At 50.6% G+C, this 144179-nt stretch overlaps 3 protein-coding genes across 3 annotated transcripts; 1 reads left to right on the top strand and 2 right to left on the bottom strand.

Annotated features, from left to right (window-relative positions):
* Window positions 1-36418: 36418 nt before the first annotated feature.
* On the top strand, window positions 36419-49223 carry LOC119102747 (uncharacterized). The gene is made up of 2 exons (XM_037226205.1): window positions 36419-38174; window positions 49217-49223. Exons 1-2 carry the CDS (start codon window positions 36661-36663, stop codon window positions 49221-49223), a joined length of 1521 nt encoding a protein of 506 aa, XP_037082100.1. The 5' UTR covers window positions 36419-36660.
* A 6709-nt stretch (window positions 49224-55932) lies between these two features.
* On the bottom strand, window positions 55933-87713 carry LOC119103332 (cellular tumor antigen p53). Its single transcript, XM_037226831.1, has 6 exons — window positions 87676-87713; window positions 77376-77680; window positions 58492-59024; window positions 57857-58030; window positions 57236-57413; window positions 55933-56860 (listed from the first exon to the last, which is right to left on the bottom strand). Exons 2-6 carry the CDS (start codon window positions 77610-77612, stop codon window positions 56687-56689), a joined length of 1296 nt encoding a protein of 431 aa, XP_037082726.1. The 5' UTR covers window positions 77613-77680; window positions 87676-87713; the 3' UTR covers window positions 55933-56686.
* A 6123-nt stretch (window positions 87714-93836) lies between these two features.
* Window positions 93837-116284, bottom strand: LOC119102746 (serine/threonine-protein phosphatase 2A activator). The gene is made up of 9 exons (XM_037226204.1): window positions 116245-116284; window positions 115854-115901; window positions 114092-114174; window positions 110767-110970; window positions 110267-110484; window positions 103611-103836; window positions 102765-102989; window positions 102416-102491; window positions 93837-93880 (listed from the first exon to the last, which is right to left on the bottom strand). Exons 2-9 carry the CDS (start codon window positions 115867-115869, stop codon window positions 93837-93839), a joined length of 1092 nt encoding a protein of 363 aa, XP_037082099.1. The 5' UTR covers window positions 115870-115901; window positions 116245-116284.
* Window positions 116285-144179: the final 27895 nt, after the last annotated feature.

Below are 144179 nucleotides of genomic sequence, written 5' to 3'. Positions count from 1 at the left end.
CCTTATATAGCACAAAACGTGAGCCGTGGTTGACACCTGCACAGCGTGCTTATTGAAAACCAGTGTTCTGCGGCCCGGGTGTTATTATACATTCCAAAAATTCAGGGGATCCGTATCGTCTGCCACTGAAAACACCAGGTCACCCTGAGTTCATCATAGCCATTCGCCAGCGCTGCTGCAATGTTTCTTTGTGGATTAACTCCTTTGTAACTCAAAATCACACCCCTCTAGTTTCTAGCCTCTCTACTTTCTCAGCTGCACGATCGCGAAGATGTGCGACCTTTTCGTGCAGACTGTTTCAAGGTCACTAAGGCACCCATGACGTCATAATACCGTTATTTAAGTCAAACCCTTCCATTGGCCGTGCGGCGGTTAATGCCAAGAAAAATTTAATTGTCGCGTTGTTCGTATTTGACGTTTGTGAGCACGATTTCCAGATATAACGGCCGTCGATTGGCTGTTAATCAATGTTGTTCAAGGTACGACGACGCAATAAAAGAATGACGTATGGAGTACCATGTTTATTAAATAGAAAAATTACGTTACCTAGAGCACTATTTTCAATTTTAAAGTATATCACTCATAAAAAGTGATCTTATTAATTGTCACATCTGATGCTTGCTTTAATGCATTAAGATGTGGAACATTCACTTTAAGCACTTTCATTACAAGTCCTATTCCCCCAATAACTAGCAAGCGAAACAACAGTGTCCAGCTTCTTATATCATGTGGCACAAAACATCACTCATTATTAAAGCTCGCACAGCCTACTCAACATGGATTAAGAGCCAATTGATGTCTACTATAGTTAAAAATTTGTTCACGGACGCCGGCCTAACGGGGCCTTGAAGACCGCAAATCGGGCTGCTAATCGTAGGTTCCGGGGGCCCTTCGGGCCCCTCGGAGCCTTGGGGGGCTCGCGTCCCCTGTACCCCCTGTCTGCACTTCTGACTGCACCGAATGATCTTCAAAATGTCCATTTCATTACAAAGCCCCATACAAATGGGGAACACTCCGTTCAAGAGCAGGGTTTGCACGGAAAGAGACCGGGTGGCCCCACATCCAAAGGATTTCAGGAGAGGCCCCCTAGGAAATCCTGCCCCTCCCCCCCCCCCTCTCTCCAACTCAAAACTTGCGACGACGCCCGTGACCAGGGTCATACTGGCTGCTCAAGAGCTATTATAGCCCCTCAGGCCCTCTGGACTTCCAAAGCCCATTCAGAATACCAAGGGGCCTCAAAACTATTCAATGCCTCTTTGGTCATTCAGGGGTCACATTGTCTGCCCGGAGCCGGTGTACTCAGGATCCCTTTGGCCCTTTCAAGGGCCGTTTTAGTTGCTCAGGACCTTCCGGGTTACTGAGGGATCCCTTCTGCTATTAAGGAGCCCCTGGCCAGTGGCGTTCTCCTCTGACTGCTACGGGGCTTCACAGGGCCCCTTCGGTCACCAATGGGCAGCTCTGGTTGCTCACGTCCCTTCTGGGCATCTAAGCGCCCGTCTGCATATTGGGGCTCACTGGCCGCTCAGCGGCTCAGCTGGTCCCCAGCTGCATCCTCACAAGCGTTTGGACAGTCAGGTTCTTGTTAGTTGCATGGGGCCATTTTGACGGCTCAAATGTCCATTAGCAGCACAAGAGCCCCATTTTTGCTTGTGAGCCCGGGGTCGTAAGTACGGGGCGCAGAGGACAGCGCCTTTCCAGTAGGTCCACAGAGGCTGAAGGGCTCTTGGGAGCCGAAGGTTATGGACCTGATTGAGGTACTCGAGCAACTCCAAGCTCGAAGAGATCGAAGGCCGTGGGTCATATTAGCGAGATCCGTCTTTCGGACAGGAGCTTTCGAATGCCACTGAGACGGCCTTTCGTATCGATCCGCCTCCCGTGAATCAGTTTGAGGGTCCCCTGCGGGCCAGGGTCCGCAAATTCATTGCCTAAGCAGGAACAAGACCGGAGCCCGCGAATGTCAGCGATGATGCCTCTAGCACAGGTCGGGACCCCTGAGACAATGGGGCAGGGGCCTGTGTCGGCCAGGGGGTGCCTAGTGCCTAACAGGAGATCTCACGCCTGCCAGGATATCCAAGTTTGCCAGGGGCTCATTTGATGGCCGGAGACAGGGACGAAAGCCCGAATGCCGGAGTACCGAACAGGGTGCCTCTGCCCGTTTCATGCAGGCCTCCAATAAGTGGAACTGGGATCCCTGCGACACTTAATGAGCCCTCCAGGCCAGGAACCTAGATGGGACCAAGGGACCAATGAACTGTTTTATGTCGGTGAGGGCTCCTGTATCGATCCAGGGTCAACCGTGCCGGTCGGAAGGCTTTCGGCGTGGAGCGGGGATCGATGTATCATGCATCCCTTTGAGGGTCGCCAGACCGATCAGGGGCCCCTGCTAAGTGTCACCAGAATAAAAGCTGGTAGGTAACCTTAAAATGGACGGAAAGGCCCTTCAGCCCATAATCGAGAAAGGCACTGGATCCTCTAGGCTTCGCTAACGATTCCGTCGGCGTTGTGCTGTAGAAGGCTCGAGGGTCCAGGGACCCAATGGGAGGGTTCTTTTGGGCTCGTACGTGGCAAAAATGGCACACTAAATGACAAGAGCCAAAAAATCACTTGCCAAACAAAATTAAGCATAATACCGTAGGAGCTTCTGGCTGCTCAGTCAATCCCATCTAGTGATATCGTGGGACATGCCCCTCCCCTCCCCTGGCCGTTCAGTGGGGACTTCCTGGCACCCGAGGGCACTCTGGCCGCTTGAGCTCTCATAGTTATTTAGAGCCCGAATGCCTTTCATTGTCCCTACTGGACACCAGGGGCTGTTGGAGCCACTCGGGACTTTTTGGTCGCTCAGGAGTCGTACTGACCGCTCAGGGACCTCTGTGTGCCCGAGGTCGCTAATGGGCCTTCCGGATGCTCAGGCCCCGTTTGCCCACAGAGAACCTCTCTGGCCAGAGAGGAGGCCCTGGCCGGTGGCGTTTTTCATGAATGTTCAGGCGTTTCATTGGCCGCCCGGGCACCTTGGTCATCAATGGCCACCCGTGATTGCTCAGGGACCGTTTCGGGCGCCAAAGTATTCAAGTTATATTGGTTTATCAGTGCCCAGCGGTCCGTTCATCGGCCCATTTGGTCGTCGGCCATTCAGCCGCTCACTCACGATCATTGATCTGGCCACGTTCAGTACTTGGAGTTGTGTTTGCTGTTCAGGACGCTTTTAGCTGCTCATCCCGCCCAGAGTCCTTCTGGCTGCTCGTGAGTTTTTCTAACTGCCCGTGGGCTGCTCTGACCATTCGGAGGCGCTCTGGATGTTCCGTGGTCGAAGAAAACGTCCAAGGCTCTCTTTTCAGCCCTCGTCTCGCCGCTCAGGGTCCTGTCTAGCCAGCGATGGATCACTTTGGCTACCAAGGGATCCTCCGGCAACTGATATACCTCTCTGGCTGCCCAGGGGCCATTGAACGCAAATATCATGCCTGGAAATACGGCGGGCCTACAGACCCTCCCCCCCCCCCCCCGAAGTCCCGGAAAACTCTACAGGTCGTTTGTGTTGAGCCGGGTGTTCCAGCGACTTCAAAACTGGTACGGGAGCCCAAAGTAGTAGTAAAATCCAAGACGATGTTTTATTGTCAAAATAGAAGTTACAGCAGTGTCGTGCCCAGTCTCTACCGAAATCCATGACTGCGAAAAGACTAGAGCCCTAGGTCGAGAGGACTGGAGCCCTGCGTCGAGAGGACTGGAGCCCTGCGTCGAGAAGTTTGGTGCTCAAGGAGGTGCAAAGGAAGTGCAAAAGATGCTGAACTTTCTTGCTACAGAAATGGATCCCAGCAACACCTCAGGCGTGGCTACGTCGATGACACGCTGGTAAAATGTGGAAAATTTGGAAAATTTGTAAATGCGTGCCAAGCTTTCACCTTAACGGTGACAAGCACTGAACATGAGCCAAAAATGCGCGCCCTCGGTGCGCCAAAATGTGCAGTGAAAGACGAGCTGACCTTCTGTATGAAAGCTTAATAGAGTCGGAAGGGACCGGTTGTTAGTTGGGCATGGCACATTGGTGTAAGCGCATCAGGTAATTGTTCCAACGGGAACAACGATTAAGCTTGAGCCAACATGTCGTGCACATTCGACTCGCCACGAAGTTTAACAAGCTTGCAACGACCACGGATCTGCGTGTTACTTTTTAACATAAGGCTTCATTAAAAAACTGGGTTCATGAGTCCCTCAAAAGAAAGTGGCATAGGCCTGAAGTGTCTTTAAAAAATGGGAGGAGTGGCCCTATTGTGCTGAACTAAACCCAAAGGCCAGGAGCGCCTGAATGCTGTCCGCTTCCCATCCACACACACTTTTTCGATCGAGAACGAACTCCATGCCTGTCCAGTGGTGTCGTATGTTGTCCCGAACTTACCATTCATTTCCTGTTCTGTCACGGCGCGGACTCCCGTAATGTTACGGTATGGTGACGTGCTACTTTGTTTTTCCTCATAACAGAGAAGTTCATCCCGTAATGGTGTCTCTGTCACGAAAAGGCCTTTTTAAACCGCTACTCCAAACGGCTTGCGTGCGTGGAGCTGGGTTGTGGGGGATATCTGATTCCTCTAGGGAAGACATGTCGATATTTTCTTCACAAAATGGGATTCCCCTGATGTTGTGCCTTTAAAACGCACAATTCCACGTTTTCACATCTTAACTCAGGTCGTCCCCTTACTATGTTGTATGACCCCTCCACGTTTGACTTGTTTGCATCCATTTTAGAGACCTGATTACCCATGGTTAAGAGTTAACTTTTACGCATGTTCGCACTATAACTGAATCATGTCTGAGCTATCAGTTGGCCAAACGCTGTTGTAACCTAGCCACAAAATCATTCAGTTGCAAATTTCGTTCCGATCCATCCTTTGCGCCAACCTACCTCACAAGACATCAGGCAGAAGAATGACTCTTTTCTATACTGGATGTAAGTCGGACATGTTGTCTGGCGTACCTCTGAACAAACAATCTAATGATCCACCACTGCGAAACAGAGCCACGCCAAAGGAATGTAAGGCCGATTGCGTGGAATTTGTTTACATCATAGAAATAGGAGGGTCCATGCATTTCGCTTTGCAATTTTCTGGGGATTAGAATGATCTGAAGAATAGAAATGTCATTGCTGTGAGGCGGGATTGGGCAGCAGATGCCGCACCAGAAACACCGCTCGCACAACACTCTGTCAACTCCGTGAGGCCAAAGAAGAGCCGAGCTCATCACAAACCAAACATTCACAAATAATGTGGAGTAAATCACAAGGAATGGTCGAGGATCGCTTCAACGCCCACCCTACGCGATGCAAAACTTAAGCAAAAAAAAACTGTTTTGACGAATGTTTCAAAAATTTCGACCTGAGTGACGTTATTCACATTAACATGTTTCAAATCAAAATTGTGCGCACATGCGAGGGCTGGCATCAAACAAAAAACAGCCAAGCCTAGCATTCACCCTGTTGTGCTTGTTCGGGACGCCTTGAACTCGGAAGGGCGTCCGACTCCTGTGATTCGAGATGTTCCAGTGCCCTTGACCCCCCGCTGCCCACCAGCCCGTGGTTCCCGGTAGCTCCCGGGCCGCCCGACCTCCAGCCAGCAGTCCCAGTCCACCAACGAAGGCTTAGCTCGCTTCGCGTGCTTCATCGTGGCTTGGCAGCACGCCGAATCGATTCGGCTGCAGCTACGATTGGAATTAATTACGGTCCAGTTGTATCCGGTGTCAGGCACCTGCCGATGCCGGTAGCGGACAGCCTCGCCTATAGCGACAGCCCTGAGTCGATGCCAACGGACGAACGAGGCTGCCTGCTTCACGGCTGGAGACAGCACCTCCGGAGCGGGCGCGACTTGAAGGCTTCTTCCCGAATTGGTTCCAGGACTTCGCGTTGCACTTCTTCGCATTGCATTCTTTTGCGTAAAACTTCGTGCCACAAGTCTTCGTACAGCTTTTTATATACGTAAATTATCAGAAGCGCAAAGCCTTTAAGGACAAAATTTTACACAGACCAACCTTTGGAACGTCAAACTTAACTTCTGCAAAACATCGCATCGCATCCTTGGCATCTGCTTTTGTTTGTGTCGCATTTTTCAAACGCGCGGCTGCTGGCGTAGACAATAACCGGCCTCAAATTTCGTCGCGTACGACATTGGTCGCATTGAGTATACTCATGTATGCATTTCTTTGAAACGCAATATCTGCACATCCAATCCTTGGTAACGCAATATTTCGCACGCCTAATTGTTCGCATCCCATTTTTCACACACGTTTATTCGCATTGCATTCATTCAAGATAACATTTGTTTTGCTGACGGGATTCAAACGCGCTGAACCCGAGTAGTTTGGAAGTTACCGCATGGAGTGTGTGCGATTCTCAAACCCGGAGATGCTTCTACGCTGTGCCGCATGACACGCGTGGATCTTTTAGTTTGAAAACCACGCGCGACTTACGAGCTGACGTCAGTAACGCCTTACTTCATCGCACATGGATCCCGACCGAGGACCTTGGTTCTTCGTTGGCGCATTTATTCGTGTGCGCCCTTTTTGCCATGTCGTTCATTGCGTTTCATTTGTAGGCGAGAAAGTGTGAGGTATCTTTGTGATGTGTGTGCGAATCCCTCCATCAGATTGAAGAAAAGCTTGGAATCTGCTTTATTATACTCGTCTGGTTACACACCTCAGTTATAGCCAATACAACTTTGTCAATATCATTGTTTGGTCTTTGTCGTGCTTGGCAGTTCGTTACATTTGCTTCTTGGTTAGTTGGCAGCTAAAAGCTGCTAAAAGTTAGTTAAAAGCAGCTAAAAGTTAGTTAACTAGCCGTTGTACGTGAAGTAAACAGAACAGCCAAAGATAGTTCGCCTTTACATGAATACCACTCTGTATTGCTGATGATATTGCTGGCTGTCATTGGTATCTGAAAAGAGAAAATTACGGAGACGGATTTTGGTGGATGGACGCCTGAGATATCCTCTCGTGATGATTACGGACCACCACAAACGATTTTGTGAATCTGTCCATCTCTTCTCTTAAGCGCAAGGAAAAGATGTGAGCGTAAAGGGATGAAAACCAAAGAAATATCCTAATTCGGAACCTGTCCATTTTTTTGTCTATCACATCGTTTACTATTACCAATGTCTTGAGGTCCACGCCTTGACAAGGGAAGAATTGGTGAAATCGCTTCCGGGATTGTCCATTGGAGTCAGAATCTGCATTCGCCAAATAATGATAGATTTGGTAGTTGATTTTAGAGCATGCTGTGCCTGGAAAGCAGACTGATGTACATTTGTGACGCCTTGACACCACTGAGTAACATTACCAACAGAGATACTGGACGGAGACAGCGATCAGCAGGCACACAATTCACCAGCTTCATGTGGCCATGTGTGGAAACAGATAATCATAGCAGACACGATGGGAGGAAAGGACTCATCTAGCACGGCAGCGGATAATAGCCATGGAACATGAAAAGTAAATGTAACGGAACAGAGTAGTAAACAGAATAATAACGGAGTAGCGGAGCAGGTGAGGATACACTAACGTTTCTGACCTGGATGCTACATATTTCGTGCAATGAATTGTGTGCGCGGAAATAAAGGTCCAAGGTAATGCTCGTTCGAAGAAATGCTGTACGGACAAATGCGATGGGAGGAATCACGAAAACCCACAAATGTGACGCACAGCGTGGCGTATGCGAACAAATGACAATGATGAATTGGGTATACAGAGAGATGCGGTGCAAAGCAATGCTATCTGAGTAGATGCGTGAATAACTGAGTACGATTCGGGCAATCATGCATATCAAGTACTTAAGCATGCCACGCTTACGTATGAGGGTTCGAAGCGCTAAGCTGTGTATGTAAGAACTTCTACGTACGTAGAACTGCGACACGAAGGTTTGTGCGAAGTTTGTACCGAAATATATGCGCACGAAGATCTGTATGCGATATTTTGCAAACAATGGGATGCAAATGGATGTGATGCTTTATCTTATTGTTACTTCGCAAGCATGGCTAGTTTTGATAGTTGTACTCGGTCACCTCTAGACTCGCACCTTATTCTTCTCTTCATCCAGAGCTTTCTCTTCTGGTTGTCACGATTGTGCAAAATGCTTGCCCCGGTGCGGGCCTAATGGAAGACAAACATACTGTGCTGTTACTTTGAATAAGCCAGCATTTTAGCATTGCATTTTGGCCGAGGACAGATTGCGAAGTAGCAATGTTTTAGGCAATGGGCATGTCCTCGAATTGAACAAAGAACGTTTACACCCTCAGTCTCTTCTGGCCACTTTAGCACAAATACGATTAGAAAAGTACTTCGCTAAAAATGGATAACCTCTTTGAATGGGCCTGCTCGCCTATAAGAATGGCACACATACATCGCTAGACATGTACGCCCGAATGCAGATCTGGAATCCGTTTCCAAGATGTGACCTCTGGGGCTTAAAATAAGTATTTGAAAGCTGGCTTTGTCTGTCGGCGTTTTTATCTGGAGTCGCTGTTGTCGGTTGACCTGGCAGCCCTGTCTTCATCTTTGCGGATTGGGTTCATGTCCGTCACTATTATAACTATTTGGTTTACAGACGTTCCATTTGAGCTCCACAAACGATCCATCTTAAGTCAACTGGGGTCCAAATTTTTAGCATGGTAAGGAACATGGTAGGCCATGATAGCCGATTTATATCGAAGAAAGTAGCCCTGAACCATGCCTGTGGTACTCAATTCGTCCCAGTCGCTCTTGACTTGTTTTTAAACGCTAGAAAGTTATGTTCGTGTGAAGGCACACGGAAAAAATCGCAGTGCTTCAAGACGATGAATTCAGGCATTCCTGAATTCATTCAGGTGTGCTCTGTTGCACGGCGCCGTTCTGGGCATCAGCATGGTGCAAGCGACGTTTGGCAAAGGACGTGGTATTTACGTCGTATGGCAAGCACCCTTGAGTTGTTTTTTAGCTTATGGAAAGTGGTAACTAGTGGTCACTACTTGAGAGCTAGTGGCGTTTACAGCTGTGCATAAGCTTTGTAGAGCTCGAAATAAGAAAAAAACATTCACGACATTTTGCTTTGCATGACGTTGGTTTCCATTGCGAATGCATGCGATTGTTGGTCCAAATCTTTTATTTCCGTGGGTTTTGGGGACAGGCCCCTGCGTAAAAATAAGTCGTAGGGTTGTTTGGATTACAGCCGTTTCGACCAGAATGATCATTTCAGGGCTATGGGATGAAGGAGAATGGATAACGGTGGGGCAGGACTTAACGTGTCTGGGGGCTAATCGAAGAGCCTTACCTCGCGCAGGGACTCCTCGGAGTGTGCGCTGGGCGTCCGGTTGAGTTTCCTCTCTAGGGGGCTCTCGGACCCCTCATGGCTGACGCACGCAGCCTGCCCCGGATAAGCGGGGCGTCGTGCAGACTCAGGATAAAGCAAGAAAAGAGGATAATAGGGTCGAATACAGAAAAACGAAGAAATGTAGAAGAGATGCGAGAAAAGCGGAAAGAGCAGGCGCAATTTTGCAGCTTTGGACTACGACAACGCGTGACATTTTATTTAGATAATGTTATCAAGAACAGCCAAGACTATGCGTCATGTTTCCGTGAATGGCCCATTCACGGAATCTACAGTCAAAACAACTGATGCGTCATGCAACGTCCCTACATGACATTAGGATGAGGATGACAGACAGGATATCAGGTCCAATATCATAAGGTAGATGGGAGGGCAACCAGAAAGTTAACACACCAAGCGGCCGTGTCGGAGCTCGACAGCTGCAGGGCTGCACGCTCCTCCGATCGGCAGGACGGTGACGAAAAAACAGTGATGAAAACAATACACGATGCACCTCGAACGATGCCACACTAATGGGTAGGACTCAGAGGCGTTGAACCTCGTCTAAGGCTTGTCTTTGGTGGATCAGCGACATCAGTTCGCCTGACGTCCAGGGCGGTCGCGGTGAAAGCTTCTGAGAGAGGGTGCTGGTTCCGCCCGCCCGTCCATTGATTGGCCGCGGGGCCGGCCGTCGCGCCCGTCTGTTCGTTTTGTGCGGCCTTGGTGGACGGCCGCAATCTGTGCCGACGTCGCCGGCAGGTTCGAACATCGACCTCGCCAATGGCAACCAATCACGGTCACGGACTGACCGGAACGGAAGGGGAGCCCGGCGGACCGACGGGAACTGACGCAGAGGCGCATCCAGGACGACAGGAACTGACGCAGAGGTGCATCCAGGTCGACAGGAACTGACGCAGAGGCACATCCAGGATGGCAGGAACTGACGCAGTGGCGCATCCAGGATGGCAGGAACTGACGCAGAGGCGCATCCAGGCCGACAGGAGCTGACGCAGAGGCGCATCCAGGATGACAGGAACTGACGCAGAGGCGCATCCAGGCCGACGGGAACTGACGCAGAGGCACACCCAGGATGACAGGAACTGACGCCGGGGTGGACCGATGGACTTCAGTAGCATCAATTGTGTGGATGCAGTAGTATTAATTTCGGTCCGTACGCATGCATAGCATGACAGCATGCGCGATTTTTGTTCGGAACTTCTTTAAAGATGATGCATCTGGTTAATCATTTCGTTTTGTGTCTTTTCTTCGTTTGGGTGTCACAGGCAAGCGAGTAATCATATTGTCTTATAAATTATGGCAGATATGTGGTTAGGTCATAGACGACGGGTCTGTCGCATATCAAACTAGTCTTTCCTGAACAGTGAGAAGATGTACCTTGGGCCAGGCATGGCCCAACCTGGTCGTCACGTTTGCTTGAGGTGTTCATATCTCACCTCACTTTCCCGCCACCGATCACAATTTTACTAATTTTTCAGCAATACGATGGGAATTATCTAAACGTCTTGCGTTATGAAATCTAGAGTATCGCCTGAGACACTTGATCTGAAATGATTCCCTACAGCATAAAAGCAAATAGTCCTTCTCATTTGATTACCATGGGAAACTCAAAATTATATTCATACGAAAAAGCTGCTTAGCGCTTGTCGACACAAGCTTCTGAATGACCCATTTGCTATTGCCCGGCGTGGTGTTGGCACAACACTGTTCGCCGGACGACAGCGCATACCCCACTGGCGAAACCTTGCGTTGATGCGTGCGGTCGGTCAGGCGAGCTCGAGCGTGATCGGCAAATTGTCAATTCGCCTGTTTTTTGACGTAAAGCGGATAAAGAGCTGAAAAAATCGTTACAGTGTACGCCAATGTACTATCCACAAAGCACCAAGCGATACGGAGATTGCATGACCTATTTGTATGTCAGCAATCGACTTGGAAGCAGTGCCGTTTTTTTGAAAACGTTTAAAATGCAGTGATTTAGTTGCCTTGGTTGTATGCTGGTTTTTTGTTACCGTTTCCGAAATTTTCACATAGATCACCAATTCTATCACCAGAAGTTTTCACTCTTGGTCAGATCCGTCGTTCTTGTAAGCCATATTTTAAGAATCATCAGTTGTGTATGCTTAGTAAGTATGCACTCGTTCTTTTACGCGTTATACATGAAATGCGCGAGAGTTGCATGGGACGCCATTGCGAAGACGGTTGCTCTCTATCTAAAATTTGTTTCATGGTAAATGCTGGGCTGGACTGTGTGATAGCGAGATTGTTGTAGCAGGTAGAGGTAAACGTTTCTACACGGGTTTTCTAAATCTGAACCAAACTGTACCCCTCAGTTCTTTGACGGCAAAAAACGCATTTTTGGCACGTAAATGAAAATATATAATAACACGAAAGGTTACCGGCTTTCAGAGTAAGTGTTTTGGAGACGTACTCCTAGGTAGTATTAGTCTTGGTATCTTATATATATATATATATATATATATATATATATATATATATATATATATATATATACTGTGTGTGGGGGGTGGGGGGGGTGTATGTGGGTGTGGGTGGGTGTGGGTGGGTGGGTATGGGTGTGGGTGTGGGTGTGGGTGTGGGTGTGGGTGGGTGTGGGGGGTGTGTGGGTGTGGGTGTGGGTGTGGGTGTGGGCGTGGGTGTGGGTGTGGGTGTGGGTGTGGGTGTGGGTGTGGGTGTATGGGTGTCAAGTATTTCAAAGTCACCTTGGCATTCATTGCGTCATAACAACGTTCTTCAAACTCCGCTATTCCAAAAGCCATGCGGCGATCAAGGCCAAAAAACAAAGTTGTCGAGGCGTTCATATTTGGCGTTCGTAAGCGCGACTTGTAGATCTAACGGCCGCCCCAGTTGGCTCTAAACCAATATTGTGCAAGGTGCGATGATATTAAACCACAACACATTAAGGAGGATGTTGATTTAACAGTGAATTGCGCTGCCTACAGCGGTCTTTTCCGCTGGAAAAGTATGCCAATAGTTACAAGTGGGCTTGTTTCATCTCATTTGATGCTTGCTTCAATATTATCGAATGTGAAACATTCCCTCTAACTGTTCGTGTATTTGTGGTGAAAAAGGCTGCTCTAGACAACAAAATCTCTCGTTTTAGTAAATATGCTTTTCAATATAACATCGTCTGACTGTGTCATGGAGCGCTTGCATCACGTCGAGATGCCGCCAAAATAGTCGTGCGAAATTGCCACCCACTTGCAGTACATCAAAGTCGTCAAGAGATGACAGCACTGGCTTGAGGTGTTAACTGAGCCAAATATTATGAAGTGTTTGCGTTTTGGTCCTTTCTCTCGGTGTTCTTGCATATTCATCCGTGAGTTTAGGATGGTTGTTTGCGTGCACACGCTCAATTTTCGCGCAATTAAGTTATTTGAGAACGAACATTATTTCCGTTATCACCAGCGAGTGTATAAGTCACGTCCCGCTTCTTATATCATGTATCACAAAACGAGTTTCGTGGCTGAGGCCTGCACAGCTGGCTGAGCACTGTTTCTTACCTCCTATATGAGACCATGATAAATCCAAAATGTTGCACATTGTGCAGCGCAAAAAGGGAAACTGGTGACAAAATAGTGTCAGACATGCATCAGGAGGAAATATCTGACACTGCACTTTAGGCCTTATATTCACCTCAAAGAATATTTTTGATAGAGTCAATAGATAGATAGATGGATAAAATAGAATAGATAGATAGATAGAGTGCGGAATCTCTTTAGAACTGGGTGTGCCAAGGTGGTTCTAGGACGTTCCTGCTCATCCATTACCAATAGTGTAACAGTTCACTAAAGCTGGCGTCTGGCGAAGACGATGGCCTTCTCTGGTCCTTGATCCACCGACCCTGCATCCGCCGATGGCTTTCAAGGCCAAGCTTCTGTCTTGATCGTCATTCAATATGCTGCAAGAGTGATATCCCATAGATAAGACAGCAATGCATCTTAAACTGTTGTGTTCTAGGTACAGACTTTCTTCCTTCGCCTTTTGATGTCGCCCAGGACAATATTCACAACGGGCGTATCGAACAGGACTGAGCAGCCCTATTTGCAGAAAGGCACTGCGCTGTGTGTTATCGACAGACGAAGATACTGCGTGGAATAGCTAGAGTACAGAACCTCCCGCCAGCCAGACGCACGCCTCTTCTCGCCAAACTGGTCTGTACCATGTTTTCCAAAATCAAATATCTTACCATTATCGTCAAGTCCAGTAGAGGTCGGGGTGGATTCAAGTTTCACCAAGGTGGAGTGCGTTTTAACTGTCGGGCCCCGAGATGAGGTCGAAGTCCCACAAAGTGCAGTGGGAATCCTATTGAAAATTTGGCTACTTTTGGAATTTGCGTCACGAAAATGTTAATGACGACACACAGCAAATTTGATTCGTGCATTTCATTGTCGTTTCGGGCACGGCTAAGTTACTGAGGCCCAACATGCTCCAGGACCCTGTCGAACTTGGTGGGGTCTGGTATGATTTCTTTCTCGCCCCCTGTCCCATAAGTCGCACGGGAGCGGCCACGGCCCCCATGGCCCCTCTCCTGGGTCCGCCACTGAACGGCGGTTCTAGCCGTGGCCTCCGATTGGCTGGCGCCGTCGGTGGCGTCGCCAGACCGCACCGACGCGGTCGCCTCTCAAGCCTCCCCTCCCCTCGCCGGCGCCAGTGCCGCGGGTGATCTGACGAGGTAAGTCCGGATGGAGGGCCGTCTGGTCCACTTCACGCATAGACGGCCGGCGGCGGCCGCGCTGGAGGTGCTGAGGTCCTTCGAGGTCCACCGAAGTCCTTCGATGGAGGCCAACGGACTGAGTTAGCCGAGGTAGGACGAGCCAGCGAGGTAGACCCAGCCACCCGAGCTAGGACGAGTTAGCCGAGGTAGGACGAGTTAGCCGAGGTAGGACGAGCTAGCCGAAGTAGGGCGAGTTAGCCGATGAAGGACGAGTTAGCCGAGGAAGGACGGGTTAGCCGAGGTAGGATGAGCTGGCCGAGGTAGGCAGAGCTAGCCGGGGTAGGACAAGTTAGCCGAGGTAGGACGAGTTGGCCGAGGTAGGACGAGTTAGCCGAGGTAGGACGATCCAGCGAGGTAGACCAAGCTACCCGGGGTAGGATGAACTAGCTGGGGTGGAAAGAGCTAGCCAGGGTAAGATGAGCTAGGTGGGGTGGGTCCGATCAATGTGAAGCTCCGCTGGTTTGGAAATTCGGTGGAGTGTTTTGAAACGGTTTGGCAGGATCACATCCCGGTTTTCGCTGGCATGGAAGAACACTCCGCTGGTTTGAGCCTTTATTTGGCAGGATCACATCCCGGTTTTCGCTGGCATGGAAGAACACTCCGCTGGTTTGAGCCTTCTTCGCTTGTTGGTTGTTACGCTCGTTTGTAAGACCAGCATCTCTATAAGATAACTTTTGGGCTTCGCTTTCACGTGATATATTTGTCTTCATTACTTTCATAACAAACTATGCCTTCCATGTTAACGCAAAGATATGCTAAGATACTGTGCCCAGATCAAGAACAATGGTTGAAATGCTTGCGCCAGAAAGACGCACAAGTGTTGTTTTTACTGTGGCAAGGATAAGCTCAAATTTACATGACAAAACAGGGGCGGATCCAGAAGGAGACCACAGGGACATGCCCCCTCCTCCTCCCCCCTTGGGCCCCAAAGAGGTCCACTGCCTCCGAGGTGGCCCATCGCCGGCCAAACGGGTGCAGTATTTTTTTGCACAAAACGCAACAAAACTGGGTGTCTCTGGTCTTCCAGACGACCAAGAACAGTTGTCAGCGAAAGTGAAGGGCCTACGAGAAGCCAAAAAAATATTCAACGACTGGAAAAGCTGTGAACTGGAAATTATAAGACTGATTACACCGTCTAAGGGCCCTACACTGTTTCTGGGAGACCTATATGCCCACTTGCAGGATCATTTCGATAATTGAGGAGCATTCCACGCTGCCCTTTATATCTTTGTCATTGCTCGGAGGGCCCTGCGCTGTTGTTGGGGCCCTTCCTGCTAGCGTGCCGGGCACTCTTGTCAATCACGGGCCCTTCCACGTGTTCTTTCCATTCGTCAGAAAGGCTCTGTGAGCTATAGCCGGGGTCCTATATCTTTTCTTGCCGGAGTATTCTTGGTCGCTCAGGGGGCCTTTACGTGAGTCTCAGTTAACCTCCCGACACACTTGCGATATGCCCATGGGCCCTCTTCGTTGGTCTAGGGCACTTTCAATTCTCTGTCACTTGCTTAGGGCCCTGCACTCTCGTTGGGGGCCCATCTGATGGTCCGCTTGGGCACACTAGTTGTTTGGGGACCCTTCACACTGGGTTTTGGCTGCTTCTTTTCTTAATGGGAGGGCCTACGTTTTGGAGAGGGGGGGGGGGCTATTTGACAACCTGCTAGGGCACATTCAACCGTTCGGGGGCCTTCTACATTGGGTCTTGGGCACGTGCTATTTGAATGGGGACCTACCGCTTGTCGGGGACCCCCCTGTTCGCCTCTTCGGCCACGCTGGATTGCCCGGGGGGCCCTGCACAATGGTTTTCGGTATTTGAATTTAGGGCCCTCTGCTCCTGTCGGAGTCATCTGATTGCCTGCTCGGGTACACTCCATCTTTCGAGGGCCCTCCGCACCGGGTTTTGGGTACATCTTATTTGAATGGAGGTCCTTACGCTCTTGTCGGGGCCCCGTCTGACAAGATGCTCGGGCCTATTGGATCATGGGGGACGTCTGCATGTGGTTTTGATTGCTTCCTTTTTTAATGGAGGGCCCTCCGCGCTTTTCGGGGACCTTATCTGTTAACCTACCCTGGCGCACTCGATTATTCGCGGCCTTCTACATCGTGTCGAGGGTATTTCATATTTGAACGGAAGGCCGTACGCTCTTCCTGGGGCCCCATCTGGCAACCTGCTCGGGCACACTCGAATATCCGGGGCTCTCCACATAGTGTCTTGGGCACTTCCTGACTGAATGGAGGGACCTATGTACTTATCGCGGACCCTATCTGTTCGCCGTTTCGCCTACACTGAATTGTCCGGGGGCCTTGCACATTGGGACTTGGTGTTCGAATTTAGGGCCCTTCAATCCTGTCTGGGCCACCTGATAATCTCCTCGAGTATACTCCATCTTTCGGGGGCCCTTCTCACTGGGTTTTGGGTACTTTTAGTTGAATGGAGGGTCCTACGTTCTTCTTGGGCCCCTTCTGATAAGCTGCTCGAACACATTCTATCGTTCTGGGGCCACTCACATAAGTTCTTCGGTGCTTCCTGTGTTCGAATGGAGAGCCCTATGCCCTTGTTGGGGGCCCTATTTGTTAACCTGCTCGGGAACACTTGATCATTCGGGGGCGCCCTTCATTGGGTTTTGGGTACTTCCTATTTGAAAGGAGGATCCCACGCTCTTTTTGGGACCCTTATCTGTCAATCTGCTCGGGCACACTCGATCATTCGGGGGCCTTCGACATTGGGTCTTGGGTACTTCCTATTTGAATGGAGGGCTCTACGCTCTTAATGGGGGCCTCTACATGTTAACCTGCTCGGGCGCACTCGATCGTTTAGAGCCCTACACATTGTGTCGTGAGTATTTATTTTTGAATGGATGGTCCCATTTTCTTGGCGAGTCCCATATATTAAGTTGTTTGGGCCGGTGGCGAATGCAGAGGGGGGAGGGAGGCACAGAACCATGCCCCATGAACCATGCCGAGGGGACCTAAAGGCTCCTGAGGGGCCCATAACCGGCCGAACGGACGCAGTTTTCTTATAACAAAAACACAACAAAAGTGGAAGCTTTACGCCAACAGACAACCAAGAACAATTGTTAGCAAAAGTAAAGAGTTTATAAGCAGACTAAGGTCATTTTTTGCTGACTGGGAAAATGTTGCTTGGGGGAAATTTTGAAGCTCATTACGCTGGTGGTTTCCTGACCCTGTATGTACACTTGCCGGGGCAATCTGATCGCTAAAGAGCTTTCCACGTTGCCCCTGATCCCTACGTTTTCTCGTAGGGCCCAGTGTGCTGTTGGGACGCTATCTGCCTCTATGCCTGAGCACTGTTGATCGATCAGGTCTCCATCCGCGGATTGTGGAATTCGCCCGAAAGGCTCTTTACTCTTTTTCCAGGCGCCATATGCCGGGGTACACTCAGTTGCTCAGGGGCCCTTCATTTAAGTCTCGGGCTCTTCCTACTTGCTTGGAGGGCCTTGTGCTGTTGCTAGGGCTTTTATAAGGTAAGGCATAGAGACACTCGATGCTCAGGGGCCATCTACTTTGATCGAGGGCTCTCTCCCTTTGGTCTCATTTGCGGAGGACTCTTCACTGCTATCGAGGCTTGTGTTGTGAACCCTCCCGCGCACTCTTGATTGTACAGGGGTTATTAATGCATGGTCTTGGATAATGCCCCTTCACTCGGGGGGTTCTGTGCTCTGGCCGGAGCTTTATATGTCAGCCTGTCGGGGCACTACCGGTCGTTCATGGGCCTACCACGTTGGTCTTGGGTTCTTTTTGCTTGCTCTACGGACCCTACACTTGTTGACGGAGCCACTTTGTTGGCCTCCTGCGGCACCCATGATCGCTCAGGCTTCGTCCCTGTTGGCCTTGGTGTTTTCGCCTCAGAGCAGCGGTTGAATATGCGTTGGCGAATTTTTGCGCGTAATTGCCGAACGTAATTTGACATGCCGCCGACGTTGCATGCGACATTTTCATTAGCTATTGAGTGTGTAATACTTATTATGCTAGTGCATCACGTTCTTCACATATTTCGAATGCTAGGATATGTTATGCTCCTTCACAAGGGGGAAAAATCGCGATAGTTATCAGCCATGAAATGATTACATCACCCAGCCGGCTAGCTGTAAAAAACATAAGCTAGGAATCAAGTCCATGGTTGGTTTTGATGGCTGCTAGCAGCTAACTCAAGTTGATTTTGCCTGTTGTTCCGAAATATTTGCCTCAAGATCACAGCATTCAGCATGATACGTAGAAAGTGAGTCAGTTCTATGTGTATGCATGCGTAGCACGCCTAGCTTTGTGAGGCCGTGCAAAGTAAGATGGATTTCCGTATTTATGAAAGAAATGTACAAATAAATTTATACATGCATATACAAGCACCTATATATATATATATATATATATATATATATATATATATATATATATATATGTATATATATATATATGTGTGTTTATTTATATATATATATATATTTGCTTATTTATTTATATATATATATATATATATGTTTTACACGTTAAATACGACTCGTCTGAAAATGTGATGACCAAGATGCACGGAAATAAATGTTTTGGAGGGGACCCCAAACTGCAGGGGGCTCCACAATGTTGCATGCCTCCCCCCTTGACGAAATCCTGTATCCGCCCCTGTGAAAAAATGTTTCGCAAACAACTGTTCACTTCACCTGAACCCAAACCACCTAGTGGCGGAGCCCCGTATCGACCTGGTTCGGGCACTGCTCTCAACTTGATCTCGATGCCGCAGCTGCCTCGTGTTTCTGCCGGCGGTCGCTCTGCTGGGATCGTTCGATGCAGTTTGCGGACGACCTGACCGACCCCGGCTCGTCTGACGAAGAACCCGACGTCACTGAACTCTACAGCACCTACGAGGAGTACGTGTCGGCGCAGGTCACGTTCGATGACCTCTTCTACTTGGAGGTGAACTATGCATCACTAGCTCAGTTCCTCTATATATAACACAGCGATTTCAGAATAGGAATACGGCTCAGGCGCGTGGGAACACTTAAATTGTAAATAATTTCATACTAGAAACACTCGGCTGTGACTTCGGGCTGCTGTGTGCCCGCATAGTGAGCGGAAGTCACGCACAGAATTCTGAAATGCGATATACATCAAAACTTGTTCGGATTATTTTGGTCCGGCTGATTTATGAATGACACACACACACACACACACACACACACACACACACACACACACACACACACACACACACACACACACACACACACACACACACGCATATATATATATATATATATATATATATATATATATATATATATATATGCATATAATATGTGTGTATCCGTGTGTGTTGATATTCAACACGCGCCCGGGTGGCCGGTTGGATATCTTTCGGTCGGGCGGGGGTCAGTTTGACCCCCTGAGGTCTCAGGAACTACTAGAGCTAGAGACACCAAATTCACAGGGTGTGTTGATCTGTACTTGAAAGCACTTAGGTCAGATTTGAACGTTTCTATGTCATGATCTTTACGACAAATGAGGTCAAAAAATTCAAATTCCGGGTTGGTTTCCAAGGGGTCTCCAGAACTTGCGGATAACTGTCCTAAGCAAAAGGTTGCATGCTCATGCAAGTTCAGCTACCTTATTTGACCTTTTGAAGGACTTGACCAAAATCATACAATACCACCTTGAGTTTTGCATTTGGATAACCGACAAGGAGCACGCTAGGCAGTATGTTACTAAAACAAAGCGTTGACCTAGGTCGTTCTAGGTCAGTGAGATGTCCTGACCTCGGATAAGTCCATGGAACGTGTACAATGCGGCTTCTGTTGTCAATAAATTCGAAATGAGCACCATGAACTACACCATACAGCAAGCACTAGAGTAATACAACAGGTTGGTTTTGACTTTAGTCTGACCTTCATACCTGACCTTAGGTCAACGTAATTTGTTCATTCGATTGTTCTGTTGCTTAAGAAAGTATCTCAGGGTTGCATGGTTTCGTCTAACACTCAATTGTTAGATCAGATTGAATGATTCCCTAGAAGTTGCTTTCGCCGAAACCATGATCTGACTGACCTGCCATAGGTCAGCGACCTTACAACATGCATCTAAAATCTTATGTCCGACGATTTGCCATTCAATTTTCTACAGCTATGCATAATTTGGCGCGGCTACGCCCCGCCGTTTGGAAATTATTCCTGAAAAAACATTCGGGGGAGTCAATTTGACACCCACCCGAGCGCATGTTAAGTATCGGCTTGCTCTCTCTCTGCGTTTTTAACAAACTACAGCTTAAAGCTTTTGTGGGGCGTGTTCAACTTGATCTTCCTGCAGCATAATGATTTTCCTGGAAAGATATACTGACAGCACACAATGAAAAAGCCTTCGCATTGAGTACCAGTTTTGGACCCGGCAATGTTCGTTATCGGTATTTGCTGTCAGCTTCTTGGCTAACGTCTCCTCGGTGTGCACTCCTCGGTGTGCGAGATGTGTGGCTTCGTCCAGTAGCGCAGGGGGCACGTGCCCTCCCCCCTTAGCCAAAGCACACAGGTTGAAAAAGACACGCAGGCTACTGGGAGCAGGCAGTGTCGTGTTGATCACTTGAGTTACACACAAAGCAATTGTGAACGCTTCGCCATTACAGTCATGTGCTACTGTTTCTTGGTTCCTGAAACAGCGTACAAAGCGTATACGCAATTTTGTGTTTAACGTTTGCTACCATGTGGCATATTGACTTCAGGCGTGTCACGTTTCTACATGTGATGTGTTCCAGCAGGCGTGTGTGTTCAACAAGTATTTTTTCCAGCAAGCGTTGTTTTAATGTCCGAGAAAGCATATTCAAAAAAAGGTCGTTTCCTTCGGAAAGGGGTTTTGCGCTTCTGGCTCTGACCTATGCGACATAGCCAAATTGTGTTGATCACGCATGAAGCATGCTTATTTGACATATGACATATACGATCTGCAACGTCATTTATTTAACTCGTGTATCGTGACAGGTATGTCGACACATGCGACTTCGGCTTTGATTGTTGGATAAGAAATTCTAGTTTCACTGGATGTTTTAAATGTGTGTTGGGATTCCGCATCTTCAGCTTAAGACTTTTTGTACAATCATACATGGGTCTATCTACTAAAAATAAGCAGAATTATGCAGTAGTATGTGTTTCCATGCAGGCCTGGCTTCGGAGAACTCAAAAAGGTATCAGATATTTGCTTGCGCGTCTGTTATTTAACCATCAGCGTAATACCAGCCATTTAGCTCTAGTTATAAGTCAGCAGTCAGTTGTTTTGACCAAAATATTTAAATGATATGTTCCGCATTTGAAGATATTAAAGCAAGCATCAGATATGATGAAATAAACTCAGTTATAACTATAGGTGACTATATATACTATATTTGTCTTGGTTTGATCTTCGCATGGTTAATAGAGTGGCAGGATTTTACTGACGTTATGGTGTCATGGATGCCTGGGTGATTTTGAGATCGTTTGCACGAAACAGGCTTTTTATCCCCGCGGGAGTGTGGCTGGGAAAATAGAAGGATTTAGGTTTTAAGAACGACAGGGCTGCGAACTGCACCGAATGATTTTCAAGGTGGCTACTTCGGTTCAAAACCCGATACAAATGTGGGGGCACCCTTCAAAGCATTCGTCAGCCAAACGCTGGCGACAAGTTTCATGATAGTGTTATACAGTGCAATCCGATTGTTTGTCTATGGCGGGATACTTTCTTTCGTTCTCAGGCACTTTGGATTTTCTGTTCGCAGGATCAGGACTTGGCTGAGGTCATCATCAAGCTCGGATACCGAGGCAGCGGTGTCACCATCACACCGGAGCATTTCCTCGACAAGGGGATAAAGAAGAAGGCGGAAACGGCCGACGGAGGCCAAATACCGTTCGTCTCACGCGGCCAAACACCGTCGGCCACCTCCACTCCACGCGGCCAAACATCGTCGGCCAACACCACTTCACGCGCTTTTTCCCAGACATCCCTGGGGCACCGTGCCTCAGAACCGACAACCGCGCAAAAACCAGCAGAACGAAAAGCAGGTGATCAACCTGCTGTCCCGCAACATTCAGCTAATGGCACGATCCTCGCAGATGCCTCGCCATCACAACAATCTTCCTCAATCACTCTAAGAACACGGAGACCATTCACAGGAGTGTTAACAGGGGAGTCCTCTCATTCAGATAAAACGCCCTCACAACTGCCCACGATCAAACAGTCGTGTGTGATGTCAAGTGCTCACGATCATTCCGTTTTAGATGAGATGAATTCAATCCTGAATTTTCCACAACATTTCAGGACCATGCAAGTGGGTAAAAAGGAGGGTGGTTGCAATTATCGTGTTATGCCACAGGTGGATCATGTATCAAATTATTCAGGGAAGACAGGGGCCCTCGGCATCTCTTTTCTACGGTCCTCGTCTTCATCCGAATTTTCGAATATGCCTTTCAGGGCATCAAAACAGGCCACAGCCGAGTCCAGTGCACCACCTTCACGGCCCGAAACGCACACATGTTGCCAGTCATGCTTTGATCATATATCCACATCGCAGACGCATCCCAGGCAACCAATCACACAAAGGCAAGCACCTAGGGAGCCAATCGTGCAAAGGCCACCTAACCGACGGCCAATCACAGCGCAATCCGTCTTCATGGAGAGCTTTACCCCAAGTCAGTCATCCGAAGGCGCTCGTTTACTGTCAGAGCCAAGCCAATACATCCCTGTGTTAGAGGGAATCTCGCGTGCCACGCCAGAGAAGGGAGAGGCACATAGCGAGGAGGCAGCGGCGGCATCAGAGGCAGCGAAACAGACAGCTTCACACAGCACGCTGACGCGTCGTTACGTCGGATTGGTACTGCCCGACAATGCTGTTCATCAGCTTCCGCCAAGGCTGCGTAGCGATTCATATCAGCTGACGCCGTTGCGCACGGTGCCGGTGCAGAACTCATCCGAGCAAAAACACCTTCTTCAGGAGCTTGGTGTCGTCGATGGGTGTTCGAAGCGGCAGCACTGGACGCTCTCCACCGACCTGCACGGCCAGGTGCGGCCCGCCTCGACGGCGGATCCGGACGGCAGCAGAGGACACCTCAGAGTTCGGCACCACCGGCCGCCGGAGGTTGACCGAGCGCCTGGAGCGACACGCCGACCGTGTGGAGGCGGCCACGCCTTCACGGCACGCGTCCGAGGCCGCCGGCCGCCCGGTCGACAGCTGGCGAGCCGGCAGCCGTCCGCGCCGCCCCGGCACAAGTACTCCGGCTGGTCCTCACCGCTCGCCGGCGCGGAGGCTTTCTACCGACGGGGCTCCAATCGGCCGCCGACCGCCGCCGTCGATCTGGCCGGCGTCTGTCTGAGCGTGCAGCGGCTGTCCCTGCCGTCGGCGCAGGGTCGGGCCGGGCCTCGGCGGCTGCCTGGTGCGCCGCCGCCGGGCCCCGGCCCCCGTCTGCTGTCCGTGCCGACGACGCGGCCTGACGGGCACGTCGCGACCGGCTGCGATGTGGACCCGGCCGGCCAGGAGCACACCTGGCCGGTCAGGAGCTGATCCGGCCGGCCAGGAGCTAAGCTGACCGGCCAGGAGCTGACTCGGCCGACCAGGACCTAAGCTGACCGGCCAGGAGCTGACGTGATCGGCCAGAAGCACACCTGACTGGCCAGGAGCTGACCCGGCCGGCCAGGAGCACAACTGACCGGCCAGGAGCTGGTCCAGCCGGGCATGAGGACACCTGATCAGCCAAGCACTAACTTGACCAGCCAGGAGCGAACCTGATCGGCCAGGACCTAACATCAACGGCCAGGAGCAGCTCTGACGTTGTTACAACGGAATGTGGGCGTGATTAGCGTGAAGTGCATTTGCCTAGTTGTAGCTATGTGAAATGCGAGCAACCCTGTTGTCATTGTCTCCCCTAGCTCCTAGATGACGTTCTTTACATCACGAGGCATAAATTGCAATACCCGGATAACAGGCTGGATAAATTGCCGCTGGCTATGTGATAAAGCAAATCATAACAAGGATGAAGCCTGTGCTATTCACATTGGAGGTTCGACGATCAATTATTGCAAAGTGGCTGTAGTGTTTTCTTTGTAACACATTTGTCGGTGAAGTTCTGGTGATTAAACTTCCCCATAAAATGCACGTCCTTTGTTTAGGACTATCGCACTAAAAGAAGCAGAAGTTCGCGTAGAAAGAAAGCACTACCACAGAAAACAATATCCGCTGCAGAAGCTACTGCGGATGGAATCCAGAATCGCTGGCCTATACTACTAAACGTATCAGTAAATATGGTTGGGCTGAACCGCCCGATTGGTACATTACGATTGTCGCCCTCTCGTTTATTCACGAAGAAGTACGAGGACTGTTTTAGCTTACAACGCTCTACCGTAGCATCGCCACTTGATATTCATAGAGCGGCTTCCACGTTCGTTCTTGCTTTCCTGCCCCCAGTCATTGTTGCACGAGTGAAAGCGGGACAGGCTGCCGGAGTGGGGCGGTTCAAGGTGGCAAACACGAGACGGGGGACAGCTGCTGTGTGCCTGCTATGTTTTCCTATAGGAGGTGCAAAAAGTGGACGCTCTCTGCTGCCGCTTGCGCATGGTATCGCGTTGGGTGTGCGAGGCATATAGCATGCGCACATACATTTTCCACATGGTCGATAAACGAAACAACACTGACCATGGCTTCGTTCTTTGAGCTGTAGCATGCTTTCGGTGTTAACACGCTTCCGGCTGACCGGTTGAATGCGACGCGCTCGGATGGAGGTCGGTTGCCCCCTCCCCCCCTTCCCGCTCCTAAGACCTCAAAGCCTGAGAGAGCTATGAATATCAACTTTTGTTGAAGGAAACTCGGAGGAAACACTGAGGAACTCACTTGTGTCAAAGTACGAATTCCCAGGTCGTGACATTCAGGTCAAATAAGGTTAAAACGGTCGAAATCCAGGCAACGACAACAACAATGGATTTTGTAGAGATATCAAATTTGGCACTGCTCAAATGTTTGGCGTACAACAGAAATATCTACTAAATTGCTCTGGTTTACCTTCGTTATACCCTTAAATGGCAAATTCATTCAAGATATTAGAGCACACACTAAGTAAGTTTTTGGATTGCATCGCATGTATTTTTCACAGAAGGTCGTATTATTGAGGAAAGCTGCATTACCCCAGCGATGTAGCCGATAAAACGCCGCATCCAATAGAAAATCTAGTCCCCCACGAGAACGTCACTGGTTGCCAGGTTCACATAACCTATAGATCTACAGGTCCGACCCAGCGGCGGCCCCAATCCCGGTCAAGTCGACAGCTGTCGCCGAGCTGCAAGCAGGCGGTGGTGCTGATGCACAGAAATATCCACACTTCGCCAACTTGGGGTCTCTAGAGTCGGTGAGGTGTGATTAGCGTGACCAACACCGGTAATGCATGGGGCAAAACCGTCTGTGCCTGGCTGAGGTGACGATCGGCTGCCAGACCTGAGGCCATCGCGCCGGAAAGGTAGGAAGAAATGGACCCCGGTTTGAATCAGCAGCTTGGGGACATTGCATATCGAAACTCCAGCGATTTTCTGAAGTGGTGCTAGGGGAACCGCGTGTCATGGCCGACAATTGTGGAGATGTGGATTCCCCAGGCCGCATGTCCATGGAGTTCTTTACCTGATACCTTTGCAGATGTTTGTGGGTAGATGATTGGGCCAGATGGCTATGCAGAACTGACCGGTTTTATAATTTGCATCGGGCTGTTTAGGCGACAGCTTCGAGCATAAACCATTTCAGGAGTTGGGCGTCTGGTGTAGAATATCAGATGGCTGTCGACAGCGGGCAAGAAACCTGCGGTCACTGATCAAGGTCATGAAGAGGATCCAGGGATGCAGGGAATCTAGTCAAGTGGATCCTTGGAAAAAGTCCAGCCAGACATCCTGCGTGTGTGGCAGGGACATGGACGTTCACCCGCCACTGGCCGCCTTTCACAAACCGCTTACGCAGCTATCCCATATTGCACTTCATCACTCTAGTGTTTGCTCAGGATGACGTGGTTGGCACTGAGAAAGACCTTGTTGAGGTCGAGCGACGTTGGCGATGCAATATGAGCGTCAACTGTGGATATGAGCGGGTAGGAGGAAGAACAGCGGCCAATGCTGTCCGGTTTTACAGAAACTGTAATCCGGCCGTTGCCGTTCTTGCTCCTGAATTTGCAACGGCGCAGGCTCAAAATCTTTTGATTACTTTTTTCACTACTTGACTCCAAAAAAATGAATGTCACAGGCGACCATCGGCTGGCCTTTTGCATTTGGACGTCATCTAGACCTAGGTTTTTCAAAACTAATGAGACCCCTTACATTTCCGGGCACGAGGTACTGTGAGTAGAATAGTAGGGGGCACATTTTTGTTACCGGAAAAGAACTGAATGGCCATTCCGTCCCAGTGTGGCGCGCCTTCCGCTTGTCATTCTGGTGACACAGAGAGGGGGTCTCCTGGTTGATCCGGAGGCCTTTAGAAGGATATATCATATCACATTGGTTCCCTCCTTAACCAAAAGCCCTCTGATTCGCGCAGTTGGCCCTGGATCAGCGCAGCAAATCTCAATGATGCAAAAAGATCTCGAGTCGCCGGAAGTGGTCCAATAATTGGAGCAAGGAATCCAGTTCGGTTTAACGAGCCCATGGCTTGAGTTGGGTTGAAGCGCCAGCCGTTCGGAATCGAGGGCTCTGACTGACACAGGGCAAGCCCAGGCACATTCGTCTCATTGTGAATTATCATCATAAGTTCTCATGTCTCCTTTCCAGAGGGCCCCGATCAACGAAAGAGGCCCTATGATATTCGTGGTACTGTCTCCGTCCCTGTGTTCCCCTGGCCGACCCGGCTCCGTTTGTTGACCTAGGACGTCCTGCTAGGTACTGTGGGCCTCTGATCGACACAGTAGGCATTGTTGTAGGGGCGCGACCAATGAAAATCGCGGGCCTTGCCCTGTCCGTGCTTCGGAAATGGCTCCCCAGGGTTCACACTGACACGGAGCCAAATGTTCATTGTTGGTGCTTCTAGCCGACATAGCGGCCCGTATTGTCTCAGGGGGTACCTCAATCGGTGCATGAGGCTCTGACTGATATTCATATCACGGCCCTAGGTGCCGGGATCCTTGATGTGAGCTACAGCCAGCTCTTCGGGCCCTCATGCCCTCCAATCGGACTGTTGATCGTCGGCTCCGGTGGTCGGTTTCGCTGGCTTCGGCCATGACTTATCCCGAACCCCTCTGCAGGCCTCATCGAACACTGCCCTGGGTCGAACTGATGTCCTGGTGTTTAAACGACATGTAGTTCCTTATCGACTCAGGGGGAATGGTATAGGTGCAAAGGGCCCTCTGCCTGGTATTAGAGTGTCCGGCCCTGCGGGCCGGGCCCCTGAATACAATCCTCCGACCGGCTTTTCGGTCATTCAAGGTCGGGCCTTGAAATTAGGCTCTTGATCGTTGGTTCCTTTGGGCCTCTCGGGACCTAATTTAGCGGGAGGGGGGGGGGGGGGGCACGTTCCTTTGTGCACCCTCGTCCCTCTGGATGCGCCACTGTGCAAGCACTTGATGATCCAATCAGCTCCGTATCCAGCTATCTCCAGGCGCGGGAGGCATTGAATGCGCTTGACCAGCATAGGGCAAATATTACTGAGCGGTCTTTTGGACTCCCAGCAGCATCGCGCTACTTTTTGTGCGAAGAACATATTTGTCCTGTAAAAAGGTCGTTGAGATGGAGGAGATTTTTCCCCTATCCAACGATAGAGAGCGACGCCCTCCACCGCACTCCCTCCCCCTCCCTTCCCCCCAGCTCATGGTGGCGCCGCTCCTGGCTGCATCGTTCTGGAATTCGGTGAATGGTACGAGTCATAACGGAAATAACACAGGTGTCGATTTGTATTCTTTTTTAGGACCCCGGCCCCTCCGATATTAAACTGGGCGTTTCAATGTTAGCTTGGGTCCCCAACGTTTTTGGTTGGAATGCTGCAAAGGCATAGGTAAAAGATGAACATATCATTAAGACTATCTACCACGATTTTCTCGCTGGCGTCGCCTTGGAGGACACAGTGGGCTAACTTGATCTCTGCAATGACAAAATTATGTCTTCAAATGATCGGTAGCTTTAGGTCATGGGATCAAACCATTTTGCATATGACGTCTTTTTCCTCCTCAAAGGCAGAGCCCGGACCCTCTTTCCCGTAACCTTAATATGATATTAACGCCACTGATTCACTGGTCTCGCAGAAAATATCCCAGCGTCATTTTGACTGCTACCCATGGAACGCTACGGACCTAACTTCGTTTGATGGAGACCCAAAGTTCTTTCCTGTATGACCCACTACGGGCAAAAATTGGGTAACACTATAGTATTTTTGGTGCGGCATCGTTAGAACAAAATATCATTTCAGCTGTGAAATGGGCTATACAATACCAAAACAGGAGGAAATATTTTGACGGGACAGATTTTGAATCGGATTCCGTGCTGCGAATGTTTTGCTCGCACACCGAACCACCTTATCATTATTGCATTGATCGTTCAACGGACCCATTCTGCTTCGGCCCGTATCAAAATAGCAGAAAATAGTCTTTATCCTACCACGCATCTGCATGACTCTCGGCTGCCCTGTAACCAGGCTGACACTGTCAAGCCAGCGGCCAAATGGCCCTCTTTTGCGAGCTATATACGAACATGTGTTTTTGAAGGCGAACCCCAGACCACACGTTTCCCTACAGCACCCACGTGATCAGCATAACTTAAGTGCTCTACCAATGTTGTGGTTCGGCAACGACAATTGATGTGTCTCTGTGGTAATCCAGCTTTGTATGCATTTTGCGCGTTGCAGTCAACGGTTTCGTAAAAAGGCAATGTCTGTTAACTGCCACATCACTAACTACTTTTGTCCAAACCTATCACCTGTGATCTAGAAGGCAGCCATGCAGTGGCAAACTCGGAGAAATGCACGCCATCGTTAATAATAACGTTGTTAATATTTACACATATTTTTACACCTATACCTGTCCCACGCATTCTGGAAAAAATAGGAAAAGTTAGAATTTCATCTGGAATCCTGCGGTCAGTATGTTTTCAGTTGTATAGCTGCGTTCTCTTACCGTTTCCAGATATTTCATCGATTTGGGTTTAAAGCAATTTTTAGACTGCACGGGAGAAGTGCATCGGCGTGCGCAGCACAAAATGTCGTCATTTGAACGGAATGTTTCACATTTGAAGACGCTCACACAATCATCAGATATGATTAACTAAGGTCACGTATAACTATTGGTATACTTTTTAATACAAAAGACTGCTCTAGACTCGGTTTCCACTCTTAGCAAATATGTTCCTCGATACGGCATTGTTTGATTACGCCATCGTACTTTGCAAAACATCGATTGAGAGCCAACTGAAAGCCGGTATATCTGGAAATCGTGCCCACAAACGCCATGTAAAAACAACCCGATCAAAACGGCCTTGATCACCGCATGGCTTAGGGAATGGCTAGCACTTCAATGACGTTATTTTGATGTCATGAACTGCCAAGGTGACCTGGAAGTCATCTCCCCGAAATGCTCTCCACATTTTTCGCGGGTGTGTAGCTCAGAGACTAGAGGAATTTATATCTTAAAAAGGGCAGTGCTGCGAACTGCATCGACAGTTCGTCAAGATGGCTGGTCCAGATCAAAGCCCATGCAAACGCAGAGTGCTCCATCTAATACTGAACAACCATATTGATTTAAGTGAAACTTATTTTGTGGGCTGGTATGTTAAACTTTGTTATACTGAAGCTGAGTTAGACAACATGGCATTAAAATGGCAAACGCTGTCATGCATATCAAATATGGCATATACACATTTGACGGGCATACACCCGCGCCTGAGACGCGCAATAATTTAGCACAAGTACTGGTGGCCGGTTGAATCAAATGTGCTTGGTGGTGAGGGGTTCAAATGTGACTCCCGAGATAAAAAAACAAGAAAAACAGAAACACCTGGCTCACAAGGTGGCACAGCCTGGGTGTAAACTAATTTAGGTGTTAAAATTTTAGATAGACTAGGTTAAAGTGCCTATTGACCTTCGGATCGAATAAAGTCAAACAAGGTCAAACACCAGATTGGTATCAAAAGTGCCTCAAGACCTTCTTATACAACCACCGTGCACCTAGATGCCTAATCTAAACCAAATGCCAGCGTTGTTCATTCAGGGCAGTGACCTTGTGTAACCTTTCCAAGTCCATGGTGACCAAAATAATACAAGACTGTTTCGATTTTTGCATTTGAATAAGCGTCAAGAGTTATGCTAGGCAGCATACTCCTAAAAACGAAATGTTGGTCTGGGTCATTTTAGGTCAGTGACCAATTCTGACCTTTAAGAAGTCCATGGAAGATGCATAATACAGTTCCTGTTACCAATGAATTCAAAATGAGCACCAGAAAATACCCCACACAGCAAGCTGTAGACAAACAAAATAGGTTGGTTTTGACCTTGGATGGCCCTCATACCTGGCTTTAGGTCAATGGAATTCGTTAATTGTGTTGTTCTGTTGCCTAGAAAACTAGCACAGAGCTGCATGACTTCTTTAATGCTCCGTTGTTACATCAGATTGAACGTTTACCCAGATTGTCTTTGCTGAATCCATGACCTGATTTTGACTTGCCGTAGGTCAGTGACCTGACAAGGTGCAGCTTAAAGTTAATGTGAAACGATTCGTTATTCAATTGGCTACTCCTACGCAAGGGTCAACGTAGCTATGCCGCGCCATTTGGAAATCATTTCGTAAAACGTTTTTGGGGTATGGTCAGATTGACCCCCACCCGAGCGCATGTTAAAGGGAATGTTTCACATTTGAAGATATTGAAGCAAACATCTCATATCATGGAATAAGCACACTTATAACTATTCGTATGGCTTTTAAGTGGGAAAAACTTCTCTAAACAGCACAATTCCCTGTTCAGTAAATATGCTCCCTAATGTGCCATAGTTTGCTTACGTCATCGTACCTCGCACAACATTGACTGAGACCCAATTGACGGCCGTTATGTCTGGAAATCGTGCTATTTTAGCTCAAAACTCCATGTAAATGTGGATCACTTCCATTTAAAATGGTTCAATGCTGAATAGGTAAATCCAATAAAGCATGTAAAATCACACACAAACCTACAAGGATAGTACGAGAAAAGGCCAAAACACATGCCTACCATATATTAATGGCTCGGCAAACACGTCCAACAAATACCGCCACTTTCCGGCAAGTTGAAGGACTACAAGTGAGTCGCTCCGTCCACTAGTGGCAATCTGATGCGGCCGGTCAGGCAACGACTCTGGCGTCAAAAACATAATCCATGACGCAATCAAACGATGACGTATTGATAAACATATTTATACTAAGTAGCGTACTTGTATCGTCTTGATCAGCATTTTACGATTAGTGAAAAATAGCAGCTACAAGTGAGCTTATTTCATCACGGTTGATGACTATCTCCATGTCTTTGACAGTGGAACATTATAAACGAAGCAGTCAAAAACTCAGCAACTAATTGTCAGCAACACTACAATAATTTGCTAGCCCCGTATTAATCTATACATGGTATTTTACGTTCGTAGGAATAGTCAAATGAGGCTATACTTAGGCGAGGATCCATTTTTGAGAAGTTGCATTAAAGAAAATACGGTACCATATTAAAGCACACGAACTTTGTTCCATCAATCAATTGAAAACAACTGCGGAGAACATAGCATAAGGACGCGCCACTGCCGCAGATCTTATGAGGAATCCGTTGGAGATGGCGGTTGTGTGCTGTGGGGAATCTTCAGTAGTGTGTTTTGTGGGAGCGGAGCATTAGTGCAGGTATTGCCCAACTTTGATTGTTTGCATGATGTCATCCGCGCATTGCTGCTTCCTAGCTTCGTTGGTTCTTGGCGGGGCGCCATGTTTTGTGTTCAGCCGTGTGAAGCTGTCGAAGCGCCATTGCGGATTGGTTACGGTTATGGCGCATTAGCGTTATGTTTATTGTTTATTTTTACAAAGCTGGTCGTCATGGCTTCATAGTAGGAAATGGAAATTGGAAGTTTTCTGTAACTGTGTTTTAATTTAACCCCATCATTTTTGTGAGCATTGTCTTATGATACAAGTTCTGTGATCGGTAAGTTCACTTTTACCTGCTTGCCCTCAAAGCGTGCATTCCCATAGAATTGAGAAGTTGAATTAATGGTATCTACAAACTTTGAATGCTAGATGTGGTGAGTAAATGATGGCACATTACTTCCATAGGGAAAACTGTGGTGTGATTAAGTTTGGAATCAAAACAGGTGAAGTATAATATGGTATTGTTTAATTTAAGGGAAGGATGTTTGGTTGACATATTAAACAAATTTATCAGTCAGAAGTTATGGTTAGTAAATTTACAGGTTAGGGCCAGATGAATAGAAATTTAAACATGCATCAGCCAGTCTGTGCAACAGCAGAGTATGAGAAAATTTTGAATGATAATGTATGACAGTAAGGATACCCTACAGAGTAAATGCATTTTAATTAACTTATTTGCATCATATTTGCCAAAGCTTTGCTGTATTTTCCTGGCCAGTCATTTGCATCTGCTGTCATTGTTAACCATCAGTATTAGTTTCACTTTTTGCAAGTATTTTGTTGCCTGGCTGAGTGCCACAAAGTGGTCAGTGCTCCTGGGCAACCAGTATTAAACCAACAAGAAATTGAGTCTCTTCTGCATGACAAATTAAGGTTGTACCTCTTTTTAGATGGAGAGTAGAAATAGATGGATGACTCATCCATCTGTAGTTAATCCCTAATCATCATAATGTTGTGGATACCAAATTAGGGATCAGATTTTTACATGAGAACTTAATCTATAGATAAAAACATGCTTGTTATAATATCAAAAAAGTGAATTACTAAAAAGTGTTCTGTGACTACTTTTAAGAAAACAACTGCAATTGGTCACTGACCATTGAAGGGACCAATGGTTGATCCAAAGTGGCCTGCTAAGATTGAATCTTGCCTCCAGTACACATGTTTTTCATGTGCTTGCATACTAATGTCATTCTCAGTTCAGATCCACCAATTTTAATTTGAGCCCTTCAATACATGTCCCCCAGACATCAGAGATGCTGTTACACTAGTAACACACTTGATGTTAAAAGTGTGTGTGAGTCCATTGAACTGTGCTGTGTGTTATTTGCAAAGCAAAAAGTTTGATACCATTCAGAAATTGCAGGGAAGTGACCTGACATGGGACCCACCCTACTTGAGAAGCTATAGATTGTCATGCCAAAGTATGATCACCTATACTTCACTCACCTAGGCATTTCAACATAATGATTTTTGTATCATCCCCTAGCTAGATATCACACAAGGTGCAAATGATAACTTGTGTTGATAACCAGAAACTTGTGTTGATAACAGAATTGATAACAACCTGCTGGTAGCATGATGATTATGTGATTACATGATGATTGATGATAAGAAGATCAGTATAATGCTCTATTTTGTCATTGTCCACATTCTTTACGTGTTTCCTGGCTCACTATTTCATAACACAGACTGAACAGATCCAGCCCTCTTACCATCTATCTTGCTTCATCTTGCAGCCTCATCACACCCTGCTTGTTGGTAGCAGCTGCATGCATCAGCCATGAGTGGACCAGAGCCCCATGGGAAGGGGGACCTGACCGAACTGGGTATTCACACACATGCAGGGGTTAAGGCTTGTTGGCTGGACCCCCCCCCCCCCCCCCCCCAGGTGCACGCAAGTCTGTGCCATCATTAACCATTTTTCTTTGTCCCATAACCCTGAGATGATCATATCAGGATGAAAGGGCTCTAATAAAAAATTAACCAAACCATAGTACAGGCTGATTTGAGGGTTGATTTGGCCCCACCCTGCCATTTCCAAACTAAGAAGAATGAGAAATGCTACTGAACTTGGCTCAGCCATGATTTAGCAACTTCATGATTGGTGATAAGTTTTATCTGCCTGGATTAATAATGGACCCAATTATGCCAGGTCAGATGTCAGATTTTGAAAAAAATTTAGTTTTCAGCTTAACATGTTCATATGTCTTGTCTCTTGGCATGTGTCAACCATGTCCTGTTGTGACACAAAATGCAAACAACTATATTGCCTGTTCAATTTGGAGTACAAAGGTATGTAGGTTTGTGTGTTTTTGGCATATGTTTTTAATGTGTAGCCCTGTTGATTTAGGAATGTTGGCCCACCACACGCATTTGGCGGAATAGTCTCTCCTTGCTGCTGCCCATACCAGCCTGTGGTGGCTGTACAATGGTCTTCAAGTTCTCTCAATCCAAAACTAGAAATGCTAGGGACATGTTTGTGGTCCCCAGTATGCACATGGATTTCCCATATGTCACTAAAATTTTTGGTGTGATTGCATGAGATGCCAGAGAGGTATCCTTAAAAAAGCCATACCTGGTGGGTCATATCCCCTGATGGTTAACAATTGTCTCTTTGTTTCTGCAGACCCCACAATATATTTGTTTCTGGGCTCTGACAGATGCTTTCCTTGGGGGGGGGGGGAGGGGGAATTTGTCATTTTATCAGACTTCAGTCATCATTTTTCTATGGCTTTGCCAGGCAGCACAACAGTTGGTTTCATGCTATGATATGGCCATTGGGCCAGGCTACCTCTTTGGCCAGTTGCCAGCTGAGGTTTCTTTATCATCTGATCGAACAATGTTACCACAGGGGCTTGCACATAGTGTGAATAAATTGAATCTGGAATCATTTCCCTAGACCATGGAGGCTACAATAGCATGGGAGTTTGTGGCAGTGGGTAGAGTTCATTGGAAATGCAGGAGGGGGGGGGACCCCAAGAGCACATTACACAGCTGTGATGTTATCCAATTTTGGTGTTTAAGCCTTTTTGTGTGTCAGAGGGCACAACATTTGCTGTGGCATTGTTTCCCCAAGATTAAAAACTGAACTGGCTTTGGCTTTAGTTTATTTTGTAAGAGAAATGTTGTGCACACTATTTGAGTCCTTTTAAAGGCAAATCTTCACAATCAGCTGAAGGTTGGACATCTGGACCCTTCAGTTGTGAATCTGACCTCAGGTCTTAGGAATGGTCAAATGCCATGTGGTTAGTTGTAAATCTGACCTTGGGTATTGGTAATCGTCAAATTTCATGTGGTTCCAAAGTTTGCAATTGGCGTTAGTTTTCACGCAAATATTCTAAAATATCAACTAAGAAATTACAGCACAACAAAAATTATGGTGTATTCCATCATCATGAGATGGGTGTCAGTACTTTTGTACCCTTTTGGGTTCACTCGTGGAACCTGATTGTTTTGATGGGGGCTGATAAGTACCAAGAGTCGCACTGTATAGCGATATTCCGCGTGGGGGGCATTTTGCATACTTCATTCCGGTTGAACATGTCACGCATCACGCACGCATGTCTGTCACGCATCAATGTGACAGGAATGTAATTTTGCGTGGCAGTGCAGTGTTTGCTGCCATGGGGCACATGCATGTCACCTGTATTTCTGTGCAGGCATGGTCATGTAAATGAAAACTAACAAGGTTCATTTTGTATGATGTCAGCAGTAACTGCATGCATCTTAGGCACACTTGGAAGCACTGGATAGCAAAATCACAAAGCAATGTCTGTTGTTGTCTAAGGACACCCTTTTATTTCAGGCATCTGAAGACGCATTTGGTTCAGCCCTCTGTGCCGAGCTGAGCCGATATGAAGACCCGCATAGTGGACAAGAAGATCACGCGTTCGTCAGGCCCGGCCGAGCGCGGACGGGGCACGGCCCGGGGCCGGGGACGGGGGCGTGGCAGGGGCCGGGGCCGGGGCCGCGGCGCCACGCCCTCCACGGCTCGGGGCGGCCAGGCGGCGGCCGCGAGCCCGTCCCGGGCGGCTGGGGCCGGCCGGCCAGTGCGCGGCGCGCCGGGACGCAGAGGCCGGGGGGTGGCCCTCATCTCGCGCACCGTGTCGGGCGGCGGGCGTGGCCGGCCGCCGGGCAGACCGCGCGGCCGAGGTCGCGCCGGTTCCCCCGCCGGCCGCGGCCGGCCACCCGCCGCACCATCCTCCCCTGAACCGGACGACGACGACGACGAGGAGGACGACGAGGAAGATGAAGAAGATGAGGAAGAGGAGGAGCGATCACCGGTGCCCAAGCGGCGCCTGGCCGAGAGCTCGGCGTCGGCCGAGTCCAGCACCGAGGGCGACGAGAGCGGTGACGATATGATGGCGACGGCCGACGCCGGCCGCTCCAGTCGCAAGCGACAGCTGCCGGCGCGGTTCCGCGACTCTCCTCCGCAGCCGCTGGGGCGCCGCCGCACCGTCAGCAGCGGTTCGGCGGCGCGGCCTGAGAAGCCGGCCTCGCCGGAGAAGCCGGCGGTGCCGGCGCCGCCAGCGCCGCCGCTGCCGTCGCCACCGGCGGTGCCAAGCGCCCCGCTGAAGATCCCGCGCTCGCCGGCCAAGCCTGCCGAAAAGCCGCCGGCCCGCTCGCCGCCCACCATCGCCGAGAAGCTCGAGCGGCAGGCGGCCGAGGAGGCGCGAGCGGCGGCGCGCGAATCGCCAGAGAAGGCGCCTCAGTTGGTCATCGACGTGTTGACGGAGTCAATCGAACTGGACCACGGCATGCACCGGCCGGCGCCGGCCGTCGCGTCGCCGCCGCGTAAGCGCCAGCGCGTCCAGTCGCGCTCGGCCGAGCAGCCGGCGGCCGACCTGCTCGCGAGCGAGCCGTTGCTGGACGAGGGGTTGGTCGCGGACAGCGGCCCAGTCGGCCAGGTGATGGTGGCTGGCGAGGTCATTGACGAGGACGACCTGATCACGATGGAGCTTGACCCGATGGAGGTGCCGCTTCCGGTGGACAGCGTGCCGCGCCGGCCCTGCAAGGTATGCCACCGCCAGCTGAAGGTGACCAACATCAGGCAGCACATGTTGACGCATACGGGCATGCGGCCGTTCAAGTGCGAGATCTGTTCGGCGGCGTTCACGCGCCGCTCGGACGTGTTCCGCCACGTCAAGATACTGCACCAGCAGGAGAAGCCGTTCAAATGCGTCAAGGACGGCAAAGAGTTTAGCGACCGCAAGGGTCTGAAGGCGCACATGGAGCAGCATAAGCGGCCGGCGCTGTTCGCCTGCAAGGTGTGCGACTTCCGCTTTGGCAAGTTCGAGTACTACGTGAACCACGTCAAGTTCATTCACCCAACGGGGGAGCCGCTGCCGGCCTTCCCCGAGGACGTGGAGCCCGAGCCGGAGCCGGTGGCGCCGCCGCGCGGTCGCTACGGCCCCACGCCGCTGCAGGCCTACATCGACGACGACGACGATGACTCGCACACGGGCGGCGTGCTGGAGCGCGGCATGAGCGAGGAGCTGCAGCTGGCTGGCGGTCTGGAGAGCATCGAGACCGAGGAGATCCCCCACGACTCCATGCACCTGGTAGCCGGCGGCGCCGCCGAGGACGCGGACCCGGGCGGGGAGCCGGCGCACCGGCTCCAGGAGACGGCCGTGCCCGACGCCGTCGAGGGCCAGGACGTGGTGATCGGCGCCGCCGGCCATGCGTCCGACGAGCAGCGCGCTTCAGACGAGCGTGCCCACGACAAGGACGACTCGCAGGAGCAGATCGACTTCCCGCCGCTGGAGGAGGACGCGGCCGCCATTCTGGGGATGACGGACCTGGCGCTCACCAACGAGAACACGTCGCTGCAGTGCGGCGCCGCCGGACTGGAGGAGCAGACGTCGCTGGAGCCGCCGGCCAGCGCGCCTGTGGTCGTGCTCTCGGGCGCTGGCACGCCCGTCAAGCGGCATCCGGACCCACTCATATCGACGCGCACCGTGCCGCCGTCGCAGCCGCGCGTCGTCACCATCGGCAAGCCGGTGACCACCGTGGGGGCTGGCGCCGGCGGCGGCCCCAAGACGGTGCTGCTGACGCGGCCGCGCATGGTGGCCGGCAAGCAGGTGCTGCAGGCGGTCAAACTGGGTGCCGGTCAGAAGATCGTGGCAGCGCGCGTACCGGGCGGCGGCGGCGGCGCGCTGGCGGCCGGCCGCGGCGCTGGCCAACGTCAACCGATCGTGCGCCAGGTGCTGATCAACCGACCAGGCGGCGGCGGCAGCGGCGCGCGCCTGACACCGAGGGTGGTGACCACAACGCGCGTAGTGCGGCCCGCCGCCCGGCCGCTGCCGGTTACCAGCGGCCGGACGCCGGCCGCAGCCGCCGGCGGGCCGCAGATGATGAAGACGGTTTCGCCAGCCATCCGGGTGGTGCGGCCGGCAGTGCCGCCGGCGCCGCCGCCGCGGCCCGAGCCGCCGCAGGTCCCTGCCGCCGTCGCCGCTGCCGCCGGTGACGATACTAAGAACATCGAAGTGACGACGAGCACGGCCAGCGGCTCGCGCACCATCATCCTGCAGACGAGCGGCGGCGGCGGCGACATCCTGCAGTCGGAGGAGGCCATGCAGACGCTGCTGGAGGCCGTGCAGCAGCTGGTCTCTGCGTCCGGCGACACGCTCGAGGGCAAGCAGATCGAAATCGTGATGCAGAACGACGGCCAGCAGGGCGCGGCGGCGCCGGCTGGGGCCGAGTCGGCGCCGGCGGCGGTTGAGCAGGCGCCGGTGGCCGACTGAAGTAGGCGCCCGGTCACGCCGCACAGTACAAGAGCCCAGGCGCGGGGTGCAGCGATCGCTCGCCGCGTCAGGACGTCCGAGTGTCGTCCGGCCCCGGCGTATATGATACGACGAGGAGGGAGCGGCAGTGGAGAGCGCAGTTTCCGTAAATTAATGCTTTGTATTGATGTGGTGATCTCTTACCTTGATGGTTCAACCTGGCCGTTTTGTTTTGTTGGTTTTTTGTTGGAACCAGAATTCATGTAGCACATGCCCTGTTCGGGAGATTTCTTGTCATTAACATTGCGCTATGTACGAGGAGCAGTGGTAGAAACCATGGTCTAGTGTAAAAACCGGCTTGTCCGCCGTGCTGAAGCTATGGGTTCGGTCTGTCCGCGTGCACAAACCTCGTGAAGTATTTCGCATGCTGGTGAGGAATATTATCCTGCATGACAGTAGGCTATCAAATAATTGTCCTCTGCTGGCATCTGCACAGTGAACCTTAGGCTAAGAATGGGTGGGTGCCATGTACAGTTCATCCGCATATCCATATCCCGGAGTTATGCGCTGCCACATATTGCTAAACGGCAGCGCCCAATGTGTGTCACTGTCATTCATCTCTCACACAGTCTCGTTATCAACCGTGACATCATCATAATAAACTCCCACCCGGATATTACGGCCTGTGGTCTGTGAAGGCGGGCGCGCAGCACATTCCTCTCTGGAGCAAGGGTGCAGGCTACTGCCTATGCCGGCCTGCCTCTGTTTGGTGGAGACCGCGCGGGTCACGGCGAAATGCTCGCGCCAGGCGGGCTGATCACTGGACATGACGATCCACTGCATGATGTTTTGCCTGGCGTACTCAGTTTTCTCTCATAGCGCATTAGTCAGGGGAGTATGTTCTGGTACTTAAGAGGGGCACTGAGTGTATTTTGGGAAAGACAAGTGATACAATAACCAAGTTCAAAGACGCATCGGCGGCAGAACGGTTCTTCACCGAAAAAGTAAATGTCCCAACTTAAGGGGTCTTTGGAGGGTACACTCTGGCATGTTCAGAGCCGATCCTACACTGTAATGGGTTTATGTAGGCGTGTAAAAGTTCACTCTGGTCTGTCGTGGGCTCGCTCTGGCCTATGTAGGATCCATCCTAACCAAAAGGACTTATGAGCCTGCGGAGGGCCCATTCTGACCTGAAGGAGACCCATTATTACCTGCGGAGGTCCCAATACGGCCTGTACAGGCCCAACAGTTTGGCCTGTACAAAAGTTTGATACGGAGCACTGGTTGACAGTCAAACGCGTAAAAAGAGAGTGAAGAATTTATCGTCCGTAGATAAATACCGCAGGACTTAAGCTTTTAGCCAAAGGTCCGAACTTTGCGCAAGCGCAGTCAGCATCTAAGGACATTTCATCCCGAGTAGAAAAGGAGTTGAGTGTTTTGCATACGACAAACAGTGGAAAGACTGCAGACTGCGAAATGGCAGCAACACAACTAGAACTGCAACTGCATCGGGCCAAGATTGATCAGCGTCGATAGACGACGCAGCAGCACCATCAGAATCGGCGAACGCACGTTGTGGCCTCGGTGGGGCAGACGCAGAAGATCGCAACGAAGATCAGCCTCAACGAGATCGTGTCCCAATCCATCGTTTAGATTGCTAGATATTGGTAACAACTTTCCGGAACCTTGCAGTGACGAAGTAGATAGGCTATAGAAATTGGAGGGTAACGCATTGCACACGTTCAAAAGCCATAAAGTATGCAAACTTAATGTCATTGCAGATCAGCGGATCTTTATCAGGGACCTTAGTAAAAATGATGAAATCATAGTTAAACAGAGCGATAAGTGTAAGGGTTTTGTAATCTTAGATAGGCTAACTTACGTTACTAAGGCTAGGGCCATACTTAACGACAGCAACACCTATGAAAAACTGAATAGGAACCCAGTCCGTCAGGAAGAGGCTAAAAAAGAGCACTAAAGAGCAGTTAGCGGAAGACTTTCTGGCAGTTAGCGGAAGACTCTCTGACAAAACTTTCAAAGATTTAACACCCAGACACAAAAGTAGTGCGCTTCTCCTCTGTCGATAATATTTGCGGACCAATTTGAAACGAATGCTCTGGCCGCCAGCCCATTAAAACCAACTCTCTTAGCCAGATACACCGATGATTATGCTGGGGTATGGGCGCACGGACAGCGTGCACTTGAAGAGTTTTTACAGTTCATGAGCAACCATTATCCAAATCTAGCATTTACGATGGAGCATACAGGGGGCGGAAAGGGAGCCCCATATTTGGGTACGCTAGTAACGGTGGAGCGGAGGAACAACCGCGTAACGTTAGAAACGGAGCTCTTCATCAAGCCCACCAACTCCGGTATCATTTTGCAGTGCGAATCTGCGCATCCAACTTCCACTAAGCACAGCAAAATTTGTAACGCATTCCATGGGGCTCTAAACAACTCATCAAGTAGCGAAAAGGAAAGGAAGAGCATAAACAAAATATGGGCTTTGCTGTTGGGCGATGGATATTCTCCGCGACTTTTAGGTAGAATGTTGGAAGAAGTAAAAAAGTCAAGAGCGCGTGGGGGGATGGGTAGTACAAGTCCTTTTGAGGCGGGAACGCGTCCTATCGGAAGACGGATTCTTAACGCTGCCTTATATAGATAAGCATTTGCTTTGGAAAATCAAACACATTGTAAAAAATCAAAACTGCGCGTACGCATAGCTTGGAAGAATGACAAAAAGCAAAAAATGTCTTTGGTGAAATTTTCCATCTCGAAGCCTCGGTGCCCGGTTGACAATAGATGTCATTTATGCAGTTATGGGTTTCAAGAGACTTACACGCAAAAAAACGTGGTTTACGAAACCAAGTGTGGACTGTTTAAAAACATGGGAGGGACATAGTCTATCTCGGAGAGCCCTTGCGTCCTATTCGTTTAAGTTATAATGAACACCTGCGAGACGTTAAAAACAAAACAGGGAACACTCCTTTCGGTGGCCATTTTTTGGTAAAACACGCTCAGGCTGAAATCGAGGGACGTATGAACCGTACGCAGCTTTTAGAGCTGAAAGTCATCTACTGAGCCCAGGACCACCCAGACAGCAAAATCAGTGAATGTTTTGTTATAAAAAGCCGCCAACAAATTTCAACAGTCAGGACACCACATTCAACATCATTATCGATTATGCGAACGTGATATGTGCTTTTATGTGAGATGCGTGCTAGCTTTAAATCGTTTGCATGTGTAAATGATGCCTGACGCGTGATGTGCGATGCCTGTTCAATTGAAATCGCATGCATGTATAATTGATTGGCGATGCGTAATGCCTGCGTACTTCAACTTACTTGCATGTTTGAATGAAGCGTGATGCGTGATGTCTGTTTGCTTGAATTCGTTTGCATGTACACGCATGTTAGCGTATGCTAATTCTTAGTAGGCACTGTATTGTGGTAATGGCTGGCAATCGTTCTTTGTTTAATCCCCTGAATGTTGGTGTCCTATAAAACTGTGCCTTGTTGTTTCAAAAAAAAAGAAATATCGAGTAGGATCATCGGTAGGCCATTTTGAATTCAATTCTGCTATTGTTTCGATCAAGGCACATGGCTGAAATATCAACCCAACCATATCCCCATTCGCCTGGTTTTTTCTCCGAGGAATAAGGCTATTACTGCTCTCTTATCTATGTGAATAATGTTCCTCGCTAATGCACTGAGCAACTGACTTCGGGGCTGCCGCATGGCTGCTTACAGTTTCTTCAGGATATTTCATGGAGCAAAGCATGATATGGTGCATCCCTCTAAGGGATTCGGATCTGCCAGGGGATCCCCCACCCCCACCCCCACCCCCATCCTCACCGGTGTCACTATAATGGCAGCCGGAATGCACTCCGCGATTGGACGGAATGGCTCTTCAGCAATGGACCGGTAGCGATAACGTTCCCCCTGGTGTTCTTATCATGACCCCCTTGCCCAAACAATGTAAGGGGTCTCAAGAGTGTTGAACTGAGTGGATTGAAATGAGGTAAAAAATGAACAAGGCTAACTCGTGCGCGTCGGAGAGCGTTCATTCTTTTGCAGAATCGACTAGCGAAACAAATAATATACAGTTTATAGCAATAACAGCCAGTTTCTGTCCTGATTATAAATCTGAAATTCGCACAAAGACATATAGCCTGGACTTCTTTCTGCACTTTCGAACTGATGTCTTAAAGCGTTCAAAGGTACTTCTTCCAGCTGCGTCATCGTTTTCGTCTGCCTGTTCATCGCCGACTAGTTTCAGCTGCGGGCCGACTTCGCAAGGTCTATGGAGACTGCAACACCAGACGTCGAGGTTGTTGCTAAGATTTGCGAGCGCGCGTGTTCAAAGTCGTATAACGTAAATTTTCGCAAAAAATCGATTCTGACTGCATGCTGAACATTTCAAGGTGGCCATGTGTTAGTCATTTCAATAGAAGCCTTGGACCCCACTTTGATCTGCGATCGGCGTTCCAGCGTCCTCAATATTTCTTAAAGAACACAGAAAAATACGGCAAGGCGCTTGTCTCCTATCGCTTTAGAAAAAGTCCTCTGAACCAAAAGGTAGACCCCTGAAAAATACCGATGATTTAATCCATACAATCGCCTAACGCCTGATTTCTGCAGTTCTGCAGACTTCAGAATACAGACCAATGATCTCCGGGTAGCTTCAGGTTGCTGGTTCTGTTCTGGTCACAAGGCAAAAATAACAATAAAACGAGGAGAACCATGCCCCCCCCCCATTGTCACGTGAGCTGCATCCGGGCGCTTTCGGGGAGGGTGGGGGGGGGGGGGCATTTAGCATACGGAGGCTTTTGTAAACTCTGCGCTCCTCCCCCTCCCCGCCCGTTGGTAAGGTTCGTTAACAACTAAGCTATATCCGGCGGACTGGATCGGGCACATAGACCCTAACAGGGACCGACTGATATCCGACGCGGACACTATCTAGCACTATCGCAGAGCAAAACGTCAGAATAATCGAATTAGTATCCGTCAGCTCTCCTCTCCTCTCTCTCTCTCTCTCTCTCTCTCTCTCTCTCTCTCTCTCTCTCTCTCTCTCTCTCTCTCTCTCTCCTCTCTCTCTCTCTCTCTCTCCTCTCTCTCTCTCTCTCTCTCTCTCTCTCTCTCTCTCTCTCTCTCTCTCTCTCTCTCTCTCTCTCTCTCTCTCTCTCTCTCTCTCCTCTCTCTCTCTCTCTCTCTCTCTCTCTCTCTCTCTCTCTCCTCTCTCTCTCCTCTCTCTCTCTCTCTCTCTCTCTCTCTCTCTCTCTCTCTCTCTCTCTCTCTCTCTCTCTCTCTCTCTCTCTCTCTCTCTCTCTCTCTCTCTCTCTCTCTCTCTCTCTCTCTCTCTCTCTCTCTCTCTCTCTCTCTCTCTCTCTCTCTCTCTCTCTCTCTCTCTCTCTCTCTCTCTCTCTCTCTCTCTCTCTCTCTCTCTCTCTCTCTCTCTCTCTCTCTCTCTCTCTCTCTCTCTCTCTCTCTCTCTCTCTCTCTCTCTCTCTCTCTCTCTTCTTAATGCGCCTCACCGCCGTTACCCCTTCCGCACACAAGTCCTCAGCAGCATCCTCATCACTCACACCGCGAAGGTCCCGGCAAGTAATCACACTCTTGGAGTAGTTCTTTGAGGGGTGAGGGTGCACCGACATGGACACCCTAACCTCTCCCTGTCCTCGTACTTTGTAGATTAGTGTGGTCGTCTTGGGCATGCGCTGGATCTCGTGTTCGTCTGTTAAATGCACTTATATGCCCCCATCCGTACACGAAAGGACATCCTTGGGTGTTCCGATCCTGGAAAATGCTTGTTGGCGCTGAAACGGGTTCAGTCGGAGCGGAACTGTTTTTCCTTGGTCATCTACCTTTGCGGATCTTACGACCAGAAACTGGGACAGTGGCACAGGACGACGGTCGGAGCTTGGAGGTTTGGTTGATGATATAGTGCCCATGAGTATGCATTTATATTCGGCGCGCTGGTTCCCCGCCAGCCATGGAGCCCAACACGGGGACGGTCCACTTCTAATAGAGGAGCCGCCGGGGCTACCAGCACGCTATATGCAGACCAGTGTGCCAAAAGAGCTGCTGCGAGAACCGCCGGGCACGAGTCCGCGGGCGCCAGTGCCTCGGTTCGCAGGGGCTAACCAGGCACCCTGGTAACAAACCGAGGTACGGCCGATTAATGGTGTTAGGAGGCAGAAAATGCACCCAGCAGATCCCTCTCAACACACATCAATGGCCTGCTTGCTTCCAAGCCAGTGTCACGAAAACATGACGCCTGGCCAGCCGATTTCCTCGTGTGGAGACTTCACGAGGCATCCGCAGGATCACAAATTCGGGCCAAAGTCACGTGTTAGTAAGCTGCCACGACTCATCTGCAGGGCAACTCCCTCAGTGACCATGATCCCTTCGTCGCTACCTGCGGATCCAATGGGGTACGGCGAGACCCAGATAAGACTGGAAAGCTGGGGCCGAGGTGTTGCTAATCCCTACTGTGAACGAGTCAGAGCCCTTGCGGGAGGCACGTTTCATCTGGCCCCTCCCCTTTGGCCGGAAGGGACACTTTACAAGCCTCCCCAACCGCTCGCAGGATCATTGGGGCACACAATCCCCCCCCCCCCCCCCACCACCACCACGGAAAGGCGGTGCCTCACGGGGGGATTCGTGGCTACGGCAAACAGCTTCCTGACGGCTTATTTTCTGCTGTGGTGAGGTGCAAGAGATCAATGGAAAATTGATAGTCTAGTAGGTGTCCATCATATGCTTTGCATGCAAAAATTAGTGATGCTGATCCATAAACATGCAGCAAAGCAGTCATCCGATCATTTCGTAGCCAGTGATACGGGAGACCGCCGGGCCGCAGGCTGCGGACGGGAACGGGGCTTAGGTAAGGAATATCCGAAAGAAAGGCCTTCATTCTGTGGCTTAGCTTTTTCACAGGGGGAACTGGGAATTCATGGTCTGTGTCACATTATTTTTGGCAGTCAGTATTTAGAGCTTCCAAACTTGTTCCCGCCTGAAATGCTGGGTAAATCTTATATCTTGAAAGCAGACGGTGAAACGTACAAAAGTCGTATAAAACTCTAACGCACTACGAGCCGTTGATTCACTTTCAAAATCCTTGCCAGCTTGTGCTCCGGTAGTATCGGCCGCATTTAGGCATCTACACTGTGGAGGCAGATGCCTCTCAATGCCACAAAATGCCTTATCCCGCTGGAATTTCGCCTCCACAGGAAAACTCATGTTGAAATGTACGAGTAACCTTACGAAGCTGCGGTCTTACTTGCCAAACAACAAAGCTAAGCCGGTTACGCAAGATTGTGCACCAGTGGAAAACAGCTGTACATGTACATCTAGGATACCTACCATGACATGTTAATGGTGCAAAAATGTGTTATGAGTTAAGGGCGGATAACGTTCTCCATCTCCTCTTCTGAAGTCCCTCTGAGTATCGCAAAATTTCGATTTGGGGTAGCCGACCTTGCGGGAGAAATCTCATTTGGCTCCGATCGCCACCATGAAAGTAAGAAGTTGCATTTGCCTTATTTTTCCAACGTGTGTGTTCTGTAACATATGCGACACACTTATGTATGGGCGTAAGAATGTTTCAAAAAGTCGGGAAGGGGCGAGCTTTTGCTGGGAAGCAAGCCTGGTAAGGGGGAGGGAGGGGGGTGATGATAGATATGTAGGTTATTGTCTGCTCTTAATTCACATAACACATTTTGGAGAAACAATGAACGTCACGATTGCTATGCTACCGTATGCTATGACGCTGCTGCAGAAACCACATCTACAGCTGTTTCCCATTGGTGCACAGCCTCGCCTTCTCATCCCATCTATGCCATTCGGGAAATAAGGCTGTACAGCTTCCCAAGATTATTTGTTCATTTCCACATTGTTTTGCCAGTGGAGAAGGAATTCCAAGAACCAGTAGACGTTTTGGGTCATTGAGGAGCCATCCGCCTCCACGGGGTACATGATACCCTACATGTAGATCCCCCACAACCAAAAATGCGTGCCGCCGCCTATGGCTGCCATAAGTGTGGCTTCGGCGCCCTTAGGTGGAAGGGGCACGTGCCTCCAGTACCTCCAAGTCCCCCCCCCCTCCCTCCCTCTGGAACAGTCCCTGCAGAACCGCTATGAAGCTTAAATCAAAGGTTATTTTTTAATGATACGAATATTTACGGTACGAACTGCCTCTCGCCACACCAGCGGGCTAAGCCCGTCGAAAAAATTATGGAATGGGTTGGGTCGTCGGGCCCTCGGCTCGGCCACTCCAATCATTTACAAAAATTGACACCACTGAGTCATAGTGAGACAAGAGCGTCGAACGGCATTCACATGGTCGTAAGGAATGCTTCACATTATTGCAAAACGACGCGGTTCAGCAGCACAACCAAGAACCTATGGGGTGCAGAGAAATCGCGCCGGCCTCTTGGGAAAGCTGAACAAACGGCCATCGCTTGTGTATTTTATTGCCGCACAAAATTCAGCCACGTTATTTCGAAGCTGTGAGGAACGCCGCGTGGTCGACAACACGCTCAAGCACACGTCTGCACAATTATCTAGAATACCCGATGAAGAGTGCAACATTATCATCGAGCGTCGAAAACAGACGATATGCGGGCCAACGTAGCAGCACCAAGACGCTCTGGTCGATGATGAAGTTTAAAGGTGAGGCCATGAATTAAACGCTGAAGAATAGGTTTGACTTCACATAAGCATACACAAGTACACAAGAACACTCGTGACGGCAAAGATAATGACCATTGGTGCCCACTTTACCCAACGTTTTATACTTCTCGACTGAACAACCGTAAGTTACTGAATAATATTATACCCAGATCATTCATCGTCTCTAGCTTCCATGCAAACATTGCTCAACAATACCGTAATAAAGCACTGCGCAAATCTTCGTGGCTGCTACTTGATCTTGTCACTACTTCTCTTTTGACCAGGTTCCGTCTCGTATTCATCCCACACAGGAAACGCTGACGATGCTTCAGGGGCTTTGGACGCGATTTTTTCACCTCTTTGTTCTGCCAGCTTGTCAGCATTAATCTTTTTCAAATCCATAATGGCTTTGTTCCGAGCAACCTCTTCGTCCGATGGAGGCTGCTTCCTTCTCTTCCTCAGCCATGCCTCCCACTCCGCTGGCATCTCCTGATCGAACTTCTGACCCACGGGCTCTATCCATCGACGTGGCTGGCGTTTGCCACGGGATGGGTCCGCCGGTTCTTCAAAATATTTATTGCCGAAGTAATCGGATCCCATGAGCTGGCCAGTCCGCCTTTTTGGTGTCAGCGATTTAATGAAGTTCCTTACGATTATCATCAGGAGATTTCTTTCTGCGGGCATGCTTATCTGAAGAAAAGAACATCATGACTGTAAGACAATGTGTGACCTTACCTCCACAGCTGCTTTCAGGGACAGAAGCTAGCGATCAGATAAGTCTAGTAGTATAAGTCTATTGTCAAATTCACATCATTTCATGTCAGGTAGAAAAAGTGAACCCTGACATACGGAAGTATTCTGCCTTTTGGTAGTGTCCTAATGCACGCTAGCAGCTATGAGCAGGCATGCAGCCATACCTTTCTTCACGAGAGAAGGCCTAATGTGAAAATTCCCCCAGCCCCCGCACCTTTGGACTAAATGCGTGCAAAACCACCCCATATCAAGCGTAAATTTATTTGCTGGCTTGTCCCTGATTATAATTCGGAGTCGGTATTCAATACAACGCCCATGTAGACCGTAATGTGAGCATCCCACCTTTTTGCATTCTCACTTCAATGTTACATCAGATGCATACAATTCGATCAGTAATACTACTTTCTCGAAATGCAGAAATCATTTTGCTCCAGAAATCATCGTGCAAGCCGGGCATGTCGGAGCTTGGCAAAATGAAGCCTAGTGCAACATGCCGTCTTCGAGACCACAGCCAGGATCTTGCCGAAATTGACATGACCGGATGCACGGATTCATTCACTGTAATTACCATCCACTTCAAGCCCTCCTGCATACTTTTCTGTTCAAACAGCAATTTGCATAGAAGTTGCCATATGGCCATATCGCCACCACCGAGTAATTCAAGTAAGCCGTGCGAAAGCGTACGTGCTGTGATTGCCGACGGTCAGCGGCATTTTATCCATCATTAATCATGCGGGCGGAAGAGTTGGGCCACGGTGGCCAAGGTATTGCAGCCCTCTGCAGGTTACCTCACAGATTGAGCAATGTGACAATCTGCCGGTAATGCGACATTAGAACACGATGGCATGGTTTGGTTTACACGCAAACTTCAAAAGAATATACGTAGGCAGAGCAAAGGGAGACTTTCAAAGGTTGTGGCCACAAGATTGATTGGGGTCATCGATGGGGATTGGGCTTTAAGGGAAGTACACCGCACTCGGCCCACCTCAAAACGGTCTCAACCGTCGCCTAGCGAAGAGGGCGCCTGTTTATGTACCATTCGCCGAGGGCGCGTCTGTTCGCCTGACCCGTTTTGCGTTGCGCCGTCCATGGGACGAACGGCGGGTCGCTGAATGATGAAATTTGGACCCGACACGCGAGCGCACGAGGCGGTTTTCCGTTGGCAGATCGTGAGCCGCTGCGGTGCGAGGTCTGGACGTGGCACGTGTCGGAAGGACCGTTTTGAACCCATTATTTTTGCACAGGCGGCCCGAAAATGTGGCTGACCACAAAGGCGACGGGCAGCCGTTCGAAACTGTGGTCACAACGCGGCAACCAAGGATAGGAGAACAAGAAATCGACCAGCTTCGGTAGATAATTAAACCGGGAACCGCATGGGCCAGACACACGGCTGCACGCGTCGCGTGGACGGAAGTGGCCAAGATGAACATGGTCGGCTTTTACGAATTTTCAAATTGTATATCTCGGCAGCTAAAGAGCGTGGAGGCGCGAACCGAATTTCAGGACGCCGACCAACGCACCGTGTGCAATTCATGGTCTCAACACGACTTTTTTTCCACGCACGGTTACGCCGATAATCGTCCGGCAAGCCGGGAACGTCGGTATCTAGGAAAACCACGCCGAACACCAATACGCTATCGTCGAAACTGTGGCCAGAGTCGTGGTGAAATTTACATTGTGACGTGCACTGCCACATTGCCTGCATTTACCACCCATTTATTCGTAATATGCACACTGTCCAGTCCATACATGAACTATACCTAAACGGCTGCAACTATACATTTTCGCGCAACCAAAATGCGATTGGTCAATTGCCCGGTCGCCGGGGGCCAGTATTTTCAGTTAAACGAAGAAACGCACACGTGCTGGATGTCGCTGGCCTCCGGAAACCGGCAGTCATTCATTCATTCCCCTCGGAACCTAAGGGGGGCACGTGCCCCTGCGCCTCCTTCCCCCCCCCCCCTTCCCTGAATGCGGTTCTGCTCCGAACGCAATGGAAATCTGGACAGCAGAATTTTAACGCCACTGGTAGTTAGCACATCACACCAGGTTCCTGCCAGGCACGCCGGCAGCGAGAGTCCGGGTCGGCCATGGAATCTCATGAATGGTGCTGAATGCATCACAAAAAATCCAAACACATATCATATATAGATGCTCCATCATTTAATGAGGCAAGCACACAAGCATTTGCACTTACTTAGGCAGCCTGGGTTTAAGGGACTGTTATACACTTATGAGGGGTTGTGAACTAAAATAACTGCTTTGAAGATTTCTTGGTGCAAATTCACAACCCTGCCTCCCTTAAGGCCCAAAAACTTCTTGTTTCTGAGCTAAAGGCCTGCAGTGATGTGCTGACTACCATGTTCAACTCACCTAATGTAACAATAAACATAATCATTGCACCCATTGGTGTGATTGCCAACATACCAGTTTTAGCAGCTGGTCCAACACTTGTCCTAGTCTGCAAACAACTTCATCCACTATGACAAAGTCCCCTCTATGACACTGGTACAGATTCCTGAACCTTTTGCTGGCATGGACTGAAGTAAGGCCAAGCTAATTTGCACTGATTTTTTGTGACATTTGCATGATAAATTTTTAGAAGCAAACTTGTCTGAAATGAACTTGGCAACATGACATTCATGCCATACATGTACTGAGATTTCATGTGATGCTGCAGCTATGTCTATCATGTTTGGTGTAACAAGTATGCTTCAACTCAAGCAGTCATCCAATGTTATTGGTCTTGGACGGACCTTCAGGATTTTGTAATGTATCCACGCATGCCGTACAGCCTTGGACTTTGCTGGAGCTGAATGCCTTGAAGCCTTGATTGTGTTACTTGCACAAGTGACAGTGCCTGGAATGTGTTACCCGATGCATTGGTCTGTGTATGTGGGGGAAAAATAAAAGCATTCCTGAAAACATGCTGAAAATTTGAGAACGCTCTCGATTATACACACTTACGTGATCTTGCCCACAATAAGAGGCAAGAGCATGCATGGTTTTCATAGGTTTCAATCACTGCATCTTTTTTTTGCTCAGATTTGGGGTGTCATGATTTGATCTCTAAATGATCTTTATCATGAAAAACACAGATTACACTTCCAGATAATAGGCTAGAGCAACCTATCCCATCAGGAAGTTACGTCGTTCAGGTAACAGTCCCTCGCTACACTAAAATCAAATTGCGTGCAGTCGCAAGTGTTGACCACTTTGCCTTCGCACTTTTGTTGCAAAGATACTCCAAAGAACCTACTAACCTTCGGTTAATCGCCTTCTTGTAGTTCGAAAATCTGTATGCCTTTTACACCACCCAACCCCCACGCAACTGCAAGAAATTGCGTACATACACAAAGTCAAGCACTTTAAAACCAAACGCTCGACCTTGTCGCCGCAGCGCATGTTTCAGTGGCAGCCTTCTGACTAATTTACTGCATATATTTGTTGCTTCGCTGTGTCGCCACGGTCGCCAGTGCGCTCGTGGTTTTTTTTTGTTGCCAGAAATGTAGAATCGGTTACTATATCGCATCATTAATCTCTGAATGCACTTGATACCAAAAATTTGTAAATCTGCAGCAGCAACACGTTGCTATGGTCACTCTTGTTCCGTCATCATCACGATTGTCAGCTGAAATGCCTGACGCCATGCATGCTAACGGAGCGTTCGACGCGTGGGCTGAGGGGATAATTTTTTTAACTTCGCTTTCCCTCTTTTCCTTTGCCTTTTAACTGCTTCAGACCACAGACGAACTCTAGTCCACCGCCGACCATGACACACTACCCACACAGCGGTGTTTGGAAGTGCGGCTTAAGCCCCGGTATTGCCATCGTCTATCCTATCCGTAAGTTAAGTGCTTCTTTCGATTCGCAGTTAATTTCAAGTCATTCCCTTATCATTTTAAGCGTTCATTTAAAACGATGTATATTTTGGGGGGGGAACTTAACCGAACATAACAGCAGCCAATGTCACTGGCCTTTTCATGGCTACTCTTGGCAGTTCAATGCGCGTCTTATCTATCCTTCGTTGCATTTGCTCAAAAGTAGAGAGAAGCGCCTCACCCCGCCAAACGTCGCGCCAACGCAAGAGCTACCCAAGTTTCCGCCTCTTCGTCAGAGTGATTTTTAATCCGGCAGTGCTTTCTCCAGATGCTGACGGGCTCACAAAACATCCTTGCGTCATAGTCAACCGACGAGTAACGTTGCAGACCATGTGACCTTGTGGTCACTTGACGTGGCGTAGGGAGAATGCTGGGCTGTGACTTGTACTGACAGACGTGCTTACAGGTGGGACGCGGCCTATGTTAAATGTACGTCCATCGCATGATTATGGACGCATCTAATCTGTCGTCAGCACGCTTGTCAGCACCAATCACGACCCAGTATTTGCCCCACGCCACGTCACGTAACCACAAAGTCACATAGTCTGTCACGTCACGCGACGGCTGACGATGGTTCCGTCCGATTTGTCGTCAGCACGATTGTCAGCTGGAATACGTGACGTTACGCGTGCTGACGGCAGGGACCAGGGAAATGGATCCAGGATTTCGTCAAGGGGGGCCACGCAACGTTGTTGGACCCCCTGGAGTTTGGGGCCCTCTCCAAAAAAATGTCCTTGCATTTCGGTCATTGCATTTTGAGACAAGTTGTATGTAACACGCACATATACATATATATATATATATATATATATATATATATATATATATATAGAACATATGTATACACATATAGGTACGCATGTATACATTTATGTATTTCCTTGTTGATTTTTTTCAGAAATACGGAAACCCATCATGCTGTGCACGGCCTTAAAAGGCTAGGTGCGCGTGCCTACATGTAGAACCTCGCTCACTTCCTACAGATCCTGCTAAATGCTGTGATATTGAGGCTAAGTGTCTCGGAGCAACAGGCAAAATCAACTTGAGTTAGCTGCTGACAACCATCGAAACCAAGTATGGATTTGATTTCTAGCTTATCTTTTTACGGCTAGCTGGCTGAGCGATGTAATGTTGATGGGTGATGACTAGTGCAGAATTTTTCCTCTGTTATAAAGGAGTACAGCATACCCTAACATTCGAAATATGTTAAGAACGCGGCGCACGGGTAAAACAAGTGTCAGACACTCAATAGCTAATGAAAATGACACATACGACGTCGGCGGCATGTAAAATCACGTCTGACAATTGCACATATGAATTCATCGGCGCATATTCGACCACTGCTCTGAGGCGAAGGCACCAAGGCCGATAGGGACGAAACCTGAGCGATCATGGGTGCCACAGGAGGCCAACAAGGTAGCTCCCGTCAACAAGTATAGGGTACGCAGAGCAGGCAAAAACAACCGAAGACCAACGTGGTGGTCCCATGAACGACCGCTAGTGCCTCGGCAGGCTGACATTATAAAGCCCCGGCCAGAGCACAAAGCCCTCCGAGCGAAGGGGAATTATCCAGGGCCACGAATTAATGCCCCTGTGCGATCAAGAGAGCGCAGGCGGGTTAACAACACGAGCCTCGATAGGAATGAAGGGTCCTCCGCAAACGAGACCAAAGGGAGAGAGCCCTCGATCAAAGTAGATGGCCCCTGAGCATCGGACGCCTTCGCGCCTTACCTTATAGAAGCCATAGCAATAATACAAGGCCCTCCAAGCAAGAAGGAGCATCCCGATACTTCAATGAAGAGCCCCTGCGCAACTGAGTTTACCCTGGCATATGGGACCTGGAAAAAGCGTAAAGACCCTTTCGGGCGAATGGGAAGAATCTGTGGAGGAAAACCTGATCGATCAACGGTGCTCAGGCATGGAGGCAGATAGCGTCCCAACAGCCATTGGGCTCTTCAAAAAAAATCAGAGATCAAGGGCAACGAGGAAAGCTCCTTAGCGATCAGATCAGCCCGGCAAGTGGACATACAGGGCCAGGAAACCAACAGCGCACTGGCTCTAAACAGCGTAATGAGCTCCAAAATTTCCCCCAAGCATCACTTTCCCAATCAGCAAAAAATTAACTTGGTCTGTTCATGAACTCTTCACTTTTGCTAACACTTCTTCTTGGTCGTCTGTAGGCCCAAAGGCTTCCAATTTTGTTGTAAGAAAACTGTGTCCGTCCGGCCAGTTAAAGGCCCCTTCGGAGCCTTTAGGTTCCCACGGGGTCAACGAGTCGGGCGAAGACAAGCTCCATGGCAGTGACGGCAAGATAACCGAAAGTGGCCCCCGCTGTGACGGCGAGATGGACGATGCCAACGTCGAGCATGGGGCGCTGGCCTTCGTTGCTGGCTTCGTGGCGGTCAAATGCAAACACCTCGATCCAAGTATGGGACTGTCGACCCGAGAGGTACCACCCAGCTGTGTGCCAGACAGCTGGATACACACGATAAGCCATGGTGATTTGATGCTAGCGTCGCCGGTCTGGACAAGCATTGGCGTGACTTTCGAGATCGCTCTCCAGCTAGTGATGGGCCGAGGCATGGACCGAGCCATTGGTATCGTCGACCGTCTCACAAAGCTCCTGCTGAGAAAGTTCTGCACTGGACAAGCGGTTTGCTCGGAAGCTGGTGACGATGCGTATCCATCTGCGCCTCCGACGGCTTAATGAGGCTGGGGCTAAGCGGGCTGCTGCCGGGCGCGCAGCCAAACAGGTGCAACATAGGTGGACAGCGCGAAGTGAAGAACATTGTTGTGCTTGCGTGACCATACGCAATTGAGCTTAAGTGAGCACTGTCGTGCCTTCTTTTTTGTCTTGCATGCTTGTATGTCTGTCTGAGACATAGACGGTTGATTTACAGATAGGCGTTTGGATTGTTGCAGACCGGTTAGCATATTGCATAACTCTAGATTTAAGCTGAACCATCTATATAAGTGTTCTCTGTCCCCCCCCCCCCCCCATTTGTTGCAAGTGGGAGTGTCATGACACACCGGTTCCCGGTCCCTAGACCTATGTTCGCTGTTGTGCACCCAGCGTGGCAAAAAATCCCACTTCATATTTCCTGACAGTACTTCTTGAAGTGCTCTGTGGCGATCACCAGATGCATTTGTTAGTAGGCGCACCGGCGTAGCAGATGCGAAGGTAATGCAGGCGGCGCGGTAACGCCAGGCCGCGACTTTGTGACGTCACCGTAATAGTGAAGGGAAAGTGGCGGAAAAATCCCCGGATAATCGTACCTTATTACACGGCCTTGGGAGTGGGAGTATTACATGATGCATGTGACGCACCGGCTGAAATTTCGCCCAGGCACTTTCCCGGCAATAGCCCGTGCCCGCTGGGCCAACCACAAACCTTCTTTTATTCGCACCAGTAGTTGGTCGTCATGATGACGGTGGTTGCGACTGCAAGGAGGAAGTGTAGCAGCACCAGGCGGTGCTGGTATGAAGACAGAACGACTTGGGACAAAAAATAATTGATATCACTAATAGATCTGGACTCAAAAATAATTGACACTGATATATTTATTGTTTTTTTTCGGTAGTACAGTGGCATTACAGAGCGCTTCTATTAATCTTACCAGTCCTGAGGTTTGTTGTGGGCCTAGCCTTCCGGTAGCGACCTTAGTCGTATTGGAAAAGGCTATGTAGGTAGGCATCCTGCAACCAAAACTTGAGCCTTTTCCACCGGTCATAACGCGATGTTTTCGCGTTTATCCATCGAGTTCACGAGTGGTCAGTTACCACACGGTGTCAAGATTATTAAAGCTTTACGGCGTGCCGACCATGGTTTGCCAGAGGACACCAACACTCAGTCACGATGTCACCGAACATAACTCTGGACCCGAATGACTGGTTGGAAGCTTCATGAGCGCAGTGGATGGCCTGGTGTTTGAGATACTCGCAGAGAATCCCGGTCATATCTTCACGAAACGTGAACAGCCCGCATTGGAAAGACACCAACGCTTGGTACACGAGGCACTGTATTCGCGGATCAGACCACGCGACTACTCACTTTCTATACCGGCCGCACCTTACAGCATCGCGAGCATCGCGCATCGCGCGAGCAGCAGCATCGCGACGCCCCCATACACAAGCGAAAGACTCCTTCGAGACAAAATCGGTGGTTACGTCACTCTCTGCAGATACTTGCGCACGCCCTCCGAAAAGTCATCACAAATCAAGCCCTGTCGCGTGTACGCGGCTTGGGGCCCGATGAGACCCCATCGGATGCGAGGCGGGGACTGGATTTCGGGATTTCAAAGCGCGCGGTAACCCGTAAGGCCAAATGGAAAGTCCCGATCCAAAAAACATGTATGGGTAGCTCCCAATGGCACTATATGTTGCAGCGGACCACGTTCTGGCCCGTAACTTTCATGTGCCAATCGGCCGAGATCGTGGACACATTTGGCGCATAGCCACGTGTGCTTCCCATACACAGCCTCGAAAGCCCCCCGGCAACTCTTGAGCTCCGAACTCATTATCTTGCTATTCGTCAACTAACGCTTTTGACACTAAATACACTGTGACAGCTTGCGGTGCAACAGAGCCGTCCGTGGAATTTGTTGTCAGTTTTCTTGATACAAGCCATACCGCGCGATCAACAGAAAACAAGTATTCAACGATTCACAAGCATAATCAACCGGTGCACCAGCCACCGCATGCAGCACCACTGGCCGCCGCTGGAGGCGGCGTTTCTGCAGTGCACGTGGCGGCGAGCTACGGCGCCTCCATCTTGATGGAAGGCAGCGTGGGCCGCCGATGGACGTCGGGCGTCACCTCCAGCTCCTCAACTGGCTCCTCGGCGACCGCCGGTGCCGTCACCCGCAGCCGGTACGTGCGCAACGCGTCCCTCACAGACACCAAGTACTCGTACATGGCCTCGTCGTCGACCTGCAAAGGAGCGGCCCGCCTCAGTGCGGCCCGGGGGCGGCCCCCGCCCAGACGCTGCAGAGTGCAGCCATGCCGGCACACCATTCTCCATGACGCTGGAGGCAATGGGCACATCAGACAGCGGAGGCTTGTCAGACCGGCCGCGCCGCGCACAGCCGTGCGGCTCGGACCGAAAGTCATCGCCTTAAACACCACATCTGCGCTTACACAGTGCTATCTCCCACAGTAACTGGAAGCAGCCCAGTTCGCCAGACCAATCGTCGCGTTGCTGTTCAGATATCAGGTGACGCTAGCCCAGCCCTACGCCCTGTGGCCCCGCCCAACTGCCACAACCACCAGCCAACAGGCGCCACCCCCTGACCCCGCTCCACTCACCGGGACCACCAGCTGACCGACGCACTGTCGGCGCGGCGGCGGCGGCACGGACTCCAGCGGTCGCTTCCGGGGCTTGGGCTTGGAGGGCCGACGGCGCATCTGATCGGTGCGGAAGTCACGGTGCGGACACTTGCACACCTTCACCTCCACCGTCTGCCTGCCCAGCGTCTCGCCCGTGCTGCCGACAGCCCGCCACGCCGTCAGTCATTCACGAGCGCCGGCCGCGCCACAAAAGTCGACAGGCACGGACAATCACAGGTGCACGGCACACGGCATACGTAAGACATACAATACTTCAGCCGAACGATTGCTTCAATTCCCAACCAGGATAACGTGGCGATGTAACATGCTATGTCACACAACGCACTTCATGCTACAGGAGAGGACGCATTTTGACTGCATAGGGGTTGTATTACCGTCGAACTTGTACGCTACGTACCGCACCGTTTCATTACCATTTCGGCCCTAGTTTCTTTTGAAGTTTGTGCAGAAAACATTGCAGTTGGCGTTCATCCGCGTGCCAAAACGAAAACCAAGCACCAAAGGCTTCACGAAACTATAAAAAAATGCATCGCTCACCAAGACCAATGCTTACTGCGACCTGGCTGGTTTTCATCCTACCTGCGGTCCTCCAATGTGAATAGCGCCACCAGGCGACGGCGGTTAATGCCACCCACGCAGGTGTTCATGCAGCAGAACTTGTAGAGCACCCTGCACTCGTCCGTGCCAGGCTGGGGACGCTCGTACGGCACCACCACGCTCCGGCGCTCCTTGGTGGTGCCAGTCTCGCGGTACCTGTCCCACAGCCAATGAGAGTGTCGTGACGGGGTTCGCTCGACCAATTTTATCGCCACGTGCGCGTCACCCATTAGGACGCCGTTGTTGCTCCAAAAATCACTTCAGGAGTTTACGAATCCCGCTCAGGGGGTCCCAAAGTTCGTGTTTGGCAGCACATCAAGGAAGTAAAAAACAACGCCATGCCATTGACACTCGTCACTTCCTCGTCATCTTCATAAGTTCTCAAAACGGATCCAGATGTAGTGTAGTTTGGGCAATGCAGTGGTTAAGAGGTTGCCTTTGGGACCCGACAACTCACATCTGGGAAATCGCACGGCACAGCAGTCTGTCAGCGTACCAGAAAAGCACACAGCTGAACTGCACTCACAGTTACGCTACTGACATTCGATGAATGGCGTTGACGACCACCAACGACGACGCACGATCGGCCCGTTCATTATCTACCCCGCGCGACTCACGTGGCGCTCTGGTGCACGGCACGAATCACGTGGTCCACGTGTCCGCCGGCCTCCGCGTTATGTTCGTCGTCTGGCTGGCGATGGGTGGGGCACCGGCGCACCGGGTTATTGACGTGATGCATCTCCGGGTACACCGGCAGCGCTGAGATGCTCAGCTGGCTCGTGTCGACGCCGTCCGCCACGCTGAAGCCGAACGGCACGGCGATCATCATATCCACGTACAGCTTGTTGGTCTCCGTGTCGTAGACGTACGGCTGCTGCCGGCCGTGCTGGGCGGGCGGCGGCGTGCGCACCGTCACGTGGAAGTCGTACTGGCCAGGCCAGTTCTCCAGCGCCGGGATCGCGTTGTTGACGGCCGACTCGACGAACCGGTCCCCGGACGGCTGCACGGGCGAGGTGACGGGCGCCGGCGGCGGTGACGGGTGCGGCAGCACGTACCGCGGCCGCTCGCCCGCTCGCTGCTGCGCCGACAGCTGCGCGGGCACCAGCATGCGGGTCGCCGTCCCGGGCCACGAGCCCTCTGCCGTCTGCAGCTGAAACAGGCACGGCGTCAGGCGCCGCCGCACGACACGTGCCGTCCGCCGGCGAAACTCGACCCGGCGAATTCCGCACTCACAGTTCCCGATCCGTTCCGGAACCATCATGCATTTCATTAGAGGCCAAGTGGCAAAATGATTACGTTGTAATGTTTCAGGCGCTACGCATACTTTGACAGGCTAAGTCGATGACGATTCCGGGATAAAGACAAGATGTTAAAAAGGGCAGCGTCATCACGCCCCTCGTATTGAGGTTGTCAGCGAGCGATATTAAATAGATTTCAAACTAAGTAGAACTATGGTTCCATTTGAAACGCTGATTCCATTAGGTGAACAAAACTGGTGATGGATGACCCCACAACGGATAACCCGTCCCGTGATGAGCCTGAACGTTAAAGCATAGGTTAGCCTACTCACACCCCAAACGCTGGAAGAAATGTTACGCCACTCGCATTTTGAGTCAATTGTGTACCGCTTTTAGTTCCTCGGTAGTCAATGAGTTCCATCCAACATGCCCAACAAAAGGGTTATCGAAAGAGCAGTCAGATGCATGTCCTCGAACACATTTATGTCTTGGTTAAGCCTCGCTAGGCGGCAGCTAATTCGTGCTTGGTCTTGGAATGGGAATAACAGTTGACATTCACGAGGCATTTGTTCCTAAGTTGCTTCAATGATGTCCTATCCATTTCTTAGGTTCACACTGATGTTCCGTGCATCTCCTAGGCTTGAGCAGTAATGCTCAAGTTCAGGCCACTAATGCCGCGACCAGGCCGACCTAGTAAAAGTAGAATTCAACGCCTTCCAAAACACGCTCTTTTCCACAAGATACATGTAGCACATCAAAACGTGACCTGTCGATGTAACACTTGTTAAATAGGAAAAAAGAGGTGTTATGGGCACAAGTGTGGGCTTTCTCCGATCGTGTGAGAACTCGCGACTACCGCTTCAAGATTTTGCAGGATTGACGTTCGATATCGGCGGCTGCACCAGAGAAATGATATGTGGGGCCCATCAGCGCGTTGTGTGCTGTCTAAGCACCACCCAGCGGGCTAAGCAATGGTCTGTTGCGCAGCAACGCTGGGATTCAACCGAGGAGGGGGGGGGGGGGGGCAGACCATGTCCGGTGTTCCTAGCCCGGGTCGAATTCAAACGCCGGAACCTTTGACAAGAAAACTGAAAAACTCGATGGTCACATCGCTTCATTCAACGCGAAGAGCAGCCGCCAAAACATTTGGTCTTACACAGTGCTCAACCCCTAATCATTTCGAAACGTAACTAGTACAACCCCGACCATTCGGCCGATCCTCACCCGTACGCCAGTCTGCCGAGCCGGCGGGCTGCGTGTCTGCCGCCCGTGCTCCATCCGACGGATCTCGGCGTGGGCAGTAGTCAAACTAAGCTTATGTAAAGGCAATATGGGTTTGAGGCGACGAGGAACCAAGACCGTCCGGCCCGACCGAGCACACCATTCCTTCCATTCCCAAAATCCATTCCAAAATCCTTCCATCCATTTCCAAAAGCATTTCCCTGAAGTTCAGCCACGCCCTTTTTAAAACAAAAACGAAATCGTCTCACTCCTGAGTGTGGGAAAAACTTCCGTTTTCTGGTGGATGTGGCACCAGGAAATTTTATACTCCAGGCTCTAGACTGGTAAGAATGACAATTTTTGTACTCCAGACAAATGCTGCAGTCGTCCCACAAAGCAGACACCATTGCAAATGTATGAGCCTGAGTATAAGTACCAAGACAGACAGTTTTGCTTTCTTGATAGCGAGGAGGGTGCATGAACTTTGCTTTCATAAAGTGAGTTAAAACTTTTATTTGATTTCCAGGGACCAAACATATGGAACACCAATAAATGGAAACAAGCATTTGCAATCCTGCAGGAGCTGGCCAACCCAGGGCGTTCATGTCAATGTCCTTCATCGTTGCATTACATGGGTTAGATGCACTTGTACAAGTCTATGCAACCCCTGAAGGGTGATGACAACTCATGTGAGTTACTTCTGTGGAAATGAAATAAACTGAAATATGAAATGTGCTTGCTTTAAGTACCTACCGCTGCCACATACATCACATGTCATTACCTATGGGGAAAATATATGGCGCACCTGAGTAAGACCGCATTCTCCACGACGCACACACCTACCGTTACCTTTTCAAGAAACGGACAGACATATCACGGCTCTGGCTCCCACCACGCGGCGAACCCATCGCCTCCCGTACCCGAAACCAACGGCAGCCCAGCCTCCTGCAACTGACGAGTGCATTTTCGAGCAGTGGAGGTCCGTGTGACAACAGACACCTACAACAATATTCGTTCGACCAGAAAACCACTAGCAGCACCAAAATCACCGATGACACATCTATTTCAACTAGATCATTCAAAGATTCGCAGAGCAAGGAGTCCAGGATGCTAACTATGCTCTTAACTTACCTCATATTAAGAAAACGTGTTAGCGATTTTACCAAATGACGTGCATCTTGCAAACGGTTTGGTGGGAAAATTATTGCAGCATGCAGAAAATTATTAAAAATTATTAAATTATAGTTATATTTCATTATTAAAATTATTTAAAAATTATTAATATTATATAATATTGCAGCATTGCACATCTTTTTCAAAGCGCTTGTTTCATTCCCGCTCCTGCCATACCAGCCACTAATCACCATCCAACTTGCAACTAAACCGAAAATCATAGCATTCAAACACACCACATATCGGCACTTTTAAGACAGAATCATGACATTAAATGGCATCCCAATATCACGTTTGTGAGCGACACTTTTGGTGGTAACGGCTCCTTTTGGGTTCTTAAATGTCATCGGAAATTACGTTCCCAAAATGGGAGTTTGTGGCATGCAGCATTCCAAAACTTATCACTATTGCATAAATGATAGTAGGTCAGCCACTTTTTCAGAAATCGGTAAATACCGGTCTGAAGATTCGGGGATATCTTACTTATTTAACAACGGTATCACGTCTCCAGGCTCAACCAGTACCCATACTTGTAAGATCGAGATGGTCCATAACCCGGTGGGAAAAATCGCAGTACTTGGTTGCCCTTCTCACGATGGGGCCCATGGGGAGACCCGGGGAGAACAAGCCGGAGTACAAGCCGGAGAACAGCAAGTTTTTAGCAAAGTTAGCCAAATTGAAGTGAAAAATTTACGTGTTTTGGTGTCACCCAGACACGGGCCTTCCTCAGAGGGTGATGAAATGACATGATATGCCTTAGAATGAGAAATATCTATCGATTTGTAGTATAGGTACTGCATTATCTCGGCGTTGTCTTGCGCCACCAGAAGATAAGGTATATTTGTAGGTGGAAAATAACAACTTGAAATGCATGGCTGTAAAGCTCTATGATTTGTCTACCACAACCTTAACAATTTCTGTTCGTGCAACTGCATAAATGGCTATTCTTAGACTATTCATCACAGCCTGTCATTTCAGGACCGACTCGTGGTACTTGTACTTGGTTGGCCCATTGACGAGTGCTAGAATGCCATCACAATGTGAATGCGCCAGAACTCCTGCGCGTGGCTTGGTTGTTTGTCTTGATGTGGTGGGAGTGAGGGGGCCGGAGGATGAGTGAAGCTGCTTGGGATTATGTGCATCGTAGTTGCGAGTTTGAGGTTTTGAGTGAGGCAAGGTGGAATTGGTTGTCTTCGATTTTCACACAGCATGCATCCACACTTTTAAAGTTACTTGGGATTTAGTTTCGGACCGCTATTAAGTCATTCTAAAAAAGGTAAATAAATACCGGGGGACTGATCTATAAATGTTAACCACTGCAGGCCGGTGCAGAACCACCTTGTTATAACCTGCTCTACCTACAGCATGGTGGGTAGGTACGTAGGCACTAAGGTATCTATATACAACATTAATGCTAGGCTTGGGTTTCCCATGTGGGATCAAATATGAGGCTGGCCTCTTTTCAGCCTGTGGTTATAATTGCTGTAACCTGACAGGTGGCAATGCTGCCATGTTCCTTGCTGTCAGACGTTAGGTCCTGCAGTGACACTATTAAAATTGTCCCTGCATAGGATCATAGGGAACTTGGAGAAGAGGAGAGGCATAACGGGAGGTGCGGGAAGAGAGGACGAGTAGAAGTGGAGGAGTGGAAGGAGAAGAGTGACAGAAAGAGAAGGTGAGGAACTGAAAAAGGAGAAGAGCAGAAAGAGAAGGATAGGAAGAGGAACACTTTTGGTATGTTTATATTAATTATGTGCAGGCCAAAAGGACTACATGCTAGTGATGTCACATACATAAGGTTTTCATAGTCAGTTGCATCTGCCTAAGACTCATTAAAAAAACAGGGTGTGATGCACAGTGGTTGTCCACAATTCAGTTTGTCAGTAAGCAGAGGATGCATCTGATTTATCATTTTGATATTGTGTAAGTTTGCATGTAGATAGGTAATGATATGTAACTGAGCTTTGTATGATGCACCTGTGAATGCATATGTATAAAGTTTTGTTGTTAACCTCTCTATCTGTATATTTCTTATTGACATGTACCATTAATCAATCTTTGCATGTATAGGTGAGCTAGTAGCACTACAGGGATGTGGATGAGATCGGTGTGGCGCCCTCACCCACAAGAAGTGCTCTGTTCCACTTAAATGCAAAATTGCATGCTGACACTAATTTTTGCCAGAAAAAACACTGGGAAAATGTTGACCCCTTAAAGGCAGTATGTAATGTACTCCAAGCAAGGCCCCGTTGTGCAGACAGTCATTCCGCATTAGATAGACCTTTGCTTGCAGACAAGTTTGTACTCCGACCACAAAAAATTTTTCACTCCGCCACCAGCAGAAAAAAACTGAATTTCCCACCCTGCTCTTGAGCCTGACGCACGCAGACTTATCCAGCCAATTTCGCGCCGCTTTCTTGAAAGACGCCCAGATATATGAGTCCACACGAACGTCACGTAATTACTCTCGCCGCATTGATCGTATTGTGCTCGTAGTCAACACAAATGTGGTCACCGAAATATTCGTGTCTGATGTACGTCAGCACAGCTAACAGCCAGCTTAAGCTGCTGATGGTCTGCATTCATCACGATCCGCGTTCTGTGATACGAACAGACCTTTGGCAGTTTTACTCTTTATGACAGACATGAGGCCGATAACTTAAGAAGTAAAGACTAGCGCCGTAACCGAGGGCAAATAAAAGGCAAATCAAATACATGGCACCACGAAAAATACACACGAACATCGCGAGAAAAGGCCGAAACCCACACACACCGCTAAGTTAATCCTACACAAATACACCAACGCCAACTTGCCGTGTTTGAAGTACCACAAGTGGCTCCGCTACCAGCTAGCCGCAAATTTGACACGGTCAATCTGGACGCGACTCTTGAGGTCATGAAACGCTCCATTGGGTGATAAAACGACGATGCAGTGAGAAACAAAAGTACCGAATCCTGACATTTCGTAATTTATAGCCGTGTTTTGCACTGAAAGACGTACCACAGCTACGAGTGAGCTATTTTCATCAAAGCTGATGCTCGCCTCTTCAAATGTGAAGCAATCCCTTTGATCAAATGGGCAATCGCAAAATTTCTCAGGGGGGGGGGGGCTTCACCAACACTCATAAAAAACGCAGGAACCGTCCCAGGTACCGAGGAAAAAATAACTCTGACCTAGGAGAAAGGAACCCCCTCCCCCATCTCCTGATTGCACCTCTGACAATTACGACCAGAAGGGTAGAGCGGTGAATGGCGACGTCGTTACTACAGGAAATGTTCGACATTCGAAGACATTGAGACAAGCATCAGATCTGACCGAATAAGCTCCCTTGCGACTTTTGGTACGCTTCTTAGTGCACAAAAAACCGCTCTGCATAACACAAATTTACCGTTTTAGCGAACATACTCCTTACCACGCCACCGCTTGACGCCATGGAACGTCTTTATAGCACCAGTCATTGCTACTGGCCGTTCCAGATGGCCGATAACGTAAGTCCGTGCCAGACTTGCCACAGAAGCGAATGGCACGACTCGCTTGTGGTACTTCCGGCGCCGCAATGCGAATTTAGTGGTCCTGCGCCGCAAAGTGGCGCCCATTGTCAGTGTGTGTACATTTTTTATTCAAGCGTGATATGCGTGTGCCTTGGCCTTTTCTCGTGGTGTTTTTGTATATCTATCCGTGATGGCGGCTTCCGCACTTTCTGCATTTCGATTACGGCATCATTCTAAGTTATTTGATTCTCTAAGTTATCAGTGTTCAGCAACTGTTTCACTGGCGACTTAACTCCTTGCACACAGTAACCCCCATAAAGCAAGGTGGGATCTGGTGACGCATGAACACCTCATTATTTTAGGGGTTCAGACTGGAGATGCAACTTTTTCCACAATACCAATCGCATACCAGCCCTACCCGATCAACTCGTGATTCAACCCGCAAAAGTTCGCTTCGTTACGATGCTGACCCGCCATTAACATGCGCTCGGGTGGTCGGCTGAATACCCCTGGCTCGGGTGGGGGCCACTTTGACCTCCCTGAAATAATCAGAAAGTAAGGGAGCTACAGACACCAAATTCACAGGGTGTGTCAGCCTATATGTGAACCCACTTATGTCGAAATTTTACGTTCCTAGATCATGACCTTTGGGTCAAATGAGGTTAGACAAGGTCAAACTCCAGACTGGTGTCCAAAGTGCCCAGAACGTAGATACCGGTTCTAGGCAAAAGGTCACTGGGGCTCATTTAAGGTAAGTAACCTTGTTTGAACTTTGCAGGCTACGGTGGCCAAAATCATTCGAGACCGCTTTGAGCTTTACATCTGAATGAGCCCCAAAGCATTACGCTAAGCAGTATGTTCCTAAAAACAAAATGTTGAACTGGGCCAGTTTCGGTCAATGAATTTTCTGACCTTCAAGAAGCCGATGGAAAATTATAATGCGGTTCCTCTTATCAATAAATTCCAAATGGGTACCGGAAACTTCCCCACACAACAAGCTCTACAGCAATACAGCAGTTCGGTTTCATATCTAACCCTAGATCAGCAGAATTTGTTCATTCAGTTATTGGGTTGCCCAAAAAAGGATCTTAAAGACGTGTGGCTTCATCTGACCCTCCGTTGTTGCATTAGATTCAAAGATCTCCGATAAATTGTCTTCGCTGAATCTATGGCCTGACTTTGACCTGCCGAAGGTCAACGATCTTACAAGGAAAATCTAAATTTTTGACACCACACGATCCGCTATTCAAATAACTATAACTATGCCAAAGTTGGCGCGGCAACACTGCACCGTTCGGGAACCATTCCGGAAAAACCCTGGGGTCCAAATTGTCTCCATCCCACTCGAGCGCATGTAACCCGCGAGTACATAGTTATTGCAATGTGTATTTTATCCCTTTACCTTAATTTTAGACCAACACATGAAAAAGTGTGCATGCAATGGCATGTCCGTGTCATATAATATAAAGCATTATTCGGCTAACGCCAGTGATGTTGCTTAAGAGTAGTTATCGAAGTGCATGGAACATGGGGTTTCTCATGCTCCAAAGAAGGTATTCAATACTGTGATAGCAGTAATCTACAAAACATGAGAAGTGGGCGGAAATCGAACTTGTCCTTCACCAAAATGTACCAAAGATTTCGCCCTTCTACCTCATTTCAATACGCTGCGGGCCATTCCTTTTAAATTGCATGCATCAAACGATGGCTTTGCACTGGCAGAGTAAAAGCGTGCAGAGCAAAAACTACTGTATGTTTTAGGTCGTGGTGGGTCAGTTCATTAGACTGCACTTAAGCAAAAATCATTCGACTGCGTCACAATAACCACCATTTCATAACTTGCATAGTACGACCGGAATAAGTCGCTTATATGGAGTTCGCTGTCCTTACGTGGATACAGCATGATACACTACCAAATATAGACCACGTGAATGCTTTGAATCAATCCATATTCCTCCCCGACTACTGTTCATGTTCCAGCCCACACCATTTCCACGGCGCCTGTGTAATGCTGGGTAAGAGCAAGGATGACGATAATATTCTTTCCTCAAATACTTGCCCGTTTAGGAACATTTAGAATTTCGCATCAGGCATTCAGCAGTGTCTCAAAAAACGTGACATCCTGCTACATGCTACAAAAAACTTCCACGACAAACGCAAATGGTATGGACAATTCCATGACCTATTTATGTATTTTACATCGCCTACTGACCGCAAGCTTATGATCTTTTTCGAATGCTTCATTGACGTCATATGTTCAGATGACTAGTTCACACAGAACTGCACACAAATACAAATGTTTAAGCAAATGCACAAATCAGACAAAACAAAAGCTGCAATGAAAAAAACGTAGACAAATTATCATAGTCACAGTAAGATATAACAGTACTAAAACACCCACACCCACACCCACACACACATACCCACACCCACACCCACACCCACACATGTATATATATATATATATATATATATATATATATATATATATATATATATATATATATATATATATATATATATATATACTGTGGTCGTGGTTATAACTGGTATCTTTTTCTGACATGGATAACTTTATACCACCACTTGTCTCAGTTTCGACAATTGTTGCGCATTCGATTTTTTATTTCTCATGCATTTCATTAATCACGGATATTGATTGTAATTTGCAAGGTACGGTTTGTGTGTAAACCAAGAAAGGTTGAGTGCATCGCACCCTCAAAATAACAGCCAAGTGTAGTGTAGCTGTATTCGTATCAAGGAACCGTCTTGCTGCTCCTCAGAGAAATCATGTACCTTTGGAAATTTGGATGGATATTCTATTGTCATTTCATTCGTCAAGCGGCGATCAAAACCAAAAATATAACTACAGAGCCGTTCATTTTCGGCGCTCGTGAGCACGCTTTCAGATACAACGACCATCAACTGGCTCTCAATCGATGTTATGCATGGCGCAATGCAAATTTAGACAATGACGCATTGACAGACAAATTACTTAACAGAGATATTGCGATGCCTACAAGTCTTTTCTACTTAGTATAGAACAGCATTTAGCAGCCTATACCCACAGTGCTTTTTCCACTATTTCCACGAATGGCAGAAGCGAACTTATTTCCTGTTATCATATATGATGCTTGTTTCAACATCTCCAAATGTGGGGCAATGCCTTCAAGACCTAAACTCCACTGTTTTATGAGTTACACGCCCGTGGCAGTGTGCAGACTATTTCGAGAAGACTATTTCAAGATCACCCATGCACCCAGGAGAAATAAAAATGTCGATTCGTTCGGATCTGGCGATCGTGAGAACGATTTCCAGACATAACAGCCGTCAACTTGCTCTCAATTAATGTTGTGCGACGTATGATGACGTCATCAAACAATGACGTATTGCGGAACATAGTCACTAAACGGACTAATCGTGTTGTCTAGAGAAGTTCTTTCCTCTTAAAAGTATACGAATGACCACGAGTGAGGCTATTTCGTCACATTCGATGCTTGTTTCAATGTCTCCCAATGCGGAGCGTTCCCTTTAACTCGCGCATTGTGGTCCAACGGGCGTAACAGTAGCACCTCTACTGGTATCAGTGAAATCGGCACAAATGACCGTCTGGGACTGGCACAGGACGCGCCCACGGCCCGGTTACCGAGAAGCGCATCGGTTGAAGTTTGAATCACCGCATTACCATAGGCCATGTGAAACTCGATTTCCCGAAGCCAAAGAAACTTCGAAAAGAGCCACTGTGCTAAGCGCCACAGGAGAGAAATCAGAGCCATAGCATAACGCAGTGTCCTAGAATCGCCGACTTTCGGTGTGACGCCACACCCTATGAGGCATTTTCACTCCTACCTGATATTGTCTAATCGCACGCGCCAAACCCATATTCCCCTCTCCGGGGCTTTAAAATGCCATCCAAAACCGAGCTGGCTTGAAACCAGCAAGCAAAAACAGGGCTCCATAGAACCTGGACACCTAAGCTATGGCTATGCCCTGCCTCACTACATGTGAGCCATGTCTATGTATGCACAGAGGAAGGGCGCCAGGCATCCTCAAGCCCGGGTGCCCCAGCGACTCCAGCCGCTAGCATGCATCAAATTTGGGTTGTTTACAAAATGCATCACAATCGGCAGCTGTGCGCCAAATTCAAGGTTTTCACGCATCCCCATTTTTTTTTGTCCTCACCACCACACCATCAAACCAGAGCCTGGTACAAACGCCAGCAAAGGCTGGCAGAGAATTTTACTCCACGTATTTCCTTTACCCGAAAAAACTTGACCACTACATTGCAACACTCCACAAATGCAGGAAAATTCAAGAAATGTCTTCTAAATGAAATTTACAAGCTGTATATCGCTGTTTGAGCACTCATTTTCACAGATTTTAGGTCAAATCAGCTGCCTACAAAACGTTGCTAACAGAGCATCGTCGTTATATTTAATTTTAATTGCTTTTGTTTTTCTTGGTATCATACGGGTGTGATACAACTGTATTATTCGTTCCTTTCAGATTGCCTTTAAAGGCACCATCTGTTGCTGAAGATGTTGGCCAACCTTTCTGCAAAATGCGTTGACTGCAAACTTGCACGTATATTACACATAATTTAGATTAATTCGTCAGCCGCCCAAATATGTTTGACATGCACCCAAGAGTGGACAATTCGCAGGGAATAAAGAAGCGAATTTGAAGTGGAGAACCTATTTCTTGCCCTGTGAAAGCCTCGGTTAGTCGTCATATTGGTTCATGGTGGTGCTCGATAACGATAAATCTACGCCTCTCCAGTTTCGCTATCTCACCAGGCTCCATTATCCTGCCATACATGGCTTTGGGACAGCCCTGACGCACCTAATACAGAAGTGTTTGATGGCCAAATTCTGCCCCCTGGAACTGCTTATCATGCACAGGTCTTACTTGTTTCGCATTTTAATCTCGCAGGTTGGTGGACATGATTGATATTCATATTTGGGGTGCGTGTGGGTGGGATGAACCTGTCTGTCAGCAAACCATGCGAAAGGTACAGACTTTTTGTTTGGAGGGAGCAGAAAGAAGCCTGCCCTTAAAAAGCCAGTAAGGCTCCTGTGGAGCAAGTAATTGCTTACCTTACCTGCCTTGAACACATGATTCGCAACCAGAGTTAGCAATTTTCTGTTTTAATCCATCGAGTTTTCTTATAAGACAAGTTATGATGCCACAAGACATGTAATTGGCCTTATTTTGTTCCATATTCTTGATTATTTGCCTCAAATGCCTTGAAGTGGTCCCTCATAACTGTTTTAACCAAAGGTTGCCCATAGCCGCCATGGTTTGCTGACTGGCAAATGACTACTGTATCGATGCACCATATTTTTAACACAGGGATACTCAAGCTACATAGCAATTATAATATAAGGTCAATGTCAGCATGTAGCAGTCAGACCACCCCAGTCAAAATGTGAAACCAGCATCTCAAACTTTGTCCTTAAATATGAATAAACGAAACTAAATAGATGCCTTTGATGCAGCTGAAAAGGCAACCAGCAAAATTGGTGCAGCCATCTAAAAGTTATGTCACCTTTGGAGAGCAGAGATTGTTTTGTGGAGCAGACCCATCATTGCCCTTGACAAAGGTTAACCATGTCAATCAGAATAAGATGTTCAAAGTGATTTGAAGTGTTTTCATTTGTGTGTTGTCAACTTCGCCTGGTAGCAACAAACTGATACAAATGGCCTGAATGAAAACGCAAGTTCAAACCAGCCAAAGATAAACTTTGTCATGCTTTTATCGCAAGTGCTGCTGCCAACAGACAGGTGATGTGATTTGGTATGATGTTCAAGATAAGGGCTACTCTAAGTTAGGTTAAGTTGGCTAATTGAAAACACAGGTCGAAACCAACCAAAGATAAGCTTTGTCATATTTTATCACAAGCGCTGCTGTCAACAAATACGTGAGGTGGGTTGAGACGATGTTCAACACATGGGCTACTCCAAGTTAGGTTAAATTGGTTAATTGCATGGCAAGTGGCAATAGGAATTGTGGAAGACCCAGCGACTCAAAAATGTTCCTGTGATACAATCAGGCTAGACAGGACGAGATGAGAAAAGGCCTCTTTAGGTTAAGCATCGTTATGCTACTTCCAATGGATACAAGCATCAGTGTTTTGTAAGAAACACTGACATGATGTTTGTTTTCCCTCACCCCATCTTAACAGAAGCTAGATGCATGTCTGTTGTGTTTGACTTGGTGATGGACTGATGTGCAATAGCCCAAGGTTTTTTCAATGCTTTATACTTCTTGAATTTTCTGCTGTTTTGTTGTTGAATTCCCTTGCTTTGTTTCGTGTAAAAAATGCGCTGTGGAAGAGAAGTGCAAAGTGCAGCATCACCCTATCCGTGCTACGTAGTTTTTGATGCTCATCACACTGTCATGAAATTACTATGCTTTGATGCATCGTTTCACTTTAATGGCCTAAGACGTAAAAAACCCGTTTTGTCAGGTTTATGATATTACGTTCATGCCAACCTCAAATGCGTGTTTTTGTTTGCTGAAGCATCTCTCATTGGCCCATAAGTTCCATTTTTGTGAATTAAATTTTTCACCCTCGTACGGTCTTTTTGCGATATGATTTCTTACTCCCACCCTAGCCCAAAAGCGATTTTAGGTAACTGGCATAACGTTTCGTTGCATTCGCGGAATAACAGCCTCATCCTTGTAAATATATTTCTAAAAATTGAGTGTTTCAAGCTTCCGTAACGCTTCTGACACGGGCATTGTGACATATTAGTATATTGCAAACTTTTGCAAACTTATTGCAGCTACTGCAAACAGTGCACACGCGTGGAAAAAAGCAACGCAAATGAAATACTTTTGTCAAAGCGGTGAGCAGCCAGTCCAATGGGATTCTCGCGCAGGAGCGACTACATCAACCTGAAATTCTGAGCTGCTCAGAAGGATTTCGAGAAAAATGGCATTACCAATCAAATCGGACGCGTTCAACACGTACAATCCACAAAATGGCTATGTTTCATTTAATACGACCACTGGCCAGCCATTTGATTACCTAGCACAATGCCGCTAGCCGACTCGGGGACAACTGCCAACACGGGACCCTTCACTCTTACCACTCTAACACGGGACCCTTAAGCACTCTGGGCGTCTAACCCGCACAGAGGGCCCAAATTGAGTAAGGGGCCCGGCCTGGTCCCTGCTTTGGAAGTGGGTGCTCAAGCCCAGAGCGACGCAGAGGCGCCTGTTTCGTACTGGCGGTACCTAACCGGCATAGAGGCTGCCATTGACTACGGGCTTACGATCGGCGCAAACCGCTCTGACAGCCGAAACCAATGTTGGCATTTGGGCACTCGTTCGAGGAACCCGACAGTGACAAAAATTGTACTCCAGATTTTATGGTAAAAAGAATGAGCTCACGAAGCTCTCCGTGCACAAACCACACGATCATCACCGACACTAACCAAAAAGGACCAGACCTTCAAATGTCGCATTTATTTCTATTGTCAAAAAAAAAAACATCTCAAGCGATTTTCTTTCCTATATCCACCGAGAGCCCATCCGTCTTCAGACACTCCAATCGCACGATCTTCCCATGGAGCCTCGTTTCCTCTTCGCCCCCGTTACACAATATTATGCGCACACCACATCCGCGTCAACCCTGTCTACATTCGCGTCTCCCTGTGCCTGAGACGTCCCCGGGGTATTCCCCGGTACCACCAACAGACGGCCCCGCCAGTGGTGGGAATGCCCCGTCTTTCTTGGAGTAGACTCAGAGACGCCTCCGCTCTCCGGGCTCTCCCGCGCGGGATTCGAATATCGCATGACGTGGAGAAGCGCAAATATTTGTGCCGTCATTGGATTGCCCATCTGTCCTGAAAAAAAAACAATGCGAACGACAGCAGAAGCTGGCCAATGATACTGCGCATCTCCCCCGGTTTCGCCAGCTCATCTCAAGCCGCATCTGGTAAACAAGAAGCGCAAAACCCATGCTGGTGAGTAGTTTCTCGACACCTGTCTAAAAATTCCAAAAATTGTATGACGTCATCTTTCTTCGTAAGAATGAGTCTGGTGGGAATGAAGGCTTGGCATACAGCTTGCAATGTATAAAGCTGGCAACAAGTATTAGCTCGCCGAAGTTGTGCATGCCTCCCGCCGCTCAGTACGCTTTGTTGCGCCGGGAGAGGTCCTTACTTGCAATTGATACAGCGTTGTAGGGGTTTCTTCCATCTAATACGAAGTTACGATCGGCGACTGAGCACGTATGTAGTGAAAAGAGCATGCATTTAAGAGGCAAACATAGGACTCTACGACGGGAGGGAAGGGCACTTATTCCCAACTTTTCGCCGCGAACCGAACACGTGCCACGCAACGTACTGTGACCTAGGAGTGGGTCAATGGTCACCAAGACCGCCCCAAACACCCAAAATTAAGAAGTCAAAACCCACGCTCCCAGTCTAGTGCATTGATCGTTGCAAAACCTCCGCTTATCGATGTACCAGTCAATATGTTATCCCTTCCAGAGCGTGGTTACCCTTCGTCGGGTAAAAGGTCACCAAAACGTCCAACATTACCAAGATATGGTTGACAAACAACCACATGATTTAAGCCTATCGCACCGATCATCACAAAGCCTTTACCAAACGATGCGTCATAGTCGATATCCTATCGGTTCCAGAACATGGTTACCTTCCGTTAAGCCAAATGTTACCATGAATGAAAAACAAACTCCGGGGTGATTTTGTGCGTTTTCGGTGACCTTACACCCAACCCACTGTTACCATGCTCGAAAACCGAAGCTATCAATTATGACACGTCGATCAGCAAAGGCTCGACCATGGCGCATCGATTGGTAGATCTTGTGACGATCTGTTTAGACGGCTCGGAGCGTGGGGTTGCCTGCTAACTAAGTTCTTGTCGTCCGGGGCGTTTTAAGAGACGTTCCGCCTGATCCAAAAAAACACGTCCTGTAGAAGACACGACGCCGTCTAAAGGGCATCAACTGGTAAAGGTTTTGTGATGGTCGGTCCCATAGGCCAGGAGCATGGGATTGTCCGCAAAATGGTTTTCCGGTTTGGAACTTCAGGTGAGCTTCGACCTGACTTAAGGTCACCGCCAACCGCGGAAGGGTGTGTTATCCACCAAGCGGCATCGAATGGTGAAGGTTTGATGACGATCGGTCCCGTAAGCTCCGAGCATGGGATGTCAACCGGTTTCGTCGGTCGTTGGTCCCGGCCGAACGGGCCGCCTGCGTTAAAACGCCAGCAAACATTCCAGACTTGTGCTTTTCGTCTGACGCGACAGCGTGACACCCAAAAACGCATTCCATTCACGGTCCATCTTTATATGGTCGATAATCTCCAGGTGACATATACCTCCGAATTGGCATCCAGTCGGGCGAGCATCGGAGGAGGACGACGGAGCTTGGCTTTGGCCACTGGCATAAGGTCCGCCATCACGTGACTCTTCATCACCGCGACCACCAGCACACTTCACCGTCCAGTTCGCAACTATCACAGGCCAGTCCGGACTCCACGCGCAGGGTCAGAGCGCGCCGGTGCACAACTTTCAGGACGGACGTATCACTCACGAGCAGCGTTCTTCGGACACTGCGCGAGCCGCCCCACGACGTACCCAGTCGTGCCTCAACTGCCTGTGACGCAACGTGTCGATTCAGCGACTCCAGCCGAGCCAGCTCACAACTCCTCGGAACTGCGAATCACCAGACCGCCCCCGCTCACGACGTTCAACACGATCCACACACCAAGCACCTCCTCCGGTCTAGAAATCTCGGCTACCACACGGTGCCTGCAGGAGTCGGACAGTCTAAAGTCCACGCCGATCACACGCCCCCGAACCGTCGCCTGGCACCGTCTGTCCTCTGTGGCGTCGTGCCCTTGCTTGAACCGACGCGTTCCAACTGTAGCTGGCGCCGTGCCAGCTTTCTGCCCCTCCCTCCTCCCCCGGTGCCAGCGTGTCGTGACGTGTCGGCGCTCGGTGGGGCCGCTGCGCCATGCTGGGCACGGTGAGTCGGCCGCCAAGGACGTCAGAGGCGGCGCTAGGAGCGCGCCACAGGGCGACTGGCTGCGTGCCCGCTGCCGATCAGGCCACGACAGAGATGACGTACCCTGACCAGACGGCGCAAGTAAACCCAGTCTAGGGCCCGTCGATGGAAGGCTTGGTCATACCACTCGCCCCGCTCCTTGCCCAGCCATAGTTGACCATGAGACACTGCCTCTCCCTCACGCCTCGGTTGAAACATTGCGAATGCAAATACGTTTTGGAAACAATTGCGTCAACATTTGCTGACAACCTAAAATCAACATATCATAGATTTCAGAAATATTGCGCATGCTTACGGTTACAATGGATATTTCGTTTGTGTCCATTTCCGTTCAATGCATAAGTTCCTGATCGGTCTGAAGAATAAATAATCCACTCAGCGGTGCATTTTGACAAATTAGACGCTGACGTCCGTTGTAAACTCTTCTTCATCGCAGTGATATCGCTGCTGAGGCGATGTTTTCAACTGATCATGTATCATCGAACACACCGACAAGCAACGCAGGCAGGGAATAGGAATAGGATTTACGAATAATCACCAGCGGCCAGTTCCTCGGAGCCGGATGCCATGTGTGTCATTGGAGCTTTACGACGCGTTCAGCCGCTGGGGTTATATGGCGTCGCCTGCCTTTCACCATGGAGGGAGGGAAGGACGGGCACCACATGAAATCGAACTCCGTATCTTGAGTTCCCGGCCGCGCAGCTCCTTAACCACTACACCATCGGTGTATAATTTTTAAAAGTGTATGTTTACAGTTCTGACGAACTGTTAACGAAACAAAGCTTTTCACAGAACACTGACGACGTATACCTACAAAATACGACTCTATAACAACACGAAGAATAACAACATTCCACATGAAACAGGCGCAAACAATACCGCTTGAGTTTCTCAAGCCCATGAAAAAACGCATGCCAAATGTTGTTTTTGTAAAACTTCAACGCATGTCAGTGAAATCAGCACATCTTCTTGAAACGCAGATTATTGTTCTGCAGCTGGCATTTTGATCATCAAATATTTACGGCATCATTGCAGAAGTGGCGAACAACAGCTACAAAGAACACAAGTTTACTAATCAGGGGTCGCTAAAGGATGGGTAATTTCGAGTACCGACACTGGCCAACTGACTTGAACACTGATTTGTGTTGTTTGCAGACTTCAAAGAATACATTGACACTTGGCGTAATTTGCGCTCGTAATTTCCCCTTAAAAAATGGGCACAGATGAGCCACATGATCTCCTTGCAAAGTGACAGCTCAAACACCGTCTACATATAGTCATTGGACGGAGCAAAAAGCTAACCCCGTCTAGCTCACAGCTGAAAAGTGGTACAGGTTTGCAAAACGGGTTGGCCGGGGGATAAACGCGGAAAACGCCTAAAAAAGGCAAATAAAGGTTTCTCATTGGATATGGCCAACTCTCTTAAGTTGAGGAGGCTAGACACCGCTCCCTCCCCATCCCCCACCCCAACTGATGCGAAACTACACCCCGGCTGGGCAAGTTAACATGCGTAGCTGCTTGTGAGACATGCGCGATGTGACATGCAACGCGATATGCACACTAACCTGCTTAGAATATATATGGAGCTAAGCCCTGCAACCAGTCACATTATCAAATTCGACGCTCTTCACGCAACATTTATCCCCCACAATGAGCCTTTTGATGAACGTTTCATGACATAGGATGTCTCTTTAAAGTTTTCAGTGTCTGGGATTCCAGCTTTCGCCAGGAATATCCCTATGCGACGCTTTACTCGGGCTGCACGTGCACGTCTAGCTGTAATATAAACTATCAACGACTGGACTCCAAAAGCTGACAGGCCCCTGGAAAACTTTGGTAAGTTCAATAGCACGAAGTTCCACTTTCCCCTACTGATTCACGACAGGCACGTGTCCCCCGGTCGGCCGCTCGCTGCACTGCCATACCTGATAACAACATTTCCAGGATGTTTCGGATCCACTCGGTGAATACGCATCACGCCGATTTTAAGCCAGCCTGCAGCCATCTAAGGCGAAAACCAATAAAAATCCAGGCCTAAGGGCGGATACACCATCCCCCTTCGCCGCACCCCTACAATCTCTTTTTATTCTTACGTGTCTGCCTCGGTTGTTCCATCAGATATTCATCTGCACGTTTACCACTGTGTGTAAAATTTTGGTGGGGGGGGGGGGGGGGAGACAAGCGCCCCATCCCTTTTAAAACGCCCCTACAAGCGCCGACACCATTGCTACCATTGGCTCAACGAATCCAGAGATGTGTGGTGACTTCCCGAGCCCACCGGCGAGTAATACTGTCAGGCAGACGACGCCGCGGCGCCGCGGCGCGGTAAGTTACCTCCGGTGTCGGCTGGTCCGATGGAGGACTGTCGAACAGGTCACTGAACTGCCTGAGCACGCCCAGCTCGCCGGACTGAAGCCGACCGGGACTATCGGACTGGGCAGGACCGTCCCAGCCACCCTCGAAGATGTCAGCCATCTCGCGGCTGTTGTCAACCATCCCGTTTTCTGCGGCAATGCGCTGAAAAACTTCCGGCACGAACAGCGGCTCTGTGTCCGTGTCCGTGGAAGACATCGCCGCTACGTTGGATCGCTCAGAGAATGGTGGCTGACTACGGCGTCTCTGATCATCGAAGACGTCACCTGTGACAAGAGCAGAGCACAGAGTAAGGGCGACAGTGGAGGTCAGGATAACCCCCGCGGGGGGGGGGGGGCGCACTTCTAACACATTTGGGCAGACGCAACACCAGCCAATACGAGGTCGCGACGACGCCGACGACGCCGGCGGCATCGCAGCTACCCTCTTCCCCCCCCCCCCCCCCCCCCCCACACGCCGACACCGGGCGCGGGGCAACACAGACACCGACCTGAGGCGATGTTGTCCTCAAAACCACGAGGTCCACCCAGGGGCCGCTAACACCAAACACTTCACGGAGTGAAATGTGATTTTTTTCATTTTTTCCATTTTATTTCAATGTTTCATTTCCAACAAGCGATCAACGAATCTCACGAATGATGCAGCCGTCGCGAGCGACTGTAGTGTGGTGCAAAGCTACCCTGCGCGCAAAAGAGATGCATGTGGTTTAAGGGAGTACTCTGCCTTTGGAATACATTTCAAAAACGTGATCTGGCGAATTTTCGGAGCCTGTCAGTAATATCGATGACAATGGGGAGCGGAAGGACATCACCAACATAATATTATGCGCGAATTAATTGTATCTATTTCCCAGTCAAAATTACGCGGTCACGATTCCAAACTGCTAGCACCATACTTCCTTCCTTTAGTATCCCCATGTGTCCTGTCGTGAATGGACGAAACGTATTTCTAGGTCTTTCCACGACAGCGCACGCAAGACGGCGTTTACCATTGTGAAGTTCATGGCAGTTTTCGATGACTGTTGATTTTGGACACTTATATGTAAATGGCGAAAAAAGGCTTCCAAGATATCAAAACAGCTCCTTTTAACATTCGATGACTTGTTTCCTAAAAAATATTGCGCGATTATTATGGTAGGCCGACATTACAGCTCGCGTCGGAATATTTGCGCAGACAGCCATGGTAAGCTGTGGTTGTTTCATCACTACGCACTATTAATAACACGCTTAAAGGAGTGTTCCACATCTGCATGGAGTTTTGAGCGAAAGAAGCCATTTTGAAGATAATTCGGTGCCGTCCACAGCCCAGGCCTTTGTCAGACCACTCTAGTTTCTGAGCTACGGTCCCTCAAATATGTGCACTTTTTCGTGTAGACTATTTCAAGGTCATTCAGGCATTCATGCCGCCAACATAAGTCATTCAAAACCTGCCACCCCGAAGGCCAGGTGGCGTTCCAGGTTAGGAAGAATATTTTCGTCCAGCCGTTCACATATGGCGTCCGTGAGCACGACTTCCAAATAAAGTAGACGTCAAGCAGCTCTAAATCCTCAATCAATCGAATCGTGCTAATTTGGTTGTTCGATAGTTTGGATCAGAGCCCTTTCGACCAGAGCCAATCATTTCAGAGCTATGGGATGAATGGGAACGAATAACCGCGGAACAGGGCTATATGCACTTAGGGCCAACCGCCAAGTCTGGACCCACGCGACGATCCTTCTACGGGGCGTGCTCTGAGGACCCGATCGGAGTTCCCCTTCAGAGGGCCTCTCCGGCCCCTCACAGATGACCTACGCAGCCCGCTCCGAACGTGCGAACAGTCATTAGAATCAATAGCAAACCAGGAAAGAGGATGTGACAGCTGCACAAAGTTCACATGCTGTGCTACGTCATAATAAAAGGTTGGATATGGTTTCTTCACTAGGCAGTTATTACGGAAATAGGACTTGCGATCGAATAACTTGAGAATCACCCGACAACCGATTATGTTAATGTGAGTAAGCACCTTAAACTCACGGATAAATATGCAGGGACAACACTGGAAAGGGCCAAAACACGAGGACATTACGGTATTTGGCTCAGTAAACACTTCGACCACCGCCATCTCACGGCGAGTGTGAAGTACTACAAGTAATTGCCAGGGTGTCAATTTCGCACGGCTTGTTTGGCAGCACCTCCACGTCATACAAACGTTTCATGACGTAAGCAATCATGCAATGACGGGCATATTTATAAAAAGAGACGTTTTGTTGTCTGCAGCAGTCTTCTCCACTTACAAGCGTGCCAATAGCCATAAGTAAGTTCTTTTCATCATATTTGATGCTTACTTCAATACTTTCAAATGTGCATTCCATTAAACAGCTAAGAAATAATTGTGTTTTTGTACCCATTTAGTCTCACTGCAGCCAATAAAATATTCTATGGCTAATTACATGCTGCGCTTTCGTCAAACCCTATCCCCTGAAAACTCTATCCCTGTGTCTGTACTCGCCCCCCACTAAACCCATGCGAAACATAGACTTATAAGTAACGTCTAGGGCCCTAGAATATGCCACCAAACACGCAAACATCAGTCATTGGTGCCGTCGGCTCCCCAAACGGCGAGAATGGGCAAGACATCCCTTTGCCTTTGCAGGACTTATAATTGTGTTCTCAAAGCACTCCAGAAAAAGGTCCGTCCTAAAGCCTCGATGACCACGCCCAACTTACGACCCAATGCAGAGCAAGTGTTTGCGCGTTCGTAAAAAGAACGCACTGAATGTTGTATACACTTAACGCCGAATCAGACGTCCACACCGCCAAGCGTTGAGCGGCTGCAGAGTGACTACATGCGCACAGAGATGGCGCCACTTCCTGCGCGGGCTGCACGAACCCGAGCGACCCGGCAGATGGCGCCAAGACTGTCCGACGGTGCGGGGCAGTCAGAGGCAGGGCGCGCCTGGCTCACAGCCGAGTGCACTGGGCACCAGCACCTACGCCAACCGAAAACACTTCTAAATTACGTAAGCTGTTCAGTACATTAGCGAGGAACTACTACTGCTACCTTGAAAAGCTTCTACTTTTGCTCCTCCTGGAACAAAGACATTCAGATCCCAAAATATATCATCAAATCCCCAGCAGAAATATCGCCAGCTTTACGCCTTGACTTATGCAGTGATGTCATGGAATCAGGCCCTGTCATGAAAAAATGCCACTGCCACGTGCTGGTCCCCCAAGGTCCGAGCTAAACGTAACACCTAGAACACCCCTTATGGCTTACAGTCTAAAAAACCTCCTCGAAAACACGACAAATCCCATCCTTATTTCATCCACTACAACAAAGCCTTACCACTTCCGCTTTTTCACTCCAATTTCAATGCTTAAGATTGTTTCCTTCCTCAGTCTTTCGGTTGTTCAAAATGCAAGTGCCTTTGGGCATCCCGTTTTTTTGTTGTGCACGCATACATAGTTGCAGCATCTCCACCTTATTCATGCGACTTTCTCTTTTTGTGTCGCGACTTACTTTATTTTAGCACGCGCGCTGCCGCAGAAAAAGCACTAGCACAACCGTGCGCCTGATATGTGTGGCAGTGTTACGTACGGATGGATGGTAAATACTCTACTGTAGTATTCTTGCTTAGCATATCTCACTGCTTCCGCCCCTTTAACATGGACGCACGTATTCGCTCTACGCATGGCGCTCTCCCGCTCCCGAAACAGATATCATGCCAGTGAAAATTGTTATCCAAACGCCAGATGGCACCGCAATTATAGAAACCAGGGCCGTCATTTGGCCTGGTATGGACCAGAGCACTTTCCACCGGCCCCGACCGTTTCAGGCCATATGAGACTGCTGCAGGCCAACTGCTATCCGATTTGTCTCTCCTGACCAACAAGCAAGCGTGCCCGACCCTGAGCAAGGAACTCATGGTTGGACTGAATGTTAGGGTTCACAACCATTTACCAGCGGGACGAAAAACTGACGAAATAGACTTAGACCGGCACAAAGGCAGGCGCACCAGTATTTTTCACACAGAGCTCATCCAAGTAACACCGCCTGTGTCGACGGGGTCCTGTTTTCCTGCAATGCCTTCCTCAGCTCACTGAGCGATGCACTACGTCCAGCATCGCTTGTCCCTGGCGACAGCCCGTCCGCTTCCTTCCATTACCCAGAAATGATTCCCTCCTGAGTGGGAAGGGAAAGGATAGAAGCCACTAGGTGGAATGGACTGCCTTTCCCAGTCGACAAGGTCGGTATCAGCACGTGGTGTTACGAGTGGAGCAGCCCGTGAGGCCCCGATTGTTACAGCTCCATTCTGACGCGTGACATAGCCGCCCTCCTTCACTGGACGGGCGGGCCGCAAACCTGATCTTCCATAACCTGTTCCTTAATTTACTCACGGACTTGCATAACATTGTGCCCTCAAATTCCAAGGGGCATCAACATCCATCACCGACTGCAGCTTCCCACGCTTTTTGTTTCACCGAGCTGAGTTGGAGTAATACGAAGACTTAATAATACCAATATTAATATGCGTCAATAAGACTTGCGTAACCCCAACACGCGCCAGATCCCTAAGGGGTATCACCACTCACCATCGACAGCAGCTTCCCGTCCATATGGTTTAATCGAGCCGGGTTTGAGCAATATTCAGTGGAAGAAAGAGCCACACACCGTATGGGGCGCCGTGTTGTGGCTGGAAGCGAGCAGCCGCGGGTTCGCAGAGTCCCCGGCCGCAGACGTCGGGTGTCGGGTGTCACAGCCGCAACCCACAGATGGCGACTGGGACCGTGGTCAGCAACGACCACCCGCGAAGCCAGAGGACGCCACGTACACACGATAGGCGGCGCCACCTTCGCGGCCAGACATTCGAGAACCATCGAAGGCTGATGAAATGTCGCGCGGTTTAGCGGGTGGCCTGTGTAACACACAATCACGGGACAGGTTGGGTGCGGATGCCATGGGATGGGGACGCAGCAAACGGCGCAGGAGTTGATAGCAATTCATCGGCGGAGAGCTGGCAACATCGAAAATAGTTCGCAGCGGTTACACGGATGATGACGCAATCTGGATGTGGGGCCCAGGTCCTTTGTTCCGCCCGTCAGCTGATGGTCCGCACCTCCAGCCTGTATCCATGAAACCACGAAGGTACCCCACTGGAGGCGAACACTGTCTTTGTCTTTCGGAGCAGCTGGCCCCAGCGACAGGTCAGCCCAAGCCGCGGATGGTAGACCTAGGGCGGGAAAGGAGGGCAAATGTTGAATGTTATTTGGTTTATTTAGCGCCCTTGATGCCCTAACCGATGACTTACGCGCTCCCGGTAGGAAATCTTTTGCCAGTTGAGGTCAGTGACATAGCACGGCCTTCCTTGTCTTCAATTGTTTCACTACACTGATAGCATTAAATTCGCCTTAGCGATCACCTAGTGGCTGACTTCACAACCAGTCGTAAATTACCCTACAAATTTACCCGCACGAACATGAACAAAAAGCTGCTGGCCACGTGTGAGGGCACACCAAGGGCTGTCCATGATAACGTAATCGTGACTCAAGCGCGCGGTGAAGCCACGTGCCAGCAACGGTGGCTCACTTTCCCTCCCCTTGCGCGTGATTACCTGGTCTCATCCAAAGACTATCCCCTCCCCTCCAAAGCAAGGGCGCTATCAGTTTGTTCACACATAACAAGAAGCTGACCCAGCGGTCGCTTGACACCACCCGCCACTCAAATACAGAGAGCGCAGCGCGCGGAAGGCCGACGTGAGGCGCGCGGCCACGTGGCACGTTACGTGGCGATTACAAGCCGACATCATAACAAGCGGCCATTGCCGTGTACGTCAGTTACACGCTGGTGGAGACTGCGGGCGTAATTTGGGAACAGCTCACACTAGTCATCTAACCCAAAGGCCCCACGTTTTGCTTGGAGGCACTATTTTTTATTCGGCGGACCCAAAGCTCGTTGGGGATCCAGAGCTTCACACGTTCGGGACCCTATCTTTCTAGCATACTGTTTTTTATTTCGGGAATCCATTTTTAAAAACCCTACAGGCATCTTAAATCGCAAAAAAGTGATACCGCCACCTAAGAGGGGCGGCGGCGAAGTACACACTTGACTACGCCACTCATTGGAAGAACTTTGGCGGCATCACCTGGGTGGTGGGTTAAGGACGTAAGCAGACAGCTTCGCTTAGCATATGCCCCGGCCCATTTAGAATGTATTTTAAAGAAATGGGAGCCTAGTTATTTGGAAACATCACAGCCACGTCTTTCACATGCTCCAAAATGTAGGTAAATTCTCACCAGCAAATATGGCATGAAAACGGGTTCAGTCTCGATCGTAGGGTGCCTGGGCCCTGATTTGCCCCGGGACTCCACAGTACACATGGGGCCTGAGCAACGAATTTAGTAATTAGTGACGGCAAAAATAATGACTTACGAGCTTCAAGCTCCTGCACAAATCCATGGTCACTGCTTAAGCCGGCGTCAAACACAACATGGCGGGTTTCATGCACGGATGGGACTGATGTACAAGATCCAATGTTACATATGTCTACACAAAAGGTAAACCCATTATAAACAATCATTTGTGTTCTCCTTACGGCAATGGGTGCAAAAGTCGGCGTATTTGTTTTAGGAATAGAGTTGAGAGTTAGAAATACAGCTCATGTTTTAGGCTAAACAAACGTAGACCAAATGAAGCATTAACACTTTTCCATGCTCTCTTCAGCCTAATGCTACGTCACATCCGGTGGTTTAAGCCTTTTTGGGTCATAATCCGGTTTCATGGTTGAGCCGACAATCTTCCTTATCAGCAGCACGCGGCATTACATTTTTTAGATGACTATTCTGAATTTGGGTCAGCCTGACGTGCCCGAAAACTGACTGAGAGCTGCACGATAATCACAGAGAACAAACGCTGGCTCCTCGCGCAAGGAGTGCCAGTAGTATGGGGTGCCGAAAGTGTAGTGAGTAACGCGTCGGCGCTACCCATCGCGCGTCTGGGAGACAAGAGCTATGGGGTTCGATTCCCTGTGGTGACCCCCTTCCTGTTGGGGGTGAGAGGCAGGCGACGCCGTGCAGCCTCAGCAGCTGAGAGCGTCGTCAAGATCAACGATGACGGAAGGGTAGTGCTTTCCAAAGAGCCAGCCCGCGAAATGGTAGCATCCAACAGCTGGCTCTAGTAGTGTCGCAGCGAGGGCGGCTGAACAGAGTACTGGAGCAGCGACAAACCTCGGTTCTCATCAGTCGGGGACACAGACTCACTCCTCGGGCCTGAGTTTATCGACACACAATCCCTTTACAGGCGGCCGGCGGCCCCGGCCGGATTACCTGAGGCCATACGTTGACCCTCGCCGGCCCAACCAGTTTCGGACCCCTCCGCAAAGCAGGAGTAGTTCTTCGACGAAGGGACGCACCGGCCGCCGACTGTTCATCCCGCATCCCATGGGCCTGAGCAGCAATAAAGTGGTAGTGGCCTAGGCGCCACATATATTTCCATTCCGCTTTTTTGAATATATCTTACGTTTACCCCGTTAGGTCAAATCAAGTTGTTTTCCGTCACACGGTAACTAGGTCTTCATGCTCGGGGGCCAATGAGGTAAATATGAAAAATGCCTCCATGTCTTCAAAAAAATTTCCTAAGTGACCTTGTTAAGCCTGAATGGCTTTTGCAAGTCATGGACAGGTCATCGGTCACCAGTCCAAACAATCCGGTTCAAATGACATGGTGTATTCCTGTCTCCCTCGCCTCGCGGTCACACCAATCGGCACATCATATCTTTGGCATGGTTTGCGACCCGCGTATAAGTCGCGGACCGATGTGACGTGTCAGGCGGGGCCGGCAGCACCGACAGCCATTACACCCGCCGGGGGAGCGTTCAGATTTAATACGCAGTGTGCGATGCGCAGCCAGAAAACCGAAACGCAGACCAACAATTTCTTGCCGAACAGACACCCGATTCAAACTGGCCGCTCTCTTAGTGCGCAAGTGCCGTTTGAATAACCAAATATTGCCTCCTTTAGTGAAATCTGCAGAAGCCAAATTCCCACGAAAATGGCCGTGGCTGAAACGACCACATTCATTTTATTTTTCGGGAGGAGCCAACACCAATAACTGCGAAGCTCAGAACTTAGGCTACGATGCGAATGCAAATTCCATCGAAAACTCACAATAAAACGTCACCGCACCATCCGACAGTCTCGCACCGACCCTCTCCGCCCCCCATCCCCCGCATCTGCCCCATCGGGACAGACTGTCGGGGCATCCATGGCCACACTCACTGCCCTCTACCGGCCACCGCCGCACACTCCATCTCGGTGACGGCACGTAACGGCCCCCGGTTCCCGCCCCATGGCCGGGAGCAAAGCTGAGCCGATGACGTCAGCACAAGAGGGCGAGCATTCCGGGCACGCGGCCGGCGGTCCGAAAGAAAAAAGTACCAAGAACGGAGTCAATCCTGATAGGACAGAACTCGGCCTGATGTGTGAGGAGCGAGTCTAGTTTAAAACCGGCTCATAATTCAGAGGATGAGGACGTGAGACAACTCACGCATTTCGCGGCTCGATCATTTAACAATTTCTGAGTTTCATCGTGCGTGCAAATGCCAGAAACCAGCCATAGGCTGTTGTGCAAGCTTTCTGTAACAATGGTGTACTTTGTTAGATAAACTGCATGTCTGAATTGAATCGTTCGTCAGAAGATCAATATGTTTCACTTCCTGTTTTATACTGACAAAAACAAAAAATATGTGACAGGGCACCTACCGATCAGTTTCAGAACAAAAGTTCGGGTGTGCGGGGCGGAAAAAACAAACCGCGAGGCTCAAGCACCCCAGCCTAAGTTCGCACCATCATGCAATCCAGCTCTCTGCCAAACGAACACAGAACTGGACGAAGAATACCGCTGCCGCCAGGACCACGTTGCACGAGATTGGCTTCGTGCCAGCAAAATGATACCGTAGACGGTAGCCGACGCGCCTGCCGGCACATTCGTCTGGCTCTCGCGCCCGCGCGCAACTTGCGAGCAAACTGAATGTGAGACGCATCTATGACTCCGCACGTTATGCCGATTCGTGCCGTTCGCGAACATCGCCACAGCAGATCACACTGAGTAAATAATTTCACCAACGTCAACATACCGCCAAAACCACACAATCTCGCCTTGTCCACAATCCCTTATCTTTTAACCTTTGTCTATCAGGTAGCCAGGATGGGGGGGGGGGAGGGAACTCTGAGCAAATTCTTGTGGGATCACCCAGCAAACAGCGCAGACCTCGCGACTCAGGGAGTGAGGGACTCAATTGCTCCACTCTAGCAACATCCCTGCTCGTTTAAACAAACCACACACATCTAGCCCCAATCAGCAAAGCCATGTGGCCCGTACTGTACCGCCCGACTGTGTAGGAAAAGCAGTGCGGCCGAGGATCCGGCGAGCGCAGCTCAGACACGACCGGCAAGGTCGGACCAGTCCACAGATCAACACACAAGCCGCCCCTTCCTTTTCGTAGGCCACTTTTCACCGGATGCTTCAAGTCAATGGGAAGTGTCACACAACGGTAGCTGCTTTCGTGTGGTGTTCGAGCCCACTGCATTACGACCAGTGCGAAAAGTGAGTGGCAAAATTTGAGGCGAGCGGCATTTACTGCTGCTGCCAAAACGTTGTATGGAACAAATTATCTCCTGCTCGTTCTAAGCATAAGATCTAGCAATCTTTCCGTCGCGAACAAACTCTGCAACATCATGGTAATGCACGGAAAAGATCCATTTCGTAGGCCTCATCCGCCCACATTTTGGCGTCCTCGCGCCCGTCGCCGACCCATCGCGTGGAGATTAAGTTCGGAAACTGGGGAACAAGATGGCAGGCGAGGGCTTCCGGTGTCACAGGATAAGCGAGATCTATCACGATGCATATCAAGCGCGACCTTAACGCCCCTAGGCCTTAGCCGCTCTGACTCCCACCTGCGCCGCCCATGCAGGGATGATCAGGGCAGTGCAGATAGCCCGTCCTAATGATCTCTGCAAGGCGGCACGACGGGCTAGGGAAATGCTTTACAATCTCAAATTCAAGCCCATAACCCAGTCCACTGCATGAAAGGGTCACGTATCTAGTACCCTCCATCGCCATGAAGTACATTTCTGGGCTCGATATGCCGACCTGATGTCCCTAACCGGGAGTGGTCATCTCGCCAAGGGGACCCAGCTACTGCCCAACAGTCCGCGCGCGAGTCATCACCAAGGTCAAGTTCGCGATCCGGCCGTCGTCCCGTCCCTTCCCGCACGTGGCGCTCACCTGTTCGGGCCCGGGCGCCGGCAACCAACACCCACCACCACCGTATCACAACTGCCTGCCCGCCCTTGCCGCGGAGCGCCTCGCGCACGGCGTCCCGCATTTAACGGCCTTTTAAATTCGCTGATAGGGAAAACCTTGCCGGCTGCAGCCTCAGCCGACCGTACGCCCGGATGGCGTGGGGCCGAGTTATGCGTTATCACACGCTTTCAGCGTGTAGTGAAATACTCGAATTTCCACGCCAGGACAACCAATCAGATACCGGAATGTGATCGACAGACATTTGATGAACGTTTCAAGACGTTTCGCGCCTCCGCTGTACACGTGCGCTAGCCTCCACCGAGAGCCCGCCCCCTCTGTCCAAAGAGGGGAGACCGAATGGGAATCGGCGCCCAGGCAAGATCTACGAACGGCACATGGGAGGAGATCCGAAGCGGCGGCCTGATTGGACGTCTAACCTCCTTCGACCCTCAGCCAGGCATGACTCATGATGGCTTAACATTGTGCAATACCGGATTCCGCGGACCGTCGCGGTGGCGATCGGGTGCCGTGGTGCCGGCGGCGCCTGGAGACGCCAAATTTTTAAGGCCAAGGGGGCCCGCCCAGCCCCAAAATCCAACTTTGAAGGCCCGCTCGGCCCCATGCGGAAAATATCTTACCATGCAATGTGGCGTCGTGCATAACCCTATGCGTGATTCAATAGTATTATTATTTCTGACATTAATAAACGGTAGTAACCAGGAAGCTATCGCCATTAACACACATATGAGTGGCTCATCAGAAATACACTTCGCAAGCTGGGGCAGCCTCTTGTTTATTCAGAAAGCTACACTTAAAGACAAATCAAGATTTACTATATGAATATAATATAGTAAATATAATAATACATGAAACATCAAGTACATTCCCACCTACGCAAGCAATAGTTTATTTATGTTATGAAAAGTGTCTGTGGGCTAGAGCCTGACATCAGTAGCCAATATCGTAAAGAAACATGCCACTGTCTGCAAAAAAACAACCACCGAAAAGTAGAAAAGCAATCTCCTCAATGTTATAAAAAGGAGACGGGACAGCAAGTCTTCCTTGTTTTCCTGCTAGCTTTGACATGTTTCACTGACGTACTTTTTAAATAGAGCTGGGTTGGCGCGGTTTGCACCAGAGTACGGATCCTTTCACGGATTAATTAGCTGGCAAGGCATAATCAGCTCCGGGGAACGCCATGATAATCTAAAAATATACGTTGCTAAATAGTTGAGATATTGCATGGCAATTGGGTCTTGAAAGTTAAAGATCTTGAGTTGCATTGTCATGAACCCTCAGCTGAGGCTGCGTTCCGGAGGGAACTCACAATGAAATAAGGTGTTGTAACTGAGAATCGGTTCAAAGACTGTGAGAAAGCTTGTAATTTGATAGTCTCGTGGGCTGTGCATGTGCGGGATCACATCTACGTGACATGTGGGTGAATCAGGCGCTTGAAGTCGGTGTGATCACCGGAAGTGCGTGCCAGCGCAACAGAAAAATCTCCAACTTTCTTATGAGACACAGCCCTGCCAAATCCGACAAGCCTAAATGCACCCATGTAGTCCATCAATTCAAATGTTATCTTGAAGGTTGTAAACTTCGTTCCACACACTACATTGGCGTAACCACAGCGACACTCCCACGATGCCCGGCAATGCACTTACGTGGCGGGGCACCTCTGGAGCACATGCGACACGAACATGACGGGACAATAACGTAGCTGACAACACCGATATTCTTTAGAAGCGCAATGACAGAAGGCGCCTTGAAATTTAGGAAAGTATAGTTATCAACGAATTCTCTCCAGCCCTGAACATGCCAGCAAAATATTGTATAGCTCTTGAGTTATTAGTTGGTGAGCAGAAGCTTCCGTACATCCCCAGTCTAACTCAGTTCAGTTGATCGTATTCGCGAATAGTTCTAACAAGCGGTTTATTGTTTGCTGTTGCCTATTGTAACGCTTCATCTGTTTGCGGTGTGAATGCTATCGTACCCGTCCCCCTTTTACATGTGGGTTTAGTTGAATGCGATGCACAATGCCCCTCTTTGCCGTGTCCACTCCGGGCATAGACGTTTACGACCTAGTGGCATTATATCTATACGCCTCCGACGATGAAATAAGGCCTCGAAACGTTAGAGGGTACAGGTATCGACGAATATAGGAGTGATTTTGTACGAACAATATACTTAAAAACAGTAGGAATAACCTTATTCCTCGTAGAAAAGCCAGGAGAATGGAGAGATAGGCGCCTTGGCAACATGCCTTTATCGAAACGAATACCAATAGTGATGTTTTTACTACTCAGTGGATAGTACCACTAACGCATTTGTATATGTAGTAAGATCACTATTCAACTAAATTTTTCCCCACATCGGTGATCACTATTCGCATCACTAATGACACACACTACTGACATTTTCTCGATAAAGGCATGTTGCCGAAATATCCCCGAATCTATCCCTTTATTCTCCTCTTTTTTGTAAGAGGAATAAGGCCGTTACTACTGTCTTATCTATATGCATAATATTTCTCGCAAATGCACTTAACGACTTCCGGAACAATCTCTAATCTTAGCGATAGTGTTAAGCCGACGGCCCGAAACCTCGAACGATGCATCAAGAAGTTTGCTAATGCAAAATCAGCGATCGTTTTCAATTACAACATATATATATATATATATATGTATATATATATATATATATATATATATATATATATGTTTCTCTACATTCCTATTCATGTGATATATGTAGGCTGCACGGATCTTGACCACACCACTTACGTTAACCAACATCAGTTGAGGGGGGGGGGGGCTGAGTCTGATGAAGTGTGCAAGATTAGCCCATTGTCACGCAAGTGCAATTTCTTTGCGGATTTACCTCTATTCTTCTCCAAAGTCGTGGGCCTGACGGCAAAGTTGGGAGAGGGGCGGGGGGCGAAACCACTTCAACTGAGAACGAAGCTGTTCCTCTGCCACACATACACCCCTGGCCAACAATATTCAACCCTTGCCCAACTACATCCCTGACCAACAACATTTAACCCCTGTCCAACTACAGCCCTGACCGACACCATCCCGGATGCGAGAGCACCGTCAGGCTTAGCTGACCGTCGAATCCCGGCCCCAGTGTGCCGCTGGCCCGGGCTGCGATACTACAGCGTTCGCAGCGGTATCCGGTACCCGCCGGCGACGGACGAGGGTGACGTGGGCGGTCGTCAAGCCCTCCCCGCGACGCTGACACCGAGGAGCCGCGCACCTCGCTAGTGGTGTCGATCTGGGCTGCGGGAACGGGTTTAATGTGCAAGGTCAGGGTTAGATCGGGATGGGCGAAGGTCATCAAGACAGGCCTGTACCTGCCGTGTGGGTGTGCTTCACTATCGAATCCAAGCAGGCCGCGGTGCTGGAGCGTTCTTCCGGCCATCTGCGGTCAGACACGCCCCCACGCCTACTGAACGAGCCGCCGCTGCGCCTCGGGGTAGGCCAAGGCAAGTGTGAATGTACCTCGGCTGTGACTGAGTCTTCCTCTGCGGTCCGGACTGCAGAGTCTGAAGAAACGGAGAAACGGCGAGAAGGTGTCATTCAAAGGGAGTGTTCCACTTTTGAATGAGGTTTGAACTGAAATAGTTATCTTGAAGATGGCTATTTCGGTGCAGTCCGCATCCCTGTCCTTCTTAAGGCCTAAAGCCTCTAGTTTCTGAGCTACGCGCCCGCGAAGATGTGTAGAGTATTTCGGGGAGACTAATTCAAGGTCGCCCAGGAATCCATGACGCCCTAATAACGTCATTCAAATGTTCAAATGTCATTGGCCACGCGGCGATGAAGGCCCAAAAACTTATCAAGTCGCCCATATCTGACGTTTCTGAGCACAATTCCCAGATGAAACGGCCGTCAACTGGCTCTCGTGTGCAAGTTATGCAAGTCATGATGACGTAATCAAACAATGACGTATTTAGGAGTTAATTTGTTTAACAGATAGATGATTTTGTCCAGAGCAGCCTTTTCCAGTTAAAGGTACATGAACAGCAAAAACTGAGCTTATCTACCATATTTGCTGCTTGCTTCAGTGTCTTAAAATGTAGAACATTCTCTTTAAGCAAAAACTTCTGCGACAAATATGGCCACTATGCTAGTGCCTACGAGCACGGGTGTCCATTTGTATTCTTTTGTGGGGGCCCTGGCCCCTCCCCCCCCCCCAATCTTGAGTTGCCCCCCCCCCAATGTTGGCTTGTCCCCATGTTTTTGGATGGAATACTACAAAAAACATGGATAAAGGATGATCATAATAACGACTATCTTCTTTGATCTTTCTGCCTAGTGGCGTCTCGTACCACGCTCATAACAAAATAACAAAAAGTCATGGCTGCTTTCACCACAAGATACAAAGCGTAGCAGCTGAGCAGATAAACGATGCGATCATCTTCACATGCCTAGCGCCGTAAGGCACGCAGTGGTTTGTGAGGTTAAAGTAAAAAAAACTCTGGAATATGGGAACGACTTCAGTCCTTCATGTCTACTCTTGTCTTCTTGTCTTCTTCTCTTCTACTCTTGCCTTCAGTCCTTCATGTTTTCATGACTTCAGTCCTTCTAACCCCGTCCCCGTCCCTCACAACCAAAATGGGTGCCGCCCCCCATGACCACCATAGAAGAGCGCCATCGACTCCCTGAGGTGGCCTCTAATGGGGCGCCTTCACGTGCTGATCAGAAGAGACGTATATGTCCAGTGCCTGCTCCCTGGATCCAACCTGCATTACTTTTGTACTGCTTAAGCTAAAGTCTTGTTATAAAGTTTACAAATATTAAAACAAATATTGCGTTTAATCAACATAAAGTGGGCTAAATCCGGCAAGAAAAGGGGGGGGGGGGTAAGGTTGTCGGGTCTTCGGTTCGGCCTCCCAATAATTCACAAAAAAATTGACACACTGCCTACGAGTGCAGCCATGCTTACAACACATGAGCAAGTGCTGTCGTATTTGATAGCGCTGCTTTTTCGCGCAGGGAAATGCCCCCCCCCCCCCCAAAAAAAAATTGGAGCAGCATCGCAGCGTTAAGGCAAGCTCCTGACGAAACGAAGAGACTGACAAAACCAGAAAATGGGGAGAGGCTTTGTTTTACTAAACCAACTGTTAAGCTTTCCGAACAGACTTAAAATGTTTCCGCGTCGGTGAGCCCTGAGACCATCGTCTTCCGTCCAGCGCTGAGGTCCAATGAGCACGGATCGCCGTGATGGGACACAGCTGACGATGGTGACTTGCGCTGCTGAGTGTGGTGGCTCCCGGCCCCGTCAAACGCACACTGGAGCACGGGCTCAGCTGTGAGCATGCTGGTGGTTTGGCCAATCCGTTTGGGCCACCTGACAAGCAATCCAGCGGCAATTCCATCACGAACTCGAACAAAGTAGAACATCGTGGAATAATGGGTTCAGAAGGGCTGCTCAAAGATCCCGCACAATTAATGCTTTAAGAAACAACAACACACTCATGACGAGGTTGCGTGAATTTCGTCCGACAAAACATTCTGCTTACGTGGACACGTTCGCATGTTGAGCCACAGCCGCCGCCAAGCACCGACTCCTGCCGCTTGTTAGACCCCGCGTTCAAACGCATTGCAACTGCCACGACCCAAACACAGACGAATTACCAGCAGGCCGAGTCGCCGCACGCCAATCGGCTATTGACGCTATATTTTCAGCTGGGCTCGCTCACCAGCCAGCGGAATGGTGGAGCCCTAGTCGCCTGAATCACCGAAAACAATCTGACTGCCCTTTAAACTGAGCCTGTTTGGACACGTCCGTGCGGGGACCCTTCCAGGTCCAGCGCGGCCTGTTCGCACCTGTAGCCCGGGTCTGCCACACACCTGACCCCCGTCCCCGCTCCCCCGCCGCGGGCCGGAACGCGCAGGCAGCCGGCCGCGTCGGCCGGTGACGAGCCGCTGTTATTTATCAGCCGTAATTGCAGGGGCGCCGCTGGTTTACGGGGCGTCAGGGCGGCGGCCTGCCGTCGAGATCGGGCCGCGGCGCCCTGGGCGGCGGGCGCGCGGGGAAGGGCGCCCCGGGCGCGGCGTCGGTGCCGCTAGGGGACGGGACGGACGGGCGATGGCGAGCGCGGGCGTTTCGCAGGATCACCCCAGCAGGATGATGCGGTTCTACGGGCAGCGATGAAGGGGGAACAAGTCGCCCAGGTGACTTCCTAGAACGCGCCGTACGCCGTCAGACCGTCCGCGAGGCCGGCACACGTGAGCGCCTTCTGGGTGGAAGGCGAGTGGCCGCGCTCAGAGCCAGTGCAAGGCTTCGCTGCAATTAGTTACCGCTGCCCCGGCATGCTACTTTCGTATGCGCGTGCCATCGGCAGGATTGCGGCAGCTTGCTGAAGGTTGAAGACTCGGAGGCGTTTTGGTTCGTTCCTTCTCATGCATCGTCACAAGGTCAGTGCTAAATGTTCTTAACTGGAGGGTCTCGAGTCCCGAATCCCCATTCCAGGACGAGATCGCTCCCGTGCCTATGCCTATGGTCAAGGTCAGATCACCGTTGATTCAAGCTGTGTGAGTGCTGCCGCCGCACCGCCCCGAGGCCAGCTCTAGGCCGCTGTGGTGTCTGCTCAGATGTCCTCCACTCATGTCACAACTACTACAGGATTGATCCAGAGCGATGGGAAGGGACTAAACTGCCGACCAGCCTGGTGACAATGCCACGCTCCGAGCCTCTGGGGCCGATGGAGACATCACCACTCTATCGGTGTCACCAACCGATGCGTCACCACTCTATTGGTGTCACCAATCGATACGTCACCACTCTATCAGTGTCACCAATCGATACATCACCACTCTATGGGTGTCACCAATCGATACGTCAGAATCAAAATTCCATCCTCCGCGAAATACGGTAGCCTTTGGCCGTATCAAATCTCATCGAAAACGCTCGATGCCTCTAAGATTAACCCCAGACAACCAATGTTCCAAGCCGTCCATATGCCATCCTCACTCAGAGATGGCGACATTGGGTTAGGTCAAAGGGCACAAAAATGCCCGAAACCCCCAAAATTGACCGCGGACACTTCTATACTCTGAGCCTATAGAACCGATTGCCACAAAATTGTCATCAAACGATGCACCAAGGTCGATAATCTGACAATCCCGGACGGTAGTGATCTTGGGTCAGGTTAAGTCTAAAAAATGTCCAAGACTGTCAGAAACCATTTTGCAGACAATGCTATGCTACCAGCCTATGAGACCAACCGACAAAAAACATTCGCCAATAGATTCGCTATGGTCGATAACCGACAGCGTCATGCACGGACCCTATAACACCGATCGACATCGGATATTGACCATTCGATGCGCTGTGGTCGACCCCTATCCTGAAGATAGTACTCTGTCTACTTCCTGAAGAAAGTATTCTTGGGTCAAGCCGCAGTTCTCTCAAAAGCTCCAGATCGCCCCGTATCAGCTTTGATGGTTTCAAGCGTTTTTGGTAGTCTTAGGTCAAGGTCCCCAAGGTCACCATACGCTGGAAATGAGAAAGAATATCGACTAAGGCACATGGACTGGCGATGTTTTTGTGATGATCGGTCCCTTCGGCTCGGAGCATGTGGTTGTCTGCAAGCTGATGTTACCGGTTTGGGCGCTTTTGGTGACCTACGACCCGACCCAAGTCTTCTAAACGGGATCAGTTATCGCCCGAGCGGCCTCGAGTTGTAAACGCATGGTGTCGATCAGTCCCATAGGCCAAGAACATGGGATTGTCAACAGGTTTTGTCGGCCGTTTAGTCCCTCTCGTCCTAACGCGCGCGCCAGCGCAATGCATTCTCCGAAGGGCTGCTGGTGTCTGATCCACGAGCAGCTGGAGCGTGGGATCGTTGCAGCTACTTAATCGAAGCAAGCACCGCGAGATATGGCACCGTACCCCACTGACCCTGAGTTACTGAGCCGCAGGCCTTACGGTCTTGTGGCGGTTCGGTGACACCAGTGTAGGGCGCGATGCGTTCATCATCTCACGCTGAAACTGCTGCAACCTGACCGTGACGTCATTCACACCGGTTTACCAAAACGCCCGTTCCATTACATCTGGTCAACGATGCCAGCTTGCCGGGTCGGCCGACGTTTGTTCCGTCGGGTGACGGTCAGGTTTCGCCGCTCCCACGCCCCGGCCAGACCGCCCCGCCGGGCCGCCGGGTAGTTTCAGGGTCCTGCCGCCAGGCGGTGGGCTGTGACTCACCACCCGTTGCCGCGAGAGAGTTGGTCGGCCGAACTGGCCGGCGGCTGTGATTGGTGACAATGCTCTCGCGCCACTGCTTACGCCTCAGACGCCTTCCGACCTTTCGGCCGCTCCTCCGCGTAGAACTCCCCGCCGGTCGTCTCTCGTGAGCCGACACATCAGCCGCGGGACCGGAACGAGGGGAGGGGCAGACACCACCGGGCGCTGGCCGGCGCGCCGCCGTGACCTTGTCTGCTGCTGCAGAGTTTGCCGTCGCGCGCACCAGGCGCGTGCGGCCTGGTATTCCCGATTCATGACAGGACACGCCTGCGCGGCGCTGTTGCTAAGCTGAAGCATGGCCGCTTGGCGGTGGCCCTGGGGGTGTAGATGAAAACTAAGACACCTGTGCAAGCCGGCGTGGCCGGAGCCGAGCCCCATGAGAGAACGCCCGTTTTTGCGCGATCGAATGTGCAAGGGCCGCCACAGACAGAGGGAGACATGCATGCCTGATGTACCTCAGTTTTTCTGTGTTCGTCGATGGCTAACGAGCTTACGGCGAATGGCGCGGTGAGCTCCCTGGCGTTAGTGCTACAGCAAAAACTCCAGCCAACGCGAGTGCTGCTGCATTACCTCAACTGCCAATACTGATACGCGACGTACGTGCCACGCGACAAAACTGATTCTGCAAAAACTTATACTGGTGATTACTTCTACTGCAAACACAGTCATTACTTAAAAACGGCGTTACTTCTGCTGCAAAAACTTATATCCGACATTAGTGCTACGTGACCAACCTTGTCCTTCGAACAGTTTTAGCCGTCATTAGCTCTACTCAGAAAACGTATAGAGCCATTGCCTATTATGGAATTACTTCTACTGCAAAGGCTTGAATGCGGCATTAATGCTACAGCAAAGATATGTGGTCAAGTCTGCTGTATAAATAAATACTGGTATATGTTTTTGCGGCATAAGTTTTGTCGTATATCAGAGTAGCAGCGGAAGTATGCCGCCTAAAATGAAGACTGCATAAGATTTTACAGCTGACGTATTGATATCTATAAGTTTTTGAAGCATAAACTTTGTCATGTAGCACCCATGTCGATGTATGCAGTAGAAGTAATATTGCGTGTCAGTAAAGTCTGCATAAGTTTTTCGATAGAAGCGATGTCGCGTATTACTGACGCGGCACACCTCGCGGCAGGAGTTTTTGCCGTAGCAATGCCATGACACCATGGCGACAAGGACCAGTGCCGACTCGGCAGTCCCGGCCGACCATGTGGACGTGGATCACGTGTGCTGGTGGCCGTTACGATGCTGCACAGCAAATATGTATGTTTGCATGTCTTCACGTTGCAACCCATACCAATATATCATGCATTCTCTACACGACTGAAATACATGCTTGACCCTCACTGTGCCCTGTCAAGTCTTAACATATTTTTCGGGCACAGACACGCTTCGTCGTCTAACAAAGTGCATGCTCACCTCCTTGGTGCATCAACTAAAAACCCATGCTCGTGTCCTTATGGCGTGTAGGGACTCTCGCTTAACTGTGGCAACAAGGCATGAATGGTTACGAGCGCTCACGTAGCGCGGCAGGCGGTTGTAGTCGACCGGAACCGGAATATAAAATGCCATTTGCCACTGTCATGCGCCGTAGGCACCCCGACGTCGAATGACTGGCGAATGAGCCTTCCTGTCGTGTCGATGCTTGTGCTGAGTGGATTTGGGGCAATGCTAATAAATGTCCTGTAGTGATGACCTTATGGAAAAGGTACATTGTGATAATGTTATCAGGAAAAGTTACGTTGTGGTAATATGCCAGCCGTCTCTTATTGAAGATGGGGCTTTGGTTTATCAGATCGCAAATGCGGTCGAACTTCCGACTGATGACAAAACGCTGGCGTAAAAATTGAGAATTGGCTGAACCTGTTTCAAGTTTGACTGGTTTGCACTGCCGTGCACAAATATGCAGCAACGAATTATGGAGTTGACCAGACTCTACAATTCTGCCTTTCTGTTCGCTTTGGAGACTATACCGTATATGAGACGGGGTAGCAAGTAGCCGACTACAGCGTGCCTTCACGCTGGCAGTGCGCGCCGAGAAGAGAAGCGATCGGCCGAAGGTCAACCCAAGGTTAAGTGCCGAGCCACTCTCCTCAATAGTGTAGTCTCCTTCGCGGGTTCAGATAGGCGGCACGTGCCCCAACACTAGCTAAGCGTCGATGACGAAAAGCTGGGTTTCGCTAGCATTGTGTTTCATGGCATGTTGCCCAACCCATTGGTCCAGCGATGATACCATTCGTTCTATGTTCGCTGTAAGTTCAGTCGATTCTAGCTTTCTATCAGTTACGATATAATTCGTACCCGTAGTGGACAACATGGATGCTGTATTCTGCATCGAGGCTGATGTCATTTGAAAATATATTATAAGATAACAGGCCGAGGGTCTTATTATGTTCATCCCTATTTCATTTTCAAGCGGTCGTGCTTTTAGAGGTCCGAGGTGCATGCAGGTAAATGCTGTCTTCTGTTTGGAATTGCAACAATGGTTTAAATCATTGAGGGCGAACACGACTGCAGACCAGCTTTTTCAAAGAGCTTATCATGATTCACCACATTAAAACATTCAGACAAATCCGATGGGACATTTCCCAGCATCAGGAACTGAACAGGTGTTAAGGCTGGTGTTCACAATGACGAGGATGGTGCGATAGAGTGCGGGAAACGACGTTTTTAGGGGGAGATCGTCATCGCCGTAAGCATTTGAGTGGCTTCTACTAAAAACAGCAGAATAAAAACTTTCAGGCGACAATGGCTGGACTTTAACCCTCGCGCCCTGATTCGCTGTTTTTCCAAACAAGGACTGATGGGTGGTGGGTTTCGATGTGGCCCCTAGCGTTTCCGAACTAATGGAGATAAAGCTCAGCGAAAAACGTCATTGGATTGGTCTCAACGAGATCTCACGATCGGGACCAATTTTTATGCTTTGAGGTCAATAAATAACCATATTATGCCAGTCATAGGTCAAATGTTCGTGAATATCGCACTTTTCCAGCTTTACAGCAACGTTCCTACGAGATTATTGTTCCTCGTTCAGTTCAAAGTACAATGGTGTGGCACAGTAGGTCTTGGTCTATTGGACAACTGGTCAAATATTCTGAGCCAAATTTTGTTGATTTGTTCTTAGCAGATGTTTACGTCTAACTCCGTCCCATGTGCCGTGCCGTGTTCCTCAAAAACCGTCGCTGCTTTAAAACCGAACAAGCTAGGGACACTCTTCTGGTGTCCAAACATGCGCAATGGATGTCTCATAGGCTACCTATTGGAAAAAGGCTAAGCTAATTGGGGCGCGATTTCAGGCATTTCTGAGAGATACCCTACGACAATTGGAGGGAGGAGACGCATCGACACCTCCCCACTGAACCCCACCAGGGCGAGGGTTCAGTAGTTCAGAACACACGGGGAGTTAGCAGTGATCGCAGGTCTGGTGTAGTTGTAGGTGTAAGTATAATCTCATTTCTAGCTGTCATCACGGCAGCCGTTGTTTGATTTCCAATTTGCGCGAAGCAGCTGCTCATGACCTTTGGGTCGATCTGCGAGTTGTGCTTTCTAGCAAGCGACGATCAGCAGTATGCACTGATGCATAATGTTCAGCCCTGCTTCTCGGATATTCCTGCTGATGTCCCCATGGTTATCATGACGGATGACCGCAGACCGAGCGTACTATGAGTTCTTTTATGTTCAGCTTGTAACTGCGCCCAAACCGTCTCGATATGGGGCCACCGAGTGGCTTCACAGCACACGCGCCGAATACAGAGAGCTGGTCTGCCTGGATTGTTGAAACTGAGCCAGGTCTCACTGGTGAACGCGAAGTGCAGTCGCAGGGAGCAAGGCCCTGTCTAAGTTCAGGTACACTTGGCTTCATTGATCGGACATTCGGTTTTTGTACCAATGTCTGGCCGGCATCATCCCACGGAGCTCTCTCTACGCCAGCGATCTCATCTCCGGCAGCGGCGGTGGCGGGAGTGCTTCTCCCCCTTCTCCCGGTGGCCGCGCCGTCCGGCCATACGCTCTCCCCCAACGCTGCGGTCACCCCACTGGTGTGCGGCGTCCCGATTGGCCGGCGGTGGCGACCCGGCCCAGCAGGAGCCGCCGGTGCACGCGCACCGGGGACGCACGGCCGGCCCAGCCAGGGGCTGGGGCCGGCGCCCGGCCGGCCCAGCCAGGGCCAGCCAGGGCCAGCTGGGACCGGCGCCCGGCGCAGGTCAGCTAAGTGACACAAGAAAATGGACAACCATGGTCCAGCGCATCGATCGAAGGCGACTTTGTTGCATTTGTCGGTGCATGTGCTGTTGTGTGGAACGGGGTGGCCGCCATGGTTAGCAGTCGGGCCACCGAAAGAATGGTGCGATGTTTCGGCCTGAGCCGGTAGCGCCCCTGGTGACTAAGCGACACAGACATCGCCCCCGCCCCCTTACGACCTATACCCGCGCTGATCTGGCCGGGGACGGGGAGCCGACACCGAGCCGACGTCCGGGTCTGGCCGGATGCCACCGCGCGCGTCTGGGGCCGGCCGTGAGGACCGCCCGCATGACACTGCACATTGCGGAGATCACCAGGCTGACATGATATGCGTGCTGACCGGGATGGGTCGCGCGCGCTGATCGGGATAGGTCGCACATGCTGATCGGGATGGGCCGCGCGCGCTGATCGGGATGGGTCGCACGTGCTGATCAGGATGAGCCGCGCGCGCTGATCGGGACGGGCCGCGCGTGCTGATTGGGGTGGGTCGGGTGCGCTGATCGGGATGGGCGATCGGGATGGGCCACGCGTGCTGATCGGGATGGGCTGCGCGTGCTGTTTGGGATGGGTCCGGTCAGACAAGGCAATTCGTCTGGCTCTTGACGCCGCGCACACACGGGTCTTGCCGGAGAGCGGTTGGCGAGCTGATGTGTAAGACGGCTGCGACGCAATGCGTCACCGGACCTCTTCTAGCCTGCCGGCTGTTGTCTTCTCGCATGCCGGTTTGATCTCCGCTTGAGCACCCACAGGCCTGTGGGCGGTAGACCTATGCTCATTGTGGCAGCGTGCTCGTTGATAGCATATCTTTATGGCCGTGGGGCACGTTAACTCCCTTGGTTAGTTGCACGCTGTGCACGCAATTGTACTGCAAAAGAAGAAAAGAAGAAAAGTCGTCGAAATGGTCATTTTTCATATGCTCGTAGTTTATTGAGGTCACAGGCATTCATTATTTATTTCCAGGACAAATGAAAAAGAAAGACTTTCTTTGTGGGTCTAATCCCTATCATGACACAATCAAAGTTGCAGCTGTTATTTGTGTGACCTGTTCAACGATATGCCACCTCTTCAGTTACGATTGCTACCAAGTATGGGCGTAATTCATCTCCGACATAATTACTATTAGCTCCTCCAGCATGATTCTGGGCAGTGCTCCTGTGCTGCGCACGTGAAATTGGGCTCCGTCCCCCGCCCGGTGACTGCACGCGGCGGGCGCGGCACTGACCGGCCGCTCGAGCTGCTTGTTTTGCTCATGGGCTCGCCTCGTCGCAGATATTGCAAGCGTCTGTACTGGATGTGCGCCCTGATCTTGCACTTGGCCATTTCGTTTGCAACCAGTGTGGCAACGCGATAGAGTACTGAATTTGGATTTCGAAGTGGTGCACTCTGACACGGAAAGCGATCGAAAATATTTAACAAGGGGTTAGTGGGGAGAGGTATATCAGAAAAGGCGCATTAGATGGTCCAGAGCTTTCAAGATGCAGATAGTTACAGGTGCAGGTGCGGTCATGATGCTCCTGCGTGTCGCGGTTCTGAACGTGCACGAGGGACGCACGTACATCAGCGCAAACTTAAATCTCGCGCGTGCTTCCACCAACCAGTAATTTCAGGCGCGCGACGAGCGCACGAAATGAACAGGGTCCTAAAACTGATTCCGTCGCAGGATTGAAAAACATCGAGATGAAAAAACGGGTGTTAACGGACGCGAGGGCGCCAGGTCGTAACCAGCCGTCGTCCTTGCGCCCCAGTTACTGCCCACGCATCCATGAATATCATGCTGTACATTAACCCGCATTCTGTCGTATTAATATAGACTACGGTCAGCGATCGCAAGCGTTCTATTTGTTGCGAGCGGTCGCGAGATCACGTCGCGCGTAACCGACGCTAACCCATTGTCGACAAGCAGCGGGCGTGACTCGTACGATGGGCGCGAACAGTTGACAGGATACGCTCCGATCGGGGTCACGAACCACGGACCACGTGCCTCGCGGAGACATCGCAGTGCGTATAACAAAGGCTTTGGCATGGGCAGCTTGTCAGTGACCGGCAGACGGCGACATCGCGCTCCGGCTCCGGACCGAGCACCCCAAGCTGCGTGGATGGCCATACACGCCAACGACAAAACGCGGGTAGGTAACACGCCCCAGCAAAACGATGCTATCCTTGTCTGTTGGCGCCCGCCGCTCCCACCAGCCGGTCGCGCCTCCGACGTCCGGGGACGTCAACACACGTATCTGGCCGAGCCGCGTGCGCGGGCCGCCAGACATCGACCCCTGGCCGAGCGTGACGTCGATAGCCACGTCACACTGTGAGTCAGACGGTCGCCGGGCGCCGGCGACACGGCCAGCGCCGCCCGCTGCGCACTTGTCCTCGGCGAGGTGTGTGTCTGCCGGCCCGGTCCTGGTCCTCGTCCGGCCGGCGGCTGGCGGCGTCTCCGCCCGTCACCGCGCGCTCGAGGCGTCCGCCGGCAGGGGCGACGCCACCGCTGGCGGCGGCGGCGGGCCCATGGCGGCTCGAGCGGGCGGCGCGGAGGCAGCGGGCGCCCGCCGGCCCGGTGGGCCCGGCGCGGCGGCCCCCACGCCGAGCCCGGCCACTGCCGGCGGAATGATGAGCTCGTGCGGCCGCTCGGCGGCCGGCGCGATGCTCAGGATCGAGCCGAACCGGCAGTGCTGGATGACCGGGTGTTTACAGAGCACCTCGCCGCGGTACATCTTGAGCAGGCCCGAGTTGACCTTGGTCCAGTGCGGCACGGCGCTGATGTTCCACAGCTGATTGCTGTGCTCCGCGAATGGCCCCGTCTTCACCTGGCCGGGGCGCGGGCACGTCACGGGCTGGTACGCGGCACTCCGCCGGAAAAACCGCGGCTAAACAACGCGGGACTCTGTGGCAGATCACGGCCAGGCACACGGACCGCCGTCCGGGAGAACACAGGCACGGAAGCAGATCAGGCGCACGGGGCAACACAATAGTGTACCGTCCGGGCCACGACAGCACTCCACAGCGGAACAAGGGCAGGTCAGCAGACCACTAACACGGCACTGCACAGCACAATAGCACAGGAAACGGGCACAGCAGGACAAGGAGCTGAGCGACAGAACACGGGCAGGAACACAGCTTTGCAAAACGCGGACGGACGCAAAGGTGGTGATTTGGTGTTTAAGGGCGCGTCGGCACCGGGGCCATTCTGCGCCCAACAGGCGCAAAGGGTCCAGCAGCAGGGCAAACGGCGCCGGCATACCCGACGCGGGACACGGACCTCCGCCGGAGAGCACAGACGAGGACACGTGATTCGAAAACGGCCGACAGCAATCCTGAACGTCGCTGCACAACGTGACCGCATCAACAGAAGCCTAAGATGGCAGAGCGAGGCCTGACAACCTGAGAGAACAGAGAGCGCGCCGTCCACAACGCGCGGAGGTCCGCACCTTTAGGATGTACTCCACGCCGGCAAAGAGCAGGTAGTCTTTTGCGAGCGCGAGCGCCATATCCTCGCTGGCGATGGCCTTGGGCGTGACGCGGGGGTGGCCGATCAGCTGAGCGCTGCCCCAGATGAACGGCACGAACTGATGGTCGTCCAGGCTCCAGACGCCCTGGCTGCCGGCCGGCTCCATGCGGTAGCGCTGCTGGAGCTGCTGCGCCAGCCGCAGGTACCTGGCGCACAGACGGGCCGGCCGGCCGATGTCACGGCGGCGCTCTCCGCCGGACTCGGCGCTGGCGGAGACCGCCAGACGCTCAGCCGGGGCGGCCGTCCGTGGCCCGTCAAAACACAGAGCCGGCCAGCGGCACGGCATCCTCAGCATGACCTGACGGACAGCTCCAGCGCAGCGGACGCTCGAGGCTGAGCGACCTCAGCCCCATACCTCACTGGCCAGCCACCACCAGCCCCGCCGCCCGTGCCGCCCGCGCCACGGACGACACGGGCGGCGGACACCCGCCCCACTACGACGTAGTGAATCACCTCCCTTCTCAGCGCACAGCATGGGGTGGCCGTACCCCAACGGGAACGGTAACATCGCAACCACAGCAGCGGGGACGGCGCCATCTCAACCACAGCAGCGGGGACGGCGCCATCACCACTACAGCGACGGGGACGGCGCCATCACAACCACAGCAGCGGGGACGGCGCCATCGCAACCACAGCAGCGGGGACGGCGCTGTCGCAACCACAGCAGCGGGGACGGCGCTATCGCAACCACAGCAGCGGGGACGGCGCCATCGCCACTACAGCAGCGGGGACGGCGCCATCACCACTACAGCGGCGGGGACGGCGCCATCGCAACCACAGCCGCGGGGACGGCCCCATCGCAACCACAGCAGCGGGGACGGCGCTATCGCAACCAGAGCAACAGGGACGGCGCCATCGCAACCACAGCAGCGGGGACGGCGCCATCGCCACTACAGCGCCATCACCGCCCAATGCGCTGGGCAGAACGTTATGCTGCGCAACGCTGCAGGCATTTCCCTCAGCTGGCTATGTCAGCACAGGAAGGGTCCTCCGACCTGTCAGCTGCAAGGTGCGGTGGTAAGGGCAGCTGACGCAATTACCTGGGCCCTGATCCTATTGATCTCCCATCTAAACCGGAACACTGATCCGACAAGCAGATACTTTTATCCAGCACGCCGTGGCACGAAATTGCATGACAGGATTCTGATTCCTCAGCGCTGTTAGTACACCACTTCACAGCGGTGTCGGTGTCCACACAGGCTACAAGCTGCGCTTCCGACGTCCTGATCTCATTGCCACTCGAGTTAACAGACCTTGATACAAGCCCCCCCCCCCCCCACGCCCACTGCAAAACGTACGGCCGCGCTCCAGAACTCACACCACTGGAACGCGCCGGCGCGCGCGTCTGTGGAAGATGACGTGTTTTGTGAGAGACGGCGCGGCCAGCGGACGCAGGGCCCGACGCGGCGCCAGATGGCCGGCTCGCCGCTATCGCATCTGCCGGCTACACGCGGGCCCGGCCCGCCACCACGGCCGACTGTGGACGTCGGGGCTCCCCGGCGCGCGGCAGTGGAACGGGCTCGGAACCGCGGGAGACGCGGGGCGGCGTGGGGGTGCCCCACATCGGCGCGTGGCGGGACGTGGGCGAAGATGAGTGTTACAGGGGACCCTAGTGGTAACTGGCCGATACGTTGTTTACACACTGAACTCTGGTGCAACGGGCCGCCGCCGGCGGTACGGTGGTTGCACAACACGGCCATCTATCGCGCTCTGTGTTCTCCAGCGGGCATGCCGTGTAGTGTCCGACACTACCACGGGCCAGTCCCGACATCGGCTCTGCGTGCCCGCTGAAGGCGCTGAGAACAGCTCGCAATGACGACACACACAGCTTTTGGCATTATGACATGCCAGACAGTCTTGAGACGGCGACGCTTCAGTAACGCAGCGAGCGGCAACATAGCCTAAGGAGCCCAAGCTCGGTTGCCGGCAGATGCGTAGTTTGCTGATTCCAGCGCGAAGATCATGAAAACATTTCGATCCCCGTAAATCCAAACTGACTGAAATTGCACTCTCAGATAGCAGCATAGTGAGTTCAAGCAGCATGGGTGGTGACAACGCTGTTCCAGGATAGCAAGAGGACTATGGGTATTTATTGCCTAAGTTCCTGTAACCTCCTAGCCCTGTCTAATTAGCCACAAGGCTTCGCAAACTTCGAACAAATAACATTTTTATTGTCAAAGACCATGCATCTGCCAGAGTTAAGAGTGCTATGTTATAGGCTATATTTTTTTCGGGAACCAAACGTGCCTGTTCCAAACACAGGGGGCAAAGAGCACACCCAGGTGTGTATCTGCAGACCAAAGACCGCATCAATGATGCGTCGCACATCCCGCAGTGTTTCAACCAACGCATTCTGCTGAGAACATGGCGCGACATTCCACCTATTTTACATACCGATGGTGGGGTGAAGATAATTTTTCCACAACCACGTACACATAGAAAATAGTATTTAGGTTCACCTAACGCCCATAGATACGGGTCATAGCCAGAGATTATATACAATGCATGTTTGGCATCCTCACTGCAATCGGCGGAAAACCTGTGACGCCGGGGGACGAAGTGGCGGCAGTAACACCAGCTCAGAAATACTGAGTAAGGGGTCCACATGAGTGAATTATGGGTGCAAAACCAGACTAACTGCGGGCATGGCACGTTCGCCACATTGAAATGAACACATCGTCATTGAACTTGGGAAAGATTGTCCCAGGGGGTGGTGCGGGGCGAGTGGCTTGGCAACACAAGTGTTTTGTAATGCTTTTTTCTTTACAAAAGATGGCAATCGTGGGACGTAAAAGTATAAAAATGGACGCTGGAGAAGGTTAAGAATTTCAAAAAGGGAGGCTTAACGCCACAGTCTGCTTCCGAGAAAATAATCACCATCTCACAATATATTTATAATAGTTATACGACACATCTCCAGAAGCAATATGCAAACTTATCATGCATGTTAATATGTGAAAATACCAGCCTGATCTCACCTCCGCGAAATTTGTTCTCAACGATAAATGAATAACATACATGGGTCATCATAAAGATACGAAGGGTAGTGTCATTTGCAAGAATAGGTGATCATCACGAAGCGTCACAGTACATCCCGACGTCGTGTTCCGCTCCTTCGGGTGCTGGGGTTTTTGTATAGAAGTTTACTTGCACAACAGAATACGTGCCCAATCCCGTGACGACGTTGGAAGCAAAAGGGTCACCGTGAAGCAGACATGACAAACATCTGAGCCTAGGGACCATTGCCTTTCTGTAGCGGACCAGCGAGTGGAGCGAAGTGCGGTGGGAACGCAATGTCACCCAGTTTGCAACACCAACTTTTGTACGCAGAAAAACGACCCTGCGGTGCAGAAAAACTGTCAACCTGGCTCGAAGATGTGCCAGAAAAATGTGTCAGCCTGCCTCGGAGAAGAGTCAACATTTGCCAAAAGGATTTGTCAACCTGCCTTGGAGAGGAGCCAACAAAGCTATCACATTCCTTTAAGATGTGCCAACGTGTCAACCTGCCTCGAAGATGTGTCAACGAAGATATGGTTGCCTGTCTCGAAGATGTGCCAACATGCGTCGAAGATGTGTCAGCAAAGGTGTTTCAACCCGTCCAAGGGGAAACTAAGGGTTTCAAACTGAGATAAACGTTTTCAAAATCATTCAGTGCAGTTCACACATGCCCCTTTTAATACTTAAAAACGTCTCGTATTCGAGCTTAACGCCGGCAAACCTGGGCCTATCACTTCAATGTAACCGATGCATGCATGCCGTCATAAGGACGTCACGCAAACACTGCCACCTCGATCGCCAAGTTGTGCTCAAGGTCAGGAAAAATATGATCAACGAATCATTCGTGTCTGGTGCACCTGTCTGTAGACGTTGCTGGCAAACTAAGCCCCTTGGTGTTGCCTTGGGTAGGCGCGTTGCTAGACTGGAGTTCTAACATCCCTGATTTTGTGCTGGGGTAGCTCCATAACTACAAACAAATGGTTAAGCTGGTCTTGCTAGCTACAGGCTCTTCGTCAAACAGTAGTTGGCTATTACTCGCCGCCTATCGACTGTGCTCACCATCCACACTTCAAAACTAGCCACCAGGTGGCCCCGATAACCAACGTGCCGTCAATCGCTCCCTCCCAGCGCATCACAACGCGGAACCCTACGTCCGCGATCCCGCCACGCCAGACTTGTCACAGGTGGGGGAAAAGCAGGGGTCACGTGCTCTTTCTTTAAGGCAATAAATATTATTTTTATCGACAATATCAGTAATCAGACGCATCATATAGTCCATATGATGCATCTCATCACTGATATTGTATGCATGATATACGATCACTGATAGTCAAACTGATCCACACGAATACTATATGATAAGCACTTTATACATGGCATGAAGCATATAGAGTTCCAGCGCCCCTGATTTTGGGTTGGGGTAGCTCTATTACTAAAAACAAATGGCTCATGTAGTCTTGCTAGCTGCAGACTGTTCGTCAAACAGTAGTTGGTAATTACCGGACGCCTACCGACTTTCCCCACAATCCACACTTCGAAACTAGCCACCAGGTGGGCCTAATAACAGACGTACGGTCAATCGTTGTCTCCCCCAACACATCACAGCGTGGAACTCTGTCGACGATCGCTCCACGCCAGAGTTGTCACAAGTAAGAAAAGGCGGGTTCACGTGCCCTTTCTTTGAGGCAGCAAATATATGTACCAACAATATTAGTAAGCATGATATATATGTACATATATATATATATATATATATATATATATATATATATATATATATATATCATATGCATATCTTATATCTGTACGAAAAATATAATATATGTTTCCATTGTCTTATCTACCTGGATAACGTTCCTCGCATATGCACTGAGCAACTTGCACTGTCACCTTCCTTAAACCGGCAGAAGCTCGCAGAAACTGCGAAAACCAGGACATTCATCTTTATAATTTGGCATACTGCAGCGACACTGTTTTGTTACCCAGCCAAAAGACCAGCGGCAGGGCACTGATACTGCAATATCTACTATGGCTCGTGTGATCCCACAGCGGGCCACTCTGAGACACCAATGCGCTGCATTGCTGCCTTTGTTAACACGTTTATGCAGTCAGAATTTTGGCGTGCATCTTTTCACAACTATTTGAAATTTCAAAGATTGATAGGTCCGGAGTAGGTCAGTTGGTCAATAGTTATCTAGAGGACTAGCCTAGGTTGCCAGATGGTTTGCTGTTTTCATTTGTCTGATTATGAAATTGCACCGAAGATTGGGGTTTTCTCAAAAATACACTGTACATCATTTTCTCATGCTCTTTTTTAGGAGTTCCTTACGGAATACCGCTATAAATAATGCACAAATACCCAGTACCATCAGGTCTGATACCATATGATATAATCATGTCGTTTTTATGAAATGCATTGGCTCACTCTACGAGTGGATTTCGCACTGATGGATTCTGTTACAAGGTCCAGGCAATCTGTCACATGTCAAGACACTTTTCAGGATTTTAACTGAACTCCCTTCATTTATGTAAGAGCAACCTACTTCAGACATCTTTTGAAAAAAAATATACAACGAGCAGCTTCTGCCAGTTATCCTTGCGGATGCCAAAGCAGGAAAGTCGCAAGAGAAGGCCAGTGGCATCGTATCGCCGCTCCACCTTCAGCCAAGAGTTTTGCATCAGATGTGGGAAGAAACTTGGTAAAAATTATCAGGATTTGGGAGAAAATTTGACATTTCCCCTCCACTGAGGAAAACATTACTTACATATCCGTTCTGCAGTGTTCTGAATGTAGGCACAATAATAACACAAATGCTTCACACATAATACACAGGCTATTCCACTGCAGTTACTTGATTAATCTCAACACGCTCACCACCTTTTCTTCTGTATGTAAATGTTCATGCCCCTGCCTGTATTTACCACCAGTAGTTTCTGCGAGCCGTTTTTAGCGACAGAAACAAACCGCCAGAGTCTGTTTCAGTCAGGCGCTGCAAACCCTCACTGGTTGGTTGGTTGGTTGGCAGCTCCATTCGTACATTCCTGGTCACAGCATGAACCACAGCGCGCTACCACTCTCCTGGCACTGAGTCCTACACAGCGCGAGTAGCCTCAACCTAGCACCGGACGCTCCACCAGGAAAACAGCACCAACCCAGCAGCGGGCGCATCACCGGGCAAACAACACCAACCCAGCAGCGGGCGCATCACCGGGCAAACAACACTAGCCCAGCACAAGACGCTTCACCGGGAAAACAGCACCAACCCAGCAGCGGGCGCATCACCGGGCAAACAACACTAGCCCAGCACAAGACGCTTCACCGGGAAAACAGCACCAACCCAGCAGCGGGCGTCTCACCGGGCAAAAAACACTAACCCAGCACCGGACGCCTCACCGGTCAAACAGCACCAATCCGGCACCGGACGCCTCACCGGGCAAACAGCACCAACCCAGCACCGGACGCCTCACCGGTCAAACAGCACCAACCCAGCACCGGACGCTTCACCGGGCAAACAACACTAACCCAGCACAAGACGCTTCACCGGGCAAACAGCACCAACCCAGCAGCGGGCGTCTCACCGGGCGAACAGTACCAGTCCCGCGTCGGCCAGATCCGCCTCGGCCAGCGCCTCCACCTTGAAGAGGGCGCAGAGCAGCATGACGAAGGCGAGCTCATGACCGGTGCCGTAGTCGATGCGGGTGGCGTTACCGACCGACTCGGTGAGATAGACGGCCAGCTCGGGCACGGCGCGGTGCAGACGATCCGGCAGCGCCTCCCGCAGCAGAGACTCGGCTCGCTGCCGCACGAGGGACACCGGTCACCCACAGGACGACCCTCGCTGCTGCACGCTGGGGTGACGACGACCCTCGCTACCGCACGCGGGACACCGGTCGCCCACAGAACGACCCTCGCTGCTGCACGCAGGACACCGGTCACTCGCAGGACGATCGACACCACAGATGTATCGAACCAAAAAAGTGTTATAACTGGCGACAGCGGCTAGGAATAGGCCAGCGTCTTGGATTGAAGCCTTATTCGTGGACCCTGCGCTCCCAGCCGCGTCTGGTCGATCACATACCTCCTCCAGCCTCTGAAAGTACGTCCGGAAGGCTTTGTTGCCGAAGCGCTGCGGCTGCTGGACGGGCGCGATCTCATCCGCCCAGGCTGACATGGTGTCCAGCAACCGCTTCAGCCGCTGGATGGCCTCGCTGCCCGAACTAGGCGGCGGCATCTTCAGGCCCTGCACCGCCGTGTTCACGGCCAGAAGCAGGCCCATCAAGTCCTGTGACAGGTGGCGCATCACGGTTGGGACTCACGGGGGCAAAGGGGCTGGCTGCGAAACTGAGCACACCGAGCCGACACCTGGCAGTGCAGTAGTCTCCGTCGTCGAGCTGAGCACACAGCGCCAGCACCTGGCAGTGCAGGAGTCTACGTCGTCGAACTGAGCACACAGAGACAACACCTGGCAGTGCACGAGCCTCTGTCGTCGAACTGAGCACACAGAGCCAGCACCTGGCAGTGCAGGAGTCTCTGTCGTCGAACTGGGCACACAGAGCCGGCACCTGGCAGTGCAGGAGTCTCTGTCGTCGAACTGAGCACACATAGCCAGCACCTGGCAGTGCAGTAGCCTTCGTCGTCGAACTGAGCACACAGAGCCAGCATCTGGCAGTACAGTAGCCTCCGCCACCGGCACATGAGTTACAGCTGGTTGCACGATCATCAGTCATGTAGTCCTTATGGCATCCCAGGTATACCCAGTTATGACGGGAAATGGGGACTAAAACGGCATCTCCTGGTAGCAGTGGAGGCACCATGACTTGCGTAGGACGGACCACTGACTACGAGTAGATGGGACAAACGCAGTTTTTGCCTCACTGAGTCATGCATAGCCATAGCATTAAAGCGATTGCCGTAGTGAGCTCGGCAAAAAAGTTTTCGAGTCATACACACACACATTTTGGCCAAATCACTCAGTACGTTAGTTACAAGAAGCAATAAGCTATGACTTAGCACACTTCCTTAAATGCCAATACATGATCAGCGGCAGGTCGGTGAACTAGCTCGGCATTTTGCATGGAAGAAAGTGAGAAATTTCAGGCGCCCACGTTTTGAGCAACAGTATCCAACGTATTGTGAATACGCAGATCTCCTAGGTGGACATTGGTCATCGTGCATGAGGCTTGACGCCAGTGTCCTTTTCACGTTTTCATCTCACTTGGCTTAACATGCGCTCGGGTGGGGTCAAATTGACCCTCCAAAAGGCTTTTCCAAACTGATTCCCGGACGGCGCGGCGTACCTCCACTAAAACTTAAATAGCCGTAGAGAACTGAACAGCTGATCTTTTTATGTAAAAACTAGATGTCCCTTGCAAGATTACAGACCTGTGGCAGATCAGTCAGGCCATGGCTGTCAGCGAAGGGCATTCCCAGCGAATCGTTCGATGTGAAGCAATAACGGAATGTTAGGCAAAGCCGTACATATCTGATATAGTTTTCAGGCAACAACCCAACTGAATTTATAATAATAGCCAATTTCATTGACCTAGGGTCAGGTATAAGGGTCAGAACGAAGTCAAAACTAACCTGCTGTTTTACTCGAGGGCTTGGTTTTTTTGGCAGTTTCTGGTACTCATTCCAAATCTATTCATGACAGACCGCAACAGACATGTACCATGTACTCTGGCCTAAAATGACCCGGGCCAACGCTTTGTTTTTAGGAACGCCGAGCGTAATCCCTGCCATTTGAACGAATGGCAAAATAACAGCAACACCGTATGTATTTACTCACGCTGACCCCACAAAGGTCAAAAAAGGTCAGGGACCTCACTGACCTTTTGGTTGGAACGGGCATCTTATTTCACGGCGGTCGCATGACGGGGTCTGGGGGCATCTTAAAACACCAATCTCAAGTTTGACATTGTTTGACATATTTGGACCCAAAGGTACTAACCTAGGGACAGCAAATTTAGACGCAAGTGAATTCAGGCACAGGCCAACCTTCTCCGTAAATTCGGTGTCTCTAGCTATCCTAGTTTTCCAGATGTCTGGGGTTCAAATTGCCCGCCCCCCCCCTCCCCTCTCCGAAAGCGAAGGGCATTCGGGGGGACACCCGGGCGACTGCTAAACGCCAACATGTTGCATTTAAAATCGATTTAGACGAAACGCAACGTACGTCGCTCCCCAAAAGATCAAAGGGAGTGTTTCGCAGTTGAAGAGACTGAAGCAAGCATCAGATATGATGAAACCAGCTCACTTAAAACTATTGGTATATTTTCTAAGTGGAAAAGACTGCTCTAGCCAGCACAATTCTCTTTTTAGTAATACTCCTCAGTGGGTTATGGTTTGAGTACGCCATCGTGCCTGACATAACAGTGATGGAGAGCCAATTGACGGTTGTTATATCTGGAAACCGCTCTCACAAGCGTCATATACGAATGCCTCGACAAAAAATTTTCTTGGCCTTGATCGCCGCGCGGCTCACGGAACGGCAGGATTTGGATGACGTTATTATGTCATAAATGCCAAGGCGACTTGAAATGCCCTCCCAAACATATCTTTCCCCTGTTCGCGAGCGTGTAGCTCAGAAACTAGAGGGGCTTAGGGCTGAAGAAGGGCAGGTTTATGAACAGTACCAAAAGGTCTCCAAGATGACTATTTCGGTTCAAAAACCCCAAATAAATGTGGAACACTCCCTTTAAGGGCCATGGGTCCGAGAGGAAGAGCTATTTTAGACGATACACTGGCCTACACAGTAAAGGTGATTTCCCGCCGTAGCCTGGTCGGACTGCCCAGATCAAGCGTTGCTTAAAAACGCTCCGAATCCGCCTTACTCGTAGTCTAGCTTGAGTGCACGTGCGCAGCCGCACGCATAGATTCGCACTATGCCAGTGGCATTGTCTGTTCTTCTCCGAGTCGCAAGGTGCTGGCTTGTGATTACAGTGGCAAACGTGACCGAGACAGGGACCCGGTTTTCGCCCATCATAATTTAAAGATAACTTTTTCCAGAGGTGGAGAGGAAATAGTCCTGACATCCATTTTCTGGGCCCAGCACGCCCTCTTGCTTATCCCTTTTCGTTCTGAGTGGATATGACAGATCCTGTCATTACAAATCAAATATGGTCACTATATTTGATTATATTACAATACTCCATCTTTCTGCATACATGATGCACGGGCGCTGTTCCATGCACATATCTTAAGCAAACCCAGCTTTAATATGTTTGCCGTATCGACCTAGAATGCCCTACGCGATCAGTTATATCCGGCGATACATCACACAGACTCTAGCCTCAGCTGCAACTGTGCAGTATTTGACGGTAGAAGACTATTACAGTTGGTGCACGTCAGTACACCTCAATAACAAATCGCATGCACTTCTACTGTGAGCAGCACACACAACTCACCTGAAACGCTTCCGACTCAGCCCATTTCTTCAGGTCACTTTGTGTTTTCACTTCTTTTTGAGGAATTTTGAATTCATGAGTGTCTGAAAATCAGAAACACAGAGTAAATATGATTAGTTTGGGCCTTGGGACCAATATGCCGAATCAGACATGTAGTTTTGCTATCTAGGTTGTGAGCAGTTAGTTTGGGCCTTGGGACCAATATACCGAATCAGAAATGTAGTTTCGCTAAGTTGTGACTGGAACACTGTGTAAATCCCTACAGCGAGTTCTGCATATGTCGCTAACTACACATTCCTGGAGCCTACTGAATGTCTGCCCGGCATAGGGACAAAACCAGGCTTTTGACTTTGAGGCCGAATATGCGGCCAGCACAATGACCGACGTCGAGGCGAAGTCCGTCGCTTCGAAGTTCAGAACTGCGAAGCCGAAGCCCCAAACTCAATGGGTTGGCTTTTTTGAAACCATAAAGCTGAGCACATGACAGGTGGCTACAAACTTTAGATAACCAAGGCCATGTCAGCAGCTTTGAACTTTGAACATACAAAGCTGAAGCTGAAAACAAAGGCCCCAAACTTAGGAAACACAAAGCCAAAGCCAAAGCCATCAGTTTAAAATTACAAGGCAGAAGCTGAATTTGGGCCTATGCAGGGCATTGATTTGCAAGGCCAAAATCATTTCCAAGTTTACTAAAACCTAAAATGAGAGAAATAAAGACTTATTTATTGAGATGAGGCCATGGCACTGTGGTTAGCATGTCCTTCAGACTATTGTTACTGTCTTGCTTGTGTGCTCAAAACATATCAGAGTTCCTTTCTTCTCTGGCTGTCATCAGGTACAACTGGTCTTAAAAATGACTGACTGGTTTTCACCTTTCAGTCCAGTGTCCCCGGCAGGCTCACGCCTTGTTACAGTTCTGTTACATTTGGGTGACAGGACTGCCAAAATGGCTTGCATAAAACAAGCTCACAACTTTGTGGACAACACCACCACAACATATCCCAAACCAGTAATTCAAGATCACAGAAAAGTAAGGGCATATCATCACAGCTGAAGCCAAAGCACACAATGCCAAAGAAGAAAGCAACAATGTTTCTAATGATCTGAAGATGAAAGGCCTCATGTGAGGGCACATGAATGTATGTTTAGTTGTTTTGGCATTAACATTCCAGGAGTCTGGAACAGCTCTATGCATTTTGGTGTTTGTGGTGCAGGCGTCATCTATCATGCTTTTTACACATGCTGAACATTTTATTCCCTGATGTTTTAGTTATGAACCAAACTGTGATATCCTAGTTCTCATGGTGACAGAAGATGATTAAGTGACTGATGTATTTCCCAGTTGTGTCATTTACAAGCAGGATATGTGGGAGTTTGGGTCCAGCAATTTGACAGAAGCTGATTAAATCATGTTATATCTCACCATTGACTTAAATCCTTTTGGTACCCTATCTCCAGTTGTGGCCTGTTGCAGTGCAGAATAGTATGTCTCGAGGGTGTGATATTACAGTGTTATTCAAAGATAAAATCTGACCTGGAGCAGGATTACCTCTTTTTGTATGATTCTTAACTTCCATATGGAGGCTACATTTTCACAGCAATACATAAGAGTAAAAGCCTGATGAAAAGTGAAAATTAGCAATTACTCCTCAGTTTGACATACAGAGCTGAAAAGAATCATGTTGATCACCTGCAATGGACTAAGATAGCACATGTAACCCACAATGCAGCTTTGTATTAACCTACCCCAACTTGCACTTACCACAATTAATAGCCATCGCAGAGTCTGGAAGCTTTCAGTTTGCTGTTTCTGTGCACAATGTAGCATACAATATCACTGCCATGTCACGAGGCTGATAGAATATCAAGTAAATAATGTTAACGCAACAGGCACTTAGAGGCACGTACCGCAGTCGCCCTACGCAAGGTGGGTTTACGCATGAACAACACGAGCGACTTCGCAATGGGCGTCGCGCATTTAAACGCGGAAAGTGTGAAGAGCTCTGGGAAATACGTAATCACTCGCAGGTCCACAGCCGTATGAATCGTTAAAACCACAAAATAACAAAATAATATTATTTCATTAACTTGACAATAACAAACGCAAGGGAAGCCGGCACTACATATCCTACATGATCACACAATGCTTTCACCGAGCAATCAACCGCGGGCGTATGCAAAGCTCATAGTTTATCTGAGAACCCCCACCGTGACGTTGCCGCGGAGCGCCTCGACAAACCACAACATTGTAAGCCCATAGGAAAAGGTCTTTTTCAGAGGCAGCCTTTCGGCAGATCGAGAAGGAACAGACGGCTGAAACACTTTCAGCGTTAGGCAAAACGTCTGTTCTCTTGTACGCCAGGTGTACTTTTGGAGCTCAGCGCCTTAGCTTTATATCACAAGTCATTTTGCACAGGTGTTGCACCACCAACCTAGGTGGCGGTACTGGTACCAACACCTGGTTTATAGATGACGCTTAAGTCGTTCGTAGGCCTATGGTACTCATCCAGTTTTCCTAGATGCTTACATCTTGCTTCTCGAGGCGTTCTACGTGTTGGAATGCAAGCTAGCTGGGTTCGAAGTGTTGTATCACCTTGCATGCAAATGCATTTCCTTTATTTTGTTCGGTCGCCAAGGCATATTCTCCGCTCAAATGCCTGGCATTCTGGTCTAAACGTCACATGATGCTTGGTAACTGTATTGGTCACCTACATGTGTGGGCCTGCAAAGTTTGATATTGAATTGAAAATTTGGAAGTCAATTTGGCATGATTAATGTTTTAACCATCTCAAGCTGGCTGAGTATTAAACGCGTGACATCGGCATGCGACATTTCGAACTGACCATCAGCATGACGTGAGCAGGTTGGTGGAAGAATAGCTCGTCCCCGAAAACGACAATTCTGCCCATGTATGAGATGCAGGCCATATGCAGAAAGATTACAACCCCGAACAAACTAATAATTTCAGTGTATACGCTGCGATGTATCGGATGTAAAGCACATGTAGAAGATTAATGCGACACAGATATGCAACGATACACCAGCTAATTATATTTTTACAAAATGCCGGAGGCGGAGGTAGCGGCAATAATACCAAAAGGGTTGTAACAGTGGACAAGCAATGCGTCATGCTAGTCGTATCGAAACACGCAGATGCGCCGGAGCTTTTACTCCTAACCAAATGATAGTAGCGCGATGTAGTCGGGAAGTCGTCACCTGCCTTCTGCGCATCAAAACCATACGTCCCGGAAACGCGCTCACCAGCTCCAGGAAGCATGCCGGGACGTGAAACCTGATCAGCCCGCCCTCTCCATGCTTCCAACCAGCGGAACAGTGAGGAGCGAGTTCGATCGGCCCGAAACTGCCACCGCTGGTTAGATGGGTGCACATTAATTAGTCAGTGTCGGTGCGTCTTTTAAGGCATTTTGAGCACCACTTATCCAAATTTCAGAACCCATCGCAGCACCCTCTCAAAAGGAATTCATTATTTTAAATGGTGATGAATGTCATTTCTTACGATAAATTTTAAACGGATGTAGTAGCTTGAACTCATCTATACCCATGATCAACTATGCAACCGTCAAAAGTTGCGCTGAGTTGTTGATGATAGCATGAGTATCGATAATAACAGTTCAAGTAGCATTTTCCTTTGATTTACCCCCATTAGAAGCATGGCCTGTTAGTGCGCCGAGAACTTGGGGGCTCTGACTTCCCTCACCCAGCCTATGTCAAGTGTTTTGGACACCAATAAAACTAGCATTAGTTTTATATCAAGTTGTTCTTCAATATTCAGGGGTCTCACGATCTGGCCTAAAATTGCGAGGCTTATAACGTTAAGTCTACGCGTTTCAAAACTTGAAAAAGATAAGGTGGGCATTCACAACTGCCTGAAACATGTTAGGCTGAAGTTCAAGGTCAATCAGAGCGAGTCATTTTGATGGAGTTCGAAATGTGTACTCGTAGACCAGTGCCCACGCTTTTTAAAATGTTGAGTTTGGGCATACATCTCGCAAAGCTTTGTATGCCCAACTTGGCTTTTCGGAGTTTGAGATGCATGAGCCAAGCTTGTCAATTTTTAATCTGATTAGGCCGCCCGGAATATCGGTCGACGGTTTGATACAGCTGTGCTGCTAGCTCGACAGCTGTAATTTTGGGGCTAAAAGCATTGGCTGGGACAAAGATGCCGCCACCGTCTTGTTCATCCATTGACATCTGAGCCTAGTTATTCGCATTATCACCCGCACTTGAAATTAACACTTTTCAATATTTTTGCCGTTTCTACGAATGAGCAGGGTACGCCATTCATGCGTCTGAACGCCAGTTCAGGGCTCAACCGTCGCCCTGACTCGCTGTTTTTCATCACACAAACTGATAAGGGGGGGGGGGGGGAGGGAGTCGATGCACCCCCTCATGAAAGATACACAAACGTTTCAACCGTTTTATTCCGAGCATATGGAATCTAGTTTTGTGTGTTTACACCATTAATGTCTAACGTAGGGTTCTGTTACTGTGACAGGTGACGTCCTCGGTGCCACGAACGGCGGCTTTGTCGGTTGCCGCCCGCCGCTCGCCCCGGTCGCCAATTCCCTAAAAAGATCACTTTTCGGAAGCCAGATGCTATGGACACACCTGCACCCAGGACACAGACACACTCAGGAGTGGCAAGCTTTAATCATGAATGAAACGGGCAAGATGATAATAAATGGTCACACGTATCACGTGTCATGACGTTCATGTGCTTAGCCATAGACTTAGCTTTTTTGACGGGTTTACATCTTTTTTGCAATATCTTGGCATCCAGGGCTCGAAGCGACCCGAGAGTAGCGCGCTTCGATAGGGCAATGAATGTATAAGCATGGCCTGCGAAATAGTACCGTCCTAGGTACCACGTGTCACGCGCACATGTGCTGGCAACATTAATTTTTAAGCTTACGCCCATCTTCACGTCTCTCACCACATCTTGGGACAGAGAGTACGAAGCGATTGGTGAGTGTCGTGGGTCAAAAGTAAGTGGAACACACCATTGGGTGGTGCCAAGCTTGTTTACCGTTATACGGACCATGTGTCATGGTGCACATGTGCCGAAAAACTGATTTTGGAAATTTCGACGGATTTAAACTTTTTTGCGACATTTCGGCATCCCGAGCACAAAGCGATTCGAAAGCGATGCGTTTCGATAAGCAATCAAACGGACAATCACACAGCGTGAGATGTGCTGTCGCACGTGCCACGTTCCACGTGCGCACTAGCTGCGAAGGTTCACTTTGCTGATTTCGTCGTTTTTTTACGTTTTACTCCGCATTTCAGCACTCAGTGCAGGTAGCCACACGGGACTGGCATTACCGCGATAAGAAATTAAACGGCCAGTCGTGTGTTTCCGCTTGAGCGTACGCATGGTTTACGTGTCAAGCCTACACGCTCCAGAAAGGCTAGATTTCGTACTTTTTGACGGGTTTAAACGTGTCGTGTCACATCTTCGATAATCGCCCTTGGTACTGCCACCACCAAGGGCACGGAGCCATTGGGAAGCGGTATGCCTTGATAGGGAATTGAACAGACAATCATGTGACATGAGTTGTCATGTCACACGAGCTGTGTGTCACGCGTGCGCAAGCCAGCAAGATGAATTTGACCATTTTCGAGTGTTATTTCCATTTTGCGCCAGCTGCTCGGCTTCGAGCTGCTCGGCACCTAAAGCAGCTCGAAGCGTGAATCCAGCCGCAAAATATAAATCATTTGAAATGCCCCGTGTTTTCAACTGGGCGCAGCGAAGCATGCGTGCAAGCGCTTTTTAAAAACCCACACGCACTCTGATAGTAGCCCATGGTTATGTGAAAATCTCGCTTGAAAATTCCTGACCGTTTAGCCTGCGTAAGATCTCAAAGAATCGGTGCCGGACACACACACACACACACACACACACACACACACACACACACACACACACACACACACACACACACACACACACACACACACACACACACACACACACACACACACACACACACACACACATATATATATTAATCCTTAAGTACAACAGTAGATCAAGAACCGATAGAGCTGAGTGCCAGGGGCTCCGCAAAACCATGGGGCTTACCAAACCATGGATGGCAAGTGCTCCAAACGGGCCCTTTGCCCCTCCCTATCGGACTTGCGCGGGCCATAGCTCCCTCCCGCGCAGTTGTGGAAAGGGGAGGAGGGTGTGTGTATGTGTGTGAAGTGTCACGCGGTTCGAGCTTGGCCCGTGTGAAGCGATGAACCAGCGTGTCAGTATGTGTGAGTTTGTGTTTTGTTTTTTGTAGATACAGGTGACGGTCTGCGTTTCGATGACTTGGAAGTGGAAGCGAGGCTGAAGGAGATTTAGCCAGGCGGTGAAAGGGCGCTCGTGCCTGGCGTGCGATAACATTGTGTTCGAGACCGTTGACGCGCGCTTCGGCACCAGTGCTCGCTTGTTAGCACACGTCGAGGCTGTCTTGATGTCATTGGAGGTGGCCATGTGGAGGCGCAGCGGGCTGGTCATGGCCCCACCGGTCCCGCGTCGAGGCCAGGCACGGCGTACGGGGCGCGACGCCATGCTCCTGAAGATCTCCTGTGGCTATGGCGGTAGTCTGTTGGCTAGTTGGACGGTTCGTCCCTTCTTGCTCCCTTAATTTTCCCAATAGCTCGGGGCGGCCGGACCCTCAAAGAGTCCCATCCAGCACGCATGCACGGTCTCCCTCACCACCACGCAGTCTTCTCCCTACTCGTTTTTCATTGCTTCGCCTGGGTCGATTGACTGGATGGTCTCGCGTGACGTCCGTGCACTTTTAGGCTCCTTTCCGTTAGCCAGTCGTTCCCTTTTCTTCTATCCTTTGTTTATTTTTTGGAGACGCCGACCTGTTGCCGAGCCCCGTCCAACGCGCATGCACGGCCCCCTCACAACCGCGCTGTCTTCTCCCCATTCGATGTTGCTTCACCTAGTTGGATGGACTGGTTGCTCTCGTGTGACGTCGGCGCATTTTTTTTTTAGCTCGTTTTCAGTTAAGTTCGTCGTTCACTTTTCTTCTCTCCCTTTGCTCTTGTTGGGGGGCGCTGAACTCTTGCCAAACCCCGTCCAACGCGGCTGCGCGGACTTCATCACGAGAGCGCTGTCCTCCTTTGCTTCATCCTTCATCCGTCCAGTTGGTAAACTGATTTTGCATGGCATAAGTTCGCGTTTAATTCGTTTTTTTTTTGCATTTTAGTTGCTCGTCTCCATGTTCAATTGTATGCGGTCTAGCTCTGTCCAGCGCATGCGCTGCACGGGTCCCTTTAACGAGCGCGTGCATTCTCCTTTCCCCACTCTTTCCTTTGTGTTGCTTCGCCCGGCTCGATTACTTACTAATCTGTGCTCGGTGTCCATGCTCGGGTGGCGAGGGCCCCTCTCGTCTTGGAGAGATCCGCTACGGACACCGGAGGCTCAGCGTGGCGGAGTACGGCGTCGAGCTTTCCGAAGCTTTTCGTCGAGCTTTTCGCCGGGCCGTTAGCCAGAGGTCGGAAGGAGATCGCCTGCCGTGGATGCCGAGGCACCGCGGCGAGGTGCGCCGAGCCCGCTGCGTCTCGGGAGACCGTCGGCAACTCAGTGAGACCAGTGGAGATCACTCGCGAAGCGCCGACCAGGGTAGCGCTCGGAAGGAGACGCAAACACCATCTGCCAGCGGACTTCGGCCATTGCGACAGAGCACAGCGCTCAACGGTGCGTAAGGACGGCGCGGACACCCGGGACCCGCCGGCAGGGGACGGCACCTTACGGAGTGGACAGACGAGGAAGTCCAGCGCCCGCGACCCGCCGGCAGAGGATGGTGCCTTACGTTGTGGACGGACGAGGGAGCCCTGTGCCCGCGACCCGCCGGCAAGTTGGGGGGGGGGGGGGAGGGTCTCACTACACGCTGAGCGCGTGGGATTCGAACCCACTAAAGCCGCGTGCGGACGTGAGGCCGCGGACGCGCGTGGGTCGGGGCATGGGACGAGCCCATTCGTTGCGACGGTACTTCCAGTCGCAGCGTTTTTTCCTGTTGTTTTCTTTGTTGCTGTTGGTTTGTTTTTTGGCTGTTCTCGTGTCGGTTTTTTTGTTGACCGGGTTTGAGCGCCTAGCCGGCACTCCCAGGGGGTGCCGGTTAGGTCGTCGGTGCCTGCCCAGCAGCTCTCCCTGCATCTAGCCCGTCGTCCCGCCGGCAGACCCGGGCGCGGCTGCGGCGCGACTTGCACCGTACACGCAGTGTGGCAGACGTGCAACTATCCTTGACCAATTGGTGGCGCGACAAAGTACGCAAACGTTCCAGCTAAGCAGATGAACTCGCCGTTAATCCAGGGCGAAGTCGAACTTGTCGGCGCCCGCAAGCCTCGGTCGGCCGGTCGATCGCTCGGACTTCCGACGACGAGCGGCGAACGCTGCTATTTTTCCGCAGAGCGCAGCTAAAGGCGCGCGGCGTCGCCACACTCGCGTAACATGACCCCAGCCGGTATCAAAGGCTGACAAAACGAACGGCTACGCGGAGTAATTGTCTTGGCACCGACGGGTTGAACTTCCGCCGGACTGCCAGACTTTCGCCCGACAGGCAGCGGGTCGTCCTTTCCCGAAGATAGAGTCGCACAGGAATCGTAACCAAACGGCGATGGACGTGGAACACGCCCGAGCGGTATGGCTCGGCTGTGGCCGAGGTTGAGGACTCAAATGACCGCAGTGCTGCTCCTAAGCAGTTATATGTTTGTGAATGGCGTGATTCGAAGGCACGGTTTCGCTTTTTTGGATTAAGAGACGGTCGACTCGCTTCATTTCCTCTCACTTGACCTCAGGCATGACAACATGAAGCGGCGTAGGTCATTGTATGACCAAGGACCAGTGAGGACCGCCCGGGATGCCGGATTATGCGCGGCGGTAGCTGGGTCTGTCTGTTGGCTGCAGTGCCTTGGGAGAGAACAGGACGCAGCCTGCTCTCTTCCGACGTGTTGTACGTCAGGCCTTATGAGCTCTTGATGATAGGATGTTCGGGACGGATAGAGACCCCGCCAATGACACTCATAGGAAAGGTGACAATGAACCAGGTCGTCGGACAGGCCGGTCAAGCCGAGTCTGCAGAGCGCACCGGCCGTGGAGACCGCAAGGCTTGACCGCAGGTCACGTCGGGCGCTCTGCCGAGGAGCTCCACTGTCCCATCGGGCGCGCTGTCCACCTCCAGGCCTCTGAGGGACGCGCCATGGGGCGGTGCCTCGCAAAGCTCACTCCGGCAGGCGGGAGGCGAGGGTGCAGAAGCGCCGGGGCGACGCCTCCGTGTTGAACGAGGCGATGACTAAGGCGCAGGTGCAGCCGCGGAAAGCCGCGAGCGGTCGGCGTGACCGGAGGAATGGCCGCCCCACCGTGGACGAGACGGAGGAAGCGTCGTCCAAATAGGGGACCGTCAACCTGGAGGTCAGGTGAGGGAGCGAGTCGTCATCCAGCTTCAGACGCCTGATGCCAAGCTGATAAATCAAACCGATATGTTCTTAATAGGGAATGCACGTGGTCTCACTGGGCCCCGCCCCGCCCACCCCAGCCCGGCCCATGCTGCAGGGCAGGGTTGGGCTGCTGGGCTGGTGCTGCGTTTGAGCCCGAGCCTGAGCTTAAGCTTGGGCTTGGGATTGGGCTTGACCTTGGACTTGGACTTGAGCTTGGGCCTGGATCTGGGCCTGGATCTGGACCTCGGTTTGGGCCCTGCTAGGCTGGGCTGGGCTGTAGTCGGGGCCTGGCCCGGGCCGGGGCCGAAGCTACAGAAGAGGGAGCGGCGGTGGGGAAGGGGGGGGGGGGGAGAGAGCAAGGGGACCGGAATCGAGTCAGGGGCGGCGAACAGGTCCCAGGCCTGGGATATCTTGACACAGTATTTCCCCTATTTAGATTTGACCGATGTCGTTCGGGAAAGGAAGACAAAAATAACAGCCGTTCCTCCATTGGGATGGAGGCGTGCCACTGTTTTACGCCGGCTGCTCGCCGACGGGCGACCTCCTCCAGCGGTGACAGGTACCGGGCGGAGGAGAGCCTGTGCTGCCATCACCCAATGCCCGTCGCCAGCGGCTCAGAGCAGGAGTGATGCCGTTGAGCGCTGACCGGCGGCCGTCGCTCGTCATGCAAGTGCCGCTACTGTTGCCGTCCGCTATTGAGCACCGCCGCTGGTCTCTGACCTGCGGCCTCCTCCTGCCGGCGGGAGGCCGTTAAGCGTCTATCTCAGAACACAGTGTTTTCCTGGTACATGGCCTTAATATATTTATGGCTGTATTAACATGTGCGTGAATGATCGCTTAGAAATCCATGAGACGCCAAAAATGGGGTAAAGATAATGCATCGGTTAATATAGCAGCAGATTGATATCCAACTGCCAGTTGGATATTCTGGGGCGCCATGATTGCTTTCAAGGTGTGCAGGACCTTTTTGACACGCTGACTCCGAAAACCATTGCATTTGGGGTGAGATTTTGCGTAGCTTTCGAATTATAAGGCGCGGAATACGCCAGCTTGATCTTGCGGGGCGTCTCGATTGCCTTCAAATGTTTGGTGTGCAGGATCTCCTCAACACGCTGATTCCAAAAATCACTGCCTTTGTGGCGGGATTTTATGTAACTTTCGAGTTACAAGACGTGTAACAACCCAGTTTGAGATATTTTTGATGGTTTGGTATTTTGCGTAACTTACGGGCTAACAACGCAACATCCCACCCCAAAGGCAGGATTTTCGGAATCAACGTGTTGAGAGGCCCTCGTACACCAAATTTCAAGGTAATCGAGACGCCCGTAATATCAAACTGTTATTTCGCTCCCTCTGTAACTCGGAACTTGCGCAAAATTATACACCACAACATATAGTTTTCGGAACCAGCGTGTCAAGAAGTACCCGCGCACCAAATTTGGAGGCAATGGAGACGCGTCGCAACGTCAAACTAACGTGTTACGAGTCTTGTAACTCGGAAGTTACGAAAGATTCCACCCCAAAGATAGTGATTTTCGGAATCAGCGTGTTGGGAAGAACCTGCGCACGAACTTTGAAGGCAGTCGTGACGCCCGCAATATCCAGCTAACAGCTGGACATCAGCCTGCCGCTAGCTTGACGGACGTGAAGAAAATGTCATGTCTCATGCCATGTCACAATTTTCGCGAAAGGCCGCCTTTCAGCGAAAAAAATTCAAAAAAAAGTTGTGCCGCCTTTCCTCTCCCTGTGACGTGCTGCATACGCCCGACCCTGGTCTACCCCAACACCCTGCGGCGGTCATGTACAGTTTCGTTGATGATGGAACATATGTGATAGCCATTGATAACTAATATCACTTTGGCCTGCTGTTCATTGCTCCGTTAGTCGCTTTTTATTCGAGGTACTTTTCGGGAGCGGGGTCCTAATTTAATGCCTCGAGAGCTTATCTTTACGTCTTAAAAGGCGTTCAGAATACGCCATTTTCAGCAGGCACAGCCCCAGGAGCTCCCTCTGGCTCAGTCAACCAAACGCTCCCCCGAAGTCCTGACTTCGTTCTGGGATGACACCATGGAGGCACGCGTTGTGAGCGGCATGATTACATAATCCGAGTCTAACAATGCAAGCCTTTGATTTCTCCCAAGCTCAATCTCTCAATGTTCCTCTCTCATGACAGCATATTTGGGCAACGTCCGCACTCGCCATTCGCCTCCACATTACCATGGCAACGCAGTCCGCCGCAGTCCGCCCTCTCCGCTCTCTCCCCTTCCCGAGACGGCGCAGTGCCGCGACCAACCGTTGCTAAAGGAACCAACCACCAGTGGCTAAAAGGGGGGGGGGGGGTGGGTGGGGAAGAAAGGCGCGGAGCCGCGGTAGGGTCCTCCCGGTGGGCTTCCCCGGTGGCTTCCCTCCAGTGAGCTCCGCTCGGTGAGCTTCCCCGTGGGATCTTCCCGGTGCGTTCCTCCTGGTGGGACCCCCCCCCCCCCAGTAGTGTGTGTGTTGTGTGTGTGTGTGTGGTTGTGTGTTTGTGTGTGTGTGTTTGTGTTGTGGGGGTGGTGTGTGTGGAGGGGGGGGGGGGGGTGTACGTGGGTGCGTGCGTGCGTGCGTGCGTGCGTACGTGTCCGGAGGCCCTTTACATACTAATGATACATCATGACACACTGGTTGTCTCGGGAGACGTCCTGACGTGGTGTGACACAGGAACCCTTATTTGATGCAACAACATCCCTGATCGTCACAGGTGGTCAAATAATTGGCACATAGACTTCAGTTTGACTTAACGGTCTGTCTGCTGGAATTAATTTGGAGGTCCCAGCGTTCGGTGCTGGGGGCCCTGACTGGCACTAGATCTTTCATTGCCTCACTATGAACTTCACCATAAGCCTTCATGTTTCCTTTTGTTGTCAGAGGACCCCGATCAACGCAAGGGGCCTTCTATTATTCGGGTTCCCGTCCCCGTTCCTGTTTACCATGTGTTCTCCTGACAGACTTAAGGATCCTTATTTTCTCCTAGCAGACCCTTGTTGACACAGAATACCCTGTTAGGCACTGTTGAACAGGTCCTCAGGATGGGAGCTTCGGTCAAAGCCCCATATAAATGTGGAACATTCCCTTCAAACTAGCATCGCGTATGCTAAACTTTAGGACCAACTTGATTTTATGGTATCAAGTATTTTGAACCGGAACATGATGTACAAAAAGTTGTTTATCTGCTTCTGCAGCGTAAGAGCTCTAACATTGGCCTACGGAACAGCTCTGTCGGCTCGTTTTGTGTTTCCCACGGGTTGTAAAGCGGTCTCGTTCGCCCCATTGTCGATGGTGCTCAGCGGACCTGTTGTCGGACTTGATCTGCGCTCTGTGTGGGTGTATCAGGCTCTAAAGAGCCCGGACAGGGGTAAGGGTGCCATTCGAACAGTGATCTTTCTAAATCTCGGATTGTGCCTGGGCCATGAGCGTTGGCTGTCCAGCGTGCGGAACTGACATCGAACGATGACGGAAATCTTATCAGACGTATAACACCATGCTTCCTTCCTCGTCGACCAGTTAAGTTTGAAAATAAAGCACTTGCACTTGCACTACTAGCACTCGGTGTGACTGGGAGTGACGTCAGCATGACGTGAGGTGAGGTCACACACTATTACTACATGACATGAGGTGAGGCCGCACGTTTTACTACTCGCTGGAGCTTTGTCTTCCGTGGTGTCACACAAGTCGCCAAACATTCATCCCATAACACTGTGGGATTACTTGAGCAACATTAATCTAATTGTAAACTTCTGTGTTTACGGTGTGATTTGAGGAACTTCTCAGTTTTTCACGTAAATCAGTGAGAAAATAATTAAGAACCGTTATGGACATGCTGGTGGCTGCACCGAAAATAATAACAATCCTAGCTCATCGCATTGAAATATCGTCATTCGAATCCATTACTAGAGGCGCCGATCATGTGGAAGCACAACCCCTGAGCTGCGATAACATCAGGGCTCAGGACATCGTCCCGTCGGACCTCGGTTCGGGGAAGAACAACCGGCCATGTTTTGTTCGTCATGTCCAACTCTCCGCGGCCTAGGTCTACGAGTGGAGATGAAACCGCGTCAATGATTAGCTCTGGCAAGGCCGCGCTGTGAATTAAGTGCGGAACGATGCTAAAGACACCCGAAAACACGATGAAAATGGTTTTCTGAGTAGATACAATTATGCAAAAGAGCATTCGGCAGCAGCATGCTGCACTCACTCAGAATAAACCTTAACTTCCCCATATTCTATCGGCTGCCCACCAAGCTGCTGTATATTATTAGAGTGTCTGCTCACTATGTCAGAAATAATTATGTTGACCAGTGTGCAATTTAACCATATCAGGGGGGTCATGACATGACACCTGGAAGCACGTCAGGTAATCTAGGGGGGGGGGGAGGAGGCAGACTGGAGCTGTATTTTTGTTCCCTTTAACCTTGCCTGCAAACACATGTTTATCACAGTTTCCCATTCGAAATGTCATTTTGAGGTCAGGTTGTCCCCGTACTCCAGTTTGGCCTCTCTAATCCGGCTTCTTCTCTACCAGTCCTGTAGGCGGACTTACGCAAGCGACAACAATAGCGGTGCCCCAACCAGTATTTTCTTAAGGGTTGGGGGATGTTGGTGAGCACTCGTAGGAGAACCGAAGCAGCCATCTAAAGAACTAACGTAAATTTTTCGAGCCTTAGGGTAGGGGGCGCGCATCTCCTATCCCTGGCTGTGCTACAGCGAAAAGGAAGAGTTTAAACAAAAAGTGGAAACAAGAAGTCCAACACAAATTAATTTCAGCTCCAAAGCCGAAAAAGACATTGAAGTATGGGTGTGATAATTAAGGACAGAATGTATCTTATGATTGCCGTCTTTTCCTCAAGGCCTACAAGACAGGATACTTTAATCACTGAACGGTTTAATTCCTTTGGCACTATTTCGCAGAGGAAAACAGGCGAATAAGGTAGATACAATACGTACAATGATACATAGTACAATATACATACATATATATATATATATATATATATATATATATATATATAAGAATACATAGTATGATGCCGTTATCGTCTTTTCAAAACAACCTCTTGCTCATCACATCTGGAGGTTTCAAAATTTTCACGGCTTGCTTGTAGCAACGCAAAACCAATCTATTTGGTAGCATAAATTCTCTGCATCTCTCATTTTCATCATGGCCAACTACATCATATTTATCACGCGGCCAGCAGACATGTGCCTTGATTGTAAGCATCAATCCCGTCATTAAACCCCCTAAATACAAAACTTGAGCTACAGAATCCATTTTTAAGTTGTGCGTGATGGCTTTCTGGGATCCTAGATTCATTTTCAAATTTGGCCGAATGACTTCAGGGATCTGAGATAATTCTTAAACTAACGATGAATCTTTTGTAATTTCGGCTCTTTTTATTTCTGCCAAAAAAGAACGTTGTGGTCTGGGGTATTTTTATAGCCTTGTCAAGGCATCCCTTGGGATCTAGCATCTATTTTAAATCATTTACCGGCATTTGCTGACCCAACTTACCTTTCATCAATCCTGGCTATCGTTCATGTACTGGATTACAGCTTTGCCAAGCTAACTTAAAACCAGGTCAAGGTAGGGTGAGCTGATTTATTTCCAAAATGTCAAGAATGAAAGCAGTGCTCTTTATGAATTTCCTGCTTTGCTAGGGTAATGCTTAATAATGGGAAGTACAAAAGACCCGTAATCCACCCAAAATAGTGAAAGAAAGGTAATTGACAGTACCCAGCATGCGCTCTGTCATTGCAAGCGATCCCTTGCAAACTTGTACATGACGTTTTTCCAAGATGGCAATATGCATCCTGCAGCCGTCCGTGCCAAGCTTGGACCCAGCCCTGTGGACAACCCGCGGATCAGCCAGGAAACGACAGACAGAGCACCTCCAATAGGACGCTTCCTGTCACGCTCTTCGCCTTGTTCACGCTTCACGGCACTGCATCATTTCAGACGAGAAGCCCTATTGTTGAACCACAGCGACCTTTTATGATGACGACTCTTATTGTAAGCTAAACGACTTGATGCCACCTCCGAGGGAGCTGCCATCGGTGGAGTAAGCCGTCTCCTTGCGGCATCGCCTGCGCCAGAGGTGATGCAAGACAACACCGTCAGCCGATCGGCCGCCCGCCGTGCTTGAGCTGTTGAGCACGGTCACTGGTCAACTGCGGCTGCCACGGGCGTCGACCAATCTGGCGCAACGCGGTTTTCTATATCGAGCCACCAACAGCTGGAATAATGTCCCACCAAGCATTAACAGGCTGCCATCCGCCCAAAACACACACGGAGTGGTGAGATCCCTAAACTAAACGCATACTGGGCGTATGCTGAACATAATGTGATTCCGTTCCATGGGCAGCAGGTGCTGCATTGTCAAACCAAAGTGTGAGGTGCATATTCCCTCGTCCGGTAGTTCGCGGGAAATCTGATGTGCCAGCCCATGCCGTGACAGTAGTTTTATCTTACTAATAGGGTACGTTGGTGATGACTGAATATGATAGTCTCTCTTTGTCTTATCGTGGATACCATGAAATGCACTACATAAAGGTTTCTAACACAATATATGTTATCTGTCTTCCAACCTAGCCTCGAGTCAGCCGTATCTGTTCTTTGCAGATATTAAGCGTTCAGCTATATGTACATGCCCTTTACTAAGTACCGAACACCTTCCAACACGGCTGGGCGCAGTATGACTTCCTGTATTCATCTTCGAAAATCAAAGATTATCACGGAATAACTTTTGTTTGGCCGATGTTTCTAAAATTGAGGTAGGCGATCTATAACGAGCACCATGACGCGGGTGAATTGTAATGCAGCGCAAAATGAGCGTGTTCTGTTGCAATCACATAACTCCTTACCAAGAAAGGATGAAGCTGAACGCTGGGCTTTATACAGCACAGCGCTCCGATGATGTTCAGGGCACAGCGTAGACCGACGATACGCGCAGGAGCTTCCGACAGACCTAGTCTGCGCTCAGCGTAGGCGTGTCAGGCTCTGCCGTATCCGCTGGTTCTCGGCAGGGAACGGCAACGAGCGCCACAGGCCGGTCCTGGTCCTAGCTCTTGCTTTCTCCAAGCTCTCTTCACAAGCCTTCTTAGGGTCCAACTCATCCGTGCTTCACTGCGAGAAGGGGGAAGTTCATTAAGATACACAGGCATCTATAACGGACATTATGTTATACCACGCGCAATAACGCGCGGGTGGCTGGGTCCTCAGAAGACCGATGGTAAGAGCGATTAGTAGAGAGAAGAGAGAGAGAGAGAGAGAGAGAGAGAGAGAGAGAGAGAGAGAGAGAGAGAGAGAGAGAGAGAGAGAGAGAGAGAGAGAGCACCCAATGTTAAATGTTCATACCCTCTGGCAGAATAACCGGCAAAGGTAAATTCAGTGGGCGATTTGCTTGGACTACTGAATAACTCAGATTTGAAACTTGGCTGCCGCTCAGTAAGCGCGTTCGCATGCTGCGCGTGCTACGAGACGCTGCACTACAGTGAACACCAACGCACCAATACGCAAATGTTAAGAGCTCCTAAGCACAGAAAGTATCGGTCAGAGTAACATATGGGACTCCCAGCAATAGCATAAAGAGCCTTTTGAGTGAATAGGAACAATCTCTCATCACCTTTTCATTTCCGCTCTTCTTCGTTCTTTTTCGTGACTATTCTCGATTGGCTGGAGGCCCAAAGGCGTCCATTTTTTAGTGTTGCGTTAAAATCTTGCGCCCGTCTGGCCGATTGTGGGCCATCGGTACTTACTAGAGCTCCTCCGAACCCAAGACGGAAACAGTGTCGAAGTTAGAGGGTCAAATGTGCAGACGAAAGGTGAGAAAGAACTTTTAAGGCAAGCAACATTAGTTACATCTCACCAACAACGCTTTCAATGCATAACGTGGTCCATGAACTGCCCCTTACGTACGTGCGTCACACCTTCAGAGATTTGTGATCTTGCAATTAATGTTTCGACAAAATAAATTTTGGTAATTGAACATCCGACTAATTTATTTTCTCCTGATTATTGCTCGTCAAATTCACGTTCGACAAATACGCATTCGGTGAAGCAGCCAATTGGTGATCTTCCATTCGTTCGAATTACGGTTCGTTAAATTTACATTTTGGGAAAACATATTCGGTTAATTGGCCATTCGGTGATGCTCCATTCGTCTGTTACCAGTCACCTAAATATCATTTCGGGATATTGGCATTTGGTGTAAAAAGTTTCGGTTAATCATTCTGGGGCTAATTATGTCAGTTGTACACAATTTGCACGACGTCAAAAGGACATACACTCAAAATGCGTTTCATCTTTTAGCCATTTTTACCTAAGTAGCTTCGCGCCAAACAGGCATGGCGGAAAAGAAAACGAACATTCGTGTTTTTCACATTCGGTGAAACGGCATTCGATCAACCGCCGTGCGACAATTTATCCTGGAACGGTGGGGGAGGGGGGGGGGGGGGGCAATGCTACAGGGACTCGAAAACCATCGTAAGTACTATACCTTGGCAATGTCACACACGTTCTCGTCCTGATGATCAGTAAGCACCACGCGTCACAAATCAACAATTACACGCATGGGACGGGGGGTAAAGTTGAAACATGCTCTGTAATCAAGCCAGCATCCTCTAGTTTTTAGCTTTTGGTTTCTGCTGTTTGGCTCTGACCAATGTCCCTGCATGCGACGATTTCAAGCTAATGCGTCATTACGTCTCTGTTGAAATGAAGGGTAGGACAATCCGTAGTCGGTTGCCTAACGATTCGGAACAAGGCATCACTTGCCATCGGAAAATAACTTTGTTTTGATGTCTGGCGGTGAGCAAGGTGAAAATACATCGGTGTAGAAGAGGATGCAGACATACATTTTCTATGGCCAGGAACACCTGACCGGACAGCATAAGCACGTGAGGGGTATATTCATTGATTAGAAGGTAATATTTGGTACATAAGCACACCATACCCCTGGGCGCTGTGCAATTCGGCCAAACTGCATGCACCCCTTACCGTTGCATACATATCTTTCGGTGACGGGATAAAAAATCCCAAATGCTGGTCCCAGTGACAACCACGCATGCGACATATAGATGAAAGTCGCAGGCGGCGTTTTTACGTGCCGTGGCCGGCTGTTTGGCGTTCGCTGAGCGCGGCAGGCGTCGCACAGAGCTGCCGGGCGGTCCGAACGGACGGCCACCCACACAGCGGAGCCCACGCACGGTGCCGCTCCTGGGAGACAGAGGGACTCAATCCGGCCGCCATATTGTCATGTCAATACCGGCCGGGACGGTCGACAAATGACGCAATCACAGAGGTGCACGTGGCCAATCTGGGCGAGCTACCGGCACCGCGCGCCGCGCCGCCGCCCGCCGCCAAACTCATTCGCCGCAGCAATTCAATTACGGGTCAATTTGACTGCAGATGACACCGCCTCGCCTCTGTATAAAGGCCGTCACCGAGAGTCCGCTGTTAGTGCGACTGGACAGCGGTCGGAAGCAGCAGCTGACAGACAACTCCTTTGAGGGCACAAGTGAGTAGGGCAACCTGAGCCAAAGACAGAATCGGCTGTCAGTGTTTGTTGTTGATTCGAGCAACGTTCTCGCCCAGTCTTATGACTTCCCCTTGTAGGGCCATTGCAGGTTCGAAATGTGTTTGTATCAGTCGTTGAAGTCCTGCTTCTCAAAAAACCCTAAGCACATGCGAATCCAAAAACTTAATCGCATCGGCGTAGAGAATCGGGCAGCCCGTAACTGGCCGCGAAACGGCAGCTCGCGTCCAGTGTTTTTCTGTGCACGGCTTGGAGCCGTGAGCCTGAGAGTTCACTATGCCCAGAAACCCGCCTACCACTCGGGATGACGCCAGCCGGGCCGCAAAAGCGGAGAACGGGAAGCGATGTGGCATGTTGGGTGTCGTGGTTACATGCTATTTGCACGCACATTTAACGAGTGTAATGGACTGGTGGGACGCCTTCCTGTCCTCATTTAGCACAGCCACATTGAAGCTGAGGAAGTTACCAGCTCAGCGGTGGGCCGTTCCCCGGCATTTGATCCGCCGCGGTCCCGGGGGCGCACGTGCTCCACTAACCGGCGATCGTTGCAGCTATGGCCGGTCGGTGCCTGGTTCGCTGCGTCGCCGCAATGGTGGTGGTGGCGCTGGTGTCGCTGGCCCTGCTAACGCAGCCAGCAGAGGCGGGCAGCCGGCGTCTCCCGTTCAACGGCAGCATCTTCGGCAAACGCGCCCCTGCTGGTGAGATCACGCAAACGACTGCTCCCGACTAACTGGAATATACAGCTTCGATGCGGCCGCTCGTAGCACCGGCGTGCGGTCGGCGACGGCAGCTTCTCACAGGGTTCAGAATCAACCGTGGCATTTAGGTAGAACGGCATGTGAGAGAGCGAGGGCATGCTCACATTTGCTGCATTTTCACCAACACTGGCACACTCCCTGCATTATCCATTGGTTTAAAGGTTTCATTGTTTACGTCATCACACTATACCACGGCTTTGACAATCCCAAAGGCGTGCGCGATGCGGGCCATTCAGACCAACTTGTGAAGCGTGCGTCGAATTTTCATCGGCACACATGCACTCAAGTGACTGAGTAACGTTTTGAATGGCTGAAATGCATTTTATGCCAGTATCATTGCAGTTCAGTTCTGGAAATCACCCAAAGTGGCCGCCAATGCCTTTCAGGTTACCACCATTTGTTGGTTGAAATTCCAGGATAAGCTACCAGTTTGAAGTCATATGTTCTTTTACTATCTAGGATGGGACGCCCTTAGTCATTGCGTGCTAATAGTGGAATGAACATCTGCTCCAGCACCTGCCGTTATTTCTCCGTCCATGTTTCCCCTGCATCCTTGCGACGTCCCGCTTTTTGTGGAGCAGGCTGCATGCACCAGTCATGAGGACCGAGCCGCCGGCGGGGCCTCCCTCGGAGCGTCCGCACATACCCCCAGAGGGCAGGTCCCTGCGCGAGAAACATCTCGCTAGCGAGGGACTCCCTGGCGCGTGCAGCCTTGCCCCACTGCCATCCACTCTCCCCCAACCCACGCCCCTGCAGTGGTCACTGCTGACCGTTAGGGCTCTGATCCAAACCAAACCGGAACCCGCACGGTGACATCCACCCTTGTGAATTGCCACGCTCTGACTTGTGTTAACACAGGCTGCACCATTTAACTGCTAAAGAGAAAGTGAGTTCGAAATGCATTGCAATTTCTTCAGACAACTTTTAGGAGACCGGTGGGGTTATGACTAACGCAAAATATTGTGGGACAATGTGATATGGCAACGTCACGGCTTTCGAAGTATCTATCATTATAGTTCGGAGCAACGGGTCTCCTAGTGTTATTGAAAGGCCATTCACCGTGCACAGCCCGCTGACATTATTTCTGACTTCCCACAGCATGTCTTGTAATCCATGGGAGTTCAGTTGCCGATCGTAGCATACATTTATTCACTGTTCCGGGTGATTTTACTACGCAAATGCTTACTTTCGTCCGATTCTTTTGTGTTTTAGCTCGACCATGTTGCAACAATAGCTTCCAAAGGCATGACATGGGCTAATGCTTAGAAACCGTTTGACAGGGAGACGGGGTTATTTCCAACACGACGGCACCGCGCTGAAAATACGATATCATGCCACGGCGGGGTATGCCATGATCTATGTTATCGTTGTGTGCGGGATGCTGGTGGACAGTTGCTTGGAACTACCTCTTATCTCTTCTAATGTATATATATATATATATATATATATATATATATATATATATATATACCAGCACCAATCGCTTAACATTTGACAAACATCGCTCACTCAATCAAATTAGTGATTTTGGGGGAGATTGTGACGAAGATAATTAGCAACTAGAGAGGCACGAGTCGAAGCTGATGAATTCAGGCAACGTCAACAAATTATCCTTCACTGCGATTGGGAGGAAATGCCAAGCACGTACAGAAGACAAATGGAAGCTGATGGTCTCGAATAACGTCAACAAATTATCTTTCAACGCGAAGGAGCCAGGAATGAGTTCCTGAGCTGAATTTGAGCGCTGCGGGTAGCGTAAGAGGAAGGCAAAGAGACCAAACGACGAACAACGAGCTTTCTCTTCAGTTCAGACCACAGCTTTCATTTTAGTGTGCACGTTGAGAACAGACGTGATCATGCTTTACGCCGTAGTGGTACGACATCGGCGTGGTTTCCAATGAGTGGCTCCACCTTCTACCGACCGTGCTTACATGGGATTCTTACAATGCGGTGCAGTATGCTCAGAGCGCGCTCATAATAATATACAGATTAGGCATATTACATAAGCTGTTAAGTTTGTGTGCTCACAAAACTCGAGGCTACTTATAGTCTCTGATTACCTCCAGTAGTTTTTCGGTTACCAAGTCCGATTTTAAAAGATCACATCCTAAAATGTGCGGTACCAAAGGCAACCGTTTGCTAGAGTTTGATGAACCATTCCTTCAACTTTCTGTTGCCAGCAACAATTTGATGTACAATGGATATTAACGATGCTGGAAAAAGTTCTTACTTCTTCGGCGGCACGACACCTGTCTCTCACATTGTTAGCAACAAGTGACACGAACAATATGGTCTGTCTGGGTCACCCAATCGGGACAATACAACGCTAGTTACGTTGTTTACGTAGTTACGTAGTTACACTGTTTCTTAACTTCGGTGTCTCATATCACATTGTATTGACCGCCCTAACCCTCTAAGTGATCCAGGACTGTTGAGCTTCATTCATTGATCAGCAGCACAGCATTGCCAGCTCTTGGCTGACAGTGCCGATGATGATGCCTGCAAGCGCCGTATGGACGGCAGCAGCGGCAGCAGCAGTATGGCTGGTGTCTGTCCGCTTCTGTCGATCGTTGCCCGGCTGTGACCCGTCAGAGTGACCTGAACTGACGTCCATCCGCCAGTTGTGGACTCCGGTGCCGACCTGTCCCGTCTCTGCGCCACCGCACTCGCCCTCTGTGGCGTCCCCACCGACTGATCCGGTGAGTCTGAACCCCGTGCGACCTCCAACGGGACCCGGCCGAGAGCTGGAGCGTCCGCTCCGCTAGCCCCGGGCCCGACAGCACCCTCTGTGTGGGCTGGCCATGTCGCTGTTTGTCCGCTCCGTTGACGAAAAAGTCTGTCCGCACGCATGCTGCGGCTACCGCGTGCCCAGCTGTTGTTTCTTTTACGCTTCGTGATGTGAAGTAGACTTCCAGGTTGACTCGAGGATAAGTTTAGTAGGAAAACAAATTGCATTTCAGCCGATGCGTCCCAGTCACGTACTGTAATGGGTCAATCGAAAACTGTTTTGGGGATACAGCAATTTAATGGCTCTGAACTTAACAATTGTACTTTGCATGGCATTAAGCTTAAGGAAATGTGACGAAAAACCGTCAGGCTTTTGTGCCAAATAAGGGAATGCAAAATAACCAAGAGACTCACGATGTATCTTAAAGGCGTGCCGAGAGCGGACGTTTCGCCTCCTGCATTACACCTGGGTTTTGCACCAGTGGTGGTCCGGGTCCATGCATTTAAATGCAGATGGCTATTGTAATTTGGAGCTCAATGAATAACTAACACCCAGCATGGTTTAGAAGCGTAAAAGTCGGTTGTAGAAATCATTCGGCACAAAAGCTGTTCCACGGTAATTTCGTTGCGTGCCATGTTTTGCATTTACAGCCTTTTGGGAGCGTGTCGAGCTATTACTGTTAAATATTTCTATCTCTTGTTTGCTGCTTACGGCTTACCTCAGAAAGCAGGGGCGTACGGAGAATCTTTGAAGCGGAGCGCACAACTAAAAATGTTCATTGAAAGCCTAGTTCAGGTGTGCCGCAAATTCGCGCCATTTTTTGCGTGTCGTACATCACATGCTCTCCATTTTACTCTTGCGTGTGCGCTTGTACCTGTCAACATTTACTTGCGGGCCTTTTAATGTAAGTTTTAGATTTGGACGCGTGAAGCCGGACCTGCTATATGCGTACGGCCCGTAAAGATTGAAACACGCGCTAGCTTTAGAAACCATGTTCAATTATCTTGTAACATACACCAATTGGAAATATGCACCATAGTTTGCACGGAAAATGATGGTGTATCTAATGTAACGTATCAAACCGCTGTTCGCTTCAGGCGCGATCGCAGCCAGTTATTATTTCCGAGTCAGTCGAAACTAATTGTTTATTGGAGCTCTGAGCCACATCGGCAGGAGGTCGTGCTCAGTCTGGAGCGCTGCAGGAGGTCGTGCTCAGCCTGGAGCGCTGCAGGAGGTCGTGCTCAGTCTGGAGCGCTGCAGGAGGTCGTGCTCAGTCTGGAGCGCTGCAGGAGGTCGTGCTCAGTCTGGAGCGCTGCAGGAGGTCGTGCTCAGTCTGGAGCGCTGCAGGAGGTCGTGCTCAGTCTGGAGCGCTGCAGGAGGTCGTGCTCAGTCTGGAGCGCGGCAGGAGGTTGTGCTCAGTCTGGAGCGCTGCAGGAGGTCGTGCTCAGTCTGGAGCGCGGTAGGAGGTCGTGCTCAGTCTGGAGCGCGGCAGGAGGTCGTACTCAGTCTGGAGCGCGGTAGGAGGTCGTGCTCAGTCTGGAGCGTGGCAGTGTCAAGTCCTTGGTTCGTTGGCACATACGATTAACCCAATCAAACGATCTATTCTTCTCCGGACGCGTGCACACCGCGCCGACTTGGCGCATCCACACTCCAGACAAGGTTGCCGTAATCGGCATATCGAACGGCAGGATGGGCTGCCCACACGCGACGTCACTTAACCCGAACACGAACACCACACCTCTCCCGGGTCGGCCGGTAGGTCTTGACCTTCGGGTCGACCTCTAGCCTCTCCGGGGCCCTCCGCTGACGGTTCCCTCGACGCGGCGGCACCGTCCTTGGTTGGTCCGCAAATCGCACCTTCTTTGGAGCTGGTCTTGGTGTGATGTCACTGCGTGCGGGGGCCGGATCGCCCTGCGTGGCGTAAACGGGCCGGCACATACGAATGAACCGCCGGTCCCGCCACATGGCGTGACCGCTGATAAACCTTACCAGGTAATCCCTCATTCTTCCGATGGCCACGATCTCTCCCATTCTGTCCCAGAGTCCTGTCTCCTTGTCCTGTACACTCACTTTCGTGCCGATTCGCATCGGGTGCATTGGCTTTGCTCCTTTGTCGTAGGCTGTAGTCGTCGCTTTCATCACATTCTCCCCCTTCCGGTCGCAGTCCTCCGCAGCCTTCTGCCAAGCTTTGTCGAAGGCGCGATGGTGCATGGGGGCTGCCGACCGAACTGGATGCCCGTAGAGGATCTGCGCGGGTGAGCGTCCGTCCACCCGGGGCGTGTTCCGGATCTCCAGGATGCCTCGGGCGAACTCATCGGAGTCCGTGTTGCCGGCCACAGACGTCTTTTGCAGGAGTCGTTTGACCAGCTTGACTGCTGATTCCGCGTGGCCATTCGACTGGGGGTAGTGCGGACTAGATAGCGCGTGTCTGACCCCCCAGCGCACGAGGAAGTCCCTGATGTAGTGCGCCGTGAACTGTGGGCCTCCGTCGCTTCTCAGGACGTTTGGCACGCCTCTAGAGGAGAAGATCTCACGCAGAGAGCAGACGGGGGTCCGGGACGTCGCTTCTCGGTTGCAAGAGACGACGATGGGCCAACCAGAGAGTCTGTCGGCATACACGAGGAACGTCTTTCCTGCGTGGTGGAAGAAGTCCGCCGACACGGACTGGAAGACTCTCGTCGGCTTGGTGTCGGTCATGAGTGGCTCCTTCTGCAGGCTGGGGAGTCTCTCATGACAGTGGCGACATGGTGTCACGAAATTGTGGACGTCCTGGTCGATGTTAGGCCAGTACACCGACTGTCTGGTGCGCCGCTTTGTCCTGCCGACGCCTTGGTGACTGTCATGAAGGCGTCCGAGCACTTCACGTCGTAGGCTGTGCGGGATGACGAGCCGTGCTCCGCAGACAAGAGGGCCGTCGTCGATGGATAGGCGCTCCCGGACGTTCCAGTAGGGATGAACCAGACTGGCAAGGTCTGCCTTGCGGTCGGGAAGTCCTTGCATGACGGTCTCCGCCACCTTCCGGTATGCCTCGTCCGCGCCGGCAGCTTCTTTGACCATTCTCCAGCAGAGCGTCCTGGAACGGTGCAGATCCCGCTTCGTCTTCGCCGCCGTCGATGAGGCGTGTCAGGAGGACACTGCGCGTTTGGCACGTCACGTCGCGTTCATTCTCCTGGTCTTCAGGGCTCGGTTGATCGACGGGTGACCTTGACAGCGCGTCTGGGAGCTGATGAGTCTTTCCAGCTTTCCAGGCGGCTGTGAAGGTGCATGCCATGAACTTCTCTCGTAGTCTTTGGAGCCTGGGGTTTTCTATCTCCGCCAGAGACTTGGTGTTGAAGATGGGCACCAGAGGTCTGTGGTCGGTGACAAGGCTGAACTCTGCCATTCCAGCCAGATAGATGTGGCACTTGCGCACGGGCCAGGTCACCACCAGCATCTCGAGCTCCACGACAGCGTAGCGTGATTCGACCTCAGACAAGAATCTGGAGCCACACTGGACCAGCTTCCACTCTTGGTCGTGGCACTGCAGCAGCGCGTAGCCCAGGCCTCGGAGTCGTGATGTGTCTGTGTGGACTGCGGTTGGCAGCGACGGGTCGAAGTAGGCCAGGACGGGAGGGGTGACGAGCGTTGCTTTGATGGCTTCGAACGCTGCCTGGTGCACCGATGTCCATGTCCACTGGTTCCGGGGCCTCAGCAGGTCGCGTAGAGGCTCGGCTGTCCTGGCTGTGTCCGTCGAGAACGCTCTGAGCTGGTTGACCAGTCCCACGAAGCTCCTTAAGTCTGTGAGGTTCTCTGGAACGGGGAAGTCAGCGATAGCCCGCACCTTACTCTGGTCTGCTGTGTAGCCGTCAGGACTGATGACGTAGCCGCAGAAGTCCAGCGTCTGAGCGGCGAACGTCACCTTCGCCGGGTTCAGGGTGATACCATGGCTGTCACATTGCTGAATAATCTGGGTCACGTGCAGAAGGTGGGTCGAGTAGTCGTCATCGTAGGCCAGGATGTCGTCGACTACCTTATTCGTCTTCGGCAGGCCCGCCAGTGCTGCGTCTCCACGCCGTCCATACTCGTCTCCGGACGTGCAGAGGCCCATGACGGCGCGTTTGAACTTGTAGCGTCCCCAGGGTGTTATAAAACGCGTCAGGTCCTTGTCTTCATCTGCGATGCGGATCTGGAAGTATCCTGACTTCGCGTCCAGCTTCGTGAAGTACCGGCTCCCTTGCTCGATTCCGGTGACGACATCGTGAGGCGTGGTGGCTGGATGCGCTCCACGTCGAACGTAGAGATTGAGTCTGGTCAGATCCACGCACATGCGCACGAAGGTCTTGCCGTGGCTTCGGTCCGTGGGCGGCTTCGGCACTGGGCCCATCGGGTGACACCACTCAGTCGGGTGTGCCACGGGCGTGATGACGTCTTACGCGATCAGATCGTCCAGCTGATGCTTGATGTCGTCTCGCCATGCATGCGGGATGTGTCTGGCGGCTGTCACAGCGTACGGACGAGCGTCTGGCCGTAGATCGAGGGCCGCGTCCAGGCCTGTCACAGCTGTCACGGCGCTCGACGTCTGGCGTCGTCCCATGGTCAATTTGCATTGGCGCGTGCCGGTACGCTCCAGCTGATGTCCTCCAGCGGCCAGGAGACCGACTGTGTCAGCTGCGAGGAGCCGATGCCGATCCGCTCTGCTTCCTTGGTGCCGATGACGGAGACTTCGGCACCAGTGTCTGGTGTCCACAGAAGCGATCCTTCACCTCTCTGATGGCTGACCAGGAGAGACACTTGCGGCGTCTTCTTTGCGGTCACGCCTTGAACGCGCACGTCGTTCACATGGAGGTTGTCGGACGTCTGTCGTTCTCCGTAGTCTGACCACGTGTTGCTCCGTCTGGCCCGCTTGCAGACTGATGTAAAGTGTCCTTTGGTGTTTGATGCCACAGGCACTACACGTCGTGTTTCTGGCTAGGCAAGAGGCCAGCTGCTCCTTGGGGTGCCATGGTCCGGCACAGTAGCCGCATTGCCTCTCGCGGCTATGCGACCGGTTGTCTCGTCTGTAGGCGTCGTCTCGCCTGTAGCTGTCGTCCCGTCTTTCCATGCTGGATCGTCTTCCACGATTGTCTGGGCTGTCCTGTCTTTGTCGGCTGTCTGGGCTGTCCTGTCTGCCTCTGCTGTCCCGGCTCCGGCCACGGCGGTAGACGGACACGGGGCGCGTGGCTCCCGCGGAGCGCTTCGCTGTTCTGTAGTGCGTTTTCACGCGCTCGACAGATGTCGATTGTCTTCTGCAGCGTCAACGATGACTCGGCGAGAAGAAGTCGCAGCTTTTCTTCACACCGGATGCCGGTTACGATCCTGTCCCTGAGTCTGTCGTCCATACAGCGGGCACAGAAGTCGCAGAATTCCGCCAGTTCCTTTATCGCCATCAGGTAGTCGTCGAACGGCTCTCCATCTGCTTGCGGTATTGTGTAGAATTCCTTCCTGTCGAGGATGACGCTTCTTTGGCTCCTGAGTTGCTTCTCCATCTTGTCCAGCAGGTCGTCTACTTTAGTGGTGTCGCTCACGTCCAGAAAATAGCGCACGACTCGCGTCCATTCATCGTCGAGGAGTGCCAGTAGTGCTGCTCGTTGCTCTTTGATGGGGAGGGAGTCGAGGCCTGTGAGAAGACGGTAGCCTTTGTGCTTCTCTCGTCAGGTCGAGAACTCTCTCAGGCTAGCGGAGGTGGCTAGCCGCGGTGCTGGGGTGCCTGACGTCGGAAGGCGAAGTCTGCTGGTCGTGGCTTGTGAAGTCTCAGCGACGGCATCGTCTGCGCGCTCGCCCCTTTGTCTGCCCTGCAAAGCCTGAGTCACAAGACCAGCCATACGTTGTTCACGCTGGTTAGCGACTTCAACTTGGTCTTTCAACAGATTAGTGTGGCTCGCTATAGCAGCGGCAAAATCGTTTCCACCCACAAACGTGTCAATACAATCACCTCCTCCAGGACTCGAACCCGGCCTCACCGCATCACAGCCCGCCGCGCTGCCCACTAGACTACCGAATACCTAATCACTTCCGTGTACTTTTCATGTGCTTTCCATACTCATTCAGCTTTGACTGGCTCAACTTCAATGCCGTTCTTATGCCGAGAGGTACTTCAGGCAAAATATGCAAAACATGACATTTACATGATATCACCTTACCGACCGCGCCGTGTCAAGTCCTTGGTTCGCTGGCACATACGATTAACCCAATAAAACGATCTATTCTTTTCCGGACGCGTGCACACCGCGGCGACTTGGCGCATCCACACTCACAGACAAGGTTGCCGTAATCGGCATATCGAACGGCAGGATGGGCTGCCCACACGTGACGTCACTAGACCCGAGCACGAACACCACAGGCAGGAGGTCGAGGTCAGTCTGGAGCGTGGCAAGAGGTCGTGCTCAGTCTGGAGCGCGGCAGGCCAGAGTCTCACCTTTGCACTGACAGATCGACCTTGTGTTGCAGAGCTACTGAAGGCCATGCCGTGACAGGAGACCAGGGCAAACCGCGGATCGGGACCACCTGTTCTGATCCTGGGACCGCTTGGTCTGATCCCGGGATCGTTCGGCTTGATTCTGGGACCGCTTGGTCCGATCCCGGGACCGTCCGGCTTGATTCGGGGACCGCTTGGTCTGGTCCCGGGACCGCCCGGCTTGATCCTGGAATCGCTTGGTTTGATCCCGGGAAAGCTTGGTCCGATGCGGGACAGGCTAGTCTGGTCCTTCTTCGGTGATGGTTCCTGATTCTTGGGACTGCCTGGCTCGATCCATGGGTACAGTGCTGATCTCGGACCTATCCTATCCCGCCAGGAAGCCACCCGCCTCGAGCCCGACACCGTGACGTCCGAGCTGACCCTGAGCATCGGCCACCTGGTCTGATTCCCCGATTATTTGTTCTCGTTCCGGGCCTCACTTCGCCGCCCGCACTGTTGACCCGCGCTCCTGCTCCCCTGTCGCTGCTTTCGTGGTGAGATGATTTTCGTCACCGGTTGTTGCGGCTATTTCGCTCTACGAGAATGCTACTTCGGTGAAATACATTGTTACAACTTCGACGCTAACCACACATTTTTGTTGTTTTTTATCGACCGAGTGTGCTCACCACAATGCCTTGAAATCGTATGTCAGGTACAACTGAGAAATGATGGGGCATCTAGAATGTGCTGGTAACTTCGACAGACAGGGAGAGACTTAGATATCCCATTTACAGTTGACCCAGCGAGTTAAGTTTTCCAAATCAAAAGATACTGAGATTTACGCTAAGATTTCACTACGTGGTATGTGCGCCTTTCATGTTGTTTAGTGTAGGCCTGCGACATATCTTATGTGCAGCCAGGAAGTGGAATGATGACGCACCGGAGCCGTCCACGAGGGTGAACATGGCCAGAAACGGACTTCATCATTCTTTGGGGCGCAGGCGACCAGCGGTGTCGGTAATTGTTATTCGGACCCACGTCGGTAAAAATGATTCGAAATGGCCCACGTCAAACGCAGCCCAAATCTTCCCATCTCGCCATAAGCACATCATCCACGTTACGCACGATGCTCCAAACGGACGCATCCAATAATCGATTTGCCGCG

Source organism: Pollicipes pollicipes, unplaced genomic scaffold (assembly GCF_011947565.3).
Source record: "Pollicipes pollicipes isolate AB1234 unplaced genomic scaffold, Ppol_2.1 Scaffold_5724;HRSCAF=6776_pilon_pilon_pilon, whole genome shotgun sequence".
Taxonomy (NCBI): Eukaryota; Metazoa; Arthropoda; class Thecostraca; order Pollicipedomorpha; family Pollicipedidae; genus Pollicipes; species Pollicipes pollicipes.
This window is presented reverse-complemented; position numbering and strand designations above follow the sequence as displayed.

Excerpts from the sequence above, each read along its gene's own strand:
- LOC119102747 (XM_037226205.1), top strand. The coding sequence starts at position 36,661 with ATGCACCGGCCGGCGCCGGCCGTCGCGTCGCCGCCGCGTAAGCGCCAG.
- LOC119103332 (XM_037226831.1), bottom strand. The coding sequence starts at position 77,612 with ATGTCTTCCACGGACACGGACACAGAGCCGCTGTTCGTGCCGGAAGTT. Across the intron at positions 58,031-58,491 it reads GCCGTGCACCAGAGCGCCAC|GTACCGCGAGACTGGCACCA; the intron begins GTGAGTCGCGCG and ends GCTGTGGGACAG. Across the intron at positions 57,414-57,856 it reads TTCACATTGGAGGACCGCAG|CACGGGCGAGACGCTGGGCA; the intron begins GTAGGATGAAAA and ends GGCTGTCGGCAG.
- LOC119102746 (XM_037226204.1), bottom strand. Across the intron at positions 102,492-102,764 it reads CGGCAGTGGCCGGGCTCGGC|TGTGACGTGGCTATCGACGT; the intron begins GTGGGGGCCGCC and ends TCTGACTCACAG. Across the intron at positions 93,881-102,415 it reads CACGCGGCTCGGCCAGATAC|GAAGTCACCTGGGCGACTTG; the intron begins GTGTGTTGACGT and ends GGCGCGTTCTAG.